The 135272-nt window shown below is 44.7% G+C and overlaps 4 protein-coding genes across 4 annotated transcripts; 3 read left to right on the top strand and 1 right to left on the bottom strand.

The window, feature by feature from the left end:
• Positions 1–2222: 2222 nt before the first annotated feature.
• Positions 2223–40680, bottom strand: COPA (COPI coat complex subunit alpha). The gene is made up of 33 exons (XM_031435964.2): positions 40542–40680; positions 37039–37152; positions 36780–36853; positions 31106–31186; positions 29529–29605; positions 28530–28639; positions 23794–23903; positions 22318–22417; positions 21596–21731; positions 20996–21078; positions 20373–20523; positions 19323–19389; positions 18342–18417; positions 16351–16433; positions 15495–15634; positions 14853–14938; positions 14599–14737; positions 10736–10898; positions 10487–10633; positions 9525–9714; positions 9307–9402; positions 8062–8150; positions 7747–7870; positions 6801–6890; positions 6512–6621; positions 6051–6128; positions 5820–5888; positions 5130–5266; positions 4670–4856; positions 4470–4580; positions 3995–4156; positions 3142–3336; positions 2223–2873 (listed from the first exon to the last, which is right to left on the bottom strand). The coding sequence occupies exons 1-33, from the start codon at positions 40579–40581 to the stop codon at positions 2814–2816; spliced, it is 3675 nt and encodes a 1224-aa protein (XP_031291824.1). The 5' UTR covers positions 40582–40680; the 3' UTR covers positions 2223–2813.
• Positions 40681–40760: 80 nt separating this feature from the next.
• NCSTN (nicastrin) lies at positions 40761–54889 on the top strand. The gene is made up of 17 exons (XM_010993098.3): positions 40761–40893; positions 42115–42219; positions 45418–45541; positions 45954–46075; positions 46517–46662; positions 47385–47535; positions 47847–47956; positions 48215–48367; positions 49047–49151; positions 49332–49409; positions 50264–50436; positions 51869–51971; positions 52086–52181; positions 52482–52569; positions 52830–52984; positions 53223–53435; positions 54068–54889. The coding sequence occupies exons 1-17, from the start codon at positions 40809–40811 to the stop codon at positions 54188–54190; spliced, it is 2130 nt and encodes a 709-aa protein (XP_010991400.1). The 5' UTR covers positions 40761–40808; the 3' UTR covers positions 54191–54889.
• Positions 54890–65751: 10862 nt separating this feature from the next.
• NHLH1 (nescient helix-loop-helix 1) lies at positions 65752–66227 on the top strand. The gene has a single exon (XM_010993095.3). The coding sequence runs from the start codon at positions 65752–65754 to the stop codon at positions 66151–66153; it is 402 nt and encodes a 133-aa protein (XP_010991397.2). The 3' UTR covers positions 66154–66227.
• A 16141-nt stretch (positions 66228–82368) lies between these two features.
• VANGL2 (VANGL planar cell polarity protein 2) lies at positions 82369–108149 on the top strand. Its single transcript, XM_064477898.1, has 8 exons — positions 82369–82676; positions 96720–96980; positions 97125–97245; positions 99101–99708; positions 100505–100641; positions 101153–101288; positions 103513–103744; positions 104541–108149. Exons 2-8 carry the CDS (start codon positions 96910–96912, stop codon positions 104799–104801), a joined length of 1566 nt encoding a protein of 521 aa, XP_064333968.1. The 5' UTR covers positions 82369–82676; positions 96720–96909; the 3' UTR covers positions 104802–108149.
• Positions 108150–135272: the final 27123 nt, after the last annotated feature.

A 135272-nucleotide genomic window follows, 5' to 3' on the forward strand; every position in this document is an offset into this window, starting at 1 on the left:
GTGCTGGGCACAGTGGAGGATAGAGAGAGACATCAGGTCCAGCCCTTGCTGTACGGTAGCTGACTGGGGATTAGGCTGGAGGTAGGATTAGGCAGACACATGTAAATATGGCACAAAGTAAGTGTCTTAAAATAAGGGTAAAGTGCCATAAAGTTTAGAAGGAGAAATCACATCTAAATGAAAAAAGTCACTGCATGACTTTCATCCTTAGCTTTCTGAACACACGCTTCTAACACTGTGTCAAACACCAGATTAGGTACTTAGTCTTCTTGACATACATATAGAGTACAGACTTTTAAGATGACACCTGTACAAAACCTACTGTGCTCTTTCAAACACAAGTACTGTGATTTGGGAGAAAACACTGGAAGTCAGAAGACCTAAATTCCAGTCCCAGTTGTCACTAAATCGCTTTGTTCAAAATCTTTCAACACTCTAGTCCTCATACTACAAAGATGTAAGTAATTTGGGACTCTAAGATCATTTCCAATTCTAAACTTCTAAAATCAAATCTTTCCCTTATTAAGTTCTTTTTCCCCATCATCTAGTATCTATGCCAGGCTAACTCTCTCATTCAACTCTAGACTGCTTACATGTGTATCTCTAACATGACTATAGTTATATCAGGCATATATTATAGGTATTTCAATTGGCTTTACATTAATACAGTAAAATAAGCATGTTAATAAGGAAAATACCAGGTGGTAATTGAGAGTATTACAATGGAGTTGAAAATAAGCATGAGCACTAAGTCTTCTGCACTATTTTTAAAACTTGCTTTATTATTGATACACCTAACACCTCATTTCAGTATTTACTCAATTCATGCCTTTCATGTATAGTGAACACTGTTGCAAAACAGTATTGTACAGCATTTTCTTTGTATCATTCTCTCACTTAAGGACTTAATGGCTCTCCACTGGTTATTAGCCAACTTCAAATTCTTGCCTGGTATTCACAATTATTTCACATTTATCCATTTTTTTTCCCCAACTACATAAACTTCAGGAGGATTGTCCACTTTTTTCATATCCTTCAGTTCAAAACAATGTCTGCTTATATGAAAAGTTAATTTTATAATTTAACTTTTAAATTTACAAAAAGCTTTTGCCAAAATTTATCACCAACTTGCCTATGGTTACAGAAAGAATGTTTATAACTTGAGAAAGTATTATCAAAGTAGTATGCAAATTTTTGAGAATGCAGGCTTAATTTGGAGATACTATGTTCAAGAAAGCATCTTTTAAAGCTAAAAAGATACAACGGCCTGCACTCTGATGCAGGAATTAAACTTCCAGGAGTTCATCTTTTAGACACACTTTCCCCACCTGTACAATATATATTCAAGTTGTTCATTGCAGCACTGTTTATAATAGCCAAAAATTGGAAATAATGCAAATAGCCATCAATAAGATGATTCAATTGAGAATTACTTAAATAATTTATATTAAATCATACAATGATACATATGCAGAGAAGTAAAAAAAAGAGTGAAGGTCTCTAATATACTGATATGGAAAAATCTCTAGAATGTGTAAAATGATGTAACTATCATGATGCAAAATCATAAAATAGAATGCTTCAATTTAGGTATAACAAGGATAGGGAAGAACAAATCTGCTTGTATATACATAAGAAAATCTCTGGCAGGATTTAAAGAAGTCAACAATGGCAGTTACCTGTTTTGGGGAAGACAATAGGAACTGGGTGGCTGAGAAAAGGGGTGGGAGAAAGACATTACAGTATAGCTTTTTACATTTACTGATTTCTGAACTGTATGAATGTATTGCTTATTGAAAACAGGAATTTAAAATGAAAAAAGTACATATTTTAAGTACTTTAAAAAATGTATTGCCACTATAATAATTGCACTATAATAATAACATACAACTTACTAATTAATCATGTATATATATATCATTAACAGAACCAGAACACAGTACCAGGTACATGGGAGGTGCAATGAATATTGGCTACAAGTAGCAACAGATGGAAGTCTTCAGTCAGTAATGGAATAGGGGAACTACTTGCTTTCTACCATTCTCACAACAGTTTATTATATCCTATGGAAAATACGTACTTCTGAAAAAACACAACTGATGTTTATTACTTTTGCAATTAAAAATAATTACTGAAGAAAACATAACTGTTCTGATGGGGCAGCTACATGGAATAAGCAGGAACATGAGAGTGTCCAGGAGACAGACGGCAAGCCACAAAACTCTTGTAGAAATTTACTTTATTTAGTATGAGAAACAAAATACATGAAAAATCACTGAAAAGAACAAATCAATAAAAAGTGATGTGCATCTCTGGAAAACCACCTAGTTTCTTCTCAGACTTTAAGTTTCTGGGCACACAGAGGATATCTGTCTAGGAGTTTAAATGCCCAAGGAAAATGGGGATGGTTAAGAGCTTGCTATGACTGAGTGAAAGGTGCTATCTTATTTATTGTATCTTGCTCCTTTCTAGAAAAAGGACACAAAGGTGGTAGGGAGGGAAAGGATAAATACTGAAGGAATTTACTACACAAATATTCATCACAAACATTTATCATTTCTTCCTTGAAAGATCTAAGCTGGAAAGGCAAGGCCAATTGTGACCACAACTACAGTCACCTTGAGAAGATGAGAGGTCTTTAGAGGCAAAAAAGGTCAAGTTTTGACATTCTGACATTTATCCATAGACGGAGAGAAAGGGACATTAGGTTTTAGGGCAGGAGAGCTAAACATCAATAATATGAAGGATAGGTGAGGAAGACTAACTCTCTGGGGGAAAATATGGTGACTGACCCTGCACACACAAAGGGGGCCTTAGCGAAACTGCAGAGGACTGATCCTTAAACCAATCACATCTTTGCCAATCTCTGTCACCTGTGGAAGAAGAAACAGGAAAAAGTCAGGGATTTGTGAGTGTGAGAAGCCTAGAAAAGCCTACTTTCTCTGCTCCTCAGTGAGCACAGTACAGTGCTCTGTTACTGTTACTGACTGGTAAAGAGTGGTGGGGAGAAGCTCTAGCTTTCTCCACTATCACTGCCTCAAGGAGCAAGGGGAAGTACAGGTGACAACAAGGACCAACATGCTTCTTTCTCTTTCCCCTTCCCTCAGTATTCTAGATGGATTTCTCAAGGACAGTACTTACTGTGGTGACCTTGCAGATTTGACCCCTGAACTCAGGGGAATAGCAGGCTCCGCTGAGTGGACATTTCTCCACTGGCTTTCCACGGTAAATGGGCCGATAAGATGCAGCGCAGATGTCAAAAGGGTTGTGCATGTCGTAATTGAGTTGGTAGGCATCTGTGGGGTTCTTCTCACAGGCAGACAGGATTTTACGGGTCTAAGGGAAGGAAGGAGTATTTTCTTTAACAGGACTGAAAGCTGAACATCTCAAATGATCTCATCACCATGGCTTAGTGGTTTCTTTGATGCAAGATGCAATTGTACTGAGTGAATACATAGTATGTCCTTTGTACAGGTCGCATGTGAAGGGATAACAATCGCCACTCCTGTTCTACCAGGCTTTCTCCTTCTCTGTCCCGAAGTGGCTCCGTGGATCTAGACCCATACTCCTCCGCTAAGTCTGGGAATTCTCAGGGTTAAGCCTGAAAGGGTTAAAACTGGCTTTCACTGCCCAAATAGAATGCTGCTGGAGAACACAAGTAATGGGGCATGTATAGGGAGGCTAGTAGTGGTGGTAAGGGGATATCTAGATCCTAAGACCAGGACTGGGGTTATTTTCAGGTACAGTGGAGCTATTCGAGGTTGCTGGTCACTCTCAACAGGTGCCATGTGTAAGTAAGTTACTAGTTCAGTTTCCAGGAACAAAAGGAGGCCCCGATGCCAGTAAACAAACAGAGGATGGCATTTTGTTGGCTCTTTCTGTTGCTTAATGTTATACAGCGCTTTGTTCCAGATGCAAGGACCTTTGTCTTTGACTCCCTCCATGTAAGAGCAGATCTGGTTCCCCTATGCTCACTGAAGGAGTTTCCATCTACCTGTTGAGCCACCTCTGGTTTGGGCCCAAGTTCCAACAGTCGCCGAGCAAAGGTGGCAGCGGTCTTAAAGTTCTTGAGCTTGAAGAAGAGGTTGAGGGCTGTACGCAGCACCAGAATCATGTGCACTGGCTGCAGGTTTGAGTGGGTGAAGTAGGCTGCCATCTGGTGGACAGAAAGAGGAACACATGCCAGGCTGATGCTAAAGCTGGGATAGGACATTTAAAAGCTGTCACACATGCATTAAAAACAAAACAACCAAATAAAAATAGGACTGGCGAAAAGCAGAGAAGTCTTCTGCCTCCTGGGTATGGAGGTCTGATGGGTATGAAGAAGGAGGGTGGAGAAATACATCCTCTCCTCATAGAAATGGGCCCAAAGTTCTCTTACTCCACAAACTGAGACCTAAAGAGTTCAGACCTAACAGAAGGGGAAGGGGAAGATGCCTCTGTACCACTCAGAGGCCCAGAGGTCTTACCTCACAGATGCGCTTCTGCTGTTCTAGAGTGTCTTTGGGCAGCTTCTTCCTTTCTATCTCCATGGACAAACCCACAATGTACTCACGGCAAATGGTGATGAGCTGCTGGGCCTGGAGAGAAGGTGCAAAAGAAGGTCACGGGACAGAGGCAACAATGTGGGGGTGCCCGGCACTAGGACAAGCAGCTCAACCACTCTTACCTCCGCAATCTCCTGTTTATTGTCCACAACAAGAAGTGGCACACTGAGCAAAATGGAACGGAATTTTTCCACAGCCTCCTCAAACTTGCCAACTGTGGTGAGCTGGTAGCACAGTTGCAGTCGCTGGATGAGGTCATTAAGCTTCAGGCCCACAGCTGGCACACCATTCTTCAGCCCTGCATCTTTCCTGGAAAGAGAAAAGCAGGAAGAAGACAGGATGATCAGGAGCTCACTAGGACTCAACTTCTTTTTCTGGCAACATGATCACAACATCCTACTGTGAAAGAAGCTAGGGAACAGGATGCAGCAGGTGTAAACCAAACCTCACAGAGTGGCAAGCCAAAGATCTTTTCCACTAGGAAACCTCAACTCTGGGACAATTTTGACTGCCCCTGAGACTACCATCTGAAATATCTACCCCAAGTTGGAACAGACAGAAGCCAGGAGCAAGAGGCCTTACCAATTGCGATTAGGGTAGCCATACATGGAGGGCAGGCAGGGCAGAGCCTGATAGGTGGTACGGCCTCGGGCATAGGTCTGCAGGAACAGTTGCTTGTAGGGGCCAAACTGGGTTACCCCTACTTGGTCATGAAGGAGCTGGAACACAAGGGCACAAGAGGAAAAAAACATAAGGATTTTGGCCCTGACACTTTAAACCTTGGGCAAGGTACTTAACGTCTCTGTAGTTGTTTCCTCATCAGTAAACTATTTAATTATAGGATCTACCTCATTTAATAATACCCATAAAGCATTTATGACAGTGCCTGGCACTCAGTCAACACTGAATGTTATCGGTTGTTGCAGCTGCGGTTATTATTGTTATTATTATAACACATAGCTTAGTGTTCAAACCATACACCTGCTTGTGAAGGGGTGTTGACTTCACTGATGTGAATCAGAAAGGCTATAAATGGGTGGAAGATGGCTGGAAGAATCCACCTTAAGAGATTACTAAGCCAAATGGAAACCAGGTAAGAGGAAGGCCTTATGAGGCAAGTTTCCTTACGCAAGACCAAGGGCTTCCATGATAAATATACACTTCTGCCCTGGTGAGTATAATAATTTCCCTTTAGTTAAGACGAGTCAACAGTCTCCCTGGGGCCCTGGGCAAGGCACACTCAACAAGAGCCAAGGTTAGTTTGAGACTTACCCGCATGGCTGTTTCAAAAGAGCCTGCCAAGATGTGATCGACTGGAAGCTGAGAGTTATTGCACCAGATCTAACAAGAAATGGAAAATCCAAGACAAGTAAATTTTGCCCTTTCTCTTCCCAAACGATCTCACTCTGTGATAGAAAGATAGCGATATTCTTTACACATTAGTCAAGCACAGCCAGCTCAGAAACACTCATCCTCTGTACAGGGCTCCATTTCCCTGCTTACCTGAGTTGGGCTGGTTCCCTTGGTGGGGGGCACAAAGAACCCATCCTCAGCCCCACCAGCTGCCCCAGGGGGTAGATCCTAGGGGAAGAACAAAAAGTGAGTCATGTTTTTAGCCATGCAAGCACTGTATACTGATAAATCTAAACACAACCCGTACCTCATTCCCAGCCTCTGCTGTGGAAGAAGACTCAAAACAGGAACAGCTTCATCAGTAACAAAACAATATACCAAAAGCTCCAAATCAGACTTAAAAGCTTGCTGCCTTTTCATAAGCTGCCACTGGCACAACCCTAATTATTTTATTCTTCTGTCTTTCAAATGGGAGATAAACATTGGATTAGGATGATCCAGATCCCCCACCCTTTTAAGGATCTCAGGACAGGGGTTGGGGAGGCCATAAGGCCACTGGCTTCCACAAGGAGAAATGGAGAGAACCTTTCAAGGGTGAGAATTCCACATACCAGCTCAGGAGGGAGCTCCAGATCTTCTTCCACATCCCAGCCACCTCCTTCTTCTTGTCCCTTGCCAAGAGCATCATCCCCCAAACCTTCTGTAGCTTCCACAAATCCATCTGTAGGGAAAATCCAGGCTCAAAATAGATTTGTGAAGTGACACAATTTTAGCCAAGAGAAGCAAAATGTTGGGATCCTTGTTGGCCTCACGGTCCAGAACCCTGCAGAACTGCCCCACAACCCAGTCCCAATCCAGGGAGCCCATCTACCCAGAACAGTCCAAGAACAGCATTCTTACCTTCATCCAGCTGCAGCTCCGCATCCTCTCCCCAGCCCTCAGTACCAACAGTGTCAATGTCAATGTCAGCAGCCAGTGCTCCTCCCTTCCCTACAGAGGGAAGGAACAGAAAGGAGCTGGTATAGCTGCTAAGTCTGAGCTATGGCCTCCTCTGCAGGCAAGCTGCACCCTTACACAAACAGGTCCCAAGGTTCTGTCCACTTACACCTTTGGTTTATTATTCATTTTTGTGGTTTATATGTTATGCTAACTTGCAGTAGCATTTCACCAAGAGAGGGAACAGAAGAGAGATGGAAACAACTGGCCTTCCTGCTACCAAAAACTTCCTCTTAAGCAATTTTTTACTAACCAGCCTTGGTGCTAACTCTTACAATTTCTTGCTGAGATCTTTGCTAAGTTACCACCACTTCAGTGTATACAGGACATGAAGACAAAGGCTAAATGAGAAGAGATGGAGGAAAAAGCAAGGCTGGGTACAAAATGCTCAAGGGTCTGTTAAGGCTTTTAGTAGGGAGAAATGAACTAGTAAACATACATAAAAAGTCAGGAGGAGGACAAGAGTGGGTGTGGTAGCCAGTATTTGAGGTAGCTGAGTTTGTATCTTAAGATTGTGTGTCATGAATGATAAAGTACAGAATGGACAGCATGACTACATGTATGGTAAAACCTAAGGAAATACACCAAAATGTTAACAGTGGTTGTTAGAGGCATGGACTAAGAGACATTTCTCCCTCCCCAACCATTTCCAAATTTTAATGATCTCACAATGCTTTCATTTAATTTTTAAAAGACTGTACCCTTAACTCTGACTGGCATTTCAGTGCTCCATGAGGCTTTACACAAAAAGGCTTAGACCAAAAAGACAGAAGAGCTAACAGTACTCTCTAGGACAGTTCCTCACTAAACAAGCACACAACAAAACACTATGGGAGAAGTGGGCACTTACCCTTGCTGGCCATAGAGCCTTCAAAGAACCCTTTGGACACAGTCAATAAGGGCCAGTTGGTATCCAACGGCATGATAGGTGCAGGCGGCTGAAGCAGCTTGGCATTAGGATCAATGTCTGGGATCTGAAAGGTAGAAGGATAAAAGCAAACAGCTCTCAGGAATCATGTAGGAAAGGTTATGGAGCCTCCTTTGATCTCATTTGTTTCTCTGCCTCTCCCGGTAACTTGTGGGAGAGTGACATTTAAACAGGTTTAAATCATCCCAAGATCTTAGAGTTAATCCTGTTATCATAGACACTTATGTAAATACTCACTGTCTCCTTCTCTGGGTCAAATGTCTCCTTCAGGCTCTCAGCTTCCTCATCTAAGCCATGGGTAGCAGCTGTGAGATATGCCAGTGACTCTGTGGAGAAAACAGCTTTTTGGTATAGGTGTGTTTCCAAGTGAATACTGCCGTGACAGGCAGCTCCAAGACGTCCTGCCTCCTAGTAGTCAAGTACTTGCATGATCCCCTTCCCTTAAGTGTGGGCTGGACTTACTGACTCGCTTCTAATGAACAGTATGTGGGAGAAGTGACAGGATGGTACTTCAGAGATTATGATATAAAGACTGTGGCATCCACCTTGGGTACCCTCACTTACCCTAAGGGAAACCAATTGCCATACTGTGAACTGGCCTTATGGAAAAGCCTACCTGGCAGAAAACTAATAGCCAGTGAGGACTCGAGGACGCCCCATCGCTACATACTGAACGTGGGAGTAGATCCTCCCCCGCCTGAGCCTTGAGATGTCTGCAGCCAGCCTTGGCCAACACCCTGATTGCAGCCTCATGAGAGACACTAAGCCAGAGGGACCCAGCTAAGTCATGCCACAAACTGAGATCATCAATGTTTGTTGTTTTAAACTATTAAGTTTTGGGGTCATTTGTTATACAGTAATAAATAATGAAGTCAGTTGCTTATCCTTAAGATCTATACCACTAGTGTTAACAAGAACCTTGAAATCATCCCTGACTCCTCTCTTTCACATCCCCTATCCAGTCCTTCCACAAGTTATGTTGTTTCAACCTTTAAAAAAAAAGCCAAATCTGACCACTGCTCACCCCTTCACTGCTAGCACTGGGTCCAAACCACATCTTTCACCTTTCTTATTCCCTAACGTAACTCAAGTGCGACTGTAATGCTCAGTATATGGTGGGTTCTCAAAAAATATCCCTTAAATATAAAATGAATAAGTAAATGAGTGAAACCTCCACACCTGAAGTAAAAGAATAAAATTCTAATGGCATCCAACCAATTACACTTACTAGGTATCTGCTCTATGACATTTTAAAACCTATTTCCCCCATGAGATTGACTATTTTCCTAAGAGTGCATAATGAGACTGTATTTCCTCTATTTGGCTTTGAAGAAAGTCTTCTGCACATGGTAGGAGCATGCTATCTCTTCTGAAAAAATGTGCAACGAAGGGAAATCCCTCACCGCTATTCATGAATAACTCACCACAAAGAGAAAATGCTTCCTAAGGCCCCAGAGGAGTTGTTGAATGCTGGATACTCACTCTGCCCACAGTTCTTCAGGATCCGCACCCGCTCTGACACGTCTCCCAAGTATAGAGCATTCTGATAATGGCCACTCATGTCCTTTCGGATCTCAGCTGCACCAAGTCAACAAGAGACCCCAAGTTAGGTCTTCTCTCTTAAGTTCTCTCTTGCTTCTATTTGCCTTCTTCCTTCCCCCAAGAACCCCTCTTCCCACCCTCAGTTTCTGAGGTCTTACCAATCTTCATCATCTTGCGAAGTTTCTCTAGGTTGCCAGTGATTAGGTATAAGAAGGAAAGTTTGTCAAAGTTTTTGGTGCGCTGATAACACATTTCCACAATCTGGTGGTTCCCCTGTAGCAGAGCCACTTCTCCCAACTTTTCCCAGCAGTTTTTGTCATCCAGTGCTTTGGCTGCTTCCAGAGCAATCTAAAGAATCCCCAGGGTCAGAGTTAACAAGCTGGAGGTTACCATGACTCAAAACCAGGGACTACAGATAAAATAACTATCTCTAAATATATCTCCCAAGGAACTCTAGATACTTTTAATCCTCCGAGCTTTGCTTTCAGTCTAATTCATTGAAAATTCCATCAACAAATAGGATCCTTTTGGATCCATGGATAGAAGAAATACATCATATTATTCTTCTCCTCAGAAATTTACTTTTACAACAAAATCATCTTCCAGCAGTTGCTGATTCTATAGGCCAATTCTTGCTCAGCTACCTTATTGCCAGGTTTGAAGAGCCACAGGAACTCCTTGAAGTAATAAAAAATAAAGAAGTCCAGAACTGGAAAGTCAATTATCCTAAGCCCTCTTTCCATTTAAAAATAATGCCTGTAGACTCTAGGCCTTAACATTACATAAGTATCCTTCAACTAAGCAGCCAGTCAGCAAGTCAAATGTCAAGGAAATAATGAGATCTTTCAAATTCCATGCTATCTTGCTTCTGTTCTAAAAGTTACTGAATTCAGACTCAGAATGACAACAACAGTGGAAATGCTGTGGGGGAGGCAGAGACAGGAAACAATAGAGTCAGGCAAATACCAACAGGAAGATGGCTCAATCTAACAACTAAAAAGATCCTAAATCCCATTATACTGGCTGAAGAAGCAAGCCCAGAACAATGTCTTCCCAGTGCCACCCTAACCCTCTCACCTTCTCTACAATGATATGGGGCTTAAGACCATATTTTTCTTACCTCAATGTTTCCACACTCCAGTGCCAGACTAAAGCGAGTCTTCTCATCCTTGACAAAATGCAGTGCCACTTCAGGATATCCCTTCTTCTGGAGATAAGCAATGATAGACTGGCCTACTAGTTTGGCATTCCTCACCATGTGTAGTACCTAGACATTTGGGGTGAAGTAGGGCAGGAAACAGAGATCACTTATAGGAAAAAAGGAGCGCTACCCCTTTCAATACTACTAGTATGCTTCTTCATTTCATACCTCGTCGTATTTTCTGTTGATCAGGGCCAACTTGAACTTGAATTCCGTGGGATCAATGGTGAGCACCCGAGGACGGCACTCCCTGTCTAGGCAATATACATTGTTGCCTTTCACCCGTGTGACATAGATGGGTAAATCTAGAGTTCGGATGATCCCGTAGTCTCTAAGAATAAGAGAGAGCACAACTTTCAGCAAGTGGTGGGGGTTGGAATTCAGCCTGTAAAGAAATGAAACAAGCCTAGGACACAGCCTTTTATTTTCTCATTACCCTTTTGTCAAGTGGCATTTGAACAATAGTATAGATGGGAAGTGATTCAAAAAAGAGCAGAATTAAATGTCAGATTTACTTATTTTATTCTCTTGTATGAAGCAGGAAAAGATGGGGCAGACGGTATGATCTTTCTAGGCTCTAACAAATATAGCTATCAGAACCAGATCTAAAAGTTAAATCTTAAGTTCTGATATATAATCACTAGGCCTCTATGAACAGTTAAATCCTTCCTTCTAAGCTATAAGTGAAGTAGAAGAGAGGAAGATGTGGAGACTTCTGGCACACAAAAAAATAATGCAAAGCATATATTTTAAGCTGAATGAAAACGAAAAGTTTACAAATTAAAACTTATGGGTATAGCTAACACAACACTCGGATAATTTTTAGCATTAAGTGCATATACTATATTAGAAGAAGTACTGAAAATTAATGAACTCTGTGTGAATGATATTGAGAAAGACTAAAAACTAACAAGCATCCATCTCAAAAATTTTATTATTCTTTTAAAAGTTAAAACAAAGAATGTACTTAGAAGGAAATAATAAAGCCAGTAGTAGAAATTAAGAAATAGGAAACAAAAATACAACAGAGAAGTTCAATAAAGGAAAAAGCTGATAAACCCCTCATGAGGCTAATTAAGGGAAAAAAGAGAAAATGGCAGTAACAGGAATGAGAAAGGAGGTGTATCACTGCAGATTTTACAGAATGAGGATATGCATAAACTTTTTTAAAATGATCAAATTCCCAGAAAAGTAAAATTTACTAAACTTGACTAAAAAGAAATAGAAAACCCCTATAGTCCTATAATTGTCACATAAAATTAACCAAATCAGATTTTCAAATCCTACAAAGAAGGCCTCAGGCCTGGATGACTCCACTGGCAAATTCAACCTAATTCAAAGAATTAATTTTAATCCTATGTAAACTCACTGAGAGAACAGAAGAAAGTATATAATTTTGCTTATTTTATAAAATAAGCACAACTTCAATACCAAAACCTGACAAGGCCAGAAAGAAAAATCCTAAACAAAATATTAGCAAACTGAAAGTGGCAATATTTGAAAAGGCTGAAACATCATGATCAAGCTAGATTTGTATCAGGAATACAATGTTGGTCTAACATGTAAAAAAGAATCCATTTAATTCACTACATTAAGCAACAAAAGGAGGAAAACTGCATAACTACCTCAAGACATGCAGAAAATGTGTTTAATAAAATTCAAAATTCATTTGAGACATAGCAAAGAAATTCAATAGATAAAGGGTATCTATAAAAAAAGCTACAGCAAGCTTACTGAAAGGTCACCCTGTGAACTGGAAACAAGACAAGAAAGTTTGCTATCACCATGTTTATTTAACATTGTGCTGGAGATCCTGGTCAGCACACTAAGACAAGAAAAACATATAAAAATGTAAGTGCTGGAAAAAAGAAACAAAATTGTCATTAGCCACAGATGCTATGAATATTTGTAAAGAAAATCCAAATAAATTAATAGAATTATTAAGAGTCTAGCACGTCTGTGAAATAAGATCATTTAAAAACTTAACTGTATTTCTAAATAACAGCAAAAATTAGAAACTTAAATGTTTAAATAGATACTATCCATTTATAAATAACATTAAAAACTATCAAGTGTCTAAGAATAACTCTAACCAAAGAAAATGCAAGATCTCTATGGAGGAAATTATAAAACTTTATTGAAAGATGTTTCAAAAGACCTAAAAAAAATGAAAAGCTACTATACCATGTTCACAAATTAGGAAATTTAATATTGCAAAAATGATGATTATGCCCCAAATCACAGATAGATTCAATGTAATCCCAACTGAAATCACAGTAGGGTTTTGTTTTGTTTTTTTAATTTTGCATGGAATCTCACAAGCTGATTCTAAAATTTATACTTTTTTTAAGGCAAAAAATTATTCGAAAATTTGCCTTAAGGCAAAATTAGTTTGAAAATAGCCTAATAACTTGAAAAGATAATAATGAAACAAAGAGGGAAGGATTTGTGAACTTGCTTTACCAGAGGTAAAGACTTACAAAACTATAGTACTTAAGACAGGGTAGAATTAGATTGGAGATGGACAAAAGACCACAGAAAACAGATCCTCGCATTTTTGTAAACATGATTTATATATGACAAGATGGCTCTGCAGAACATGGGGAAAGGCTGGTTTTTTAAACAACAAATTGATGTTGGGACAACTATCCCAGTGCCCTGATGGCAAAAGTGAAACTGAGCCTACTATATCTCACACCACACACAAAAATCAACTTCAAGTAGATTATAGGCTGAGATAAAGGCAAAACTATAAGAGAATATAAAAGAATATCTTGATGATCTTGGAGTCAATAAAGATTTCTTAAATAGGACATAAAACTTGATATCTATAAAGGATAAGATTCATAAATTCAACTGTATTAAATTAAGAACCTCTGTTCATTAAAGGATATCAAAAGAGACTCAAAAAATACTATAGAATGAGAGGAAATATTAATACTTGCAACACACAGCCCTGACTAAAGACTGATATTCAAATATATAAAGAACTACGAAAGAACAAAGATAACTCATTAAAAAAATGAATAAAAGACTTGAACAGAATTCATAGAAGAGGAAGTCCTGATGGGAGGCTAAATAAAAAGTCATCCAGTCTCATTGGGAAACACAGAATAGCAAACTAAAATTACAATGAGATACAGCCATACCCACCAGATAAAAATAAGTGACAAAAGCAAGTTTGGGCCAGGATAACAAGCAAGGAAACTTTCATACAATGCTGATGGGCACGCAAATTGGTAAAACCACTTTGAAAAGCAGTTTTTCACATTATCTAGCAAATGTGAAGATAAGCAAGCTTTATGATCCAGCAATTCTGCTCTGGGTAGACACCCAGAGAAAAGTATGTGCATATGGACCAGAATACACGTAAAAAGAAAGTTTAAAAGAACATTGTTCATAATAGCCAAAACCTAGAAATCACCCAACTATCTCTAGAATAGAACTGATAAACTGTGGTATATTCATATAATATAATATTATACAACAATGAAAATAAACAAACATGGATGAATCTTACAAACAATATACTGAGCAAAATAAGCAAAATATGAAATAATATATTCAGCATGATTTAACTTATATGAAGTTCAAAACCAGGCAAAATTAAATCATTATTTTAAGACACACTGGGTGGTAAAATTGCAAAGAAAAGCAAGGAAGAAATGAATGTTATCTTTGGGTGGGGAAGAGAGGGGAGTTGTGATCAACAGGGACCACATGGCAAAGGACTTCTGGGGTGTCAGAACTGTTCTATTTCTTGACTTCGGTGGCAGTTACACAGATGCTCACTATACAACTATTTGCGATTCCATATATTTATAATCTATGTAAATTTCTGTATTTGTGTCATATTGCACAATTTTAAAGGAGCTGAAAAAAGAATGTTCTGATGCCCCTAGCACATATATGCCATACAAAGTTTTTCCATGAAGACAGTTCAAGGAGGACTTCAGTTCTATCTCCTGAGACAGGACAGTGATTTCAAGAAGCCACCTTCTCTCATTCTGTATCTCAGATAATTAACTTACCCAGTGGTGACAGCATATTTGATGTGGTTGCTTGTGGTATAGATAAATACCCCACTCTCATCCCAGGCCCCACTCTTGACACGAATGTTCTCATGAATGTTACATAGTGCCTCCAGTTTGCGGTTACAGATCACAATGGCTGTAAGAGGCAAAGGACATGAGTGCTCTGCTGGACAGGGTGAGTGAAGTAGACTGGCAGGGATAGGGAGGGAGGGGCTGGTCTCTAAATCAGGGTGGATATAATAAAGACTTACCATGTTTGGCCAGTAGTGCTACATGGGACATGTCTGCTGACCAGATAACATATTTCACCTTGGAAATCTTCACAGAAGCCAGAGTCCTGGGATAGAGAGAGAAGGGCAAATGTGGGTGGATCTGATTCCCCGTCCCAGGTTATGACCTACCTCCTTTTCCTCTCCAAATTAATGTAAACCCCAATTTCTTAAAATAATACCAAATAAATATTTTCTGTATCACAGTTCAATGACTTAAGCATTTTGGCTCACATTGCGTACTATCCTCTCCCTGCCCCTCATTCCCATGCATTATTTGGGATTTAGGTACGTCTGCTTTCCCACTGGACTGTAAGCTCCTTTAAGTATAGGAACTTTGTTATTCATTTCTGTGTCCCTACCATTCTAAGTCCCAAGAGCATTCTTTGCTCAGATAAATGCTCTAAAAACAAATAAACAAGCCCCTTGTTGTAGTGTTAGTGTATATGTACAGAATGGAGAGTGATCACAGAGGAAAAAAGTGGCTAGAAAGAGTCTTGGGAGTTATAGTAAGAAGTGGCCAAGCCACAGAGCAAACTCACGTGGGGAAAAAAAAGGTCCCGTTAAAGATGTCCCCTCCCCCCCACTATTTGCCTGTCTGCGTCAGGGCATCTGACATGTTACCGCTTCTGCTGTACATCAAAGAGTGTGATGGATTCTGCGTCTCGAAGCAGGAGGTTGCCTGTGCCAGCGTAAAAGATCTCATCACAGTTGGGCACCTGTACTTTTTTGGTGATCTCATTCTTCAGATTCTTGATCAGAAGCTGAAATGAGTATAAAAGGTGGAGTTAAGAGAAGTATGTGTATGTAAGATGATGACAGCTCACGATGTTCCTCAGCTTTGATAAACGAAGTATTTTTTTCCTGTCTGTCCAGGTCAATCACCACTCTATGCAGACCACTCCAACTAAGATCCTGTCCAACAGTCTTGACAGCTCTTTATTTTATTTTTTCAATTGAAATACCCTGAGAAGTCCAACTAAAGTCTGAATTCCTCAATCAACAAGAGAGAGGAAACAGCGTTTACGGGGCTTAAACTTTTGTTAAATATTTTCTTGAGAGTTTTGCTTATCTTTTTTAGCATCCATTACATTTTAAGTACCAATGGAGGTAGTACGATAAGGAAGGGGATCTACCCCACCTACTTCAAATTTGATGTACTTTGACTCCTGTGTTGTCAAGAGTGATTTTTTTTAAACATTTTTTTATTGAGTTATAGTCATTTTACAATGTTGTAAGAGTGATTTTATATTGGTTCTTAAGCCCAGAGCCACAGTGATCATTGACCCAATCAAATTGATTTTAAGGCCTTCTTTCCCCAAGGGGTTTGGAGGAGGGCTAAAGATCGAGGTAGAGCCAATCAATATACGAGGATCACAGCGCCCAGGAGACAGTAAGGAAAAAATGCTCTTTATTCTGCGATACATAGGCCCCTGTCGCCACACTCCGCAAATTAACTTCCCTTTTAGTCTTAACTCACCGAATGCATCCGATCTAGGACAGCAAACCGATTTCGAGCAACCCAAACAGCTGTCAGGCCTGAGGATCGTTTCCCTTCAGGAGCTGAGAAGAACAAAACCAAAGGGCAGAAGCATGTGGTAAGCTACTGGCAGGTGACAGAGTCAGGTGCCATGAAGCTGCCAGTCTTGCTGGCTGCCATATTGGCTTTGCCAGTTCAGCTGCTTCCTAACTAATTCAGCCATAACCTGAGGCTATTGTCAGTGACTTTTCCTCACTAGTTCCCCTCCAAACTCCAGCCTCCACCCTTGCCAAGCCTCTTTTCTCTAGGCCAAGTGACTGCATTTCAGCCAACACTATATACTGGCAGAAGGACCGCCCATCTTGGGAGACAGCACACTCCATCAAGCTAACGAGCAGGGCCTCACTGGCCAAGCTGCGGCACATAGTTAGCAGCCTGTGAGTGTCTAGGACCTGCTATCTCAACAAGCTGGAGTGGAGACAGAGCCTCCTCTCCAGGACACAGCTGCTCTGCTGCTTTTAACATGCAAATGCAGACCCCCTAGTAGAGCAGGGTGGGGCAAAGCGCTCCCAACTAAATCTTGACAGGCAGCTCTATGCTGGGAAGTATTTAGCACCAAGCTGTTGCTCCATAAATGTCAATCAATCATTCTTAATACCAGGAAGAAAGTTACAAAATGTTTTTCAATTCCCAAACATTTCACTGGCTAATTAGAATTCTGACTGGGCATTCCACACTCTGGGAAACTTCAAAGGTGATACACAAAAAGATGAAATGAAATACTCTTTTATCTATTAGCATTAGCAGGAAACTGGATAGAATGTGTTGGTCAGCATTGCTTTGTACTTCTCTGACAACCAGGGTGTCAGGCAATCTAAAAAATTATTATCACAACCAACACTTCCATTTCCCAGGGGCCAGAGAACTACACTATCCAAGCTTTTACTCTTTCTCTTCCTCTATGCTTCCTATCATTGGGCTGCACCTTTATTCCTTTACTAATTATTATCACCCTCAAAAGATGGAGAAGAGGAAATAAAAGTGGTAATAAAACTAAGATACTTTAGACTCTATTAATTGTAAACAGATGGAGAAAAGAAGCAAGAGGATGGGTAAGCAGGGACCAAATGACAAAATTTGGTCAGAAATGGCTCGACTGATTAATTTACAGGGGAGACTTGATTTATAGATACCAAAAGCATATTGGTTTTCTCTCTTCTAACCATGGTCACACTTAAAAGAGAGTGAGTCATATTAGTAGCAATAATGACACAGTGTCACCCACAGTAGGGACAGAGCTAGCAAAATATTTCTCAACCTATTGGTGGGGTCTAAAATATCATGAAAGTTTGCTAGTAAGGGTGGGGACTGAGAAATAAACCTCTGACCTACAAACCCACTAGAGGTGGTGAACTGAAAGGAATATAAGCGAGACTCAAATATATTCTGAGAATGTTTTGTCAGCAAGTTCTAATAGTAAGGACATAACAAGGGAGATGGTAGTGATGGAAGAGGTAGGCAGGGGACTCAGCTGGATCCTGGGATCCCTGGTGGGTGTGGGGCTGTTAACAGCCTCATCTTTTTGACATGCAAAAGGAAGCAAATCGGATCTGGATATGGATGGGAGAGCATAAATCCCTAGTCCCAGGGTGAGACACTGCAAGATTGGAACCACATTTTTAAATAAATGAAACTACCGGGGTGAAAGTCATATCATCTGACAATAAACCAGGATAACATGCTGTGCTGAAAGAGAAAATGGAGAGTTTCTAATAACCAAATTATAAAATATATATATCTAGCTGGAGTAATAAAATGGAGGAGGAACATGAATATTTCACACCATGGTCGCCTCTGATGCAATTGTCAGCGGCACCTGCCAACAGACATGAATGATACGGCCATGGCCTGGGGATGGAATGTGAAAAACTTGAGGAGGAGTGATGGTTTGGGTGAGGAGAGCTAGGAGCAGAGACAAAGGGAATGCCTACCATCAGGATTCTGGGAGTCGGCATCCTTGGGGATAGTGTACAAGTCATAGGTACTATTCTCTAAATTGCTGGCTCTCTGTGGAGAAAACGGAGAAATTAAATTGTTAGTAAGAACACCCAAGATATCAGTCTATTCTGACGTAGAAAATAGTACCATTCCACAGACAGCAACCTGAAACTATACTTTTTTCCACCCTTCACTCAGACGGTATTTGAATGTTTCTATAGCTAAAAATTATAAGGTTTATTGCCAAAGAATTCAACATTCATGTCATTTTTTCTTTTTTCTTCCAAAGATGTAGATGTCTTTTGAATGAAAGCAAAGACTGCTCTCTAGTCCACAAATTCACAGACTAACACCCTAATATTCCAATGCCCCACCTGAATACACTCATCACCTTAAGTCTGTTGGAAGGAAGGGGAAAAAAAAGACATTAAAGAAAATTTCCAGGAGGAAAATAAGGGACTGCTAGATATAGAAAAAGGACTGGGATCTGACACCAGAAGTCATATGGGGAAAGACAGGTTTTCATTCTTTTGACTTGGCAACCAGGGCACTAAAATTAGAATGTCATTTCTTTTTTTCTTTTTAAATTGTAGGGCAAGAAATGAAGGCTACTTGATGACCCTGAAGGCAACACTACTGAAAGGAACCCCTCTCAAAATCAGCTCTACTACTGTCACTCAAATGGAGGGATCAAGGTAAGCATCTCCTTTGCAAACATTCTCTCAAAATCACGTTAGTGATTTGGGTCATTCATTTTGATGCTCCATTAAGTTCAGAAGTTGTTAGCCTTAATGAAAGGTATAAGTACACAAATCCTTAACATTTTTATGACAACTGAAACCTACATCTCTGTTTACTGTTTTGGCTCTCTCAAAATGATCATTAAATAGTTTCTGAGAAGCCACTGGAGACCCTCTAAGGGCATGAGAAAGAGATTCATGGGAAATTGAGGAGATCCTAGGAGGGTTACTTACTGTACACAGCAGGACTGCATTTTCTGCTGGATTGTAGGACATGTTGAACACTGGAAACTTGGAACCACTAGAGACATATATTAAAAAAAAAAAAAAAAGAACTTAGCAAAGAGGCATAAGGATAGCAGGAAGAAAGGAATTACTCCTACAGCTCCTATTTGTCCAATCTTTACGCATATATTCATCACTTCTATAACCAGGAATAAAAGTAAGTGAATGCTGCATCTATTTTCCTCCTTCCTTTAAGGCTTAGGGACTTCCCTATTTCAGCTTTGAGCGAACAGTTTTAAAACAGCAAACCCTAGTACAAGTCAAATTATTCAACAGAAGGTATGGTTAGCACTCACTATACTGGGGGAGATTGGTTATTCTTGGGTACAAATTCCTACACATAATTGCAGTGGACATGACAGAGTAACATGATGTGATTTGTCTCTGGCTATATTCTCCTGTCCCTTGGAGTGTTAATATAAACCCATCTTTTTATAGTAGTGATGCTGGAGGGTAGTTATCAAACCCTCATGCCAAAGTTTGCCACCATGAATGTTTCAGCATGCTGATGCAGCTGGCTTTCCAAGAGGATAGTTCCTTTTGCCAGGCACCCCAGAGGTTATTATATCTTCAGAGTTAAAAGAGTTTCCAGAGACATATATTCTGATTTAGAGTTGTGTGCATTTTGCTGAAAACCAAGGAAGAGTTAGAGAAAAAAAATGCCAAATAAAGGCAAAGTGATTTGTCACCAAGTTGAGCTACTCTCAACCAAGAAACTTTCTCTGGTTTGCAAGACACCTGGCAAACTGTGGCAGTATGACTTCCTCTCCACAGGGTCTCTAGCATTCTCAACAGAGGAACTCCCATTCACCTCATGCCCACCTCCTTGCCACTATGCTCCTGGGGTTTAAACTGAGTAGGCTCAGCCAATGAGGATTCTATCTGTGATAGGAGATGAGATCCAAAGTGTTGTTAAAAGAACAAAAGTCCAGTTTGTGGGTATTGTATATCATGGTAACAGATGAGATAGTTTGCAAGGAAGAAACAAGTCTGATTTACCTCCGCAGCTGCATCACAGCTACATCTTTGGAGCTGTTGAAATCCAACTGACGTAAGAATCGGTCCTTGACGTAATGTAGCATGTTGCCGTGAACAGCATAGGCTGGCCGTTCTCGTTCCAGTTTAAATACAATCATGCCACCATCATGACCTAAGGCACAAGGAAAAAGGGAGTAAAGAATTAGCTGTAAGCAAGAAAAAAAACTGGAAACAGGAGACAAACGAAGATAAGGACTCTATACATAGGTTAAAAACAAAGTTAAGGCACCCAAATGGATCCTTTGTTTGACTAACTTCTCATAATGCTTGGAATCTTTATTCAAATAAACATCTATAAATCCTTTCTCAGTACTCACTCTATCATACTGCCACATTTATAGAAGCCCTCCTCTGTGCTCTCCTAATGGCTCTGTACAAACCTCTGTCATAGCACTTATCACCCCACAGTAACTGTTTAGGTATATCTCCCCCACTATACACTGAGCTCCCTGAAAGCAGAAATTACAGTAATTTCCATCCCTCCCCAGATGCTACCATATAACAACAAACTGAAGACAAAGCTAATGGAAAATCACTCTCAAGTCTTACAAACTTTAAAGTAAAAAAAGAGAAATGGCCCTTACCTGCCGCAAAGAGGTTAAGGTTAGGGTGGGCAGCTAGGACCCAGAAACGATCATGGTCCCTGCGGAAGGTCTGAACCCCAGTCCTAGGAAAGTAAAAGATACACAAAGAAAAATACTAATTTCCAAGGAATCTTCAGCCTATCAAATACAAGAGTATTGAGTGGTGGGCCAACATGCTAATTAAAAACTCAAATCAAAAACAGAAAACTGCACATTTTAAATATAGTCATGATAAATTCCTCCAAGCAACAGAAAGAGGAAACTTCAAACTGACTTTATTACTTTAATATTACAATTTCCCCCACTCATAATTTTTTACTGTACTGCTTCCATTTAAAATTTCTTATTTCTGTAGCTACGGAAGAACATGCTTAAATTTAAAGGAGAAAAAGAAGACACACAGATTTCTATTTGGTGGAAAATTTGTAAATGTTGGCTAATCCCTAGGTCCCTTCAAGCTTTCATAAAATATGATTTTTCTATATACTGAAGATGATGAGAAACAAAAAGAAGTATTCTAATCTAATTTTTAAAAAGACAGTAAGAGAGAAAGGGGGGCTTTCCCCTGGGTCTGGTCACACACCACTGCAATCCCCTTACCGCTTCGACATATCCCAGACTCGGATACTCTTGTCCTCAGAATTGCTAAGGATCAACTCCTGGCGAGGGTGGAAGACAGCACAAGACACATTGTTGTAATGGCCCCGGCAGGTATCAACCTCCCATGCCTTTGATTCTGAAGGACAAAAAAAGAATTAAATCACCACAACTCCCTACTACTACTCTAAGTTTGGAATTTGGAATTATGACATCTTCTAATCAAATGCTACGTTCTACTACAAAATGTTAAGTTACCAACTTCTTTCTAATAAGGCAATTTGCTTCATTTAAGACTGAATCTTTACGTATTTGTTCTTTTATTCTGACCCTCCTTTCAATTATAACACCTTTACTCTGTCATTCTTTATCTCCTTACTCTGCTTTGTCACTATGGAATAAATGGAAGCTTCATATGGCAGGACTTTTGTCTGATTTAGTCGTGATTGCATCTTCAGAGCCTTGAACATTGATTAGCACAAAGCAGGTACTCAATAAATTCCTGTTGAATGAATGAATTCTTACTTTTAATTATGCCCATACTTTTTAAAATCAGGATGCCAACAAAGGTAAAAAAGGGAGTAAGGCAACTGTCATGCTCCCAGGATTAGCATAACAACTTAAGGTAGGAAGATGGGTCACTAGGCCCAGAATGCCTAACTAATTCACCTTGCTGGCCAGCAGCCAACATTTAGATACGGTGATACTGTCACTGGTTCACTCACCATTCATGCGCCAGATCTTCACTTGACGGTCATCTGCCCCAGATACAATAAGGGGCATAGTGGGGTGGAAGGCAGCCCAGTTAACTCCGCGATCATGACCCTGTGGGGAAAAAAAGGTGATTCTTCTTTATATCTGATACTCAAAGCAAACCAATGGACCAACTAGTGGTTATAAAAGACGTCTCTGATTTTTACTCCTTATGTGAAAAGACTTAAGGGACTATGCTGCTTTAAGATTTGAACACGAGAGTTACCACATCAATCTATCCAGTATTATCCCTAAAGTCTCATGGGAATTTCCAAATCTTTTTACTCCCAAATTCAGTTTCATTTGCATTTGGGATATATTGCCTTGTTTTGTTACTTGTCTACTTAAATCTTATTTCTCCACCTAGTTAGTAACATCTCAGAATAAACGTCAATTTTACAATTTAAGGAAGAAATTCTCAGAGTGTGGTCAAGAAACTCTTGGATGATCCCCAAGATTCTTTTAGGAAATTGGCAAGGTCAAAAACGATTTTCATAGTAATACTAAAACGTTGTTTGCCTTTTTCACTCTTACTGTGTCCTAAGTGTAGTTTTCCAGAGGTTATATGACAGGTAATGATGTCATTGCCTTGATGGCTAATGGGCTGTAGCCTTACATAGTTCGTGTTTTTAAAAGTTCTTGATTTCAATTTGAAATATGGCAAAAAATGACAGATATAATGCACATAAACAAAAATTCTTTGGGGTCCTCAATAAGTAGTAAGAGTATAAAAAGGTCTTCAGATCAAAGTTTAAGAATTGCTGATTTTAATATATCTTTTACCCAATATATAAAGTTATAATCTGTACTGTAACAGAATAACAGATAAGGTATTTTGAATTAGCAGTATTTTTGAGAGGCCTCATTCTGCGGTGAAGAGCACCCAGGTTTTGGAATCAGACAGATTCAAGTTCAAAGTCCAGTTCTTCCATTTACTAGATACATACAGACTTTGGTAAACTACTTAATTTCCCTAAATCTCAAATTTTTCATCTGCAAAATGAGGCTAATAGTATTTCCATCAGTGGATAGCTGAAAATATTAGATATTCTAAAAAATCTAGTTTCTTTCCCTCATGCTTTTTTTTATTTTCCCACCATGCATGCAAGTTACTTACACATGGCTGGTTCTCAATATGATTAACCATCCCTCTTTCCCACAAGAGGCTTCACAATGGGCTCTGCTTTGGGATGGTGATGGAGTCTATGCCAGCTTTTTCCCTCTCTCCCCCCTGGGTTTTAAGGTAACATGACTCTCCCGCAGGTGGCATATAAGCTTTATTTCTCTGTTGGCTCACCCACTATTCTATTTTCAGTGCTTCAAACAGTGCCCGGCACTTAATAAGCCCTGCATAAATCTCTGTTGAAGGAATGAATAAATGAATAGCATATTGTTATATTTCCCTGGAGAAGAGCCCACATCCAGCCACCGGCTATAGAGATAAGTACCTCCAGTACATGCTTCACCACTGCATCCGTAGTTCCAAACAGATCAACCCCAGTTATTCCTCTTACATCCGATTCCACCGCACCAGGGGACAAGTTTTTTTTCCTTAGACCTTTGAAGGGGTAAAGAATAGGATGAAAGATGTAAACATAATGCTACCAAAAAGAACACAGTAACAGAAGTACAGAAAGGTACAGTGACAGACTAACATTAAAGAAAAAGAAGGGAAAAAGAAATGTAGAGAGGCTAAAGAAAGATAAACTCAAGAGCTCCTACCTATTTTTTTCTAAAACTGTTCAAAATCCTGCAGTACATTCACTATCTTCTCTTCTGCTCCCTTAACAGACCCATTACTGGGACTTCTTCCCAGAAGAAGACAATTTAAACTTCTGACACACCTAATTTTTTCAATAAACCTCCCTCAAGAGATGTCTACTTGAGATAACACCCATCTCTATTCTTCAGTATTCTTGAAATGTGGCCTCAAATGGTAAACATTCAATTTCTACTTTCAACTTTATGAAATCTATAGCAACTTTTCTTCTATCATCTCAAAAAGTTTTAAAAGAAAAGTAATTTGGAGAGGCCACAGCTCAGTGTTTCTCAAACTAGAAGCTTTTAGGCAACTCATGGGGAAGCTCCAAAGGAGTTAAGGAAATTAGACCTATCAAAAATAAAACAGCTCTTTAGTGGATATACTGCACAAAAAGTGTACTCGTATCTTCCTGACTTTTGGGCAGGGGTCAAAATCATTAAAACTGTCATATCCCTTTAAGCTCTTGCTTAAAAGACTGGTTATAGATCTGAACATATGTATTTTGCCATTAAAACTTTCAGAGGCTATAGGGAGAAATTAGCCCATAATTTAAAAACAACAGAAAAAAGACAGCAGGATAAGAAATCTTACTTGTATAGGACCCACATTTATAGCTCAGCTACACCTATCTTTAAAATTTGATTATTTGTGCTTTAGGCAGAAACAAAATTATGATACTACTACTGTCCTACAGGTGAAAAGCACTTAGTGGTTTTCAAAGCTTATCTGGGTAACAGCCCTATGAGATAGGCAAGCAGGTGTAATTATAAGTTATACCAGTTAATAGATAAGAAAATAGAATTCAGACTAAAATCCTATCTTTTGAAGTAGTTGGCGGCAGGGAAGGAAGATGAAACTACCTGGCACTTGTAAAGTTAAAAAAACCAAGTATCTGTAATGGAGGAGGGGGAGGAGGGAATAGAAGCTATCATTGAAAATAAAACCTAAGTAGTTTTAAGCCTAAATTCTAGCACCTGTAAGAAAACACAAAAAATTAAGTTTAATGATTGTGTTTATTTATCTTCATCGTTTTAAAATTACAATGTATCTCTTCTATTATACTGGCACCTAAACATCAGCTTTAGAGAAGCAAGTGCTTAAAGGGATACGACAGTTTTAATTATCTTGTACCCTGTCCATGATGAGCATGTAGCCAATAGGTAGAGAGAAATAAAGCCACTGCTTTAAAAAAACAAAACAAACAAATAAAAAAAACACTCTCCCAAGGCTTCAAAAATACATTATCACAGGGATACCTCCTTTCACTTATTTCACTTGTCCCTTTAATGGGATCTGTCAACTTTTTCTAATGAGTCTGGTGTATGAAACAGATTCAAACGAAGATACAAAGACAGCTGTGAGGAACTTCACCTCCAATAAGCTTCAGCAGACACGTTAAAAGGAAAGCTGTATGACAGAATGGAAGCCTGTGTTGCACTTGCTTGTAATGATCCAGGAAAAAGAGAAGAGCAAAAACAGATGAATAGTGACAGGCAGTGAAAAGATACTTAGAGAAAAAATATTTGAGCCTTCGACAAGCTACTCACTAGGACTGAACGACAGATGGAAAATTTCTATAGCAGCTACTCAAATCCAGAGGAAGGGGAGGACACTCAGAATGGACCAGTTTGATGCACACTTCCCAATGGGAACCAGGGGAAGTAGTAAAAAGAGGGATGAGGACAGGATTTGGCAGCAAATTAATACTTTTTTAGTAGTCATTTCAAAGATTAAGCCTGAATTACATCGGCTTGACATGCAAAAGTATAAGCACATTAAAATAATTTAACTATCAGTTTACTTGGAAGCTCAAGCTAAAAAAGTAACCTATCTTCTATATATAGGTTATAAATATATTTCCTTTTAAATATCTATTTTTCCAGGCTAATACAAAAAATTCAGGTTAAACTAAGCCCTGTGAGCTTAATCCAAATGAGAGAGGTATCAAGAAGACAGATTTTCCTTAAACATCTCTGTTTTCTTATTACTTACCTAGTTCAGAGAGTGTCCCCTTTCAAAGAGAGACACTCAGAAAAATCTGAATTTTCACCAGTCCTCTAAATTTGAGGGTTTTCATTCTCTCAGAACTAACTTTTTCCCTCTTGGAAATATTAGCTTTGGTCCCTAACGGAGCTGACTGCTAACTTTTCCTGTATTCAGACTTATTTGAACCCAAGCAAAATAATTGCTAAAAAGAGAATCCCGATTTCTAAAAAAGGAAAGAACGCCTAAGTCTAACCCAAAAGATACTTCCAATATCGAAGTATCTCCTTCCACTCTAGTTAAGGGATTACTGGAAATCAAGAGAGTTGTGAGTACAGAAAAACACTTAGAAATGGTAAAGAGAGCATTCACATTAGTACAGCAAGTTAGCACAAAATTTTCAGCACATATACGAAGTATAGCAACTGCAATGTTATTACATAGTAATCCATGCACTTTACACATTCAAGAGCAAGTATAAACCCCAGCTGGGGTCACACTCTCTCCCTCTCTTCTCTGGTTTAGGGCCTTTGATTCTGATGTAAAAATGTTTTCTTATGACAGTGAAGAAAAGGATTTCTTGCCTTGGGGATTTCACGATCACCAATAAGAATCCATCAACCTAACTGCCCCAAATTGCTTAGCTAGGCCACAGGGAACCTGCTGTGCCAGATCAGGTGACATAACGGTACTCTTAAGAGTGGAGCTGTATAAAGCCCCTCTCAACCCAGTGCTTTAGGAATGAATTAAGCCCCACTGGCCAAAGCATAAATTTATGCAAGTAACACATTAACTTCTCTATGACCTGGGATGGCATTACCTGTACACCATTCTGCGAACTAAGAAAACAGTCACTCAAAGTATCTGAATAGCACTTAATTCTTTCACAGATCCTGGGTTGGGAAAGACTATTCTAAGTAATTGCCCTGATCAGCTAAAATAGCATGAGCTGGGATCCAACCCCATCAGGCTCCTACATCCTGAGACAGAGAGGGTGCTTTGAATGTGTATACAGTGAAAAACCATGGAAAGCCATAGCTAGGTTACTGGGAGAATGAATAATAAGCTCCCTGGTACGAGCAGTTAGGGGAGGGCACAGGCTCACAGTGCCTGTGCCTAACTCCTCCTGTTGGCATGGCTGGTCATGTCTGGGTGTACTTCAAAAAGCCCAGCCAGTCTGACGAAAAACTGCAATGGCAAAGCCCTAGCAGAAGACAGTAGAGCTGCCCTATCTCCAACACAATGTTGTTTATACCATTCCCTTCTAATTCTGAACTTTTGAAAGCCGTAGACAGCATGATCTAGAGCTTATCCTTTCCAACTGTCCTCATCTCATTGGCCTGTTTCTATGCTACATAAATCTTAAACAACTGCTATTATAACATTCCAAATGCTGCACCCAGGAATTCAAATTTTCAACTTGCTGTTCATTAATGGTTTGTAAGAACAGCAAGTACCATACTGCCCCAGCCCACTACGCTACAGGGGGGATGGCAAGTTATCAACTTCACCCTACAATGCAGAAGAGTGATTCCCTTAATACCACAAAGAACCAGGCAAGGACCAAGGAGGAGTCCTTCCTTTTACAGAATGAAAAACAGTATCTTGTGGTCTAGCCACTGACCTTTCAGAGAACCCAATCACCAAGAATTTCTAAGGCAACAATTAGAAACAATTCAGCAAGTGATAAGTAAATTTAACTGGGCAGAGAACCACAGCATTTAGTTTAGTGTCCCTATTCCAACTCTCATCAAAGCATTTCCATTTTTCCAGCACATCGATCTCAAAGGTACAGTCCTTCTTCTGCATTTCAATTCTCAAATCTCCATTATATAGCAATACATTTAAATTCTTATCCCAAAATTAAGACACTGTATACAAACTGTGAAAGGAAGGATTACCCCAACTATTCAAAATCTACAAAGTATTTAATTTCTCATCCTAGAAGTCTGCCCATTAAAAAGTGTTCTGGACATGAAACCCCATACCCCAACTCTCATTCTCCTTACACTAGAAAATATATAAAAGAGGGATTTTCCTATTTCTAAATGAGGTTGCAGGATCTAAGAGTCCTGTTTCCCTGCACTAGTCTCTTCCCAAAATTCATTTTTGTCAAAGTTTTTTTTTTAATTTTAAAGGTTGATTCTGAATCAAATAATCCTAACAATATACAGATTTTTACTAAAAACTGATCTAACTAAAACATGAAATTTTCTTCAAATTAAATGAATTTTCTAGAGCAATCACTTTTCTTACGGAATACCTCTAACATGAAGAACCATCAAAGCAGATTTAATAACCTCAGAAAAAAAAATAGTATTATATGAGAACAGAATAATCTAAATTTTCTTGTTCTAAGCCAACTACTGTCACTATTTTAAGCAATTGCAGTTTTGCGCCAGACATAACTAGGTTGTCCCCTGAACTTGGGCAGCTCACCAGAAATATCCCAAACGCGCACAGTCTGGTCCAGACTGGCTGATACGACCAGGTCTTCTGAGGGGTGGAACTGAGCACACATTACATAATGGTTGTGCCCCGTTAACACACTGGAAGAAGAAAAAGAAAGACAATACTAAATTAGAGGCAGGAATCAACAGACTCCTACATGTGAAATATCATGTTCCATACTGAACAGATGCAGATCCAATTATACTTTTTTGGGGCAAAGGCAAGTTATCCTAACAATTCTGAACCAGTGATAATAAGCAAGGTCAGCTGTTTTAAGAATGGCTCTCTTCTTGCCTCTAATATTTTAGTATTTAAATACTACTAGTTTCAGAACTGAGATTGCACAGCTTTTCTCTCACGTTAAAGACATATTGGGGGGAGGATATAGCTCAAGCGCTAGAGCACATGCTTAGCATGCATGAGGTCCTGGGTTCAATCCGCAGTACCTCCTCTAAGAATAAATAAATAAATAAACGTAATTACCTCCCCCCTCAAAAAAAAAGAATAACCTAAATAAACAAACAACATATTAAAATATCAAAATAAATGAAATCTTAGCAATTCATACTGTTAACTGTCCGTTAGATTTTAGTGGGGTATCCCTCTTAAAGGACATCATTTTAGTGGTCCTTACATATTTATGGAAAGCTCTATATCCAAACATAAAGCAGGATAGAGGGCTAGCTCTTGACTCAGGTTTCACGGGAACAGACCTGAAAACTAACCAACAATTTTGTTCTAAAAGCCAAGCTATACAACCCCCTTTCCCTGGTAAGAAATGATCAGAAAATCTAGATCCATACATTACTAATGAGATTGCTTTTATATTTATCATTTTGTATATAAAAGCATCTTACAAATACAAGCAATAATTAATCAACAGACATAACCCATTAGGGAAGGGAAATGACTGCTCTAAATAGAAGCTGATTATGAAAAAACCAAGAAATGAAGACTCTTTTTTGAGCCCTATGTCTCCTGCTTTACCAGACACAGGTTCTAGACTGCCAGTTCCACACTCGGATGGTCTGATCATCTGAGGCACTCAGAATCCAAGGATATTCCTGAAAAATATTCCAGACAAAGGGTTTGAACATTAAACAAATGTCTTCTTCCAGGCTCCTATAACCATTTCTCTCTTTGGAGGAAATATTCCAACTGCCTAATGTCTCAGCTATATTACTAACAGGATTACTGCTTCTGCTCCATTAGGCTAGCTGTGTTTTCCTCCCTACCACTCTACCAGCTTTTCCCAACTTTGGCACTTTCACCTATAAGGTTAAAGAGTGGAAGCCAATCAAAACAAATTCTCAGAGGCGAATAGTATAATATATATTAACACTTACATATATAAATGTATATGTATGTGATTTATATTTATAAATAATCAATCTTCTAAATTAAGACCCTGTGCAAGAATCTTCTCTCTGTAACTCTAAGACTGAAGTATTGTTTTAAAGTCTGACTTCTCCCTGTTAGATCATCTAGACTCAAAAAATTCAAGTCTCAGTAACCAAAGCAGAAAGTAACACGAAAAAAGAATTTTTAGCCCTTTTAGAGTCTTCAAGCTTTTTAAGAAAAGGAAGTATTTCTTATTCACAATTCTATCTCAAGTGTTTAGCAAAGAATTTAGTAAGTACGAGACATACACATACTTACTTAACTGAAAAAATAAAAAGAAAATGAGCTTTTCATAACTTTCCAGTTTGATGGCAATTTGTTCGAGGCAAGAATTTTCAGCAAGTCCTTTATGGCAATGACAAATAGTCCCTACTGAGTAGAATATCTTATTAAATGATCATTATTCTCAAATGTTTCGGTTGTAATTTTCACTTTAATTCTATCCTATTCTACCCTAAAATTTTTTTAACTTTTAAAAAGAAAATATAGTAGTATTAGCCAGGAAATTCTTGTTTATATCACTACATTCTTTCTAACTTAAGAGACTTAGTTTACTGAAAGTCACAGAATAGTACAAGTTAACTTTAATAGCATAGAATTATAGAGAGATCCAGACAGGTTGGGACCAGATTAAGAGGTTAGGAGTCTCTAATCTACAACTCAGTATCTGTCTACTATATACCTGACAGATTAAAAAAGGTAGCAAGCTTCGGTAAGGGAATAGCCTCTACCAGACCCTAAAATCCTAGGATAATAGCACATGATTGCTAATGTTTTGAAACATTTGTTAGCGCATCAAAACGGCATCTTACCTTGTCCTTCCTCCAGACACACCTACTTAATAATACCCCACATGTGATTAGCTTGCAAACTTTCATTTGCTACCCCAGCAAATCTAAAATCAAACCTCTACTTTTCCTACAGAGACTCAATGCTTTATTCATAAAGCCCACTGAACCCAAATAAATTAAACTCAAATATAACTGACTACTTCCTCTTGCAAAATGAAACAAAGCAGAAAGGTCAACACCACACAGATCCTAGAAGAACCACTCCAATAACATAATTCTGTTATCAAAGCATAGGTTCTTGAGGAGCAAGCAGAAGATTTCTACAGGGAAACTAAAGAATACTCTCAAACTACAGCCACACTGGCTACTTACATGATGAAAAAATGTGGTGCGAATATAGTCTAAGTGCCCAAGCAATGTGAAGAGGCAGCGCCGAAGCTTGTAATTCCAAACCTGCAAAGAGAGAAATCCAACTAAGGAACAGACACAAGGGTCTTGAGCCTCTATAAGGCCCAGGTTTCTCAAAAAACAAGTATGGATTTATAGTATGGCATTTTAAAATAGGTAGGAACCTTAATAGGGAATCTTGTTTAAGGTTGGATGGAAAAAGAATATAAATGCAACTATAAGCCAGCCAAACATCATGTGGGGACGGAAAAAAGGCAAGACTAGGGAAAACCTAAAAACAAAATTATGGAAAGATTTTTCCTTGTTAAGGCAAGAAATTATCTCTATTTAAACATGAGACAAAATACTTATCTAGGGCTTAACTTGAAACTCTTCTTTCTACTGTGTAATTGTGTTCTTAGTTTGAATACAGACCCTTTACTTAGTGCTTTACCTTATCACCTTAGCTCAGGAGAAAAAAAATTGGACAGATACCATGACTCCAAAAGGAACAATAATATACAGCATCATCTTTGTTAAGACTCCTAAGTTGGTGGTAAATGATGCCACTCATGGTCAGTACTTAATTTATCATGCAAACATACTTTAACTCATTGCTATGAAAAACACTGGATTGCTCAGTTAGGCTGAGTTAAGCAGAAAAACATCATATTCAGGTATGAAGTTAAGCCAACTATCAGGCATCAATGGACACAATTGAAGAAGACACTGAAACCAAGACCATAAATATAAGATAGCTCATGGTCCCCACCCAGAAAAACTCCCAAAAGTGCAAAAAATAAGAGGTCAGATATCTTTTTTTCCTTCTTTAATATTTAATACTTACTTGTTCATCATCTATTCAGGCCAGCTTGTTACTATTCTTTCTTATTTTTACTTGAAAATTGTTCATTTTCTTTCATAAATCACAAAAAGTTATCTCATTTCCTGTAACAGATTTGAATGTAAGCTCCCTAAAGGCAGAGTCCTTGTCCATCGTGCTCAACACTACATCCCTAGCACCTAATACAGTGGCTAATACTTAGTAGGTGCTCAAAAGGTATGTACAGAAATGAGAAAAGGGAAATAACACAAAAAGCAAACATATTCCAATACCTTCACCTTCATCTGTTGTGTCATCTATAAATGAACATATGTGTACATAGTGGAGTTCGAGTTTCACACAACAATTAGATCAAACCATAAATACTATTCTGTAACTAACCTTTTTTTCCTCTTATAGAATTCAGTTCAGTGTTTTAAACTTTAGTATTTCCAGCTTCAAATTGTCTTGACTCCTTTATAGTCCTCTATTAAACTCCAGAACTGTGAATTCTAAAAGACCTATAGACCTATAGGGTTTTTAGACCCTGCCATTTGTAGCTTCCTGTCTTACTCTTTGTAAATCAGGATTCTCTTAATGCTACATTTATCTCGATACAGCAAACTGATGTTCACAAACATGACTTTTCGAGATAATCTTGCTTTCATCAGAGAAATTAGATTTAAACCACAGCAGGATCGGACTACATCCCTATCAACTAGCTAATTCCTTTACTTGATAACAGATTTGAGATATTATTCAAACCGGTTACACTTCACCTATTTAAAGTATAGAACTCAGTGGTTTTTAATACATTCATAGTTGTTCAACCATCACCACAATCAATTTTAGAACATATCATCACTCCCAAAAGAAAACTATACCTATTAAAAGTTATTCTTCATTTCCTCCCAACCTCCCCAACCCTAGAGAATCATTCATCAATTTCCCATCTCTACTGATTTGTCTGTCTGGACACTTCATATAAATGAAAGACCATTCCTTTTAAAAAATATTAACAATTTCGGGGGGGGAAAAACTTTTTTCTTAAATGTCACTCATTCTTTCCTTTCTTAAGCAGGAACCCCAGTTAGCCATTCTTAATACTCAGTGGTCACCACTTTACTACAAATATTAAAAGGAAGTGATCACCTCAGGAGCTTTTAGGTCTATCAGGTGTTTTAAGCTTCCACCAACTGCCCCCAGGATCAGTGCCTAAAAACTAGAAAACAGAAAAGAACTGTCCTTCCTATAATTCTAATGCCTCTCTTCTCTGCAGGCAGCTGTCACTCTTCATGCCTGTTACCTAAGTTCTGCTGTATAATTTATAATATATAACCCCTAAGGTAGCTTCTGAAAAACAGTTTTTTTATGAAGTAAATTTTTCTCATTTGGTTGGATACATTCATCTCTTTCTCTCCATTCTGAATGCTACTGCCTAAGCTCAGGCTGCATTCATTTCCCACATGGATTTACACAAGAGTCTCCTACTCGGTATTTCTGCCTCTAGTCTTGCCCAATTCATCCAGTTTTTTCTCTATACTGCCACTCAAGTAATCTTTAAAAAAAAATGTGAATCTGATATCACCCCTCTATTTAAACTCCTTTAATGGCTCCTTGTTATTTGTATGATTAACATCCAAACTTCTGAGATCTATGAAGAAGTACTCCATGATCTGGCCCTTCTCATCTTCTGCCCCTTCTCTCACCTTTCCTCCAGATTTTATCCACACAAAACTAATTAGTTTCTGAAATGTATCCAGCTATGCCATGCCTTTTTGTCTTTGTCCCTAGAATGTCCTTCCCTATTTCACTTTGGTTATCTCTCTATTGTATCATTCACCAAACTGAACATGCTATTATTTGCGTATATATTTAACTGTTCCATTAGAATAAAAGCTCCTTAATTACTACTCTTATTTAATATAGTATTGGAAGTCCTAGCCACAGCAATCAGAGAAGAAAAAGAAATAAAAGGAATCCAAATTGGAAAAGAAGAAGTAATACTGTCACTGTTTGTGGATGACATGATACTACACATAGAAAATCCTACACTATATAAAATAGCCAAGACATGAAGCAACCTAAATGTCCATCAACAGATGACTGGATAAAGAAGCTGTGGTATATCTATAAAATGGAATATTACTCAGCAATAAAAACAAATAAAATAATGCCACTTGCAGCAACATGGATGGACCTGGAGATTGTCATTCTATGTGAAGTAAGCCGAAAAGAAAAAGAAAAATACCATATGATATCATTCATATGTGGAACCTAAAAAAAGAAAAAAACAGGACACTAATGAACTCGTCTACAAAACAGAAGTAGACCTGCAGACATAGTAAATAATTTTATGGTTACCGAGGGAAAGGGAATGGTAAGGGATAAATTTGGGAGTTTGAGATTTGCAAAGGTTAACCACTATATATAAAAATAGATTTAAAAAATTTCTTCCGTATAGCACAGGGAACTATATTCAATATCTTGTAATAACCTTTAATAGAAAAGAACATGAAAATGAGTATGTGTATATATACATGCATGACCGGGACATTATACTGTATACCAGAAATTGACACACTGTAACTACTGTACTTCAATTAAACAAAAAAAATCCTAAAGATGCCACCAGAAGACTACCAAAGCTCATCAATGAATTCAGTAAAATTGCAGGATACAAAATTAATGTAGAGAAATCTGTTGCGTTTCTAGACACTAACAACAAACTATCAGAAAAAGAAATTAAGGAAACAAGCCTATTTACGATTTCATCAAAAAGAATAAAATACCTAGGAATAAACCTACCTAAGAAGGCAAAAGGTCTGTACTCTGAAAACTATAAGACAATGATGAGAGAAACTGAACATGACACAAGCAGATGGAAAGCTATATCGTGCTCTTGGACTTGAAGAATCAATATTGTTAAAATGACCATGCTACCCAAGGCAGCCTACAGATTCAAGACAATCCCTAGCAAAATACCAATGGTATTTTTCATAGAACTGGAAGAAATAATTTAAAAATTTGTATGGAAACACAAAAGAACTCGAATAACCAAAACAATCTTGAGAAAGAAGAACAGAGCTGGAGGACTCATGTTTCCTAACTTTGGACTATACTAAAGCTACAATGATCAAAACAGAAAGGTATTAGCACAAAAACAGAGAAAGAGGTCAATGGAACAGGATAAACAGTCCAGAAATTAGCCCACACACTTATGATTAATTAATCTACGACAAAGAAAGCAAGAATACACAATGGAGAAAAGATAGTTTCTTCAATAAGTGGTGCTGGGAAAACCGGACAGCTGCATGTGAAAGAATGAAACTAGAACATTCTTTAACACCATATACAAAAGTAAACTCAAAATGGATTAAAGACCTAAATGTAAGACTGGAAACTATAAGACTCTTAGAGGAAAACATAGGCAGAACACTCTTTGACATAAACTGTAGCAATATTTTTTGGATTTGTCTCCTAAAGGCAAAAAAAAAAAAAAAAAAGCAAAAATAAATATATGGGACCTAATTAAACTCAAAACTTTCTGCACAGCAAAGGAGACCACTGATAAAACAAAAAGACAACCTACTGAATGAAAGAACATATTTGCAAATGATATGACTAATAACAGGATAATACCCAACATATATAAACAGCTCATACAACTCAACATCAAAAAAACAAACAACCCCATTGAAAAATGGGCAGAAGAACTGACTAGACATTTTTCCAAAGAGAAAATGCAGATGGCCAACAGGCACAGGAAAAGATGCTCAACATTGCTAATCATCAGGGAAATGCAAATCAAAACTACGAGATACCACCTCACACCTGTCAGAACGACTATCATCAGAAAGGCTACAACATCGGTGAGGTTATGGAGAAAAGGGAACCTTTGTACACTTGTATTGGTGGGAATGTAAACTGATGCAGCCACTGTGGAAAACAGTATGGAGGTTTCTCAAAAATCTACAAACAGAACTACCATACGACCAGCAATCTCACTCCTGGGTGTATGTATATCTCTCTCTCTCTCTCTTTCTCTCTCTCCAAAAAAATACAAAAATACTAATTCAAAAAGATACATACACCCCAATGTTCTTAGCAGCATTATTTACAATAGCTAAGACATGGAAGCAATCTAAGTGTTCATCAACAGATAAATGGATAAAGATGTAATAAACACACACACACACACACACACACACACACACAGAGGAATACTACTTAGCCATAAAAAAGAACAAATTTTTGCCATTTGCAGCAACATGGATGGACTTGAGGGCATTATGCTAAGTCAAATAAGTCAGAGAAAGATAAATACTGTATGCTATCACTTATATATGGAATCTACAAAATACAACAAACTAGTAAATATAACAAAAAAGAAGCAGACTCACAGATATAGAGAACAAACTAGTGGTTACCAATAGGGGTAGAGAGACAAGATAGAGATGCGGGAGTGGGAGGTACAAACTACTGGGTATAAGATAGGCTCAAGGATATATTATACAACACTGGGAATATAGCCAATATTTTCTAATAACTGTTAATGGAAAATAACCTTTAAAAATTGTATAATACATTTTAAAAATCTTTTAAAGAATAAGAGCTCCTTGAGAACAAAGACCATTTCTTATTTATTTTTGAATTTCCCAAAAATAAAGCAGTATCTGTACACAGTTGGCATTCAATAAATGTTTGCTGGCTAAGTGCTCTGGATAATGTTGTCAAAAGCCTGAGCTCTGTATGAATGACTGGTATATTAGTCCCTTCCGTAATTCCCAAACTTCACATTGTCCTGGACGCCCAGTCATAACAAACCCTCTGTACCTTAATCTTATAGTCATCTCCTCCAGAGACAAACAGTGGCTGCTGCTTATGGAAGTCAATGCCTCGAACTGGACCTGGAGAAAAAGGAAGGCAATACATGTTAAAGACTATGCTTCCTAGTCTCCAAGGTGATTCTTATTCAGAATTTTTTAGTTTTATCCCTCCCACATTCTTTAATCCTATTTAAAGCTTAAACTACTTCAGAAGAAAATAAATATTTATACCATTTTTAGTTCCCTCCTAGAAACTGTTATCTTACCATCATGTTCATCAAACTTGTCAATCAGGGTACACATCCGATAGTCCCATAACTGGATGACCCCATTGTGTAAACTGGTCAGGATCCAGGGTCTTTTTGGGTGAAAACTGAGCCCTGGTGGGAAAAAAAATGATCCAGTGAGCTAAGTAAGACCCACTATGTCACCTCCTGCCAACCCTGATAAGAAAATGGAACAGCTAGGCTAATCCTATATTCATACATTCATTCACTGGATGCCGCACACTGTGAATTTTCTGGTATTAGGTGCTGGGTTTTTTTGTTATATTCTTTTAAACACTGTTGGACTTTGGGTTAAGATGTAGTTATTTGGAATTAGTTGATCATTTTGAGGCTTGCTTTTCAATTTTGTTAGGATGGGTTCAAAGCAGTCTTTAGCCTAGGCATAATTCGGCGCTGCTATTAAGGCAATACCCATCTGAGGTCTCTATATCATGCCCCATAGCATCAGGAGGTCTTCCAATTCTGGCCAGTAGGAACATAAATTATGCCCACCTCTATGTGGGCTCGGAACTGTTCTGCCTTCTCCTCTCTACTGGTTCTTTCCCAGGCTTTGTGTCATTTTCTCACATGCAAGTGCAGATTAGAAAGCAAAGACCTGACAGGATCCCTTGCAGAACTCCAGGGTTCTCTGTGCAGTTCCCTGTTCTCTGGTAGTCTGTCCAGCAAATTCTAGGTGTCTCAGCTTCTCTGAACTCTAAACTCTGTCTCCTCTTCCCATCTCCAGTTAGTAAGCTAAAACAATCATAGGACTCATTTTGTTTATTCCCCACCCTCAAGAATCACTCCTGCACTGTCTGCTATCCAATGTCTGAAAATCTTGGCCTCACACTTTTGCTCAGTTGTGCAAGTTTTTAAGGTGGGAATGTAAACTTGATCTCTGTTACTCTATCATGACTGGAAATGGAAGTCCACAAAAGTACCAATAGCTAACAGTTTGGAGTGTACCTTTTCAGGTTTTGAATTCAATCCATATCATTTTATGAAAACAGAGATAACATTATAATGTTCTACAAAATTCTTTTCTCACTTAACTATGTATCATGGATCTTATTACATTTAAGTACATATAAACAGAGCCTCATTCTCTTTAACAACTGCAAGGTACAAATGTACCACATTTTAAGATCATTAGTAGAATGAACATTTAAATCTGCCCTCTAACTTTTATGTTAGAAAAAGGACCTAGTGAAGATGCTTCTATACATAACCTAGCCTATTTGCATCATTACTGCTTTAGGCTAAAGACTGAAAATGGGACTGCTCAGGAATAGGGTATGTGCATTCAACATTTTGGTAGATGCCATTTGATTGCAAAAAGACTGTTTCAACATAAAATCTCACCAAGTTTCTGAAAATATCCATTTTGCAGAAGTTGGCCAACATGAGAAGTTATCAGTTATTTGTTGTTTTCTTTGTTTTATCAATCTAAGACCAAAAAAAAAGTTTTCTCTTTTTTTACACTTCTTTCATTACTAGCGAGGTGAAGAATACTTTCATTTATTTATTGAAAATTTTTATTTCTTCTTCTAAATTGCCCATTTTCCAGTAGGCTGTTCATTTTTCCCCCCTATGATATAGAGGAGCATTCACTAACGGATATTAGCTCTCAAATAGTGTGATATCCTATTTTCCCCCAACTTTTCTTCTCTACTGCCCAATAAATTAGGAGCAGAAGAGAAATTCAAGAATCATGAAGACCCATTTCAACCATCTAGGATTTCTTAATGGTACTCTTCTTCATGATCAAGATTCCCAAGAGACTTAGAAACTACTCAGAATTGGGGGTGGGAAGGGATAAATAGGAAGTTCAAAATTTGCATCTCTTGGGGAATGATGGAAATGTTAGACATCTTCTTGACTGTGATGGTGGTTTCATAGGTGTATACATCTATCAGAATTCATCAAATCACACATTTGAAATATGTGTAGTTTACTGTACAGGAATTATACCACAATAAACATGTTTTTAAAAAAATTATCATTGAAGAAATTTTATAAACTTGGAGGAAGGATAAGATATTTACCCAAGATGTAAAGTATCTAAATGAAATGATCCATTTTCTTTTTTCATTGTTGAGGATGTAATAAAAATTTTCAGGTTTTAATCCCATGCCCATACACATCGACATTTTTATGCTTGTAGAGAAATTGCTCAATAGATGTAGGTTGACCTAAAAAAATCAGCATTGGCATTTTTGTATCTATAATAGAAGATGGTAGATGTTGACTAGTCTTATTGTGGTAATCATGTCACAATATACGTAAATCACTACGCTGTACACCTCAGAGTTACATAGTGCTGTCTGTCAACTACATCTCAATAAAAGTTGGGGAGGGGAAGAATAGAAGAAAAAACAAAACAAAACAAAACAAAAAAAAAAAAGAAAAGAAAACTACTCAATCTATTCTTACATTAATAATGGCCTCCAGTTTTTGAGCTACCAAGTCTACACCAGGTAGTGTAACAAGCACTTTTCATATATTTTCTCATTTTAACTCTCTGTATAAAAGAATGTTAATTATTCATATTTTACAGGAGGAAACAGATTTAGAAACATTAAGCCACTCAAGGTCATGCAGCTTGTCAGTGGATGTTTCAGGATTCCAAAATAAGCCCATCTGACTCCAAACAGCAAGTTCCCCTAAACACTTTTCTATCCTGCATCTTACTAAATATTCAAGATACATATTTTTTTTCCCAAGTCTTGGCCTTCCTCATTCTAATGTTCTAAGAGACTACTATTGCAATTTCAGTTGTTTGCCCTCCACCTCCATCCACTGATGCACAGGCTCTAGAGTTGCCATATTCAGGAAATAAAAATAAAGATGCCCAGTTAAATCTGAATTTCAGATAAACAACCAACGATACTAAAGAATTACTAATTTTTTAACCTGAAATTCAAATCCAACTAGGCATCCTCTATTTTATCTGGCAACCTCAGATTAAACTGGTTGTAGACCTCAATATCCTGTTTCCAGGTAGGAAATAGAGCCCAGCCAAGGCACTGGATGTTGATATGATGCCGCCAAGGCCCCTTTAAGAGAAGTACCCAGTGCTCACCTCTAAAAAAACTACAGACGTGGACACGAAAGGCAGAGGTGGATACTCAATTGCCAGGCCCACTCTCTACAACACGGTCATCAAAAAAACAAAAGGTCAAGGGGCCTTGGCAGGAGAAGAAGTCGGCGCAAAGGCCTCAGGAGAGGAGGGGAGAAGAAGAAATAGCGAGCTGGCCTAAGAGATCTACTGCGGTGTGTTAACCATTGCAGGTAAATCAAATTCCGAGGGCACGCCAAAGAAGAAAGGACTGCAGGTGAGCCGCCCGTCAGGCCTAACCTCCCTCGGTCCCATCTTCCCCTGGTTTCGTACGGTGGGCCCAATTCCGTCCGTAATTCTACCCTCTACCCTCTATCTGTCTTCCCCGGGGACAGCGCCGCCCCTGACAACCAGGCTCCGTGGTCTCCCTTTTATTCTCCACTACCTTTGACCCGCGCGCTCTTGGTCTCGAACTTGGTTAGCATTCTTCAGGTCTCCGGCGGCTCCGAGGTGTTACTCCGAGCCCTGACACTCCCTGCTGCCCTACGGTTGCCTCCACGTCAGCGTCCCTCCGCCGCGAATCCCGGAAGCTCCACAGACACGAACTTCCGGTCCCAGGAGCTCCAGGCCACAGAGACGGTGCCTGTGTTGGCCCAGAGAGGCCACTGCCCGGCTGGAAGGGAACCGACCTTCCGCCCAGCCAACAGGCAAGATGGCCACGGCTGGGGGCGGCTCTGTGGCTGACCCGGGAAGTCGGTGTCTTCTTCGCCTTCTGTCTTTCTGCGTCCTACTGGCAGGTGAGGCCTCCCGCGCCCGTGAGCTCCAGTCTGTAAGAAGAACTCTCCGGATCAGCCCAGCCGCGAGCGCCGCCGTCTCCCTTCTGGTCCCAGCTGCCCCTCTGTCCCCCCACCCTGTATATCCTCTTTCTCTTTCGTTCCCACGACAGAAGTTCCCCCTTTGCCGGGACCTGAAGATCCCTTCTTCCCCGCGGCAAGTTGTGTCGCCCCATCTCCTCCGTCAGGCCTCTTCCTGGACTTCCAGCCCGACTCTATTCCACTTTGTCCCGATGCCTCGTTTTCCCCGCGGCCCCAACCACCCCACCCACAATCAAAAAGGACAGGTGTCAGAGTTCAGCTTTCTTCCCAGCGCATGTAGAGTTTTAAGATGAAAGCGCCTGGTTCTGTGGGTGCATTGCGGCGCTTAGAAGGTAGATGCCTTGTCTTTCTGTGGATTCCACCATAAACCCACATCCTTGTGCTTTGCCTCAGCTTGTCTGATCAGTAGAGTCAGACTATGGTAAGATATTAGTACTCTTTAACTGTTTAGACCGTGAAATAATGATTCAAGGAACTTTAGGCATTTATAATGTGCACAGGTGTTTGTTTATACGCATTTACTTTCTGGTATTGGCTTTCTAGTTGGTCAAGCCCTAAAATGCAAACATGCCTGTTTATAACCATAACAGTATCTTCCCCCAAATGCAGATTGTTTTTAAAGATCCCCAACGGAGAAACTAGCTTCCTTACACTGTGGGCACATACAAATGACCTACTAATGTTAGATTAATGATAGAGTGTATGACTTAAGGCTTCTGCCAGTTCTGTTCAGACTCGTGGGAAAATGTCTCAGATTTTTTTTATTGTAATCTATAGTCTTAAACTGACATTGTTTTATTAACTAATTAGTAGTATACATACAGAATAGAAAAGCAGAAGTATGGTCATCCATGCAACCAGAAGCAGGTATTTCTGAACTTAAATGCCTTTCCTTTGACAAATCAAATTTTCTTTCTTTTAGCCTCAATGTCAGTTGCTTTATGTGAGATTTGTAGTAACCCTCTGTGGTACATAGCTAAGTGCATTTATTTGTTCCAATAATACACCCAAGAGGTGAGAAGAATAGACATTAGTCCCATTTTAGAAAGTATTATATACTCACGCCCCAGCAAATTAATGACATGATAGAGGCTAGTACCAATATCTCTCAATTTCTTCTAACACTTTTTATCTTTTGATCAGGTTTGTGTGAGGGAAACTCAGTCGAGAGGAAGATCTACATCCCCTTAAATAAAACAGCTCCCTGTGTCCGACTGCTCAATGCCACTCATCAGATTGGCTGCCAGTGTGAGTTGAGGTTGGGATTTGTGTTTATGGCCATTGATATTTCAGTCTGTGACCTAGGTATAAACATCCAAGTTCTACTGGGGAGTCTCAGCACACAAATTAGGCTATGTGAGTAGTGGGCAATAGAGAACCATTTGTCAAACTAGGCGAGATAATTAATAAGAGCTAACATTTAGTAAATACTGCATACTAAACTTCTTACATGTGCATCTCATTTAACCACACAGCAACCCTATGAAGTAGGTTCTGCTCCTACCCCCATTATACAAATGATGAAACTGAGACTTAGAGAAGTTGAATAACTTTTCCAACATCATCTTGCTATTAAGTGATAAAGCTAGGATTTGATCCCTGGTGGTCTAAGGTCTAAGCCAAGTGTCTTAACTACCAAGTAGGTTAGGTAGCAAGCTATACTCTTCTCTAAGGGAAAAAAAAAGCCTCATATTCTATGAAGTCAAGTCAACACCTGAACTCTGAATGATCTTTTTGGAACCAAATGGACTTCTTTAAGGCAGTGAACTATTTGAAAAGAAAGCACTGAGAAAGCCAAATAGTTGGAAGAGGAAGTAGTAAAGCTTCCGGATGTGTCTTTGTGTTTTGTAAATATGTTCCAAAATGGGGTAACATGTCAACATGGTATGTTTACAAAACTATGAGGGGGAAAAAAGTTGTAATCTGAAGGCTAAATCCCCAGTTCCTTTGCTGCTTAACCTTTTATCTTCAGATTTTGTTCTGTGGATAGTAGCTCTGTCAGAATGTACTTTTTCAAGGAAGGAGGAAACGTGGAGTCAGATCTTGGTTTCTTCATCATCAAGTTGGTTACCTCTGAATTTGTTTACTCCTGTAAAAATGGTTAGAATATATCTGCACAAAGCCAAAAGTCAAACTACCTTTAATAAATTTCTTTTGGTGATCCTGAGTAAGTAGTGGGGTCTCAGCAGTGGTCTGTGATTGGCTGAAAGCTTCCAATTTGGTAGGACAAACCTAGATGCTGGAAAGTAAAGGACTTGCTCTACCCGTCCTTCCCTTAGCTGTATTCTGTGTTAATTGTCCATATCCTTGCTACAGAAGTACTGAGAGTAGGTTCATTGGTTCCAAATAGTTCCAAATAAAATTTTTGTTGGACTTTGTTCTTAAACTGGCTTTGAGTAGAAGGGAGCCAGGTCCACTGTGGGCTGAGATCAGACTGCTGGTCTTGCTAAAACCCCACTCTGGTGCAAAAGGCTAGGCCAGGCCCCCATCCTCCTGAAGCTGAGCTCTGAGATACTCCTTTTGGGAATGAGTCATTCCGCTGCATGTTCTTAGAGCAGCCCTGTGGGAAACAAAGCAATAGCCTCCAGAGATAAAGCCTGGTGCCAGTACAGAGAGACAGAAGGGGAGGGGCTGTTCTTTGGCCATTTCCTCATTAAGATCTTGTTTCCTTTTCAACCTACTTATTTCTAAGTCTTACTTCATTATATGTGTCCATTCTGAGAAAGCTACACCCTCTTTAATTAGAGTTGCTAGCATAATTTAAAGAGAAAAAGACCTAGGTTTGATTTTCCGATTCTAATGCTCTTTAACTATTGGACTCTTAAAAGTGCTCAAAACAGATTACCTGTAGCTTCCTTTTATTTCCTTCCTTTCTTTGCTTTTTCACTCTGTCCCTACAGTATGAGATGAAAAAGCCTTCTGCTCACTGAAGGCCCAGGGAAAGTAAGCAAGTTATTTAAGACTACACAGTCTCCAATGGGAACCCAGGGTAGAATCCAGGTTTCTTTCAGGCCAGTGTTATAGCCTTGTCTTCTTCCTGTCCTCCTTGGAGCTAAAGTTGTATATTTTTTATTTGCCAGATGAGCTTTTCCTTCTCCCATGTTTTAGTACTGTGGCATGCATTGTGGTCTCTTGTTTTACTTAGAACTGCCATTTGGTAGCTAGATCTTTACCACAGTTCTTCCAGATTCTGATAGTCCTATATTTTTTTTTTTTATTATCAGTAACATTATGAACTTGTTAAGTTTTTACTATATATAAGACTTAGTTGAATGTTGGGGACCTCCTTCTATCTAGATTTCACCAGATCCCTTGGGAGAAAAAGTCTACCTGGCTGGCCATCTAAAAGTACCTGTTGGTTTTGTTTCATGCAAGTTACAGTGTCTTGGTTTAGAGCTATTGTTCTCATGCCTAATAAAGAACCACACATGTCTTGTTTTGAAAATAAACACACCTGGGTCTCACTTTTATTGATTTTAATTTAGTAGATCTGAGGTAAGGCCCAAGCATCTGTATTTTTTAAAACTCCAAAGTGATTCTGATACACGGCCCAGGTTGAGAAATACTGCCCTAAAATACTTTATGAATAACACATTCGGTTTTCAGTGGGGTGAATACTTGTGCGGAAGGCCCAAGAATGTCTCTACATAGATCACTAGAGACTTGGAGCATTACTACATAGAACTCAAGGCATTCTGGACTCTGGGTCATCCGTCCTCTGCAGTGGTACCTCCCAGTCTTTGTCATGAAACACATAGAAAATGTTATGTATAGGGCTTCCGAGGGTAATAGATGAATCTGCTCCTGGCCTGGGATGACCAACCTAGGGTCTTTGGGAACTCTCGATCCCCAGAGGAATCAATATTAGCACTTCTGATCCATTCAAGGCCCATCATTTGGGAAGCTGTGTTCCAGGGAACTCAGAGTTCTTCATTAACCGTATCCAAAACTGGCCAAAAGCAAGTTAAGTCATTACCAAATAAGGCAGAGGAATGGAGATTGAGGGAGGCTGTGAGACCAAGGAAATCTACATATGTCTTCACAAAGGAAGATTCAGTGTTAGAACTGTGAGCTTGAGATCTAGAGCCTACCATTTCATGGAGCAAATACAGGTTTAGAAACTTTGGTGTCTGCTATTACAGAATCTTGTTTATATGGCTAAATGAGGTTGAGGGAAGAGGGCAAGAAAATGAAGATCACAGCGCCTTTCTGACATTTAATGACCCAGGCCTCTAACGTGTAGACTTCTGGGCTCTTTTGTCTTCATTCCCTCCTAGTAGCCTTCATATGGAGCCAGGGTAGTAAGCTCTTCAGTTCCAATCCAGAGATGGCTTCATTAACACTATGTCTTGTGACATTTTGGAGGGATAAATGATCTGCCGAATCAGTGAGGCATCAGAATTGTCAACTGTGGGAACTTTAATTTGACCCATTCTGTCCTGGCAGCTTCCATTAGTGGGGACACAGGGATTATCCACGTAGTAGAGAAGAAAGAGGACTTGCAGTGGGTGTTGACTGATGGCCCTAACCCGCCTTACGTGGTTCTGCTGGAGGGCACTCTCTTTACCAGGTAAGAACTATGTATTCCTACTGGAGAAATGCATCCAGAGAGGGGAGGTCAGTGAACAGCCCTCACACTTGTGAGTGTAAACTTCCCTTGGCTGCCCTAGTCTAATTGGAGCAGAGAGTGGGGTGATCCTCAGAAGAAAAGATGTGTCATTAAAAGGAATCATTTTGATGACCTTGTAAGTAGAGCTCTAGAGAGTCAGGACCCCAGAGAGGAAGGCAAGGAGCACAGACACAGTGTAGATGAGACTAAGCCCTGAGCTCAGATTAGGTCATAGTCCTCACTCAGAAATTAGAGAGTGAAAGGCAAGAAGTGAGTCAACAGTGTTGATTCCCCTAGTTCCCCATTTGTTTCCATCCTTGGGGACGGGATATTGGGCTGCTTGATAACCTCATGGCATTCTCACCCTATTCAGGGAAGTGATGGAGAAGCTGAAGGGGACAACCGGCCGAATTGCTGGTCTTGCGGTATCTTTAGCCAAGCCCAGTCCTGCCCCAGGCTTCTCTCCTAGTGTGCAGTGTCCCAATGATGGGTTTGGTAAGAACCCCAAAGGATCAGGGGAGCCTGCCGTTACCCAAAGCTCATTGTTGCTTCAGTCTTGTGTCTTGGAGGGTGGGGGTTGGGAAGGGTATGTGTCTTCTGTGTGTCTGTGTATAGTGTGAGCAACAGACTCCCAAACAGAAGACAGCGTTTCTTTGTCTTTGCCACTCATCCCTTCTCTCTCCTGCTCCCCCTTCTTCTGTTCACCTTCCATCCTCCCTTATTGTCATGTGCTCAGATCCCCAGTTGGCCAGCCTAGGGCTCGCTGATACCAGGGTGTGTTTTCCTGTAGGTGGTAATAGGTTGATGGTTGCTTCTTTGACTTACCCCCTCCTTTGGAACTCTCAGTCCCAACCGTATGATATCCTAGCCTTCCTCCTTTACCTGGTCCCTAAGTACTTGGTGCTCCAACATCCTATCCCCTGTCCTCCCTTTCAGGTATTTACTCCAGCTCCTATGGCCCACAGTTTGCTCACTGCAAAAAAATACCGTGGAACTCCCTGGGCAATGGCTTGGCTTATGAAGACTTTAGTTTCCCCATCTTCCTTCTTGAAGACGAAAATGAAACTAATGTCATTAAGCAGGTAATGACTCTGCCAGCTCTGGGAATTCCAGTTAGAATCACTTTTTAGGCTCTCCTCTTGTTTGGAGGGAGACTCATTCTTCCTACTGGTGTACCCTCTGAAAGACAGTTGCTCTGAGAAGAGCCAAGAAGTGTATTTTTCTCACATTTCCCTCTCCTGTTTCTCTCCTGCCTGATATTATAGCATTAAAGGCTTTTAGACTGAAGGAAACATAAAGAATGTTTAATATGAAACAAGGTTTAGAGCTCTAGTTTAGAACCCTTCGTACAGTAAAAAGAGCATTGGACTAGGAATTGAGAGATTCAGTTCAGTAATTTCTGAAGTTCTTTTTAGCCCTTATGTTCTCTAATTCTAGTCTAACGTTCTTTAATTTTAATACATAGAGCAGTTGATTTGTCCAAAGTTACATGGTGAGTTGATGTCCAGGTTGTCTTGAATTTGGTTTTTCACTTCCAGTCCAGTGCTCTTAACAGCAAATCACTTTAGGAACAGTGACGGAAGCTCCAAATTGGGCCAGGCCATTTGGTAGAGGGTAATTTCATACACCCCAGCTAAGCCCCTTTCCACCTCTTGATGAGTTCTGTGTGGTTGTACCAGGATAGCTACAGCTCAGGAACAGATGTGGCAGTGTCTTAAGGATGGAGCTGGGCCCTCCTCTTTCTGCTAAGTATGGGAGGGACTGCACAACTAGCTGCCTCAGTGGGGTTTGTCTCCCCTTCCAGTGCTACCGAGATCACAACCTGAGTCAGAACGGCTCAGCCCCCACCTTCCCGCTGTGTGCCATGCAGCTCTTCTCACACATGCACGCCGTCATTAGCACTGTCACCTGCATGCGGCGCAGCTCCATCCAGAGCACCTTCAGCATCAACCCGGGTAGGATCCCAGGCATGCTGGGTGCCCTGGGGCGGGAGGATGGGCCAGGCCGGGGAGCATGGGCGAGACTCCTGTAGGGGAGGAGTGCGCACAGGCGGGGAGCACTGGGTGGGGGAAGTGGAAACAGTTCCACACAGTCGAGGCAGCTTGTCCCCGAAGTGCTCAGCGGCGGAGGAACCAACCTGGGTCAGTGAGATAGTGGAGATGACTCCAAGTCCGTGGCGCGCTGGTCAGCAGAGTCTTCTGGGCCTTCCTCGTAGCTCCCTTCTCCCTTACTTTTCGGGGTCTCTCACTGTTTGTGTCCTGCTCAGAAATCGTCTGCGACCCCCTGTCTGACTACAACGTGTGGAGCATGCTTAACCCTATAAATACATCTGGGACATTGGATCCTGATGACAGGGTCGTGGTGGCTGCCACCCGGGTGAGTGGTGGCCCTGAACAGGGTGAGCGGGGCTGGCACACAAAGGGTGGGGGTCCTCTGTTGGGCCTGTCAGGGCTCTGAGTTGCTCCAGCGGGGAGCCTCAGACGGAGCGGGATCTGGGCTGTGGGGCTCTCGGCTTCCAGCCAAGGCCCCAGGACGTTCTCTTGGCTAGAGCAGAAGATGGGGACTGGGGACTGGGGCCTGGTCTGAGTTTCCATTTTCAGAGTTTCCTGCCCGTGTCTTTTCTGCCCTACCCAGCTGGACAGTCGTTCGTTTTTCTGGAATGTGGCCCCAGGGGCTGAAAGTGCCGTTGCCTCCTTCGTCACCCAGCTGGCCGCAGCGGAAGCTCTGCAGAAGGCACCCGATGTGACCACTCTGCCCCGCAACGTCATGTTTGTCTTCTTCCAAGGGGTGAGGGCTCTTTGGCTGGCGTGGGATGGCAGGGAAGTGGGGAGACTGGTAAAGGTGGGAGTGGCCATTATTTGGGGAAGATCTCAGCACCTGACCTAAGTTGTTATTGAGCAGAGAGCTTCTGGGTGCATCTACACGTGTCTCCCATCCAGATTCCCCCATTTTAGGAAGCCTTTGCGCCCTGACCTGGAAATGGTATACTGCCAACTCCCTCAGTCCCCCGCTGATACGGTCTATTTGAAGCCTTCTTTTACTTTTATTCTCTGGATGCTTTTCCTGCCACCTCCACCCAGGAGCCCTGAGGCTCCTGCCTCTCCTCACTGCCACCACAGCCTGGTCCTAGAATAAGGGGACAGCAGCCGTGGCTGAGTCAGCGGAGGTGGGGGAGAAGCAAGAAGCAGGCACAGACCAGCTGATGTTCGCCTCGGGCCTTTACTGAGGCTGCTCTCCCCCTGTCTGGGCTCGAGAAGTCCTGTGACGCTTACATGTGAGGCATAGTCACAGCTGGGAGGCGGGACAGGGAGGAGGGCAGAGTCATGTGACTGTAACTGGCCAGCAGTTGAGATAACATGAGACAGTAGCCTTTGTGCCTGGTGCTTTGATGATCTGGCCTCAGGGCACGAGGCTGCCCTAAAGCTTTGGAATCTTGTTCCCTTTCCCACTCATCTCCACCCCTCAGGAAACATTTGACTACATTGGCAGCTCGAGAATGGTCTATGATATGGAGAAGGGCAAGTTTCCTGTGCAGTTAGAGAACATCGACTCATTTGTGGAGCTGGGACAGGTGTGCGGCACGTGTCCTCCACCCCTTCCTTCCTATTTAAAGCTTCCCCCTCTGTTGTTCTGTTGTCCTCCCTGCAGGTGCCACCACCTGTTCCCTTGACTTCTGATCCCACTTCTTTCTCCCAGGTACCGGCCAGAATGGGAGACTAATTGTAAGTGTTGCTTCTTCATCTCCCACTAGGTAGCCTTAAGGACGTCACTAGAGCTTTGGATGCACACAGACCCCATGTCTCAGAAAAATGAATCTGTACAGAAGCAGGTAATCTGAGAACATCTCTCCCCGTCACTTTCTGTTTCAACAGCTCAGAATATGGCACCCCCTTGCCCAGCCCTCTCCCTACCAGCCTCCAGGGCCTTGAGATGGGACCGTAGGTTGGGTGTTGGATAAAGGGTGAACCTCAGCTGTTACTGTTCCCCAAGATGAACCATGAGCTCTGCTCCTGTCGCTGGTTCCCTGGGACGGGTGGTACTCTGATCATTTGGTGCCTGGCAAACTCTCACTGCCCGTTAAGGACAAGAAGTGAGTGGTTCCTTTCTCTACTGCTGCTATGTGGACCCAGCTGTCCTGGCTGCCCTGCCCTGACTGTGTCAGACTCCCTACCCAGACTGTCCTCCACTTTCCTCACTGCTCGTTCAAGGTCCTCCCTCCCTTCAAAATCCAGCTTTAGGTCTATTTCTTCCCTGAGGTCCTTCTGCCACCCCAGCTTCAGCGTCTTCCCTGCTCTGGACTCCTGTAGCACGTACAGAGAGGGCTACGGTGTGGCACGCAGCACTGTTCTGTATTATTATTTGCTCCTCCAGTTCTGCACAACAAATAATAAGTGAAACATCAACTGAAGAGAAGACTGTGTCCTGAGAACAGTGGGGTTTACCTGTAAATATGAGAAAAACGCAGGCCTCTTCCTTCTTCATGCCGTCACTTAAACAGGATGATGGGAGCTGCAGGAAATTCAGAGAGCCTTGATCCCCAAAGGCCTGAGGAATTTAGATCTAGGAGGCTTTAGGACGGCTTTGCAGGTTGGGGACTTGGAGTGGAGAGCATTTCAGGTCTAGAAGAGACCCCTTGCTTCCTCTCCCCCAGCATCCCGTCAGCTAATGCCCCCCATCCCCCAGGTGGAGCAGCTCCTGGCCACCCTGGAGAAGAGTGGCACTGCTGTCCCTAACGTGGTTCTCAGGAGGCCAGATCAGTCCCAGCCTCTCCCACCATCTTCTCTGCAGCGATTTCTTCGAGCTCGAAACATCTCTGGCGTTGTTCTTGCTGACCACCAAAAAGTCTTCCAGAACCAGTAAGTCGCTTAACCTGCGTCCTCTTCATTCTCGAAGAGAATCTATGCCACAGTCTGGGGTCCATAGAGAGAAACGTCTCTGTGATAAGAACGGTCATCGCTCTCCCCCTCCCTACTCCGCCCTTTCCAGAATCTCAGCTCATTCTGTGTTCTTTGCTCAGTGTCCTATTCAAATCTAACCTAGTCCCCTCATTTGACTCAGAAAACAGTCCTCACCCTTAGCTGTTTCCTAGCACAGTCATCCCCATTTGTGGTTCCACCCCTCCCAAGCTCTCCAGGGGCTGAGTTCCCCAGGGCTGCCAGCAGAGGGCATACCATCTCAAACTAGCTCCTGAATGATAATGGGAGTTCTTTGGCTGGAGGACAGAGAGCTGTCCCTGTCTGAGGCCCAGCTGAGGGTGTTGCAGACAATACTCTGAGGTGTAACATGTTCTTGCCATATGGTAAGTGCACGTGGTTCAGTGTGGGTGGAAAAAGGTCCCCTACAGCTGAGGGGACTCCAGAGATAAGGGGTAAGGCCCTGCTAGTCCCCTCTCTCCTGGTCCCGGGCACCCCTAAACTGCCCCTAACTCAAGGCCTTGAGGGCTGGGCTAACAGGGGACCTCTTATTCAGGCTGGACGCTAAAGCCTCCCTTCCTCTCTTCCAACAGGCTGAATGAGTTTCTGAGTAAAAATGCATAAGCTCTGTTTCTCTAACTAACCCCAGCCAAGTAGCACCTTCTCATTTATTCACGGTGGTGACCGTTCTAGTACATAGGGTCATCTCTCTTCCTCACATCTGTCTTCTGTGCCACTGTGGGGTGAGGGGTGGTCCATCATTTCCACACATACGTGGCTGACTTGATTCTGTGTGAGGCAGGCATTCATTGATGGTAAAGGCTGGAAGCTCTCTCCTCTTAGCTTCTCCCCTAAGATCTGTCTCCTTGGGGGCTCCCCGAGGAGCGTCAGGTTAGTTTGACGCAGTGAAGTGTTACGTATCTGTGCACAGAGCTGCGCATCTCCCTCTACTCCCAGCCACCTTCAATATAAATGTCCATTGAAACAGTCATACTGTTGCTCTGATAAACATGTGGCAGAGTTCTCTGAGAGTTGTCTTAACCATTCTCCTATATCTCAGACCCAAACAACGTGGAAGTGTGTCTTCTGTTTAAAGGTCTCCCAGGAAGGAGCGGTTGTGTATTCTCATCTCATTTACCTTTTCTATCTTGTTTGTCGGAAAAGTCTTTGTATGTAACTAACCACTCCCACCCTTGCTCCTACGTCCCCATTCTCCACACCTTCTTCAATATGGAATCCTGATTTTCTCTCTTCCTTCCTCCCTGGATGAGGAAAAATGAGACCCCCAAGTTCCTGCAGAAGGAACTGTTTTAAGGGAGGAAAGGGCAGGGCCCTGGCTGGATGTAGCCCAGGCTCACGCCGGCTTTCCTGGCAGCTATTACCAGAGCATTTACGACACTGCCGAGAACATTAATGTGAACTACCCTGAATCGCAGAGCCCTGAAGAGGACCTGAACTTTGTGACAGACACTGCCAAGGTAGCACTGACCTGGGCTGGGTGGGAGCGTGGGGAACACAGTGAAGACGGTTAGAATGCTAGTGTTTGAGGTTAGAGAACGTGGGCCATTCCGCCCCCTCTTCACTCACCACAGGCTCTGGCAGATGTGGCCACGGTGCTGGGACAGGCACTGTACCAGCTTGCAGGAGGAACCAACTTCAGCGACACCATTCAGGCTGATCCCCAAACGGTAAGAGCAAATGGGCCCTCTGTCTCTGTTTACACAGCAGGATACCCCATCTTTTATCCTGGTCCTTTGCCTAGTCTCCCAGACCTTGGAATTCTGCATGCCTTACGAGCAGGTGAGGACCGCGAGGCCCCAGGGAGTTCTGGTGGGCCTTGTCTGCATGCTGTGAGCCAGCTGCTGTCTCCCCAACCCCAGTGTCTGTCGAGCCAGCCTGGTTCCTACCCCAACACTGGGTCTCTACTAATAACTCTTCCCTTGGGCTCCAAGTCACAAGGTTCTCTCTCCTCCCTGTCCCAATCGTAGGTCACCCGCCTGCTCTATGGGTTCCTGGTTAGAGCCAACAACTCATGGTTCCAGTCTATCCTCAGGCAGGACTTAAGGTCCTACTTGGGTAAGCACCTGGTGTGGGAGAGGACCCTTCCCCAAGGAAAAGGATAGAAAAAGTCATCAATTTGGTTTAATCTTTACTTTTTTGCTTTTCCTCTCTGTTTTCTTTTTGCCTGTTTTCTTTCTCCTGATTGTTTGTTGGATCCTTGTCTCTTAACTTTCCCTTCTCTGGCTCCTGCCAATCTTGGGCTCTTCCTGTCTCTGCCCATCTGCACCCCACCTTCCACCCACCAAATCCCCCCTTCCCTTGTGGTCTCCTATCAGGTGATGGGCCCCTTCAGCATTACATCGCCGTCTCCAGCCCTACCAACACCACTTACGTTGTGCAGTATGCGTTGGCAAATTTGACGGGCAAAGTAGTCAACCTCACCCGAGAGCAGTGCCAGGATCCAAGTAAAATCCCCACTGAAAACAAGGATGTGAGTGGTATTGGGTGTCGGAGGTACTTCGCGGGCCCACTTCCCTTCAGAACGTTGGAGGATCTCCTAAGTCCATTTGGACCGAAGGGGTTGGGATGGAGAGGTGGGAGGATGTAGCCCTTTGAACTTGAGTATCAAAGAGGCAGTAGCCTGGGTAAAAATGGACTATCTGAAGGGTCAAGGGAGTGAGTAAGAGAGGATCCTGTCAGCCCCTCGCTGTGGCCTGTCTCCTGTGCAGCTGTATGAGTACGCGTGGGTTCAGGGCCCTTTGAATTCCAATGAGACGGACCAGCTCCCCCGATGTGTGCGTTCCACGGCACGACTGGCCAGGGCCTTGTCCCCTGCCTTCGAACTGAGGCAGTGGGGCTCTACTGAATACTCTACGTGGACTGAGAGCCGCTGGAAAGATATCCGCGCCCGGATATTTCTGATAGCCAGCAGAGAGCTTGAGGTGAGACGGTGGGGGGTGGGTGATGGAGGAGGTCTAGTGCCCCTCCTTCTATTGCCTCTTGTCTCTTACCCCTTCCATCTCCCATTTGCCCCAGATTTGCCACAGAAACCCACTACAAATCTGTCTGCAGTCAGCCAGCATGCCCCATTAGGAAGTATGTCTTCACTGATAGTTTGAGTGTAGGTTCATTCTGGAGATATGTTCCTATGGAGACCCAAGGAGATACAGCTTACCCGGTGGACCCTTCGTAGCCCTTCCACAGCTCCACTCCCATCCAGCATTCCCACCTGGCATAGCCAGGATGAGTCAGTCTAGAACTTACTGAGCACCTGTCACAAGTCAGTCAGTCAGTCACATAACTGGCCACTGAGAATCAGTCATGGGTCCATCTTCAGGATGCTTCAAATCTAAGTTAAAAAGATGGAACCAGGGTCAGAGGTACTTTACTTCTCTTATCAAATGTGAAGGCTGAGTCTCCAGGTTGGGGAGATACTGCCTCTGATTGCTCAGCACTTGGTGCTTGGAGCCAGCTCCATAATGCCAGTGTCCTGGCTCCCAGCCCCAAGCAGTTACAAAACTATGCTGAGTTCTGAGAGCACCTTTCTCCTTCCTGTGCCCCCCACCCCCTGCAGTTTATCACCCTGATGGTGGGCTTTGGCATCCTCGTCTTCTCTCTCGTGGTCACCTACTGCATCAATGCCAAAGCCGATGTCCTTTTCATTGCTCCCCGGGAACCAGGATCTGTGTCTTACTGAAGAGGACCCCCAGCTTTCCCTGCCAGCTCTGCATTTCACTTCTCAGATCACCTGTCCCACTGGGACATAAACCACTAGTTTTGTCACTGGAACCTCTCTGGGCCTGGCTCAGACTGGGATTAACATAAGAAGTGGAACTGCCCAAAAGAGACAATGAGAGATAAACAAGTCGCCCCCTCTTCCCTCCTGTCTCCCTGCCCATTTCCTCTTCCTCACCCCTGCCAGAGCCCGGGATGCCAGACACTTTTTGCCCCCGTTTGACTCCTAGCTGCCCACCCTTCTTCAGGATCCCTCTTCTACTCTTTCCACCCTGCCCTGTTCCTCCCTCTGCTCCCCACCCCCTGTACCCAACCACCTTCCTGAGAAGGACATGAAGGGTTGAACACCAGGAACAAACTACAAGGAAGCCGTGAGGAGGAGGCCGGGGCGATCTGCAGGCTGAGCCTGCTGTCTCCCTCCTGCTGTCCTGTCTCCAGGCCCTTAGACGGCACCTCAGCGTGGGTGTGCTGCTGGGTGGGCATCCCACCTCCAGCCCGCAGTGCTCCGTTGTGATTTTTATTGAGCTGTAATGTCTGTTTTTGTTTTCTTTTTCCCTTTCTTTGTATGTGTGTGTGTGTGCGTGTGCGTACGTGTGCGTGTGTGCACGCGTATGTAAATATATAAATAGCGAGTTTCATTAAAACAGACTCTCCCACGTGACCTGTACCATTGCCTGTCATTCTTCCCCAGCCCCTTTGTTCAGTGACCTCGCGTGTTCTCTTCTGGGTCCCCGAGGGCCCAAGAGGAAGGCTCTGTCAGCAGCACCAGAAGTCCTGAAAGAAGGGCCCCTTGTGGAGCCCAGGAGCCCTGGTTTCCCTCTCGTAAGGACCATGTCAGCATAATTTCTTCCCACTTGGTATCTGACAGACGTTTCTTTCTTTATGTGAGACAGAGGCTAGGGTGCAGAGATGAAGGGAATGCAGCCCTGACCCCTGAGGAGTGCCCACGTGGGGTGAAGGGAGAACCACTCACAGCTAGGTGTGATACCTGGAGAAACTGCAGCATACCCAGAGCGCTCTGGTAGCACCTGGAGGGACTCAGGGCCGCGCGGGTAGTGTTTAGAAAGGCTGCACGGAGGAGGCATGTGAGCGGCGGTTAAGAGTTCACGGGGTGTGGGAGCGCAGGGCGAAGAGAAGGCACGGGTTGTGTGTGGGAACGCTGTTACCCCATGTGCCCGAGCCGTCGGGGTCAGCAGGGGGCTGGGGCCAGATCAAGGCCCCCCCGGCTGGCCTGCTGAGGAGCTGGGGCTTTCCATCGAGGGTGGGCATTTTGTAGACCAAAACATGAGTGGTTTTGGTCCTTCTCGAGGGAGAATCTCTGCTCTTTGGAGATACTCATTCCCTGGGTCTTCATATGGGCAAAATTCTGGAGTCTTACAGAACTGGCAAGTGGTGGTGGGCCGGGGCTGCGTCAGCGGAGGTGGGAAGAGAGGCGGCAGGAGTGGCGCCTGAAGCCAGCCTTCCCCTCCACTGCTGGCCACCAGCCTGTCTCCGACGTGCCTGAAGACAGCAGAGATGGAAAAGAACTGGCCATTTTCGGAGTCCCAAGCACTCCTGTTTGTTTCCTGATTGGGCTATTTACCTTTTCAAATCCTGCTGAGAGGGGTGATTTTTTTCTCGAGATTTCTCTCCAAGTTCCCTCAAGGGGCATGTTTGGGGTTCTGGGATGTGGAAATATACCCCGCTGCTTCCCCCCACCGCACCCCTCCCAGTTTGAGCCGGAGAAGCTGTGTTCTGTGCTGGCGGGAGTTGAGCACAGCTGCCGCCTTCGTCTGGGCCCACTCCACGCCTCCCTCGGCCAACAGGTCTCCCAGCGGACAGAGCACTAAGCTTCCTCATCCTGCTGGCAGCTTTGGGAAGCTGGAAAGTGGCTGAGAACCAGTGAGGGGGCTGAACAGGGAAGCAGAGGGTTGGACAGAATCAAGGGGACGGGGTGGGCCAGGAAGAAGGGTACGTGCAGGATGGAGGGCCTCTGGTCCTCCAGTCTCCACCTAGGGAAGGAGCAGCACAAGCTTGTTTTCCACCTTCCACGCTAGCCTTACCTCCCCCTCTCCCTCCCCCATCCCCACCCCCAAAACTACAGACCAAAAAACTGGGCTCCTGTGGCTCTGGGGGAGGCCAGTCCCCTACAAGGCGCGTAGGCTCCCAGATGACCCACTTGGATCCCCTTTCCTGACTCCTCACCAGGCACCTCCTACGTCCTGGAGACCGCAAGGGACTAGCTGGCAGCGTCTTAGGGCCACAGACTTAACTCCTTAGCCGCCCTCTTCCCGCTTGCTCCAGGCCCTGCTTACCTGTGCCTTTCAAAATGTGTCATGTTTCAGGCCCCCCCCCCCCGTCCCACAGGGTCTCCCTCCCTTCCTACTTCTGCCCAGTGGTAGTTCACACCGCACTACGGAAAGATGAGTAACTGACTACTCTGCTCCAGGACCAAGACGGTCCTGCCTCTGCCTCTTGTGATACCTGGTCCCTCAAGAGTAACGCTGAAGGCTTTCCTATGAGCTGGTATGTCTTCCCCAGCTTCTCTGAGTAAAGGATTTACTCTTTTCTGTTTCCCACATTGGGGTAACTGGTCCCAGAGCTACATCCTGCGAGGAGATATTTTCATCCAGAGTCTGATGTTCTGTACTACGAGCTCACCTTATTCAGTAGGACTTTGTTTCCTTGAGGGACCACATAATAAGACCTTAGAAATTGTATGTATGGTCGAACTCATTTGATAGATGGGAGAAACAGTAGCCCAGAGGAGTGATGTGGCTTGCTCAAGGTTACATAGCAAATTAGAGCTGAGAACATTTCTTATATCTGCACTGGCAGCTACAGCAGGGAGTGTAACTGTAGTGTAACTCAGTAACTGAGTTACTGAGCCTGGCTACGGGCAAGGCACCCCGTCCCAGCATCATAAAAGGGTATGAGATATGGCACCTCCCTTGGAGACTTAGGATCTGGAGCCTAGATGGCAAGACGGGACATGACACAAGATGAAGAATAGCCAGGCGAGGCAGCATATGCATCACGTGAAATCAGTGCTAGGAAGAGGTTCTACCCCAGTTCAGAGGATGGTGGGTTGGCTTTGGGCAGGGCCGGTAAGGAGGAACTTCATGTTGCTGTGAGCAGAGCTCAGGACCAGATTTTCTGGAGTGCCTCCAATGCTCTGTGTGACTTTGGAAAGGGCATTCCCCTCTCTGGGCCCCAGTGTTTTCCTCGGCACAATGTGGAGGCAGAGAGGCTGTTGTCTGAGGCCCCACCCTGCCCTGACAGTCAGCATCCTTTCATCTTAAACGCCTCCTGGCAGCGGGTGGCTTGAAGGCTGACCGATTCATGAGCTTTCTCAGGTAGTGAGAAAGTTCTGCATTGGAGAGGGAGGCCTAATGGGCACTTTATTGCCCTCTAACCCAGCGACAGGAGGCATTTGGGGATCGTGCCTAATGTGTTAGAAAAGCGATTCTGAAACAGCATCCTATTCTCACAGCTTGGTGGGAGTTGTTGAAGTGGAGCTTGGGAAGCAGAGAACCTTGGAAGGGTAGGGTCCGAGTGGGCCTCAGATTTTTTTCCTTCCTGAATCCACACTCAGAAGATAGAGGGGCTCCCACACTCCTGTTGTGGAGAAGGGCACTGTAGCCCCGTCCCCAACCAGGGAAAAGGTGCAGCAGGAGTGGAGGGGGCATCTCAGGAGGCCTAAGGAGATGATGCAACTGTGAGTGAGTATTACCAGCCTCTGGCCCTGGCTGCCTGGTGCTTGAGAGCTGGGGGTGGGGACCCTAGAGTCCCCCCTCTCTCCCCCCACCCCATCAACTGAGGAGGAATTAGAGAAACTGGAGGGAAAAAAGGAAAAGTGGAAACGAAAGAGGGTGTCTGGAGAACGAATATTGGAGTGAAGGGAAACTACAAGTAGAGAATCCTAGTTGGGCTGAAGGAGAGAAGGGAGTCCGGGAGTGAGCCCGACTGGAGAGAGGCCGGGCGGGCGTGGCCAGGAGGGGAGTGGGCCTAGAGCTGGTGGTGACAGATGGGTGGACACAAAGAGGAGGGCTTCAGGGGAGACAGATGGATGGGGGAGGGAGGAGGAGAGGCTGGGGGGATGGGGGGCAGTGGTCGGAGGAGGCCGTAATGAGATTGGAGATGGGCTCGGGGCTGGGGAGAGGTGAGCAGAGAGAAGAGAAGAAAGAAGAGGCTGCCTGAGGAGACAAAGGCAAAAAGGCCTAGGGGGCCGGGGGTGAGAGAGGGCTCAGGGGCCCGGCGCTGAAAAGGGGGCTTCCAGCCGGGCTGGCAGCCGAGAGGGGGACAGATTGTGTCGTTAGCCAGAGTAGAGACCCGCTGTCACCTAGAGGCACGGAGAGGTGGAGACAGGGAGAGACAGACTGACGGAGACCATGTGGAAGCAGACAAGGAGGGAACCTCAAAGATGGAGGAAGAGCCAAGAAGTGCCGCCACTTCCTGGGATCACAACAGCTCCTGCCCAGGAGCTCCTGTGACCCAGAACACTGCGCAGCCTCTCACCTGATAACACCCCAGCCCCGGGCCACTCCTGGGAAGGGTCAGGCAGCATGGCACAGCGAGGGTTAACGCCGTCTGCTCTCCCTGCCAGCCGCTAGCCTGGTTGGGTCCCCAGGGCTCCCCGCATATGTCACCCCCTCTCCTGCCAAACCCACTGCTTCTCGGCTCCTCCAGGCCCTGCCCCCACCCTCAAGAACTGGGCCCCTGCCCCCATGTCTTCCCTACACCCCAACCTCCCTCCCCCACCATCTACCTCATAGGCTGGCAGTGTGGAGATGAAAAGAGATGGTGAGTAACACACTGAAAAAGTGAACGGCTAGAAAATGCAAAATAGCAATAAACCACAGAGCCACATTGTCGTCTCCCCCTACAATCCCCAGGCCCTGCTCCTCCTGCTCTTCTTACAGCAAAGACCCCCACGTGACTCCCAGGCTTCTCCTACCCCCTCAGGGCCTGGGGGTTGCTGGCATCCTGGGCTGACCTCAGAGCTCTCCCGGGCCTCCCTCAGTCAATGCTTCATATACACGTGTGGACCAAACTTTGAATCACTGTACATCAATGTAAGAGTTGGGGTCTGCAATTTGCAGTTTGCCTAGCATGTTCCCATGCACTGTGGGACAAAAGCCTATGAGGAGGGCAACATTTTCCCCATTTCACAGATGACAAAATAGGTTCCGTCAAGGTTAAAGGACGTGTCTGAGGTCACCAGGGTGTGGACCCAGGTCCACTGGCCCCAAGTTCAGTAGAATTAGTAGTTGTTCCCACCACCCCATGCTTTTAGCTCCTCCCCTTTATCACCCGCTTCTGTTCTTTTTAGCTGTTCCCCTGAGGACCAAAAACTGAATCCCTGAATGAAGACTGGGGTCAGGAGCCCAGAGTCCAGGATTCTGGAATGACAGATGCAAAGGAGGTGGAGGTGGTCCCAAAGCACCCTCTCACCCCCTGGATCATCCAACCTCAGCTTGCACTGGGCACAGCCTGGGCTGGGGACTTCAAAGATGGAGGTGGCAGGGCAGAGTATTTGAACTGAACAGCCTAAAAAGAGGAGGGCCGGGAACAGGGATTGGGTTCCTCTCTCCTGTCTCTACCCCCTCCACCCCCACCATGGTTCCCTTTTGCTTCGAGGGTCTCTCCAGGTTCTGCTTCTGTTTTCTTCAAAGTCTTACCCTTAGGGAGCCGGGCCTCCCCATTTCAGTAACAGTCCATCATCTCTACAGCTCTCTTTGTCATGTCTCCCCACCTTGTCTCCCTCCCTCCGGTCATTTTTTGTTTCCTCACAACTGTCTGCACTCTGCCTCCCCCATGTCGATATGTCTCTACACTTCTTGGGGCCTCCCTCAGGACTCTTCCAGGATCAGTATCTGTCCATCCCTGAATGTCTGTGTATTCTCCACGCCCATCATTCTCCCAGGTCTCTGTCTCCCTAACCAGCTCCTCTTTTCACGTCTCTATCCCCCCATAGCTTGCACCTCAGAGCCTTCCATAAAGCCTTGGAAACCTGGCATTTCTGCTCCCATCCTCTCTCTTTTTTCTCCCCATCTCCCCTGTATCTCCAGCTCCCCATGACGTGTCTTCTCATTTCTCTACGTCTTCCCCATGTCTGTTACCTAATGACTATGTTTTCTCATCTTTTTTCCTCTCTCTGGGTCTCCATATTTCCCCGTGTCTCCCCCTTCATTTCTTCTGCTTCCTCTTCATCTCCCATTTGTTCTGTATCTCTCCTCTCCTCCACGGCCCTCTCTCCTGAGTCTCTCAGGCTCCCAATTTCTTGGATGGGGTGGAGGGCAGGAGGGTGGGGGAGGTAGAATTGTTGTTGCTGGGGGCTCATTAGGTAGAGATTGGTTTTTAATCAGCACCATGGCAATGATGATGCAAGAACTGAGATGCCACCTGATCCCCTGCCCCCCCAACCCCCCTCCTCAAGCCTCCTTTCCCCTCCAGCTCAGCCCATCTGCTGGCGCCTGGGCACCTGTCTGGGCCTGCCCAGGTGGGAGTTGGCACCTCCCAGACCTAGGGGTGGGGAGGGGTGGGGGAGCTTGGGGAAGAATTATAGGACTCTCCTTAGGGAATGCCTTACCCTGGAGAAAGCCCAGAAAAGATTGATCAGCAACAGGGAAATGGCAAATGCTTCCAGCAGCCTGACGGTGGGGTGTGCTCCTACTAAGGTCTGGGCCCATCACCTGCATTAGCTCACTTAATCTCCATGGCAACCTAAGCAGAGGCTACAGTTAATCCCATTTTACAGAAAAGGAAAGTTGAGGCTCAGGAGGTTAAGTTACTCGTTCAAGGTCACACAGCCAACAGAGCTTTCTTCACTATAGCACATTGTCTCTGGAGTCCTCCCAGCCACAGCTCATTTTGGAAACTCACAAAGGTTCAATGAAGACATTCAACAGCTGAGTGGGGAAGAGAACTTCAGATACTGAAACATAGCCCACTGCCTGTTTCCCTTGCTCAATGCTCCTGCCACTCTGCATCACACACCCACCCACACACACACACACACGCATGCACATGCACACACAAGCTGGAGGCAACTGAGCTATTGACGTGAACTTAATCAATGCCCATTTGCATATGATTTTGTAGCTAGTTTTCTTATTGCTCATTTGATGCTCCATCATACTCGAAGCCTGCCTGGGTGCCCTGTCCTCCGCCCTCAGTGTCCTCCCAACCCTGGTTCCTTCTCTCTTGGCACTCCTGCATTCTACTCCTTTTGGCCCTTACCTCTTTCCTCCTAAGAGCTCCCAATTCCCAGTGGGTCAGGTTGGACTGGCCAGCCTAGAAAAACTCCTTGTGGAATCTCTGTCAGGAATCTGACTCTGATCTTCCTCTAGTGATGGGATAAGTGGGAGGTGGGGGCTGGGATAAGAAGGTGTGGGGTGACTGAGGGCCAAGGTGATGAGGGCAGAGGCCTGAACAGTAGCCACAGGCAGCCCGGCAAGGGGGCTGATGGGAACTAGCTTTATCAAGAATGAGCGCTTGGTGGGGGCAAGGACTCTAGGGTCCTCTCTTGCGTTTTAGTGCTGTTCACTGCCCTTTTCTAGAATGCCTTGTTAGTTCCTTTGAGAGCCTTTTTGCCAGGGAAAAGGAGACATGGGAAGGGGCTGTCAAAGTCCAGCTGGGACTCAGAATGGGACCATGGCACTTAAACCTGGCTTGCTGGGGGCCTCTGTCCCTGCTGCCTCTGGTGTGGGAGACTGAGGGGGTTCATCTGTGATCCTGCCCTGGCTCTCGCCCCAGCCCCACCCCTTCCCCAGCTCTCCATTTCTTGCTTATGAAATATGCATGGAGAACAGATGTCCCTGCTCCCCCACTCCCCGCCCCCCTCAGGGCCAGCCCCCACCCCCAGCTCCCGGGGGGGTTCCCAGATCCCTCTGCCAATGGCTGCCTGGCCTGGCTGTTTAATATTGATGAGCGGGGGGGCTAGGCCAGCCAATGGAAAGCTGGGGGTGTTTGTGTATCTCCATATATATACATAGGGCTGGGCCAGCTCAGGTGTGTATGTGTCTGTGAGCGTTGACTGTGTGCGTGTGTGAGTGTGGCCCCAGTACCTGGCTAAACCCACCCTGTCGACCTGGGCCCTGTATCCCCACCATGTGTACCCCTCTCATCTGCCCTGGAGCCTGTCCAGCCACGCCACGCTGCCCCGAAGAGGTCTAGAAAGCTGGTCACTAACTTTGCAGACGGATGAGCTCTGAGCAGCCAGAGGAGACTGGGGCTGTCAACGCTGACCCCCTGTCCTGCCAGCTTGGATCCCCTCACAGGGTCCTCCTAGGTAAAGGGGGAACCACGGACTGGGGAGGGGTGGGTGGGCGTGTCCCTCCCACTCTCTGGCTCAAGTCCCCTCCCAGAGCCTCCTTCTAGTCCTCTCATGCGCTGTGTCTCTCCGTCCCTGAACCTCCCTCTTTCCCACTTCTCCCCTTTGACTCTTCGTGCCTGTCTAGTCTCCGTCGGTCTGGGGATGGCAGAAGTGAGGCAGGAAGTCCTACCTTGGATGCTTGGAATTGCTGCTCTCCCTGATCCTTGGACCTGGAACTTTGAGACCAGAAGTGGATTTTGGGGTGAGGACTGACTTGATGGGTAAATAGAAGCTGCAGCCAGGACTGGAGCTGTGAGGAAGACAGTGGGGCAGAGTAGAAATGGGACTGAGGTCAGATTGGGAGCACCTGGGTGAAGGGAGGGCAAAGTGATGAGGGATGAAGGAACATGGGGACCAGGCAGAGGGAGAATTGGGCTGTGATAGATGTGCTGAGAACCCCACAGCTGAACTCCTGAAGCATGGGGGTGTGGAGTTGGGACACTAAACAGGTACTGAGAGGTGCTGGGTTCGGGGCTTCCCACACTACTGCCATCCCTCCCTTCTTGTTCCTTTGGAATATGGAGCGTGTTCTAAATTTCAGCACCAACTACCTTCCGTTTTGTGTTATGCCTGGGTATGTACATGCCGTCAGATGTGGGTGATCCTGCACCCCCAACCCCCAGAGCTTACTGTTAGCTGACTACTCAATTAAGCCTGTTTTCTGCATGGTGGGGAGGGGCAAGGCTGGGGAGTCCGGATCTCTCTGAAGGTGTCTTAAGGCAGAAGAACCAGGGCTGGCAAGAAAGGGGAGGTGGTGACTGGGAAGGAGCCTCTGTGCTTCTGTTAAGTCTGGCTGAGCTCACAGTGAGTGGTCCACTCTTCCCACTTAACATTCCCCAGAAGCAAAGCCCTTTCCCCAACCTTTCCTGGGCCATGTTCCTGCTGCCTCTTTCTGACCTATTCTGGTCCCAGGGACAAGCAAACCTTAGCCAAGCCCCAGAATGGTGCCTCCCCTACCAAAGCTGTCCACGTCCTCCTCTGCAGGCCACCTCTGAACCAGCCTTGGGCTGTGGGAGGATGTGGAGTGGAAAGTTGATTATGTTCCTTTTTCCCAATCTTCCTTGCAGAGTTGCCAAAAGGGCCAGGGAATGGCAAGGGTTGAGGGTGTTGAGGACAGAGCTAGAGGAAGGAGCTGTCCTGAGCTGGGGGATCCTGGCCAGTGGAGAGACCTCCCCTGACTCTAGTGGTCAGGGAGGTGCGATCTGGTGTCTACAATGGTCTTGTTGTAGAGTTTGGGGGCTGGGAGGGACTGAGCTAGGGCAGCTGTGCCGAGCTCCATATGTCCCAGTCCACTCTACAAAGGGCAATCTGCGTGTTTATCCCCCCTTCCCCTCAGCACGTACAGCAGCAGCAAGAGTGCAGAGGGGCCCTGGGAGGGAGGGGATTGTAGGGCTAAGGCTTGTAGTTCTCCCCGAACTACTGGGAAAGGTTTAGAGCCACAATCTCTCTTGGAGCTGTGGCTCCAGTCTTGCTCAATTCCTCCCCCTACCTTCACCTTTTAAAAAATTATTAAAAACAATTTTTATTGTGATAAAAAACACATAACATAAAATCTACCATTTCAAGCATACCGTTCAATAATATTAAGTATATTCATATTGTTGCAAAACAGCTCTCCAGAACTTTTTCATCTTGTAAATCTGAAACTCTACCCCCTCCAAACAACACTTCCCCTTCCCCCTCTCCCTGCAGCCCCTGGTAACCACCATTCTACCTTCTGCTTCTATGAAGTTGACTACTTAGGTACATCATATAAGTGGAATCATACAACATGTGTGCTTTTGTGACTGGCTTATTTCACTTAGGATGTCCTCAAGATTCATCCATGTTATAGCATGTGACAGGATTTTCTTTCTTTTAAAGGCTGAATAATATTCCATTGTACATATGTGTCACTTTTCTTTATCCATGCATCTGTTGATGGACATTTGGGTTGTTTCCATATCTTGGCTATTGTGAATAATGCTGCAGTGAACATGGGATCATAAACATCTCTTCAGCATCCTGACTTAGTTCTCTTGGACATATACACAGAAGTGGGATTGCTAAATCATATAGTAATTCTATTTTTAGTTTTTAGAGGAACCTCCATACTGTTTCCATTAGCAGTTGCACCATTTTATAATCCCACTAACAGAGCACAAGTGTCCCAATTTCCTCCCACCCTCGCCAACACTTGCTATTTTATGGGTTTGTTTGTTTGGTTTCTTTTTTTTTCTTTCTTTCTTTTATAGTAACCATCCTAATGGGTTTGAGGTCATATCTCATTGTGATTTTGATTTACAGTTCTCTGATGATTAGTGATGTTGGACATGTTTTTATATGTTTGTTGACTATTTGTATATCATCTTTGGAGAAATGTCTTCAAGTCCTGTGCCCATTTTTTAAATCAAGTTATTTGATTTTTTGTTGTTGTTGAGTTGAAGGAGTCCTTTATAATATTCTGGCTATTAATCCCTTATCAGCTATATGATTTGCAAATATTTTCCCCCATTGCCTTTTTACTCTGTTGATTGTGTCCTTTGATTCACACACGTTTGTAAGTTTGATGTGGTCCCATTTGTCTATTTTTGCTTTTGTTGCCTGTGCTTTTGGTGTCATACCCAAGAAATCATTGCCAAGTCTAATGTCATGACGCTTCCCCCTGTGTTTTCTTCTAGGAGCTGCAGTTTTAGGTCTTACATTTAGGTCTTTAATCCTCCCACTCTATTTTATCCTGCCCTTCTCACAATTTCTCCTCCTTTCCTGTTGCTCGCTTTCTGGATTCTCTTCCCTTCTTTCTATCTTTCCTCTTACTCCTTTGCAAAGTGGCCACCTGCCTGTCTCTCCTGCCCCACCTCCCCCACCCCTTCCCGTGTTTCTCCCGCTCTTCCCCCAGGCTTACCGTACCTCCCCGCTCCCAGCCCATCTCAAACCTTCTCCATGCCTCCCCATCCCTGAGCTGGTCTCCTCCTTCCTCCTTCGGCCCCTATCAATTTCCCCTTCTCTCTTCCAGGCTCCCGACAGGAACCCTGAACATGGAACCCTGAAGCGGCTCTGACTTCCTGAGCTCAGTGGCAGACCCCATCACCCCAGGCCCTTCCTGCCCCTCCCGCAACCAGCTTTCAGGCTCCCAGAGGGAGGGGTGGGGAAGGGATCCTGATCTCGCAGGGCGGGGGGCATCCATCATGATGCTCAACTCAGACACCATGGAGCTGGACCTGCCTCCCACCCACTCGGAGACCGAGTCAGGCTTCAGTGACTGTGGGGGCGGGGCGGGCCCCAACGGGGCTGGGCCCGGGGGCCCCGGAGGGGGCCAGACTCGGGGTTTCGAGCCGGGAGAGACTGGCCGGAAAGACCTGCAGCACCTGAGCCGGGAGGAGCGGCGGCGCCGGCGGCGCGCCACTGCCAAGTACCGCACGGCCCACGCCACGCGGGAGCGGATCCGCGTGGAAGCCTTCAACCTGGCCTTCGCCGAGCTGCGCAAGCTGCTGCCCACGCTGCCTCCGGACAAGAAGCTCTCCAAGATCGAGATCCTGCGCCTGGCCATCTGCTACATCTCCTACCTGAACCACGTGCTGGACGTCTGACTAAGGCTTGCCTCCCGCCCTGGATTCACCCCTCCTCCCGGGGCCTTTCTGGGGTCCCTTCTGTCGCTCACTGCTTAGCACAGCCTGTCCTCCCTAAGCCCCTGTACCTTGGCATGGCGTGTCCCCACAGGCCCCGGGCCAAGGCAGAGTGTCCAACGGTTGGTCACAAAGGCGACTTTCTTTTACTCACCCAGAGGGCTATTCTCATGGGTACCTTCTGTAGTTTGTGGTTGGGGCCCAGCTGGTTAGAAATGTTTGCTTGGGTGGTGGGTTTCCTTGGTCTTGGCATCTCCTCCTAGCTCATTCATGGGCTCTTTTATCCCTATATCCAAAATTTCAGAGACCCCAGACCCAGCTCTGCCTCCTAACCTCTTTCCACCCAGTTCCGGCTTCTTCTGCCCAGGGTAGGGAGGGAGCCTGGGAACAGGAATAGGGGGAGGCTGGGGTAAGAGTGAGGGTGGGCTCTTGGGGAAGCAGGGGCAGGGTGAGGTAACTCCTCTGAGGGGAATCTCAGTAGCTGGGAATTACGGGAAAATTCTTCCTGTTCACTGTCTTGTTCCAGAGGTTTAGCACCTACAGACCTCGGATCTTACTTGGTAGTGAGTGCCTTGCCCTCTCTGAGCTATTTGGCCCCCTCCCTGTCCCCTCCCAGTCCAACCATCCCAATTTTCTCCCTCCCTGTGTGCAGCCCAAGAAAGGGAAACCTAGATCTTGGGGTAGGGGATGATGTCCCCAAACTCAGCCCAGAGTATCTGAAAAGACCCAGGCCATGGGTGGGCCAGCTCTTATATCTGCTTCCTCCAACCCAGCCCACCACGAAACTGCATAACCTACACTGATTCGTCCCTTTGATGCAGGGTGGGGGGCTGTCCAGTTATTTCCCTCTGGGAAAGCTCAGCTCTCCTGGCCCTAGAACTTATTTATTACATTTGTTTCTCCTTCCTTAAGCTGCCTTTTGCAAGAGAAGAGACCCCTCCACCCCCCCCCTCCTCGAGGCTTGCTGCCCTCCCCCCATTGCTGAGCCCACCTGCTCACTATAGCCCAGGGTCAGCGGTAGAATGAAGGGCCCGAGGATCTGTGTAGAAGAGAGCATGCTTTCCCCATGCTCCCACCTTCCTCGCACCAAACTCCTAGCTCTACAAGGATATTATTTATTTACGTATTTATTTATTTATTTATCTATTTATTTACTTATTTATTTATAAATATTACTATTTATTGCCGAGTTGTGCACTTTGGGGTAGAGCGAGGGGGCTCCTGGCCGCTTGAGCCGGGTCTCTCTTGCTTCCTCCCTGGTTATTCCCTTCCCTTTCCTGCTCCTTCTGCAACTCCAGGTACGTGTGGGGATCCCTTTTGCTCACCACACCCACATCCCTCCCTAGGATCCATCTGTCCTGACACCCTGGTCCTCTGGGATGGTGCCCCTCCCCCACTTCCAGGGCTCCTGGATCCTTCCTCAGCTCCCTCTATCCCCAGACAATCCCCCTCCCAGTCCCACCCGCCTCTTTTCTCTCTCCAGCCCTCCCCCATGACCCTCACTTCTTCCTAATAAATCTAAGTGCAGGCCCTAGGGGTCTGTGTCCTGTGTCCTGTGTGTGATTCCTTTCTGTTGCATTTATGATTTCATACAAAAAGAAAAATTAAAGTGACCTCGTTCTAGCACCAGGTACGGTTGTGGATCATTTGATCGGGTTGGGAATCTGGATTGCAGGTTCTTGTAGGGCAGGTGTTGAGAACCCTAAGCCTTGAATGCTCTTCTTATGGGGTCATGAGAGCTCAGACCGGTGGGCAAATGAAAACAGAGAGAAGAAGCGGTCACAGTAAAGTGGTGCAGGGGAGGGTATAACTCACAGGTCCCAGGCTTCTCCACCTAAAGTCCCATGTGCTGTATCTTGGCACTCATTGGGTGACATTTTCTGACTTCTCTGATGTTGTGCTTCCACTCCTGCTCTCTGTGGATCAGAGGAGGAGCTGAGTGTCCTAGTGGAACCCAAGTTAAACATGGGTCTGTGGATCCATGATGGTGGGCTATGAAACATTTCATGCCATGGCTATGAAACATTGCCTTCCTCATTATTGTCTCTGAGCTGCGTCATAATTCCTTTCAGTCTCAATTCTTGGCCCATTTGGTGTTCCCCAAGCTTATTAGAATGCTGAGGAGGATACTGTGGCGGGCCTGGGACTAAGAGAAGAGTAGGGAAAGGGATAAAAAGGAGTGCTGAAGGAATATCAAAGGAATCCTGAAAAGGACTCTAAAATCAATTTATGTAAGAAATTTAGAGCCCAGAGAGGAGGGCCTTGCCCAAGGTCACATAGCTAGTTAGGGGCAGAGATAAAGTTCAAACCCAGGTTCTTTTTGTCCAATACTGCCAACACCCCTCTGCCTCCCTGAAATGACCCGGCCGACAGGTGGCACTTTCTGGACTCCCTATTTTAACAGGGACTTTGGTAAATTAAGGAGTATTCAGAATTGTGTGGTCAAGAAGGCAAAGGTTTGCAGATGACTTCACAAAAATAGTTGAAAAACTGAGATATGTGTCTTTGATACATGATTTGCTACCACTTCAAATATTGAAAGAAAAAACAAACACACTCTATGTGGCCCCTGGAGGCAGAACGAGAACCAGGAGATGAAAGTGAGAGGGAACAGATTTTAACTTCAAAAAACCTGAAACTCCTGGAGCTGTCCAGCAGTGGAAGTGCCTGCCTCAAGGAGGAGTCCAAACAGGCAGGATGGAGAATCCTCTGCAGGCAGAGTTACCGGGAAGCCTTTCCTCCCTAGATGAATCACTGGCTAGGAAAACTTGAAGATCCTTTCCAAACTTAAAGTCATCTGAGAAGGTTGAAGTCCAACACTGGGAGGAAAGTGCTAAGATGCCCTTCAGTCTCTGAAGTGTGCTTTGTTTGCGTCTCTGATGGGCAAAGAATGACTTCAGTAGCAAGAAGGGTTTGAGTGAGACTGGGAGGAACTCCCATCGAGCAGGAGGTTGACATCTTCACTTCCCTATCAGAGTTGGATGAAATGTACTCTGCCCAGAGCCTGGCAAGAGGGAGGGCTGAGCAGAGATCAGGGAGAATTGGAGGACTACAAGGGGCCAGAGCTGGAAGGGAGCATGGAAATCGCTGAATCTGACACCTTTGTTTTAAAGGCAGGTAGAATCTGTCCACAGAGGTGATGGGACTCACCCAAAATGGTGGACTGGGGTAAGAACCTGTGTCTTCCATTCCTGGCCCCCGTGCTTTGTACCTTCCCCTGAGCAGCAGCCTCAGTCCTCTGAGCTCTGAGCACCCTGCCTCCCTCTCTCATCACTTTGCCCTGATGGAAAGCAGAAGGGGTTACTGGGCCCCTCCCCTCAGGGATCCCTAGGGCCTGGGGGTGGTGAGAGGGGGCAGCTGCAGCTGTTCTACTGCTAGCTCCGAATTTCTTCAGATAATCAATTGGCCTCGCTGCCGGCTGCCGATCTGCTCCACAGGACTGGAAGAGGAGGAGGTGGGGAGGGGGAGGGGGAAGGGAGCAGGGGACCAGGCACTGGGAGAGGAGACTGTCAGGGAGATGGAAGTTCTGGAATGAAGGAAAAGGGAGAGCTCTGGGGCTAATACTCCAGGAGAAGGGAGGAAGGGAAGGTTAAAGGAGAATGCATCTGGGGGCCCTCGTTTCACAGCCTCCAAAACCCAGCAAGTGGGCCAGCAGGGTAGGGGAGGGGCGGTTTGGGGGCACCCCGCAAGTCACTTCTCCTTTCCTCCTCCAGCGCCTTCCCATCCACGGCTGTGCCCCTTTGGGCTTCCCATGCCCTCTTCCATCCCCAGTTACTGGCGGCCTTGACTCTCCCATGCTGTCTGTCATAAGTGTTCCCCTCTGCCCTTTTTCTCAGAAAACTCCACCCCCAATGACAGAGCAGACAGCAGGGCCCCAGGGGTTTGAGAGAGTAAGGGGAGGACTCTTAGCCACTCCTCCCCCTCCTCTCCTTATACACACACACACACACACACACACACACACACACACACACACTGTGTGGGCTGCCAGGCATATGGCCCCTTTGTGCCCACACAATGGAGGCTCTGCCTATGCCCCTTTCCAGTCTGGGCATGAGGGTTGGGGGGGGCTCTCTCCTGCATCTCACTCACCTTCCTTCCTTCTCCATCCCCAATGCAGGGCTCGCCTTCTTTGCCTTCTCTTCCTCCTGTCTAGAAGGCCCCTTAGACCGCCCCCTCCTTCCTCTTTCTGACTTTCTTGCTTTCTTGTGTCCTTTCCTAAGCTCTTGAAGGCTGACTGGGTGAGAATTGGGAGCAGAAGACAGAAGCTAACAGGAAGGTCATGGTCATCGAGTGTTAGTTCACCCGAGAGAAAAAGGAATGGAGCAGAGAGGGAGTGGGGAAGAAGGAAGGCTGAGCGGTGGCCACAAGAGAAACAGCAATGTTGTGCTAGAGGGGAGAGAAAGCCCACAACTGGCAGCCGGAGGACCTGGGTCTCAGCTCCGTACTCAACCTTTATGCTTCGTGCCATAACAAGCAAACCACATCCCTCCCTGCATCTCAGCTTCCTCATCTGCAAAATGGGGAAGATAAGACCTGCCTCACAAGGTGTTCTGAAGATTAAATGAAAGCATCCTGGCACTGCTCAGCTTGATAAGTGCTCACTTACGGTACCTCAGGGGCAGTAAGTAGCAAGGCCAACCTGTGCTGTTTCAGAGTCTGCACACTGTACAAGGTGCCAGGCCAGGGCAGTAAAGGGGCCTGACATCCAGCCCTTGATCCACCAGACCAGTTGTGCCACTGGTGCCAGTGGGGATGCACGCACCCTTCAAGAGGTGGCCTTGGAATCAAGCCCCTCGTACGGGTTCCTGAGCATCAGTCAGGAGTCCAACCAGGAACTCAGGAGTCCTGACCACCTTGGTCAAGGACCAAGATAGAGTGGGAGGGGACAAGGGGCTGTGGGGGACACCAGAGGGAGAGAGCTCTTAGCTCTTCTCTGGAAAGTTGGGCAGAGCCAAACTATGAAATCTGCTAAACTGAGGATGGAGACGTGGCAGCTGAGGAAAAGAGGGGTATGGGTGCTGAAGAAGCAGAAAAGGTGGGAGACCTGGGTCGGGGAACGTGTTCAGAACCTGTGTTGGTCAGCTGTCCTCTTGCTCCTCCTCTTCCCCGGCTCCCTACCTTAAGCAAGTTTCTTTAAGCCAGGTCTGATTATTGCTTGTTGAGCACTGCCCCCTGCTGGCCGGGAGCAGAGATGTTTTCACTCGTCCTCTTCTCAGGCTGGGAGCCGCTAAGAACTGGGGAGAGAGAAGACCGTACTAGTCTGGGGATAAAGGGTGAAGATGTGGTGGGACCCACAATCCAAAATTCTGTCCTTGTCACAGGTTTCTGGAAGGTGAATGAGGGTTGATTGTAGAGATCAGAATTCGTAGGTGTTTCATTTACATTTACAAATAGACACATGATCTCTAATTTTCAGACAAATTTTTTTCCTGTCTGTATCCATTTCATTTGAGGAGGGTGCGTGTGTGTGTGTGTGTGTGTGTGTGTGTGTGTGTGTGTGTGTGTGTGTGTGTGTGTGTTCTGTCCCTGGGGATGCTTGCCTGCTCCCGTGGTTGCTGTATGTGCATACATCGGTGCTTCTTTTCTGTGTCCTTTTCCATGTTGGAGTCTGAGTGACAGCTGTCAGGTATGATGCAGGGGCCTGAAGCTGTTTAACTTCCTCTCCTTCCCTCTAGGTTTTCCCTCTGCCTTCCAGCTCCATCGGCCCCATGGCTATTTACAAGTGACAGTCTTTTACTGGCTCCTGCCTTACTTTGATCACTCCAAGCTCAGAGCCTTGTTCTGCTCTAACCTGGGACTCTCAGGCCTCCCGGGCAGGGCCTCCAGCCAGGTTCCCAAGTGAAGTGAGAGGAGAGGGAGGGCCCTGAGATCAGAGTCTCTCTGCCGTCCACTCTCTGCCATCCTCACTGGCATTTAAACTCCAGCCTTCTTTTCTAACCCGTACCTGTCTCCTTCACTAGTCAATCCCATTCTAGTCAATGCACCATACATTTACTGAATAACCAATGTGTGACAGACACTGTTCTAGATTCTGAAAGACAGGCCCGAGCTCTTCTCACTATTTACTGGGCAGACAGACATATAAACACATTAATTTCCTGACAGTGAAAATCATATGCAGGTAATAGAAATCACTCAAGTAAAAAAAGGATAACTCAGAGGGAGTGCTGGTGAGGGAGGCAGCAGATAAAATGTGAGGTGAACTTTGAAGACCAATAGGGGTTCGCCAGGTCTGCAAAGATGCTTGCAGAGAATTCTGGGGAGTGCTGCCAGGACCTCCCCTGCCCACCTCCCCCAGCCCCACGCCGCTGCCGCTCACTTTCGCAAATTTCCTCTTTCACTGGACAGAGTATTCACTTCCCCAGATGCTGGAGTTTGACTAATAGCTGAGTCCCTCTCCAGGAGTCGCCTTTGGATGAGGAAATCTGCTTTGCTTAAGGTTGCACTCCCTCCCTAGGCAGCTTGCATGCAAGGACTGGTTGGTGTGGAGTCCCACAGCCCCAGTCCAGGGACAATCGTAAAGGGCTGTCCCAGCTTGAGATCCATCGTGGGATTGCCAGTGGCCTCTGGGAAAATCCCGTTGCATTCCATCTTCGCTCTTGCTTAATCCAACCCCTCTCATGCCTAACAGGTTTTCCCAAGAGCCCTCTTGAAAGCATCCTCCTGCGTACACATCAGAGTATAAGAATCTCTTTCCCAGAGAATGCTACCTGAGACAGTGATGTTCCAGTCCATATACCATTCACCTTGAGAACAGTATTCATCTATTCCAGTCCATCTGACATTTCAGATGGGGTTCTTCTAAGTTATTTCCCTCCAGAAACTGTCTTCTTTTCACTTCACTGGAAGCCACAGGACTACTCATTTTTAAAAAGTGTTTTTAAAATTACCAAAATAATATATATCTATTGTAACAAATTCAAGTAATGCTAAAGTACATAAAGTTAAAAGTAAATGTACTCATTGTGTAAGTCTGAATTACACATCCCTTCCCAAAAGTAATCTGTACTAACCATTTGGTCTGTATCCTTCCAAACTTCACATTTTATAAATATATATAAATATATAGTTGCCTGCATTTAAAATGATATTGTACATTTACTTTTAGACTCTAACTTAATAGGTACTGCTACATTTTTAAACAATACACTATAGACATCTTTTTTGCCTGCATTTTATTTTATATTTCACCTGAAGTATAGTTGACCTACAATATTATATTAGGTTCATATGTTATGCATCATAGAAAGTTATTAGAACATTATTGACAGCATTCCCTGTGACTTAGTTATTTTACAAACTGGTAGTTCGTACCTCTTAATTATAGACATCATTTTATATCTGTACATGTAGACTAACTTCACTCTCTAAAAGTTCTGCATAGGACATATGTATTATAATTCATATAACCATCTTCTTGCTATGGACATTTAGGTTAATTCTAATTTTTGTTATTAATAATGCTGCAGTGCACACTATATATGTACACATTTGTGCACTTATGTATATATTTGTTCACTTAAATATGAGCATTTTTTAGAGGGCAAAATGGAAGTTAGAAATGGAGCTACTGGATTAAAGAGAATGAACATTTAAAATTTTGACAGATACTTCCAAACTGCCTTCCAAAAATCTTTTTCGATATAACACTATTTCCAACCACACATGAGCGTCTCCCTACCTTCACACCCTTCATAGCAATGGATATTATCATTCTTGAAATATTTTTCCAATTTTAAGGGCAAAAGAAGTATCAGATTTTTCCTTAGAGTTTTCCTTATTTGAAGCTGATGATAATTTCCTATGCTTATTAGATGTTTGTATTTATTCTGTGAATTGCATATAGTTGGTTTACTGAAAAAAACTTTAATTTGTTTTTTTAATTTTATGCAATATTTTAAAAAATTCAATTTAAGTAAAACAAAAATGTTTCTTTTCTTCTTTGGTTCAACTGCTATAATCAATTAATTTCCTCAGTTTGTGGCAGACTAAATAATTCATCCATGCCCCCCTCCTCCTTTGGAGCTTCCTCTTTTCCCATCCTTTACCCTATTTTCCTTTGCCACCCGTCCCATAGGAATCTACTCATTTATTTAGTGCATATCTTTGAATCTCCCTTTCACCCCTTTATTGACCCATAACTGTATCCATAATCAATACATCACAGTATTTGCATGTTTTATATATCAGGACAATATCATGGTGTACATCTCATTCTGTTTCTTTTACTTTTTTATTTCTACTGAGCCTTGTGTTTTAAAATCCTACCCTGGTTTTAATGCATGAGATGGAATTTTAAACACAATATACATTCTTTTTCTTATCTGCATATACCGTACGCACCTTCTACCATGTATTTATTACATAAGATTTTTCCCCCAATTTTTTGCTGCAATGAGTATCTGTGAATTATCCATTTTTTAAACATGTTTTATTGATTTATAATCATTTTACAATGTTGTGTCAAATTCCAGTGTTCAGCACAATTTTTCAGTCATTCATGGACATATACACACTCATTGTCACATTTTTTTCTCTGTGAGTTATCATAACATTTTGTGTATATTTCCCTGTGCTATACAGTGTAATCTTGTTTATCTATTCTACGATTTTGAAATCCCAGTCTATCCCTTCCCACCCTCCACGAATATATCCATTTTTAAAAATCCTTTGCAGGGTTGTTTTTGTGATGTATTCCTAGAACTGGAACCGGATGATAGACTATACACATATTCAGTTTTATGAGACACACCCACATTGTGCTACAAACACATCAACTCATCTTCACACCAGCAGCACACGATGAGCTCTGTTGCCACCAGCACTTGATGGGCACTCCCCAGCACTTGATATTATCCAACTTTTAAATTTTGCTGCTCAGACAGGTGTAGAGTGATAAGTATTCTTTTCCTGTTTTGTTTGATTGTTGGTAATTTTCTGATTGTGGAATTGCTAGGATTATAGAATCATAAAACTATAGGATTATGGATACTCTTTTACCATGCAGAACATTTTTATTTTATCAAATTTATGGATTTTTCTTCTGCAAATTCTGTATTTTGGGCCTTGGCCTTCACTGCTCCAAGATTGTAAGACAAAAAAAGAAACTCCATTGCTTTCTTCTAGTAATTATGTTATTACTGTTTTGGTGTAGCTGTTTACCTTTGGCCCTTTGATCTATCTGCATTTCATTAGATATAAAAAATGAGGTCGGAATCCAACTTTGCTTTTTCCCAGTGGTTATCCAATTATCCCAATACCATTTATTGAACAACTCATCTTTTTTAAATTAAAGGAGCAATTTATTTCTTCCTTTGCAACATTTCTACATATTATTTCCCTTTTTTTTGTTTTGCTTTATTTTTCTTCTTCTCTTTTTTTTTTTTTTTTTGAGAGTTCTTTATATAATCTGGATAAAAGTTCTTTATCAAATATATGATTTGCAAATACTTCCCCCAGTCTCTGACTTGTCTTTGTACTTCTTAAAAGTATCTTTTGAAAGAAAAAGTTCTTAATTTAGCTGAAGTCCAGTTTCTTATTTTATATCTTTTATGGACCATGCTTTTAATGTCATATCTAAGAGATTTTTTTCTAACACATGGTCATAGGGATTTTCTCTTATGTTTTCTTCTGGAAGTTTTATGTTTTACATTTAGTTTTGTGATCAATTTTGAATTAATTTCTGTGTCTTATGCAATGTATGGACTGATGTTCTTTTCTTGGGCATGTAGCTATCCAATTGTTCTGTAGTAAAAAGAAGACCATCCTTTCTCTATTGCATGGTCTCTGCACATTCAACAATAAATTGACTGTATGTATATGGATCTATTTATGTGTATCTATCCTGTTCCATTGATCTATTTCTTTCTTTTTTTTAATTGAAGTATAGTCCATTTACAGTGTGTCAATTTCTGGTGTACAGCATTATTTCTTTTTTTTAACGCCTATACTACACTGTCTTGATTACTGTAGCTTTATGAGAAATCTTGACGTTATATAATATAAATCGTTCAACTCTATTCTCCTTTTTCAAAGTTATTTTAGCTGTTCTAGGTACTTTGCATTTTCATATAATGTTTAGAATCAGATGGTCAATTCCTGTTTAAAAAGATTGCTGTCAAATAAGAAAAAAATTGCTGTGATTTTGCTTGAGATTGCATTGAATCTTTAGACCAATTTTGGAAGAATTGAAATCTTAACAATATTGAGCCTTCCAATCCATGAACAATGTATATTTTCCCATTTATCTAGGTCTTCTTTAATTCATCTGAGCAGTGTTTTGTAGTTTTCAGTGCACATCTTTTGTCAGACTTACCCTTAATTAATTTTATATTTTTTGATGCTATTATAAATGGTATTTGTAATTTAATTTTTTGAGTATTCATTGCTAATATTATGGGTTAAATTGTGTCCTCCCCAAGAGATACGTTGAAGTTCGAAGCTCCAGTACCTATGAATGTGAATTTATTTGGAAATAGGGTTTTTACAGAGGTAGAGTTAAGCTGAGGTCATACTGAAGTAAGATGGGCCCTTAATCCAATGTGATTGGTGTCCTTATAAGAAGAGGGAAATTTGGACACAGACATGCAGAGAGGGAAGATGATGTAAAAACCCACTGTGAACAGATAGCCGTGTGACAATGGAGGCAGAGATTGGAGTGATGCATTTATAGGCCCAGGAACACATGGATTCCTAGAAAACACCAGAAGCTAAAAAAGGCCAGAAGGATTCTCTCCTAGATCCTTCAGAGGGAGCATGGTGCTGTCTACACCTTGATAGCAGACCTCCAGCCTCCAGAACTGTGAGAGAATACATTTCTGCTGTTTTTAGCCATCCCAGTTTGTGACATTTTGTTATGGCAGCCCTAGTAAACTAGTACAGCTAGTATGTAGAAATATAATTGATTTTTTTAAAAATTGGGGGGGATGTAATTAGGTTTATTTATTTATTTTAATGGAGGTATGGAGGATTGAACCTAGGACCCCCTGCATGCTAAGCATATGCTCTACCACTGAGCTATACCCTCTCCAATACATAATTGACTTTTGCATATTGCTCTTATATCCTGAAAGCTTGCTAAACTCAGTTATCAATTATTAGTTGTAGTAACTTTTTGAAAAAGTTTCTATTGAATTTTCTATATAGATCATTATGTCGTTTCTGAATAAAGACAATTTTACTTTTCCCTTTTTGATCTGGATGCCTTTTTTTTTTTTTGTGGCCTTATTGCCCTGGATAGAATCTCTAGTATAAATCTGAGGAAAAGTGGTCAGAGCATATATCTTTGCCTTGTTCCTGATCTTAGGAGGAAAGCATTCACTCTTTGATTATAATGTTGCCCATAGTTTTTTGTAGATGCCCATTATAAGGTTGAGGAAATTCCCTTCTGGTCCAAATTTGTCCAAGTATTTTTTTAAATCAGAAATTGTTATTGTATTAATTTTCTTTTCCTTTTTTTTGGTTTTTTAAAAAAATCTTTTAAAGTGTTTTCAATATTTTATTTATTTATTTATTTATTTTGGGGGGAAGGTAATTAGGTTTTTTTTGTTATTGTTTTTAGTGGAGGTATGGGGATCGAACCCTGGACCTTGTGCATGCTAAGCAAGCACTTTACCACTGAACTATACCCTCCTCTCTTTCAATATTTCAAATGTTAAATCCACCTTGCATTTTTGGTCATGATGTATTACCCTTTTTATAAAATGCTGGATTTGATTTACTAAAATCTTATTAAGGATTTTTGCAACTGTGTTCATATTGGATATTGGTCTGTAGTTTTCTCATAATTTCTTTGTCTTATTCTGGTGTCAGAACAACACTGGCTTCATATAATGAATTGGGAAGTAGTCCTCATGCTTCAATTTTCTGGAAGAGTTTGTATAAAATTGGTATTATTTTTTCTTAAATATTTGGTATAAGTCACCAGTAAAGCCATTTAGACCTGGTGTTTTCTTTGTGGGAAGGTTTTTAACTACAATTCAATTTCTTTCCTAGCTCTAGGGTGATTATCTATTTCTTCTTGAGTGAGTTTGACATTTTGTTACTTTCAAGGGATTTTTACATTCATCTAAATTGTCACATTTATTGGCATAAAGCCATTTAAAATAGTTTTATTATCCTTTTAATATCTTTAGGATCTGTAGTGATGTCACCTCTCATTCCTGATATTAGTTATTTGCATTTTTTCTCTTGTTTTTCTGATCAGTCTGGCCAGATTTATCTCCTTTACTTACCTTCTCAGAGAACTAGCTTTTAGTTTCATTGATTTTTTTTTCTCTATTAGTTTTCTATTTTCTGTTTCATTAATTTCTGCTTGATTTTTATTGTTTCCTTTCTTTTACTTACCTGGGATTTAATTTGCACTTTCCTCCTAATTTTGTAAAGTGGAAGCTGTTATCTTTGACTTGAGACCTTTTTTCTTTTCTACTATGGGCTGGTAGAGATGTAAATACCCCTTGTACTACTGCTTTAGTTAACATCCCACAGATTTTATTGCATTGTGTTCTTATTCTCATTCAGTTCAAAAAATTCAGTTTCCTTTTTGATTTCTTCTTTTATCTATGTATCCTTTAGAATTGTGTTATTTAGTTTTAAATATTTAAGGACTTTCCAGATATTTTTCTATTATTGATATATAATTTAATACTATTGTGGCCAGAGTATCTTTTCTATGATGTGATTCCTTTTAAATTTATCAAGACTACTTTTATGGCCCAAGATAAGGTCTATCTTGATAAACGATCCATGTGTATTTGAAAAGAATGTGTATTCTGCTGTCGTTGAGCAGAATGTTCATTCTACAAATGTCATTTAGGTCAAGTTAGTTGATAGTGATGGTCAAGTCCTTTACATCTTCACTGATTTTCTGTCTGCTTGTCCTATTAGTTGAAAGATGGGTATTGACTTTTCTGATTATAATTGTGGATTTGTCAATTTCTCAGTGCAGTTCTATTAGCTTTTGCCGCATGTACTTTGAATCTCTGTTATTAGGTACATTAATGTTTAAAATTGTTATGTCTTCTTGATGAACTGACCTCTTTATCATTATGAAATGATCCTCTTTATTCCTGGGAATATCCTTTGCCCTGAAATCTATGTTATCTACTGTTAATACAGCTATCCCAACTTTACTTTGATTAGTGTTAATATGGCATATATTTTCCCCTCCTTTTACCTTTAATCAATTAGTGTCTTTATATTTAAAGGAGTTTCTTGTAGGCAGTGTATAGTAAGATAGTGCTTTTATAACCCAGCCTGACAAATACTGCCTTTTAATTGGTATGTTTAGACCATTTACATTTAATGTGATTATTGATATAGCTGGATTTAAATTTTCTATCTTGCTATTTGTCATCCATTTGCACCATCTGTCCTTGGTTTCTTTTTCCTCTTTTTCTGCCTTTTTCTCAATAACACAAATAACTGAAATTCAAAATATAAAGAATGGTAAGAGAGGTTCAGAGAAAGATTTGGGATTTTAGAGAAGGGAGAGATTAAGTCAAATTGGTGGTGAAAGGAATAACTTAATAGAGGAAATATCATTTGAATTGGACCTTAAAATAGTTTGGATAAGGGTGATGGTGAATGGAAGGTACATCGTTTAGAAGGAATGGGATGAACAAAGGTGATGAAGGCAGGAAAGTATGTATTTGGTTCAGGGAAAAATAGATTATCCAGATGGTCTGAGGAAGAGTGAAAGGAAAAGATGTGGAAAGTGCATGTGCTGTTGCCAGCTTCCTGTGGACATCCTCACCCTGATGGCCTGCAGACATATAAGACACCTGTCAAACCAAACACATTATCTATCCTTCAAACCTACTCTCTCACAGTAGCCCCTAATTAGATGTGTGGCATCACTATCCTCTTTAATATCTATACGAGAAACCTGGTCATCTTAAATGCCTCCTTGTTCCTCAGTTCTGACCATCCCACCTGCAGGTCACCTCTCAAATTTGAACTCTTTTCTATCCCCTTACTCATGGAGCCTGCTTGCTCTGTCTCTTTTTTCAACTATTGCATTAGGTTTATAACTGGTCCCTCCATTTCTAGACTATTCCTTCAAACCATCCCTCATATAACCACTAACTCCCTGAGCGTCCTGGAAATGGATGTGAAATTCTATATGCATTTTTCTGGAGAGAGCCTGTAGCTTTCATCAAAGCTATGTTTCTTATTCCTGGGGCCCTTTTGAGGTCTGTGAAACAGGCTACTGTCCTGTGAACACAGATCACAGTAAACCTGCTGGATACTTAGCTGGGGCTGTGTGGCAGCTAAGGCGGCCCCAACACTGTGTCAAATTACACACTTGCTGCCCAGCACTGCGGGTGTGCTCTGGGAAGGACTGGGAGCACCCTATGCCGTGTCTTTCTTCCTTTATCCTTCCCAGTTCTGCCAATTGTCCCCCATACAGCTAGTTGTGGTCACCACTAGATCCTCCAGTGCAGGCCAGGGCTTGGCACATGATAGGCACCAAGCAAATGAGCATGTGAATGCATGCAGGGACTTGGGTACCTGAAATGATGATTCAGCATATTTCATGCAGTTTTGGAACCGAGTCATTTGCTGACCCATGAGGTGGGAAGGGAGTATGAGGAGAGGCAAAGGTCTGGATGAAGAAGGGAAGTGTCTTAAGGTTCTCTTAAGACCTTAAGAATAATATCTTTGGAGGAGGGTGGTGGAGTATAGGTCAGTGGTAGAATGCAAGCTTAGCATGCATGAAGTTCTGGGTTCTATCCCCAGTACTTCCATCACCACCACCACCACCAAAAAAGAATGACATCTTGAAACAGTCACAGTGTAGATGAAGAGGACTCTGTACTCATCTCTAGTTATGTTAGAATGGAGCACCAAAAGGGATGAGAAAAGCCTCAGAAAAAAGATTTTCATCAGAGAGGAGAAAAATCCCCAAACAAGTCAGGAACAGAGAGGCTGGGAGTCTCCTTCCCTGAGACTTTTTAATCACAGGGTTGGGTGAGAAGTTATCAGGATTGGAAGCTGGAGGATGTTGAGATGTTGAGCAGGCCTTGCTCTACCACTGGAGAATTGTGCAAAGGTGCTTTTGAAGTATTACTGTTCGGTAAGTACAGGGTTGCACACAATAGTACTATAATAATATAAAAATACTTTTGCTTCCACTCACTCCAAGGGGAGTACGTACTTCTCACAAGCCCAGACTTTTATAGTGGGGGTCAGTCTTGGTGAATTCAAGCTACTGCCCCACTTCATGAACCTCAACTGGTTTCTTGGCATACTCTAGGAAGGCAGACATGCTGATTACGTCGGATGCTTGTGATACCCTGCAATCCCTGTGTAGTACCATCAACTCCAAGGTATCTGTAACCCCTGGGGCCCAGAGCCCGGCCGGCTGGGGTTAAGCCAATGCATTTTTACACTTGGAGGTTTCCTGGGAGAAGGGCCTCTCTCCCCCGCCATCCAAACTCCCTGGCTCCCTCATAGTCTCCCCTCCCCCACTCCCCCACTCCCCCAGGGCAGGGTTCCCTTTGTAATTAATCCCAACGCCCAAACCAGAGGGGAGGAAAAAAGTGTTAATGAAGGAGCGTCCCAGACTGACTGGGCGGTCGCCGCTCGCAGCTAGAACACCGAGTAATTAAATTATTTTTGGAAGCGGGGTGTGGGGGGGGATATGGTGGTGACGGTGTCAGGGAAATCCCCGTATGCATGGGAAGAAGGGAGCGTTTCTTGCCACTAATTAAAATCAGGAATAACTCTTCTCGAAACCCTAGAGGGGAAAAAAATCAATCTATCCACGTCCTAGATTTCATTGGATTCCGTCTAGGCGGGTCTGTGGCCCTAACAAACTGAATACGGCCGTCCCCGGGGGTCTGGGGGCTCGGTCTCCGGCAGGCGGGTTGAGGAAAACAGCCCCAGGAGGGACTGCGGGCTGGTCCCAGGCCAGGAATCGAGGCATCCCCCTGACCGCCATTCGGGGCGGGGGTCGCAGCCCCGCTGGCGATTCCCAGGATCCTGGAGGGCCGCCGGGCATCTGGAGGCGAAAGGCTGGGGGGGCGTCGGCTGGGGGAAGAGCGGGGCCGCAGACAATGGACGCGGCGGCGGGAGTGGCGGCAGCTGTGGGAACAGCCGGGAGGCGGCACCCGGGAGCGCGCGCTCCCCCGCCCTCTGCACCCCCTGGGCTCTCTCCCCTCCCCCTCGCTCCCTCCCCCCTTCTCCGCCGGCTCCCGATCTGATTCCTGATCCCTGATTCCTTGATCCTCGGTCCCGCCATGGGAGCCTGAGCGCCCCTCATTCCCCCCTGGCCCCCTGTCCCCGGGGCCCTGAGGGGGAAGAGGCAGCGGTCTGGGACGGAGAGGGGGTGACCAGACTCAGGAGCCCCCCTCTACACCTCCCATCGTCCGTGCTGCCCGTCCGGGAGCGCGGAGTTCCAAGCGACCCGGAGCGCTGCGGATACAAAGGCGCCGGGCCGAGCCGGGCGCCGGCCGAGCCCACCCGGCAGTTCGCAGCGGCGGGTGAGTGCCGGGCCGCGGGGGCGCGGGCAAAGTTTGCAGAAAAAAAAAAAAAAAGAAAAAAGAAACAGAAAGGGGGGACAATCTTGCAAGGGGCCAGGGGGTGCCCGGCCCCCGAGTATGCGGGGTGGCTTATGGGGGAAGGGGAGCGCAGGGCAACCCCCTTCCGGTCGGTGCCCCCATTGCACCGCGGAGTGCCCCCCAACTTTGGGGAGAGGAAGGGGCGCGTGGGGAGGGGGCGGAGCCCAGGCCTGGAGAGCCAGGGACTTTCCTGGGCCCGGGGCTCGGGCGGGGGCCTTAATGTTCCCAGGGGAGCCGGTTGAAGCCGGAGACTGGGAGTGTGTATTGAAGGTGGGGGGAGAGGCAGTGGAAGGATCGGAGTCTGGAGGTATTGGAAGGCGAGGGTGTTTAGGGGTGCATACAAGCCTCAGGAGTGTGAGGGGGGACAAGGGCAGGTATGCGTTCAGGGTGTGATGTGGAGTCTGGGGAGCCGCCCGAGAAGAGTAGAGGGTGTGTGTGTGCAGCTCGAAGATGGGGCTGGAGGCCAGAGACCCGGGCACTGTGTTTCGGGGCCCAGGGAACAGGCACCGGGCTCCCTTTCCCCACTCATATTTATGCTTTTGGGGGACTATGGGCTCTGCATTAGTGAATTTTAAAGGCTTGGAGGCACATCACTGTGCGTGATTCTTTGTTTTTGTGTGTGTGTGTGTATATGTGCGCCTTGACGAGCTGCGTGTTCCTGCAGGTGGGCCCCTGGGTTTGGAGACGTAGGTGTTTTCTGTGCCTTGAGTGTGTATGCAGCCAAGGAGCAGCTGACCATGCATCTGCGGTGTGTTGTATGTATTTATGTGTATGCTCTGGGGAAGGGGTGTGTGTCTATGTGTGTGATCTGGGGAGGGTTTTATTGGAAAGAAATATGCAGGTACTGGGAAAGGTGAGTATGGAAGAGCAGAATGGGGCATACCTGAATAGGGGTGTGTGTGTGTGTGTGTGTGTGTGTGTGTGTGTGTGTGTGTGTGTGTGTGTGTGTGTGTGTGTGTGTGTGTGTGTGTGTGTGTAGGGGTGTGTGTGTGTGTGTGTGTGTGTGTGTAGGGGTGTGTGTGTGTGTGTGTATCTCCGTACTGGGAAGGGGTGTGAGTGAATGTGTTCTCTTGTGTAACCTGTGTTGATAGGTAAGTACCAGCGTGTGCCTTAGGTGGTGGGTGTATTTCTGAGTGTGTGTTAGGGGGTACTACCATTTGCCTCTGCAGGCAGATTTTCCTGGCAGAGAGCCCCAAAGGAGGGCTGTCTGGAGCATTCTGAGGCTTCTCGGATGGCCCTGCCCTGGTCTGAGGGCAGCGCCTTACGTACCTGAGACTTGTGGGTGGGAGTGAGTGGGCCGTCTTACAAGGCGCCTGTTTTGGGAGGTGGGCTTTTCTAGACAAGGATGTGTATTGTGGGAAAGAGAACGGGGTTCGGTTGTAGTCCTAGAGGAATCTGGGGGATTGGAAGCGTCAGGGAGAAGAATAAAGAGGACGTCCATCCCCCTGTCGTAGATTGGGTTCTAGTGCTTGGAGAGGCTACATTCTTGGCTTCCCATCCTGAGTTCAGCCCCCTCAGGCCACAGTTCTCTTATAAAGCCATCTTGGAGTCTGCGGCTTCAGAACCCACCAACTCTGCCCTGCCTCTTGGAGCCTACAGTCCCTGAGGAGTCTAGGGATTTGGGTATGGGTTGGAGGCAGGAGGGAGGAGCTGGCTTGAGGACTGAGACCTGGTACAGAACATTCTGGGTTCTCTGACCCATGAGAAGGTAGCCTGGGAGCTCTGGGGAGGGCAGCAGGGGTGATTCTTCAGTACTTTCTGCAAGCGTGTCTGTGTAGTTTATCACACAGTTTCCCTTTTTCCTGATGAGAAACAAGACTGGGATGGAGCTGTGGTCTGGGGCAGGATATGAGGGTGAGGAATAGGGGCTGAGCTTACAAAAAGGGCAGATGTCCCTGTGCTGGGGACAGGGCAGGCGCCCACTGAAGGCTGTACTGTCATCGTAGTGCGGAAGTGGGTGTATCTGTCCCCAGAGAAGCAGCACCTACATGTTCTCTCCCCCACCCACCCCTCCCTCCTTCCCTCCCTCCCTCCTCTCTGTCTTCTTTTCTCCTTTGGGATGAAGGGGGAAGGGGCTCGCCATCTTTGGGTCGTATGCCTTGTTTGCCCATCTCACTCTCAGCCATTTTCCTCCTCCTGTCAGAGGTTGGGTCAAAGCACCCAGTTTTAGGAGCTGAGGCTGTGAATGCATGGGGTCTCTGAGAAATTCCCTAATGGGAGTCCCTAAATGTGAAATCGGAATGTACTCTCTTTAAGCCCTCAGGGCTCCCCCACCTTTCCTAAGCCCTCAGGATAAGAATTGTAGGAGTTAGAAAATGTTGGGACTTGGGGTGGGGCAGAGAGGGAAAAGGCTGGATAAAAAAAAAAAGCATGATTCCCCTGAACCTAACACCTGTCTGGTGGGTAGGGCTCCCAGGGCAAGTGAGGCACGTGCATCCGGGACGGTGTGCTCTGGCCTTGTGCGGTACCTTGTTTACGTCTGTCCCCTCCCTCCATGCGTGATGTACTACACTGGTGGGGGCCGTGCTCTTCCAAGGAGGATGACTTGTGGTCAGACACTAGAAAAGGCCACTCCTGAAAGTACTTCAGACTGGAATTGGTGGCCACGTTGGCCCCTCCTTCTCCTCTGTCTTGCTCCTGTCCCCTCATTCTCCCAGGGCCAGCCTCTCTGATGTGCCCTCTCTGCTCCTTCTGCTCCTCTGAGGTCTGAGGAAGGGCCCTTTCCCTGGCCCTAGAGCAGGACAGACTTTTCTCTGCTTACTTGGTTTCCAAGAGGTCCTTCCCGTTAAAGGGGTGTGAACTTGGCTTACAGAAGCTTCAAGGGGAACAGGGAAGGGCTCTGGGACCCCCCCTCATCCCCTCTGAGTTTGAGGGTCTCTAGTCTTCTTTACTGTTCCTCCCTGAGCTGCTCCCCACACTGTGAGGCCAAAGGGAAGAGTCCAACAGAGTCGGCTGGAATTTGTACTTAAGAGTGTGACATTGGGCAAGTTCTTAAAACCCAGCCTCTTAGATGTCTTAAGACACCATCCTCTCATCCCAGATTGGGCCTTCCTCTAGGAACCCCAGGTTCCCCGCTCCCCTGCTCCCAGTGGCCTCCTTCCCTGGGTTTCAGCTTGCTCTTAAGTTCTGGTTTTGCCACTTCCTAGTTCTGAGACCTCAGATAGGACAGATAACTTTTTGAAGCCTCATCTGTAAAATGGAGTTAATAATAGGCCCTAGTTCTAGGTTTATGAGGATTAAATGAAGTAATATATAGAGAGCACCTCACACAGTGCCTGGCGCATGGCAAGCCCTCAGTAAACGTTAGCTGGAAGGGTTTGGGTTTCTGATTGATGATTGTTAAGGGGCAAGTTCTGGGTTGGGGAGGAGAGCTAGGCTTTGGTTCTGTGCTCCTTCTGGCAGACCGTGTTGGGCACTGCCTGCTGTCTGCCAGGTGCTGTGTACAGCACAGGGGATGGACGGATGAATAAGATGGGCTTTCACAGGGGAGACGTGCATAAACAGGTTGCTTTACTGTAACCCTGTGAGTACTATATGGAGGTGTGTTCAGGAGGCCGCCGGAGCACAGAGCAAGAATGCTTGGTCCTGGCGTGGGTGTCAGGGAAGGTACCTGGAGGAGAGGTGCCCTTAGCTGGATGTTTTTTAACTGAGATGAAATTCACGTAACATAAAATTAACCATTTTAAAATGACCAGTGGCACTTAGTTTGCCCGCAGTGTTGTGCAACCACCCCCACTATCTAACAACATTTTCATCATCCCAAAAGGAAACCTGCACCCATTCCCTACCTCCCAGCCCCTGGCAGCCACCAATCTGTAGTGTGTCCCTATGAATTTACCTATTCTGGATATTTCATATAAATGGAATTATGCAACGTGTGACCTTTTGTGTCTGGCTTCTCTCACTTAGCATAATCTTTTCAAGGTTCATCCATGTTGTAGCATCAGAACTCCACTCCTTTTCATGGCTGAATCATATTCCACCACGTGGATGGGCCATAGCTGGGTGTAGAGGATGAACTGGGCAGGCAGGGAGGGGACTGAGGAGGGTGCTGTGGGTAGAGGCTGAGCATGAGGGACAAGGAACAGGGGTGTTTGTGAACCACATGCAACTCGGTATTACTGGATCTTGAAGAATTAACTGGGGATTTGGCCTCAGCTTCCCTGCCTATAAAAGGAAGTCCTTTGTGGTTGGTGGGGATGGAAGTATTAGAAGAGGCTGGGATGTTACTCTTCCCAGGGTCTGGGTGGGGGATGAGACTTAAAAACTTGCTCCTTCCTCCTCTTTCCTGGGCAGCTCCCTCCTGAATACACCTACTTTTGTCTGTGTGGGTACCCATCTTCCTGTTTTACTAGGCATCAAATTCCCCTCTCTCTGAATTGACCTGAAATTTCTCTCACGCTCTCCAGGTGGGTAGCCTTGTTCATGGGGAGATGTTGGTAGCAGAGGTGAAGGAGGGGCCTGGGAGTAAATCCTACTCACACCCGTTCCCCAGCAGCTGTCCCCGTTTTATCCTGTCTCTTGCTGATCTGACTTGGGCAACCTTCTGTCACCTACTCTCTTGTGATCTGGAGAAAAATAAGGTGGGTCAGGAAGAATCTCTCCCTCCTTTTCTCCACCTTGCATGGAACAGAGTAGGAGGCAGAGGCCTGGTATGGTGGAGCCCTTTGGAAATTAGGTGTTGCTGTGTTTGTCTGATGCCCCTGGTGAGGCTGGTAATTACAGACATGATAGCTGGGAACGGGTTTGGGAGAAGTGGGCTTAGAGTCAGCAGAGCTGAGGATATCCTGGTAATCAGGGTGGGGCAGTGAGAGGAGAGAGTGGGAAGAAGCTGGGGGCTGGAGTGGGCCGGAGGCTTGGGGCCCCCTTCTCCTACCACTCCACACACAGCTGGGCCTGGGGTCTGCAGGAGCCTGGGAGGTGATTAGAGCCCAGGCCCTGCCCCACTGTAAATGTGGAAGGAGGGAGGGGAAGAGAGGCTGGGGGAATCCAGGAGCCCCTGACGAAAGAGACAGAGTGGGTGAGAGGTTTTGGCTGCTCTCTCAGATGTGGGTGTGGTCTAAGAGAGGGGCCGTCATTTGGGACCTGGGGCCAACACTATAGCCAAAGTGTTGGCTCCATCTTATTCTGAGTGGGGTCTTGCTTCTCACAGTGAGGCTATATGATCAGGGAGTAAAAGGGATTGGCTGGGCACCCTCCATAGGAGAAAGAGGTGGGAACTAACATTTTATCGAGCATCTATTATGAGTCTGACTCCGTGATAGACATTATTTTGTTGAAAACTCAACTTTCTAAAGTTGGCACCATTATCCCCATTTTGCAGCTAAGAAAACGGAGGTTTAGAGAAGGTGAGTGACTCATCCAAGGTTATATAGCCCCTAAGAGTCTGGGCCAGGTCTATCTGATGTCGTTGCTCCTCTGTTTCTCAAAGTGCTCTATCCACTTTGCTCTGCTCTCGTTTCATTTACTTCAGGTTTTGCTCCTTATTGCCTTTAATCTTGAATAATTACCCTGTCTCCTGAAAAGCAGACCTGAGTCCAGATGTCAGCCTGAGCAGTAGAGAAGTCTACCCCCGAGGGGAGGGGTCAGTCTGCAGGGGGAGTGGGGTCTTCCAGGGGGAGCACCCCATTGTCGCAGCCTGGGGCAGGCCTGCCACCTGGGCAGAACCTCCCTGGGACCTGGCCTCTTCCTCTCTGCTGGTTACTTCACACGTGGGGGTTCCTGACACCATAACCCATGGAGTCCTGTTTGTGATTGGAAGGGACCTGCCCTCATTGTCTGTAGAATTTTCCAGCAACCCCCTAACAACATCCCTCAGACCCCAGAGTGTTTCACCGGAGGGTTCCTGGCTCCCCCAGTCTGGTTGGAAGAGACAGTGTGTGTTTTTGTGTGGGTCTGAGGAGAGGGGCTCTGACTTTTCAGGGAGGGTGGGGGCTGCCCAGGAACAGGTGCTGAGCCCGAGGTGTGAATGCAGTAACTTAAAAAACAACCGAGCGTGAACAGAAGCACTCATTTTGTCACCTGCTTTCCTCCAGGAGCGGGGTGGCAGATGTAAGGGCTGGGGGATGTTGAGGCTCCTTAGAAAGAGTGAAAACCTCAGGTGGTGGGTTTGTCAAGATGGTGGAGGTTGGTTGGCACTTGGGCCTGTCGGCTGGCTCAGTTTCTCTATGTAAGAACTGGATGATTTACTAGATCTGAGGCTCTGGACTGAAGCAGGAGAAGGTTTTCAGAATGGGAGACCCTGGCCTGCCGCCCGCACTCCTAGTTACACCTCAGGCCCACCTATGCTTTCCTGACACAAACCGGCCTTGGTCGCCAGTGTCCCCACGTCACAGCTCTCCCCATCCACATGCAAACCTGAGCTTGGCCGGCTCCCCTGCCAGCTGCTTTCTACTTGCTTCTGTTCCAAGGTGGGGGCCGGGTGAGCAGGCTTTGAAAGTCTCTTGGCGTCAGGGATCGTTGAGGCCTCCCTAGGCTGTGAGGAGGCCGAGGCATTTTTGTTTTCCATGAGGGCGGGAGTGTGGAGCGCACAGGAAGTTGGCCTGGGGGTCAGCACAGCTTGTCCACCTTCTCTTGTCACTGTGCTGTTTTCCTTCTTGGCTCTTCCACAGCTTGCCAGGTGGGCAGGTAGGGGCCAGTCCTCTGCCCCAGCTGAGGGAGGGAGATGCTCAGACCCTGGTGGGTGGGAATTGCAGGGCCTGCTCATTGGTGAGAATGGAACAGAGCATCCAGGCATCTAGAAGCCCTGGTTACCTTCTCACCAGCTTAGCATCCTGTCTCCCCTCTGGCCTCCACCTGGGACAGATGCCAAAGAGATTACTCACCCTTTCTACCGCACACTCCTTCCTCCCGCCCAGTGTTCCCTTCCAGGCTGACTGGGAATGGGTCTGGGGGAGGCAGGGAGTGAGGCTTTATGGGGTTTGTGCACGAGCGTATGCTTGTATGTGTGCGGTGTGTTGGGGGCAGGGGCTTTCTGAGAGCTGGGGTGGGGGCGGGGGTGCCAGAGAGAAGGCAGAGCAGGTCTCTACAGAACCTGCCCGGCCGGGGTGGGTGGAGCTGGGTGGGGCAGGCAGGAGCCATTCCAGGTTTCAGAGGGGGAATATGAGTGTGGGTGTACACGTGTGTGTGTCTGTGTTTAAGTGTCTGTGGATTTGAGGGTACTCAGCCTGCCCCCCTGCTTTAGATAGAGGGAAATTAAGGAAGTAGTGGAGAGGGGCTTGGCTCTGGCGTCCCCAGCTCCTTTTCAGTTAGAATGCAAGCTCAGGTATCCTGGCCAGGAGCCCAGTCCGTGGGCCCTCCCCTGCACTGCTCCTTGCACTGGGGTCTCGTGCTGAACAGTTGCTCTGGAAGCTTAGACTGTCTGGGTGACCCAGGTCCGGCCCCTCCCCTGCTACTCAGCCCAGTGAGGAGAGGGTTTCTGCCCCCTGCCCTGGGGCCCTAAGGATGGTGAGCTCATGTCTGGGGCTGTCCTGGGAGAGTGCCTGGTTAGCAGGGCGGGGGCGTACGTGGTGCCAGCTTTTGGACTCCTGGGTTGGACTCTTTCCTACCACTCAGTCCACTGAGATCCAGCCATTCTCCCTGGCCTGCTGGACAGCCCTGTCATCCAAGGACACTTTCAGGGTACAGGAATGAGGGCGGGGGCACAATGTCCATCTCAGCTTTGGTCTAGGGCCTCTTTTTGTGGTAGGCAGAACTGAGCATGGGCATCCTGAGGTGATGGGGGGCTCGTCTGTGGTGCAAGCCGGGATGGGAATGATGGAGGAACGTCAAGCTCCTCAGTCAGGAGTGGTGCAGGAGTGAGGGCAGAAACCACCCTTTATAGGCAGAGGGGCTCTTTGGTTTCAGCTGTCTTAGCTTAGGCCTTTCTTGTCTCTGACCCTTTGTCACTGGTGGGAAGAGAGGTGGGGCAGGAGTCAGTGAATTCTCTCCTATCCTGGCCTTCTTATAGTCTTGGCTCTTCCAAGAACCGGAGTCTGGAAGGAGGCTCATAGAGGAACTCGGTCTCACTCTGAGAAGAACATGTCTCAGAGTCAAGGTGTTAGCGAGGTCTTTCTAACAACCGAGGCTTTCTGATGTCGGCTGTTCAGATGTTCTACCATGAGCTAGCCGCTTTCTTTCTCTGGGCCCTGCTTTTTTATCTCTAAAATCTGGGTTTGCACCTCCAAGGCCTCTTCCAGCTCAGCGCTGGAACGTGCTGAGAGTTGGGTGGGTCAATCTGCTGTCTTCTCTGTGGGAGAGACGGGGGTGCGGGGAGTGATGTGGGCTCAGTCAGAGGTACTGGGACCCTCTCCTCCATGGGAGCATGTTAAGTACTGCATTTTCCCCCAACCCCAGACACCTTCTGCCTCCACCAGCGTCTGACCGAGTGGCCTGGATTGAGCACACCTATGAAACTGGCAAAGAGGAAAAACCAAGCGTCTTAAGAGGGACAGTTAGTTGTGACTTTGAATCTGCCTTGCCTCCCACTAGCTGATAACTTGGCAAGGTGCGCTGTCTCTCTGGAGAGACATCTAGCTCCTTGGATACTGGGCTGGGAGATGGGACTCCTGGTGCCACCCAGGAGGGTGGGCATCCAGCACTTGGGGTGGAACTTACAGTGATATCCTTGGACATTGGGGCTGTGGTGGGGGAAGTTTCAGGAGCCACGAGGCTGGGGGCCCATATGTCCACACCTCCTGTGGGCTGTAATGGAAAGAGGGGCGCAGGGCATATGCAGTAACACCCAGGCTCTTGTGTAGGAATCAGAGACCTTTTTAAAAAATAAAGTATAGTTGATTTATAGTATTGTGCTAGTTTCAGGTGTACAGCATAGTGATTCAGTACTTTTCGGATTATAGGAATCAGAGACCTTTAATGGGCAAGCGTCCACAGACTCCTCTGAAGGAGGGGTCTGAAGAGGTGATTATGCCTGTTTCCCTGTGTCCAGGCAGGACCACCCTTACCTCATCCTGGCCTGAGGAGAGGAAGGCCATTTGTTTAAAAAATGGTCCTATCAGAGCACTGCCCCTGTCGGAGAAAAACTTTTGGCTTCCTGTCTTCTTTCTCATCCTCTTCCCGCCTCCAGCTGGCGCACTGCCCTTTCATGTAATTGTAAACCAACATCAGGGCCTGGGATCACTGGTGTGTTTGCTTATTAGAAGGTGAAATGACGCGTCCCCCTCACAGACCTGCTGGGACTGTGGTCTGGAAGGCGTCACAGCTTTCTGGCACAAATCACATTTTGTGGAAGTGATTACTCAGGTTTGTATATGTTTAGTATCAATAAAGAAACTGCACAGTTTTAAAAAAAAAAACGACTGAGCAGGGGAACTTCTTTGAAGGGGAGAATGCAATCTGACCAGCGTCTTCTGCTGCACCTCTGGCCCGGGGCTCCCAGCCCTGCCCTCCGCAGGGATGAGAGCAGCAGGCACCCTTTTTTGGTGCCTGTTTGTTTCTGCCTCCTCCCCACTTTCTTCTCTGGCCCAGTTGCCCTACTCCCACAGTGCTTTCCCCCAGCCCTGTCCATGGCCTCCTCTTTGCTCTGCCTCCTTTCCCCTCTCCAGGCCTGAAGGAGCAGGGACTGGGTGGTAGGGTGGCCCCTGGCTAGAGCAGCAGGAGAAGGAGGTGGTGACCACAGCTGCCTGCTGCCCAGTCATCGGTCCTCAGCGTGTACCTTGCCTGGGGGTGCCAGCATCTACACCCAAGGCCTTATCCACCTGAGCTGCCCCTGCAAGCGCGGCAGTGGGGAAGGGTCTAGTCTTGGTCTGCCTTTTGGTCAGTACCAACCTCTCCCCTCCAGGCCTCCCACCCACAGCCCAGGGCCTTGCTCCCTCTGCCTGTTGCCAGGTTCTGAGTGTATTTTTTCCAGAGGCCTCCGATTGTTTCCTGAAGAAACCTGATCCCAAAGCTCATACAAAAGCTGGGGCTGCCAGAGGAGAAACCCCATTCTCTACCCCTCTGTCCCTACCCCCCCAATCTCTATAACCTCTCTCCCTTTGGATGCTGGGTATGGGTTCCAGGACCTGGCTGCCATCACCTAGGCAACAGGGGGCTTTGGTTGCCATGGTGATCAATGTGGGAGAAGCTGGGCAGCAGGGACAAAAGCCCCCCCACTCTCTCCCCCCAATCCCCTTAGGATGATACTGAGACACATTCCATTAATTTTATTTCTGAAAGGCTTTGGAGGGGAGAAGGGTCTCCTTTTTGTGACAGGCTCTCTCTTCCCTCCCTCTCTCCTCTCTGGCCTCTTTTTAACCCCAGATAATCCATGGTTGGTTTGAACAGGGGACTGAGTGAGTGTGCTTGTGTGTCTTGGGCGGGGTGGGGGCAAGGTGAAAAGCACTGGGACACATTCCCTTTTATAGCCTCCCACCCCCCACACCAGAGCCCTCCCTTCCCTGCACCAGTCCGGACTTCCCTCCCCATCCCGGCTTGCCTCCCACATTTCCACTTGTTGATCTCATGCAGTGATCCCCTCCCCCACTCTCCTCCCTGGGAACGCTGCCCACCCGGGAGACCCTCCAAACCCCCATTCCTGAGACTGATTAAACAAGGGGAACTTCTGCCCTTGCCTCTGCTCACCTCCCATCCCTCCCCATGGTGCTTGGATTAGTTCCCTGGGGTCCTTGAGGGGACAGCAGGCAAGGGGTTCAGAAAGTGGGTTCATTTTTGGCCCCTCTGTTTGATAGGGGAGGGAGGAGCATGTTTTGGTGTTTTCTGGGCACCTTGAGTTGGATTGGTAGGGGTGGGAGAAGCAGGCCAGGCAAGCAGGGTTTATGTTGGTTCTTTAGTAAGTGGCTGGGAGGAAGGCAGCGAGCTCTAGGCTGGAGCGGCTCAGAACAAAGGATTGGGAGGGGACTGGCACCCTTGCCTGGTTTGAAATTTATCTGTAGGGGCAACACAATGGCATCAGCTTCCCTCCTGGGTGTGTTTGAAGTGGTGGTTCTGGTCAGTGGAGAGAGAGAGAGAGAGAGTGTGTGTGTGGGGTGGGGGGGGACTTTAGTCATACAAAGCAGCAGGATTTATTTATACCACCTCTTTCCCAAGTCTCGGAGGAAGTGTCTGGGGGTTGGAGGATGAGTGATCCTAGAGCTAGAGTGTATTAATTGCTTAACTTATTACTAGCTGAACAGTTTATAAAAGTACTTCTTTTACCCCCAGGATCCTCACAGCAACCCTGTGAAGTGTGTATCATTTCTCCTATTTCACCGATGAGCCTACCAGGCTGCAAAACACAGAGATGTTAAGTAACTTGTGCGTGATCCCACAGCTTGCTAATGGGAGAATTAGGTTTTGAGCTCAGATCCTCGGGTGCAAATCCCAGGGTCTTTTTGCTGTTGGCTCTGGCAGACATGAGAATCCAGGTTGAGGAGACGGAGAGTTGGGCTCTGGTGTCTCTGTCTAGACTCCAGTCCACAGCAGTCCTTTCCCTCTTTACTCCTCCACCCCCTCACTCTGTGACCCACTTATTCCCTTTGAACCTCCTGGTGAAATTCAGGTTTTAGGAGGAGGACGAGGAAGAATAGGCTGAACCACAGCAAGAGAGATGCAGGTGATGTGTCTGAACTACATCGCGGGCTAGACCAGAAGAATGGGTTCTTAAGAGACGGAGCAGAGGAGCCCAGTGTGCAATTTGCAGGCAGTGATGAACAGGGTTTGTTTGTGGCAAAGGTGGGGTTTAGGGTTAGGTTAAGGTATTAAGTCTCTGTTCCCTAAGTGTGTCTCTATCAGACACTTGGCCTTGACGTAAGGACGTGGACAAATATCACTAAGCCGTGGCGTGCCTCCGGATAACTCTGTTAGGCGGATAATTTAATGGGTGCAACATTGATTTCATCTCCCTACAGTCGCTGCAGTTTCCCGTGAGAGTCAGAGAGGCATATTCATTTACTAGGTGGGTATCGGTTACTTGCTGTGCGCCCACGGGAGGGTGCTGGATACAAATACGTATCAATCATGGTTCTCGTTCTCAAGTTTGGTGGCTCAGTTTAGTTGGAGAAAAGTTAACAACTCCATAAAGCAAACTCATTTTAGTTCTCAATGTAATTGACCTGGTTGGTTTTATTCCTGCCTGGAAATGCTCTAATTCTTGGCTGTATGAGACCCCACTCTTCTGGCCTCTGTACTCCTCGGGCCTCGCCTTCTCAGCCCCTCTGCCTGCTCCCTTTCCTCGGGCATGATTACATACTGGGGTTCTCAGGGACCTCTTATTTAACCTTCTCCCTGGGTGATCCTGGCCATTCCCTTGACCTTGCACGCCGTCCAGATCTCTAGCTCAGTCTCTTTTCTGAATCCGGCTCCTCTGACACCCAGCTGACTGTTTGACTGCCTGTCTCACAGCCGTGAACTCAGCACGCTGGAAACCTAACTCACCAGCTTCCTCCGTAGTCTTCCCCCTGCTAATGCCGCTACCACCTCTTCTCTTGCTCAGGCCAGAGACCTTGACACTCCCCTCCCCTTCAGCCAGTCCCCATTAGGGCCTGTGGGTCCTACCACCAATGTATGTCTCAACCGTGACTATTTCGCGCCACTTCTGCAGCTCCAACTCACGACTGCAGTCTCCTCTTTCCTGTCTCTATTTCTGCTCCCCCCTCCTCCCTTTCTAATCCATGTCTGCATAGCAGGCTTCCATTGCTCTTAGAATAAAACCCAAGCTCTTCCCTCACCTTGCGCTGCCCTCTCTCTCCCTTCCCAGGGATGATGCTCTGCTCTGCTTTCCCCTCCCCTTTGCCTGCTTAACCCCTGCTCTCCCTCTGGTTTGGCTGGCCTTTTCCCAGACTTTTCAGAACCCCTCAGTTTAAAGTAGCCCCGCCCCCCAGACTTGTCTGTCGGGCTCCCCTCCTTGTTCTCCTTTCATCACTGATGTAGTCTGTCCTTTATCCTCACCTGTTTACTTGTTTAGCACACACCTGCCCCCCTGGACTGTAAACTCAGGGTCTGTTCAGCACGTGTACCCAGGGCCTAGCAGGGCACGTGGTTCCTAGAAGGGGCCAAAGAAAGACCTGATGGCTCAGTGAGTGAAGACAGGAGATAACCGCTCAGTGCATGGTGATGATGATTGAGGGGCGGGCGTCAGGGTCAGAGGGGAAGATGTAACACAGGATGCTGGGGTGGGTGGGGGATTTTGTGAGGGGATGGGGGCTGGGCTCTGAGGAACGAGCAGGGTTTGGGTGAGGGTTAGGGAGGAGGGGAGGAGAGGTCCTGCTCCTCTGCAGAATTAGAGGGTGAAAGTACAGAAGATGCTGCTTCTCAGCCCATAAGTAGCCAGTTAAGCTCCTGACCTTACCTAGTTCAGGAGGTTACGTTTTTGGAGAATGGTTTCTACTCGCCTTCTCCTCCTGCCCCCGCCCCCACACAATGTTATCTGTAATTTCCCTCCCTCACCCCTGCCGCACGTGCACACACGCACACAGCCTCAAGGGGAGCAGCCAGCTTGACCTGGCAATAACTATGGGTGTGTTTGACGTAGGTGCTGGGAGACCGTGCCAAGAGAAGCGGTCACAGGCAGCCCCTTGTGGGCACACTCAGAAGTTGTGAGTGGGAGGAAAATGAGTGGAGGGAAAGCAGAGGCCTGGGGTAGCCTCTGGATGGAAGCCACTGCTTTCTGCTAAGGTTTCCACTGTTCTAGCCAGTTGGCCTGGCCAGAACCTGCCCTCTCCAAGTCTTAGTTTCCCGGCTGAGAATGAGAAAGCATTGTCTGGTTCTTCCCTGCAGGGAGTCCAGGGTTGGGTCATTCTGGATGGCCTTTGCTGGCCGTTCTTTCCCCACTCCTGAGCCCTTGGCACATAGTCTGGGGGTGCTCTTTCTAGGAGGCAGGGCAGGAGGAACTGGGCCCAATGGACAGAGCAGGAACCTGGGTGGAATGTTCTCAGGCAGTGGCGAGGCTCACCAGAGCTTCCTGCGCTGCCTTTTGGGGGTGGCCTTCCTCTGTGCCCTGAGCCCACAGGGCGCCCCAGCTGCCCCTAACCAGCTGCTTCCTCTCCTCAGGAGCGCTGCTTGATTTTCTCTGAGACAAGCCCACCCGTCCAGCAAAATAGAGTCCCTCAGGGTGACGGTTGATTTCCTGAAGGTGCCTCTTGGCCTGAAGAAGCCGGTGTTGAAGGAGGTGGCAGTGGGCCCCCCCAAAAGGCCCCAGCCTGTGGCCCTGGAGCGCTACAAGGCGCGGCGTTCAGACGCCATGGACACCGAGTCCCAGTACTCCGGCTATTCCTACAAGTCGGGCCACTCCCGCAGCTCCCGCAAACACAGGTGGGTGTGTGTGGGGGCGACACAAGCAGTGGGGGTAGGGGTGGGGGCATACACAGCGGTGTTGGGCTGAGGATGGCTGCTGAGGAACCCGGGTCCTCCCCTTGACCTCTGTGGGCCTTCTTCCTTGGCTTCCTGCTGCTGCAGGGACCGCCGGGACCGACACCGCTCTAAGAGCCGAGACGGGAGCCGTGGGGACAAGTCAGTGACCATCCAGGCTCCAGGGGAGCCCCTGCTGGACAACGAGTCCACGCGAGGGGATGAGCGGGTGAGTGTTGAGGGGATGAGGTCTGGGTCAGGTGTTTCCAGACTGCCCTTTGGGAAAGCTGGAGGTCCATCGGAGAAGGGAGGGTCTCTTCAGACAGAGGGCAGATCAGGGAGGGCAACTTGTGTCCCAAAGTAGGACCCTGTTTCAGTAGAATTCAGGGAATTTCAGCCGAGATCCCTTTGGAAGCAGCAGCCTCTTCTTTCCTTATCTCTGGAGAGGTGAAGTGGCCTGGGCTGTGTCAGGGGAATTGCCTGGGCTCGTGCCAGCCAGTTAGACAGCCTGGGAATCTAGAGTTGGGGGGCCATGGTGGGTGGGGCGTGGCAGCCCTAAGTTTTCCTTGAACCTAAAGGCATGGACTTTCCTGCGCCCTCTGGTGTAGGCCTGTGGAATAGCAACACTTGGTCTTAGAGGAGGTGCAGGCCGAGTGGATGGAGAAAGGGGAGGGAGGAGAAGTGAGGCTGGGAGGTGGAGGGGGTCCCTGGAAGAGAGTTCTCCAGGACAGGGTGAGCATGAGCATGTTGCTCCTGCTCTAACCTCTCTGGCCCACTGTACGCACCTGGTAGAGAGGTCCGGAGGCAGAATACAGTGCTTGACTAGAAAAGAGGCAGGATTTGAGATGACCCTGAGGTTGCTCATGTCTTGTTCCTCCTTTTCTTTCTTCCTGGGAGCATCTTAGGGACGTGGAGACTTCATAAGACTTCCCTGTGACACACTGGGCATTCCTGGGTCTTGGGAGCAGATCAGTACCTGAAGGAAACGTTCTTTCTCCCTCTTTCCCAATCTTGTCTTCTCCCGGGGACCTGGCCTCTTGAATTCTCGAAGTGACCCTGAGACATGGTCAGCTCATCTGTTGCTGTGACCAGGCCCTTGATGCTTGGAGAGCGTAGGCAGTGTGGCTGGGGTCACACTAGGGTTCCCTGAGCTGAAAGCAGGCAGCGCCTCCACTTTCCATCTTCAGGTCAGACTCTTCTCCTGTCCTCAGAGAGGAGATTCCTCCACCCTTGGTCACTGACCATGCTAAGCTGTCTCCTACCCTCCCCATCCTGCATTTCAGTCCTGTAGCCTGAATCCCCAGGCTGTCAGAATGTGATTCCATGTCCACAGGTTGTCCTTGAGTTAAGCCTGTGGGCACTGATGGCCACTGGTGGTCTTGGGGCTCCTCAGTAGGGTGGTGTTCAGCCTCTGCAGAGAAACAGCTTGAGTGGACCACACTCAGAAGGGCACCTGGGGACCTCAGCCTATCCACGCACTTGCCTCCAGGAACAGGCAGCCTCTGTGGGCATTCAGGTGGCCCAGTAGAGTCGGCCCCTGAGTTTGCACTGTGTCTCGCTTGCCCTGCAATAGTCACTTGCCTTCCTCATCCCTTCCTCCCAGCACCTTCTTGTCACCACGCTGCTTTTGTCAGGTCACTCTCTAACCAGAAACCTTGGGTGGCTCTCGATACCTGGGGAATAGATGCCTGTTGCGTAGCCTGGTCTTGCAGGTGGCCGCTCAAGCTTGCCTGCTTTGCCTGGCCAGTCTGACCTCCGATCCCAGTCACTGGCTGAGCAGCTCCCTGGCGACTGTCTTGTACCCTCTCCTCCGAGGGTGCACCTGCAGTTTTTTCCTATCTCACTGACGGCGTGAAGCTCCCCGAGGGCCCAGGTCTCAGATGTCCCATCCCTGCGGGGACCAGGCTTAGGCACTCAGTGGAGCTTGGTAAATACATCGATGGCTGCATATTTGTTGTTTACCCTCTTTCTCCCTTCTCGTGCTTTCTTTCTGTCCTCTTTCCTCTTACCTTTTCTCCTGTGTTCCTCCCTCCTCCTCCTCTCCTCTCCTCTCCCCATCGTTGTTGCGGCCCCTCCTGCTGTAGGACGACAACTGGGGGGAGACGACCACAGTCGTAACAGGCACCTCGGAGCACAGCATCTCCCACGATGACCTCACACGCATCGCCAAGGACATGGAGGACAGTGTCCCGCTGGACTGCTCCCGGCACCTGGGTGTGGCAGCGGGGGCCACGCTGGCCCTGCTGTCTTTCCTCACGCCTCTGGCTTTCCTGCTGCTACCCCCACTGCTGTGGCGGGAGGAGCTGGAGCCGTGTGGGACGGCCTGTGAGGGCCTCTTCATCTCTGTGGCCTTCAAGCTGCTCATCTTGCTGCTGGGCAGCTGGGCCCTGTTCTTCCGCCGGCCCAAGGCCTCGCTGCCCCGTGTCTTCGTGCTGCGCGCCCTGCTCATGGTGCTCGTCTTCCTGCTCGTCGTCTCCTACTGGCTCTTCTATGGCGTGCGCATCCTGGACGCCCGGGAGCGTAGCTACCAGGGCGTGGTGCAGTTTGCCGTGTCGCTGGTGGACGCCCTGCTCTTCGTGCACTACCTGGCCGTGGTCCTGCTGGAGCTGCGTCAGCTGCAGCCTCAGTTCACACTCAAGGTGGTGCGCTCCACCGACGGGGCCAGCCGCTTCTACAACGTGGGCCATCTCAGGTATGGGCGCGTGGGAGCAGGTGGACGGGCGTGGGGAGGAGGCCGGGGGACTGTCGGGCAGGAAGGTGTGATGGTGGGGCTGGAGGGGGTGGGTAAGAGGGCTGTGTGGGAAGGAGTTGTGTACTCTGCACGTTGTAGGTTTTCAACAGCGTTTGCTGCCTGATGGAGGGGTCATACTCAGAGTCCTGGAGCAGCCTGGGGCGAGAGTTACAAGTTGGGAGTGAACAGATGAACAGATAGTTAAAGATTGGGGATCTTAGAGAGGGATGGACCAAAGAGGAGAACGGTGTGGGGCGTGAACAGGGCCTTTTTGGAATCACTTTTCCTGCTCTTTCTTGAAGGCACAGCCTCTTGGGGGCACTCAGTGAGTGGTCACTGAGATGAGCTGGCCAGAGGAGGGACCCCCCCAGAGGAAAAGATAATGAAGAGATCTCTTTAGCCTCTCCAGGCTTGCGGGCAGGATATTCCCCAGGCCATCCAGAGTTTCAGTAGCACCTCTTGGTCCTGTGGCAAACCCTGGGGGGAATGCTGGAGGGGAGGACCCTTGGCTGGGGACTCTTGCCCAATGCCCTTTCTCCCCTGGGCTTCAGTGTGGCAGGGAAGGACTAGCAGGCCCAGCCCTGGGGAAGGCTTGGGAGCCTGGTAAGTAGACCTCAGGCCCTGAGCCAGGCTTCTTGGAAGCAGCTTGTCCCTGTCCTGTGTCCTTTCCTGCCCTGCCAACCTGCCCTGATGTGTCCTTTCCCCCGCGCCCCTTGTCTGTCCCTTCTCCCTCCCCCTCCTGCCGTCTCCCCCACAGCATCCAGCGCGTGGCAGTGTGGATCCTGGAGAAGTATTACCATGACTTCCCTGTCTACAACCCTGCCCTCCTCAACCTGCCCAAGTCCGTCCTGGCCAAGAAAGTGTCTGGCTTCAAGGTGTATTCCCTCGGAGAGGGTGAGCAGCCCTGCTCCTCCGCCTCCTGCTGGCTTCCCAGGCAGGACTCCCAAGTTCCTGCTCCCATTTCTCATTCACCCTTCTCCCTTGCTTTCTCCTCTCCCTAGCCCATGTCCCAGTCCCTTCTGTTCTGTCATTTCCCTTGACTCCAGGTGGCTGGTCTTAGCTGCTGATTCTACTTGCTGTCCCTTTATGCTACGGTGTGTCCCCTTAATCTGGCTCCTCTGCATCCGCTCATCAGCCCTGATCCTAAGCCCGCGCTCTCTGAGCTCCAGAATCTCCTGCGCTGGGGAGGAACGTGTGCAGGACTCCTGCCCTCCAATCCTCTCCTTGTTGCTTCCCTGTGGGCCTCTCCTAGACGCGGCCAGGAGGGCTGGGGTTGGGAGGTACTGCTGGTGGGTGGACACGGCTTCCTCTGGACGGGTCAGGTTGCTGGCTCCAGACTTCCTGGAGTGGGAATCAAGGCCACGCTCCAAAGTGACCATCCCCTGTGTCTCCTGCTCCTGTGCAGAAAACAGCACCAACAACTCCACGGGCCAGTCCCGGGCTGTGATCGCGGCGGCTGCCCGGAGGCGGGACAACAGCCACAATGAGTACTACTACGAGGAGGCCGAGCACGAGCGGAGGGTGCGCAAGCGGAGGGCCAGGTGGGTCCCTGGGGGACGAGGGGGCACGGGGGGCTGCTGGGTGCGGATAGGCTGGGGAGAGGAAGACCACCCGGCTTCTGCAACTGCCGAACTCTACAAGCCATGGTGATGCGGGTGGGGTGTGTGCCTCCGTTCTCTGTTGCTGCCTTGACCAGTCAGCAGGAATTCAGTGCCGCAAAACAGCCCACATTTATGGGTCCACAGTCCCGAGGGTCAGGTGCATGTGAGCTGGACCCTCCACTCAGGTCTCACGGACTGAGATCAAGATAATTCTCATCTGAGCCTGGGTCCGCTTCCAAGCTCACTGGTTATTAGCAGAATTGGTTCCCAGTCACCTGGACCCATAAATAGTTCACTGTTTCCTTGAGGGCAGCAGGAACAGGTCTCTCTCTGACATCTGCCACCAGCCAGAGAAAACTGTTTTCAAAGGGCTCATGTGATGAGATCAGGCCTGCCAGGATAATCTCCTTATTTTAAATTCAACTGACTTGGCACTTTCATTACATCGGCAAAACATACTGAGATGATGATGATGATGATGATGATTTTTACTGCGACGAGATTATTGAATAACCAGGGGATGGGGATCTGGTGGAGGTGGAGGGGGGCGTTTGAATTCTGCCTACACAGTGGGGTGGGGACCATCAAAGGACGTGAGCCTCCCCTGCAGCAGCGGGGACTGACGCTACCCTGGGCCTCCTTCCAGTAGATCTTGTGGGCTTGCTCGGCAGATGGTACATTTTTACCTGCAAAAAATGAGATTCTAGTGCTCACATCTCAGTGAATTCTTAAACACTGTCCTCACTCCTCCCTTTTTCGTGTTCACATTGTTATGTGAACCTAGTGATGCCTGAAGAATCTCTCTTGGTCTTACTACTGCTAGGACCCACCTTGGTCTGTCAGGATCGCCACGGGGGGAGGAGCAGAGGGTTTCAGGACTCTACTCTTCCTCCCACATGAGCTCCAGGCTTCCAGGGAGGAAGGTAGCTCTTACCCTGTCCTTACATGGGGATGATGTCCCTGCAGTAGATCGAAGATCAGCAGCCCCATTTCTGTGACATTCCAGCAAGTTTCCAGTTGTCTCAGAGAAGGCCCCGGGAAAGGAAACCAGAAGTGTTCCCTGCCTCCTCTCCCCTCTGCTCTGACTAAGGTCTTTGGATCTCCTGTGCTGCCACCACCGTTTTGGTTCACAGGGGACCCTTTCCTTCTCCATTACTTTGGTTGTAACCCGGAGAAAACTTCTTCCCTTAGTTCACCCGAGACAAAAGGATCTTTCCGAAAGGAACTTTACTGAGACACTCAGGGGAAGCAAAAGAATAAACAGAGACACGGTGAACTCACACATCCACAAATTATCTTAGCCCAGAATCCCATCCTGAGCTACTTTGAGTCCCCCGGTTCTGGGTGTCCGGGTACTCATGTGGGTTTGTGTGCCTCTATGCTTTTAACATAAATTGGCTTCTTTTTCCTGCTTCCCCCTCACACTGTGTTTTTGAGGTTCCCCCTTGTCCGTAATATCTGGTTTGTTGCATCTTGTCGCCACACAGTATTCGGAGAATACTCCCATCCTAACCAATATTTAGATTATAGTCATCTTCCTAATATTTTCCATTTTGATAGATAAGTAGTACCTTTTTAGCATTTTTATCCTTTGTCTAATTAGTATCCAGTGACTAGTCCATCTGTCTGTCAGCCTTTCAGGTCTCTTATGAATTGTTTGTTCACTTCTGGGCCCATTTTCTGTACTGTTTACTTTTTCTTTCCTGATTTGTAGCACAGTTTTTGCATTGCCTTGGCCCACCCCAGGTACTGATCAAGGTTGCCCAGGCTGTCATGGTTGAGTAGACATCTGTCATCTCGTCGTAGTTGTATCTATTACTCACTGAAATGCAATCTGAGGGTCTTAATTAAGAAGGCTTTTTATAGGGTTGGGTCCATAGTTGTCTGTCTGGGTTTGACACTAAATTGTCCTGTTTGGGTCCCTGGGCTGAGCTCACTGAGCTCTCCTATCTCTAGTTGGGGGAAAACCCTTCCCCTCCCCTCAGCCACACACATGCGCACTCTCATGCACACACAAAGCTCCCAAAGCCCGGTTCTTGGCTCCAGTTGTGTGTGTGGCTTCAGGGAGCGCACAGAGGCCTGGCCTCACTCAGGCTGCTGGAGGATTGAAGCTGGGGGTAAGATGAGAGGTGGACATCTGGTCCACACCCCTCATGTCCCCCAGGCTTGTGGTGGCAGTGGAGGAGGCCTTCACTCACATTAAGCGGCTGCAGGAAGAGGAGCAGAAGAACCCCAGGGAGGTGATGGACCCCCGGGAGGCAGCCCAGGCCATCTTCGCATCCATGGCCCGTGCCATGCAGAAGTACCTTCGGACCACCAAGCAGCAGCCTTACCACACCATGGAGAGCATCCTGCAGCACCTGGAGTTCTGCATCACGCACGACATGACGCCCAAGGTAGGCGGGCTCTGCTCCCGGCATCCTTCCTCCTCCCCAGTTCTGGCCCTTCCTTTTCACCTCCTTCTCCCTTATTCTCTCACTTCTTGCCTTATCCTCCACCCCCTCTCATCTCCACCTCCTTATCGTCTCTTCTCTCATCCCTACGCCCTCCACCCCATTTCTGCATGGAGTAAAGTTCTTAGGTAGCGAGGAGAAGAGGGAGTTTCAGGACTGTTTCGGGAATGGCTGAGACCTATTGCTCGTCTCTGCGGGGCCTCTGGAACTTCCCGATCCAAAGTCCCACCTTTCCCCCTCACCTCCACTGGGTGTTCTTTGCTCTGTGCTCTTTTTGAGCCATTCCCACCCTTCAGCAATACGGCCAGCTCCCCAGAATTGCCTTCCCTGAGCCATCCTTGGGGATCAGGTGACTAAAGATGTGGCACTTTAACTGTGACACCTTTAGCTTTCTTCGAGTGCAGACTCACATGAGCAGCAGGGAGAGGAAGGATGAGGGAGGACTTGCCCTGGTCACAGCATGGTGCTGGGGAGGAGCAGAGGGTGAGGGGTCGGGAGACCTGAGTACCAGGCTCGACCCTGAAGAGCCACATCATCTCTGTGGGCTCCCGCTCCCTCATTTATAAAACAAGGGTTTGAAGCAGATGATCTTGGGCCCCTTCCTCCTCTAACATTCCAAGACCGTATGCAGACAGTGCACCTGGGGACATCTTGGTCATCCTTGGAATCTGTACCCTGGGGGTGGAGGACGGCAGGTGGGTGGGAGAGCTTCCTGCAAAGTCCCTTCTCCCCTCCTCAGGCCTTCTTGGAGCGGTACCTGGCGGCCGGGCCAACTATCCAGTACCACAAGGAACGCTGGCTGGCCAAACAGTGGACATTGGTGAGCGAGGAGCCGGTGACCAATGGGCTCAAGGATGGCATCGTTTTCCTCTTGAAACGCCATGACTTCAGCCTGGTGGTCAGCACCAAGAAGGTCCCGTTCTTCAAACTCTCTGAGGAATTTGTGGATCCCAAGTCGCACAAGTTTGTCATGAGGCTGCAGTCTGAGACCTCGGTGTGACTGTGCACCAGCGGGGGAGTGGGAGACCCGGGGGCTCCTGAGGGCGGTGCTGGGGGCTTGGCTCTCTGCCCTGCCGCATTCCTGCCGCCTTCTTCCTCTTGCTCTGGTTTTTTTTTTTTACTTGAATTAACTCCCCTCACACCCAACCTGTCTCCTCCCCCTTCCTTATTTACCCCACATGAACCTGGAGAGCCATCCTGCTGTCAGCGGTACCTGGGACGTTCCCTCCCCCTTATTTCACCCCCTCACTTTTGTATCGCTCCAGGCACTGCAGGAATCAGTGCCTCTCGCCCTCTCCTTTCCCCCGGGGACCGTCTCTTCTCCAAGGGCACAGGGCCCACCTGAGCCCCACTCTCGAACCCAGGTTCTTGCAGCAGTTCTCTCCAGGGCCCCCCAAAAGGGTTTCTCTGGGAACATAGACTGACTCCAGAGAGCATGGTGCCAAACTCTTGGGCAGCGCTGCCTGCGGCCTCCAGGCGGCAGGTGGACCTGCTCCTCCTGCCTGCTCACCCCACCCGCGGCAAACCTGGAGTTCATGGGCACAGATCCTTGTGCATCCTCCCACACATCCCCAGAGGGCTTCCTTGCCAGGTCATTCACTTCTGTCTGTTAGAGCCTCTCTCCTCCATCCACACATATTCAGAGCAAGGGAGGATCCCATCCTGTACCCTGAAATCTCCACCTTCTGTTTCTGATTTGTGTGGCCATGTGTGGTCATAGGCAAACAGGCGGGACCCCTCTGTGGCCACTTTTCCTGGGCTCTGGGGGACAGTACCTTCCATCCAATGGGTCTTTCCTAGGCAGCCCCTGAGGTCAGGGTGGGAGAGACCCCGTGAACATCACTGACCCCCACCCTCTGAACCTGCCTGCACCTTTGTTTCTGGCGTGATCGGGCGGATCTCCCTGTTCCCAGGGAAGGACGGCACGTAGACTCCTGTGCGGAATTAGTGGCTTGCAGACCCTGGCCCCCGCCAGTGGTCTTAGATGAACGTTTTTCTTTCCTTCACCAGCCCCCCCCAGTCCTGCTGTCTCTTCTCTCAGCTCCAGAGACCTGTTGCCTCATCTCTTCTTGGGGGGGGAGCCAGCAGCTCCTCCTCACCCCCTGCCTTAAGTCCACTTCTTTGCCTCAGGGGTCTCTTCCTTGGCCGGCCAGGGTCCCCCTCCCCTCCCTGCCTGGTTTTCTGGGCTCTGGTCTCCCTCTGTGTTGGGGTGAGGGACCGAGATTGCTGCCTTTGATGGGTACTCAGCCCCTCATCCCTTTTAGCTCCCATAGTCTTTGCGCCCAGTCTGAATTCTTGAAACCTTTGGTTTCATTTTGAGGAAATTCGCTGGACTTCTAATACTTAATTTCAATGTAACTCTGAGCCTTTAAATCAAACACCTTTAAATTCTGTAGTTTTGGCCAAGGGAGATAGAACTAAGAAGTACCTGAATACCTCCATCCGGAACCCATGTGGGGGAACATTCTGGTGGCTGGAGCAGCCCCCTGGGCCAGTCCTCAAAGCAACTCACACTGCCCCTTGACAGGCCCTTCCTTCCCCTGGAAAACTCACTGGTCTGGCCTTGCAGCGTGCACCCTGGGCTAAGATCCGCATTGGCCTCTTACCAGGGAGGCTTCCCCTAGGTGTAGTGGCAGCCCTGGGCCTTATGGAGCCTGGTGATTGCTTCTCCTGTTGTCCTTTCTGAAAAAGCACATCTGCCCACACACCACTTACGGAGAAGGGCTCTTCAGCCAGTACGTGCTTTGTCCACACCAGGGTGGGTCAGGGGGCTGACTTAGGCAGGGCCTCGAGGTCAGCTGTGGGCTGGGGCTGTGGGTTTTGGGATAGGCCTGAGTGAAACATGTCCTGTCCTGGGGTTCCGGAGAAGGTATTTTTTCTTCTCTTCAAGGCCTGGTTTCAGAGGAGTCCCTTCTGGGTCACATTTCTGAATACCTCACTATCCTGGAAAATGGGGCCTGGATGGTGATTGGGGTCACTGCCTTTGTGGGCAGGAGTGGAATGTGGGATGTGTTTGAGGAACGAGTTGGGGTGGGAAAGGGAAAGTATTTGGGATCATGGTTGCTGCCCTGGGTTAGGGGCGGGGGAGTGTTTATTTTAAGAACCTGCCATGTTTTTAATCACTGTGATTTTTTCATTCCTTTTTCCTAAAACAAAAAGAAATTCCCCCCCCACCTCTCTTTCGAAGCACTAAGGGCTGTGACTGAGAATAGTTGTGTTTGGTCCTTTGCGTCAGAACTGTGGTATCTTTGTCTTCTTTGATTATTGTTATTATTATTTTTTAAAATGTCAGGATGAATTGTCAAGTGTACGGCTGTGTTTGTCTTGTGCGTCTCCTAAACGGGGAGTTGTCTTCATGCTGTGAACCGCTGTGGGGCGCGCAGCTGCCTCAGTCCCTCTGAGCAGTGTCCCCCACCCGCCTGTCCCATCACAGGCTGGATTTTCTCATCCTTCCCTGGTGGGGTGTGCCCACTCGCTCCCACCCCCACCCCACACACCACCAGCAGGGATGCTGTGCCTGGGGCTCAACAGTGCTCTTTTCTGTGACCATGTGGCACCCTGGCTCACCCCCGCCACACCTCCCAGGCCTTCCCTTTCAGCACCTCAGAAGGCTCGTCCTCCTTCCCTCCGTACCAGGACACGGTGCCTCAGTGCTCCACCTACCTCGCCACTCTGCCGCTGTCCCCACTGGCACTTTCTCTTCAGCTGCTCTCCATGCTCTTTGTTTCTCTTCTTGTTGATTTCCCTTCAGTCTCTCCTTTTCCTCCCCATCCCCTCCATGTCAGCCCCTGCCTCTTCACCTACCCATCCCTGCCTCAGTCCTGTTCCAAACTCGACTCAATACCTGTGAGGAGACATTGGGATCCCTTCTCATCTGAAACATCTGTTTTCCAGTTTGTGCTTCTTTCCTCTGTTGGGCCCGGATGAGCTCCCTTGCCCCTCCATGGTGTCTGTCAGTCTGTCTGTCTTCTCTTTCGTCTGCCCTCCACACGGGGCAGCATCTGCTGATGGATTCGGTCCTGGTGTATGATTGTTGTGATTTGTTCTTCCGTGCGTGAAAGGAAGGGGACTTTTTGAGTTCCTTCCAAGTGAGATTGTAAATGTAGAATTTTCCATTGTTGGATCTAGATTTTTTTTTTCCTTTTTTGGGTTACAGAGCTGAGACCTTGTGCATGCATGTAGAAAATTGTAAAATGTAAATTCTTTTTTTTAATATATAAAAAGCTTGTTTTTACAGTTTGCAGTGGATCTAAACATTATTGCAATTTTAGGGATTTTTTTTTCTTAAACATAGAAACTAAAACTGTACAAAATTTTTTTTTATATAAAATAAAAAATTTGACTTTTGTGGGGGCATTCTGTTGTTTTTTTGTTCTTTCTTTCTTTCTTTCTTTCTTTCTTTTTTCTTCCTTTCTTCCTTTCTTTCTTTCTTCCTTCCTTTCTTCTTTCCTTTCTTCCTTCCTTCCTTCCTTCCTTCCTTCCTTCCTTTCTTTCTTTCTTTCTTCCTTCTTTCCTTCCTTTCTTTCTTTCTTCCTTCCTTCCTTTCTTTCTTTCTTTCTTTCTTTCTTTCTTTCTTTCTTTCTTTCTTTCTTTCTTTCTTCCTTCCTTCCTTCCTTCCTTCCTTCCTTCCTTCCTTCCTTCCTTCCTTCCTTCCTTTCTTTCTTTCTTTCTTTCTTTCTTTCTTCCTTCCTTCCTTCCTTCCTTCCTTCCTTCCTTCCTTCCTTCCTTCCTTCCTTCCTTCCTTTCCTTTCCTTTCCTTTCTTTCTTTCTTTTTTCCTTTCTTGTAAAAGAACCAAAGGGGGTCAGGAGAGAGTATCTGCTCCTTGTTGGGGAGTGGGTGGGCCAGGAGGGGGCAGCGTGAGCTCATCACTGCTCCACTGTCTTCAGGATGAATGAAAAAGGAAGTAGTAAGTTGCTTTTTCTGAACCCTGATTCAGAGAAGAGAGACATGTGGTAACTTAAGGACTCAGTCGTTCCTTGGGGTGGCTGTCAGGATAAAGGGGAAGGAAAGATTCCTTTCTGGATAGATCCATTGGAATTTCAGAGGCTAGTTGATGATTTCAGACAATAGTGACAGCTCATCACGTTTTATTAGGGAAGATTCCTGAGGTGTATCTCGTGTTTCTAAAGATCTTATTTCAACCATTATCTTTCTAATCTTTCAGATACTGCACAAAAGAATATTCGAGCAATTTACTTATTTAAGTCACTTATTGAAAATGGAAATGTTCAGTTGGCACTGTGCTTGGAATCAAGCACCGGAATCATCAGCGAGAGATCAGGGCCCTTCCTACAGCTCCACCCAGACACGCAAGCTTCTCTGTGATGTGGGGCAAAATGCTTAGCACGTAGACCTCTTTCTAAGGTTAAAAACAAATGAACAAGCAAACATAAACTTCCCTGTGTGAAGTTAACCCACTTTATGTGGCCCTCCTCTCCCCTGCCCCATACTTTGCCAGGCTCTGAGGATGCAGAGACGTGAGTCTTGTCCTTGTTCTGGGGGAAGATCCAGTCCACAGGGAGGAGACAGACCAAGCCACCTACTGCAAGACTGTGTGGCGTGTTCACAGGCAGAGCACAGATTAGCCCCGGCTGGATTCCAAGGAGCTCAGGGAGCCTTCCTTCAAGAAACTGAAGCAGTTTAAGAATCAAGAGGGGGTAACACAGTCTCCTTGAAGGGAGGGACTTTATTCTGTTCACCTAAGTATTCCTAGCACCTATACCAGTTCCTCAGATATAGTTGGTGCTCCGTTAAAAAGAAGTATAATGAATTATAAAAAACTAATGACATAATAGGGCATATAAAAGGGATCACATACTTCTCCCTTTAAAATTGCACATAGGTCTTTCTCATGGGAAAACAAAACAACTTTCCTTGAAACTGCATCCCCCGTTCTTGCTGCCTTGTCCTCGCTGTAACTAGGCTTTTAATTTCACTTGCTGTTTCCATGTCACCTTAAAAGCCAGCTTTTGGCTTATTTGTGACCAAATGTCTACCTTAGCATGCCTCTGAAATGATTGTTCTTAAATACCCTTTAGTAAGTCTCTATTCAGTGCCTATGACGGTGCCAGCCTGGGACTAAAGTGCTTTGATTGATAAGGAGAGCAGATATGTTCCTGGCCTTGTGGACCCTGGAGGAGTCTGTATTTAACCTCCTGGGCCTCCTCCTCTTAATTCCAGGCCTAGGAATTAACACATGTAAGGCTAGATCTCGACATTTGATCCGTGGGGTCATATTTTCTCTCAGCATTTGCTGAAAGCAGAGGTAATAATCCCATCCATTGTCATGTAACAAAGGGTATTTGTAACTTAGCTGAAAAGACATATTCTTCATGGAAGTACTGTACCTGTCACTGAAGATAGGGACTCAGGTTGGTGGGTAGTCACAGTCTGGTCTGAGATTTCCTGACGCGGTTGTCCAGGTGTGATGTTCCAGCCTTTGCCTTTGAAATGAAGCAAGGGAGAACCTGGGGTTAGGGCATAAAGATCTTTAGGCCCAGTTCTTAGCGAGTCCTTATTAATTTTTGTTTGTTTGCTTGGGTCAGTTTCATGACTTCTACAGAACTGAAAGCCAGCTGCTTAAAATAGCCCCTGGGTTTTTATTTGTTAGTGTAAGCCAGTGATGGAAATACCCTTCCAACCGCTGGGAAAGCTGGAATGGGAGGAAGTCAGCTTTTGGAAAACCATTACAGCATCCGTGGACAAATGGTCATGGAAGATACAAGAGAGATAATATAGGACCATTCACATAGTGGAAAGATCTTGGGAAACGGTCATCCCTGTCCAGCTCTCCAATTTCTCTGTCGGCTGAAAATACAGTTCATTTCCTTTGTTACAAAGGGCAGGGCAGACATGTCATCCTAGGAGCTCATAACAACAAATATCAAACTGAACTTATGTATGGAAAAGTGGGAAAAGGTACGTAGGTTTAGATTTGGGAAAGCTGGGCAAGACATTGACCTTTCATTTCATCCCAGCAAGTTTTGCGGGACACTTAACTGTGTGCTATGCAGGCAGATATAAGATAGCTAAAACATTGTCCCCATCCTCTAGGAGCTCATGTAACTTTGGCTAGTAAAATTGGGAAATTTTATTACTTTGTCAGCTGTTGTAGGCACCCAAGTAAGTAAACTATTCCTTAGAGGTGGTAAGTACCATTGGTGGGAGACAGACTTGGTGAGAGCATTGAGCTTGACAGGCAAACTATTCGATGTCACCACTCAAAAGGAAACATCTGTACTCTGATATCCTGTAAGGGGGGCCACTTTGGCTGAAAAAAGTTAGGAGGATGAGATCTTCAGTTGTGTCCTGCCCCTTCTGCTTGCATTTGGGCACAGTTAACCAGTATTGCTGGGGCAAATACGTGGCTAAAAGCGAAAGTGGATTTTGAGGGCAGTGAAAATACTCTATGATATTATAATGGTGGATACATGTCATTATACATTTGCTCAAACCCACAGAACAACAGCAAGAGTAAAACCTAATGTAAACTCTGGGCTTTAGGTTGTCACTGTAGGTTCATCAACTGTAACAGATGTACCACTTGTAGGGGATGTTGATAGTGGTGGGGGGCTAAACATGTTTGGGGGCAGGGTGCATATGGGTACTTTCTGTACCTTTGGCTCAGTCTTGCTATGAATCTAAAACTGCTCCGCAAAATAAAATCTGGGGAAAATGTATGGACTTTCATTTATAAGATAAATAAATACTGGGGACGTGCTGTAAGACATGGTGACTATATTTACCACTGCTCTGTGGTATGTTTGAAATTTGCTAAGTGGGTCCTACACGTTCTCATCACAGGGAAAAATTTTGTTTTCTCCTTTTTCCCTCTGCATCTGTATCAGATGATGGATGTTAACTAAACTTATGGTGGTCATCATTTTGCAGTATTTAAGTTAAGTCATTATGCTGCCTACCTTAAACCTATGCAGTGCTGGATGTCAATTCTGTCTCAATAAAACTGAGAGGAAAAATAAAGTCTATGAAAAACAAAACCAAACCAAGCATAACTTTGGTTCAAGACACAGATCTACTAATAAAGGTAATAGTATAGGCACTTGTGATTCAGAAAACACAAAAGTGATAGCATATGCCATTTCCCCTGGATTCCTTAACGTACAGGGTTTGGAAATCTGATAAAGCCAACGGAAGCGGAGAATTTGGTAGTCCATCAACAGAGTGACAGCTGAAAATGTGCAAAAGTTCACAGTGGTTTAACTTGGTTGTGGTTTTAGCTCCTGTCAAGTTCCTGTCAACGTTTGTTCTTTTTCTCATATGAATGTGTGACTTTAGGGTGAGTTGAGTGGGATAGTTTTTACTGCAGTAAAGAACGGTTGTTGAAGGGTACTGAACTTTCCCTTTTGAGAAGAATAATCCCTGGGGGTTTAATTTACAGCATGGGGACTGTAGTTAATAAGTCTGTGCGGGGCACTTGAAATTTGTGAAGAGAGTAGAACTTAAGTGTCCTTATCACACATATAAAAATAACTATGTGAGTTGATGGCTGTCTTAACCTGACTGTGGCAATCATCTCACAAAATATACATGTATCAGATCATCACTTGTCCACTTTAAATATATAACATCTTGTCAATTATACCTCAATAAAGCTAAAAAATACAATTGTTCAAGAACTGCTTGTCTTCTGCCTTCTACATCCTAACATGGTACCTCTGGCCTCAAAGATGAAAATCAGTTGAAAAGGAAACAGAGAAGGAAAGCTGACCCTGAAGGTTTCATTTTCAAGGATGGCTAGCAGTTTGATGCTTCTGGTTGGGCACGTACTGAAGAATTTGACGACAAAGAACTTGCTTCCTGGGTTGAAATGTTCTGATGGTTTTTATTCTATCTTGAAGGAGGTCCCTAAGATAGAACTTCTCAAACTTTGATTGTGTCATATGGCAAGGAGGAAAAGCACTTGAAAAGTTTACAATAATGCAGATTCTGATTCCACTGGTCTGAGCTAGGGGCTGAAATTCAGCTGTTCTTACAAGCTCCCAGGGGTCTTAACTCAGGTTGCCATGAAAATTACCATAGACTGAATGACTTAAACAAAAGAAATTTGTTTTCTCACAGTTCTTAAGGCTGAGATCAAGGTGCTTGTGTGGTCAAGTTCTGGTTAGAGCTGTCTTCCTGGCTTGCTGGAGAGAGAAAGCAAGCAAGCTCTGGTCTCTCTCCCTCTTCTTACATGGACAGTAATCTCATCGCGGGGCCCCTACCTTCATGACCTCATCTAAACCTAATTACCTCCCAAAGACCCTAACTCCAACCACATTGGGAGTTAGGGTTTCAACTCATCAATTTTGGGGAGGTTGCAATTTAGTCCATAGTGCCAAGCGATGCTGCCGCTGCTCTGCAGAACTTATTTTGAGGGGCAAGACCCTAAAAGAAGCTTTGTGTTCCTGTGACAGTTTGAGGGGCTCAAACGTACCTTACTTAACACTATAACACTTGATCCAGGAGATTTGTTGAGATCTAAATTTCATGAAGGTGTAAATAGCCTGGTAAAGTCATTATTGCTTATGTTATAGAATTGCACCATCTATATCAGATTGTCATTTATGAGACTCTTAAATGATATGTTGTGAGATGGCCTTAATGTGTAGAGTTTACACAAAAGCAGTTCATTGGACCTCTTAACTGACCCAGAGGGACATTCAAAATGACATAAAAAAAGAGCCAAGCTGGTGAGACTTTATCACTAGAGGCCACAAATTTCTTGCCAACATGAGATATAGAAGAGAGGAAAGTAAGAGTCTTACCAAGTTTGGAGAGTTTCAGATAAGATTCTTTAACGTGTTTCAATACTTATGTTAATTGCTATGAGTATAGAATGACAGTTAACTATCATCATAGGTCGATAATTTAGAAGTGCTTTCTCAAGTTTCTTTGGGAAAGTCCTTGTGATTACTATGCAAACTTCAAGATCATAATGATCACGTAGTTGATGTTGCTGGAAGCTGCCTTATCTGTGTCCAGTGTTTTCCACTCATTTAGTCATTCAACAAATATTTGTTGAGCATCTTCTATGTGCCAGGAACTATACGGGGTGTTGATGATATGGCAATGAATAATACAGCTGTGGTCTTTGTTTACAGATATTATCACATAATTTCAAATGTGATGAATGTCATGAGGGAGTAATGGGACATTATAATAGGAAAATAACCAAGAGGGGCCATCAGGAAAAGTTTCCTTGAAAAAATATCATTTTGGCTCCACGAAAAAACTTCTGCTTGAAAATGTGGGGCACAAAAACTTTTTGACCAGAAAGAGCCTTTCTTTCTCCCCAGTGAGGAAACTGTGTGCAGGTTATTGCTAAAAAGTGATTGTCAAAATCATGGAACTTTAGGAAGTTATCAGTAGGTTTCCTGGAGAAATGAGGGAATTACTTTATTAAGATCAGTGATGGTAAATGAAATAAAAATTATAAGTAAATTTTTTTAAAAAAATAAATCTTTTGTTTTAGGAATAAAATGAAAAGGGAGAGGGAAAGAATAAAATACCTAGGAATAACCTTAACCAAGGAGGTGAAATATCTAAATTCTCAAAACCGTAAAACATTGATGAAGGAAATTGAAGACAGTACAAATAAATGGAAAGTTATGCCATGTTCATAAATAGAAGAATTAATATTGTTAAAATGTCCATACAACCCAAAGCAATCCATAGATTTAATGCAATCCCTATCAATGACATTCTCCACAGAACTAGAGCAAATAATCCTAAAACAATCCTGAGAAAAGAGAACAAAGCTGGAGGTTTCACACTTTCTGACTTCAGACTATAACTACAAAGCTACAGTAATTAAAACAGTATGAAACTGGTATGGTAATAAAAGCAGAAACATAGATCAGTGGAACAGAATAGAGCGCCCAGAAATAAACCCATGCACTTATCAATCAATCTATGATAAAGGAGTAAGAATATACAGTGGAGAAAAGACAATCTCTTCAATAAGTGATGTTGGGAAAACTGGACAGCTACATGTAAAATAATGAAATCAGAACACTTTCTTACACCATAAACAAAAATAAACTCAAAGTGGATTGAAGACCTGAATGTAAGACCTGAAGCCATAAAACTCCTAGAAGAAAACATAGGTCTTAGCAATACCTTTTTCAGTGAATCTTCTCAGACAAGAGAAACAAAAGCAAAAACAAATAAATAGGACCTAATCAAACTTAAAAGCTTTTGCACAGCAAAGGAAACCGTCAACAAAACAAAAAGGCAACCTACTGAATGGAAGAAGATATCAGCAAATGTTATGCCTGATAAAGGGTTAATATCCATAATATATAAAGAATTAATACAATTTAGTATTAAAAAAATTTGATTAAAAAAAGAGCAGAGAACCTGAATATGCATTTTTCCAAAGAAGACATATAGATGCTCAATAGGCACATGAAAAGATGCTCTACATCATCAATCATCAGAGAAATGCAAATCAAAACAATGAGTTATCAACTCACACCAGTAAGAATGGCTATTATCAAAAACAATACAAATTAACAAATGTTGGTGAAGATGTGGAGAAAGGGAATCCTCATACACTGTTGGTGATAATGTAAATTTGTGCAGCCGCTGTGGAAAACAGTATGGAGGTTTGTCAAAAAACTAAACATAGAAGTATCATATGACTCAGCAATTCCACCCTTGGGTATATAACTGAAATAAATGAAAACACTAATTCGGAAAGATACATGCACCCCGATGTTCATAGCAGCACTATTTACAATTGTCAAGATACGGAAGGAACCTAAATGTCCATCAACAGATAAACGAATAAGGAAGATGAGACACACACACACACACACACACACGCACACACACAGATATACAATGGCATTCCTTTCAGCCATAAAAAAAAATTGAAATTTTGCCATTTGCAACAACATGGATGGACCTGGAGGGTATCATGCTAAGTGAAATATATCAGACACAGAAAGACAAACACTGTAAGATGTCACTTATATGTGGAATCGAAAAAATAGAACAAGCTAGTGAATATAACAGTAAAGAAACAGATTCACAGATACAGAGAACAAACTAGTGGTTACCAGAAGGGAGAGGGAAGGAGGAGGGGTAATATAAGGGTAGGAGATTAAGAGGTACAGACTACTATGTATAAAATAAATAAGCTACAAGGATATATTGTACAACACAGGGGATATAGCCAATGTTTTACAATAACTGTAAATGGAATATAACTTTAAAATTGTGAATCACTATGTTGTACACTGGAAACAAATATCGTACAGCAACTACATTTCAATAAAAAAAGAAAAGATATATACACACCAATATTCATAGCAGCATTATTCACAATAGCCAAGATATGGAAGCAAGCTTAGTGTCCATCAACTGACAAATGGATAAAGAAGAGGTGGCATAGTATACGTATAATAATCTATAATCTATAAAATAAGAGATCACTATGTTGTACACTTGAAACTAATATAATATGGTAAGTCAACTATACTTTAATTTAAAAAAGACAGAGAGGGAGAGAGAGAACTGAAGCATCTAATGTGCCCTGCTGATGTATATATATCTATACCAATTGTTCAAAACTAAAGAAAAGAAGAATTTTGTGGAAATCCCTCATGTTTAGACCACAGTGTCCAGACCTGCTACTCGCTGGTCCTCAGCTGCCATAGTTCTTCTTGAGGGCAAGGTCTTTGTGTTGTCAAAGCTTATACATAGTTGCTGAAACAGTGTGTACTGTTTGAGGAAAATCCTGAGTTAAGCATTTTCAGTTCAGAATTTCATTTTCCTTGAATTTTGAACAAGCCACATGGAACCCAACTTTCCAGAATTCCTGGAATGACATGCATTATGGCTCAAGAGATGCCCAGGAAAGCCAGCTGGATGCTTCAGCTAGGACCCCACAGAGTTTTAGCATCTTGGAAGGTCACCACTTGTCCAGACATTCTATTTTATCGATTAACCAAAGGGAAATAATGGAATCAAACCAGCCATATATACAATTAGAAATAAGAATTCTATTTTATTAATTTATAACAGCTAGTAGGTCTCATTTGGGAACTGGGGTTGGTCATCTGTGCAGGCAGATTCTTGGTGAGACAGATCAAATTGATAAATCTTGTCTGGTAAGCACAGAACCAGACAGAGGAAATTGTACATTCTGAAAGGACTGACTAAATGCTTACAGCCCTCCAGGGCCTTTTCTCTTCATCTACACACTGCCCCTGGGTGACCTTATCTGGTCCCATGGCTTTAAATATCATCGTGTACCAGGTAACATAGCATCGTGGTCATAAACCTGGGCTCTGAAGTCAGCCTGCATGGGTTTTTCTTCTGACTTCACCTCCATTGGCTGAATGACCTTGGGGAAATTTTCTCTATATCTTCATCTTCAGGATGAAGGTAATAATCCAAGGCTGACCCCATACGCATATTGAAGAATGTTCATAAACTGCTTAGATAGTTCCCGGCACACAGTAAGCACCTCATAAATGTTAGTTATATGCCAAGTGCTCTTAAACCTCTATTTCTTGTCCTGGCTTCTCCCCAGAACTCTAGCGCTGATTCCCTGCTCAAATCTGCTTCTTTCCTGCTGATCCTGTTTCATTACACAGCATCACCATCCACTTATTTGCTCAACACAAAAAACATAGAGGTTATCTTTGATGCCTTTCTTTTTCTCATTCCCTGCATTCAGTCCTTCTGTCTGTTCCTGGAGCATGTTTTGCCCATTTTCAATGGAGGGTCTTTACATTAGGTGTTCTCTGCCTGGAATGCTGGCCACGTGATCTTCACTTCCCAGGCTCTTGTCATTCAAATGCCGGCTTAATATCACCTCCTAGAGAGGCGTTCTATAAACAGCTCATATAGAGTAGCTCAACCTGTAATAACCTTGAAGACAAAGATAGTGCTTCTCTCTGGAGCAGAAGGCAATGACTTAACCAGATTTTTGAGTGTGGTTCTGTCTCAGTAAGCAAGTCTTTGCACTGATTTTCTGTGTAACATAGTGAGGCTAGGCTCAAGTACCAAACTTCTGATTTTGGCCTACCAGAGCTCTATTTCCTCTCTACTGACACCATTAACTTTAACTTCAGGGCTATCCTGACTAAGTGACACTGCCTTATTGCCTTATGGCTGATACTTGTGGAGTGTGCTGTTGCAGTTGTCACAATAACCTCTTTTTCCTCCCACTCCGCAGAAAATGAACAGCCAAACACCATTTGGACAGCTTGCCTCAATCTTAACTTTCACTTCTCAGCTGCATTAAGAGGTAGAACTGGGGGACCCTCACTCCCCAGCTCTTGCCCACCACTCAGATGAGAGCACTTACCGCTGGGTCCCAGGGAGTCTCTCCTGACTCCCAACCACAAAAAGCCCTTGAGCTTTCCTCTTCAAGAAAGCCATGTGTCTCAGCATTTCATCCTCATTGCCAAAACTGTCAATGACTGTGATGGAGCTGAGATTTTATCCCACTCGCAAGCTAACAGGTTTGTCTGCCACTGTTCCACAGATGCTGACAAAAGACACAAGACTCCTGGATCAGAGACAAAGGGCGTTATTACTCACAGCCCAGGAGTCAGCAAGAGCTTCATGTTTGCATCTGTTTCCCTTGCCCCTAAGTCCCATTGGATGATGCAGAGACGTCTGGGGGGATGCTCTGCACACAGCAGGTTTGTGTCAGAGCTGAGGAATCTTGAGTTTTGGAAACCCCAGTATTACAAAGGACCTTTACGTGGGGCACAAATGTCTTTACACTTTGACCGTTTTCACAGATGTCTTTTTCACCAGTCTTCACATTTTGTTTTTCTTTGAAGAGTCTGACCAGTTTGGTCTGAACAGGCCAATCTGTTAGATGTGCACGAGTCACGTGAATACGGACACAAAGCCATCTCCTTCCCAACAAAGTGGACGACTAGATATGTGGCCTGGGGTTCTGCCTACTGGAGAGATTTTCTTCCACTGACGTTGAAACTGCCACTGAGTGGGGTTCTAGTGGAGAAGCCATTCTGTCCTGCTTGGAGCTGGCGTAGTGTGCAGATCCATATCTTCTCTTTCTCCACTAATGGTTCATAGGGCACTCACTACGAGGCCTAGGGCTGGGGTGGGAAAGCATTTGGAGCAGTTACTATGCCTCCTGCTTATGCCGCTCATGTGTGCGTGTTTTGTTTGTTTCTGCATATTCTGCCCAGGTGGCAAAACACTGCCTCCGCAGAGCGGGTACTCTTCTCCAAATTAACATTTAGACTGATGCTGGCTATGCTTCTGGGTACTTCATTAATTGTGAAAACAAGGGTTTCTCGCTTCTGGGCGAATAAACATTTCTCAAGTTCCTTTCTTTCTGGTTTGGTTGTTATAAAATGGTTAGTTTGGTTAACAATACAGCCAGGGCTGTGGTCATTTTCTATTCACAGGTATTTTTGTTCTTATCTTTATCAACTGACTATATTCCCCTGACAATTCTATCAAATATGGCACTTTTCCAAACTCAGAGCCCACATTCAGAATTCTTGGAGACTGATAAGGTGTTTTGCTTCCTCTTTATTTTGATACCCAGATCATCTTCAGGGCTCCTTAAGTGGCTGCTAGGTGGCCCCAGCCTTGTGTAGCCTATCACACGACACACATGAACGAGAAGGGCTCTGGGAATTATTAAGCAGGGCTGGCTTGCTCCGTGGGTCCAGAGTGGCTCAACGGTGTTACACAAGTTATCCTACTACCAAGCCTCAAGGGAGAGAAGGCAGCTCATCCTCCCTCATGGGGACTTTGGTAAATAAATACTTGGGTTGATTTTATACAAGTGAGATGTTGTTCACCTGCATATGCTTTAGTGACCGTGTGTACCTTTATTCCTTTATACCTTACAGCGTATACGTGTAAATACTTCATAAATACGTGCTTATGACCAGTGATGGTCAGCAAAAGATTTCTAAAGACATTATCTCTCAGTTTGTAATATCTTTGTCTACTAATAGTCATTGGGGCACACGTTTTATGGGAGAGATGATAAAATTTGAAAACCTGGAGATTCACTGCCTCAAGATCCAATGATTTCATGGCCAACTTCTTACAGAATGAAAAGAGGGCAATAAAACATCAATACAGAATTTAAAAAAGCCAAACTGGCCTAGGGTTGTGCCAGTTTATTTATCCAAACTATGGCGGCCAGACATTCTGTCTATAACATTAATAAATATGAATGTTATAGCAAATAGAAGGCTAGGACTTTTTTCACATGAAACACCAATGGGTTGGCCCATGAGATGGCTGGTCACTATGGCCACACACTGGTGAAACACCTACGTGACGGACAATGTCGTGTTAAATTATCATAAAGTGTTAAGGGCAATTCATTCACAGGTTCAAGAAGCTCTGACTCGGTGAGTTCAAATCGAGTTGCATTTTCAGAGGATATTGCTTGAACTTTGCGGAGAGTTTTCAACTTTTCTTTTGTTGAAAAGGAAGTCTCACTTCTGACTTCATTTATTTGTTCCTGAAGTGTAATCTAGATTGTAACTAGATTCTTTTATTTGTTCCTAACTAGATTGTCCGCCTGTTGTGCCCTGCACAACACTTGCACCACTGCCTTCAACTCAAAAGTTAATAGTTTCTTGTGTATCCTTCCAAATTTTCTTTATATGTGTACGAAATACAATTATATCTTCTTCCCTACCCACCTTCCATACAAATGATAGTCTACTGTATCTTCACTACTTGACACATTGTATGACAACACAAAATGGGCAAACTGTAAAAGATAATATTGACAAATTTCACTGCATTAAAAGAAAACAACTTTTGTTCATCTAAAAATTTTCTTGAAGGGAGTAAGAAAGATACGCCATAGATTGGGAGAAGATATTTGCAATGCATATACTTACATTATTATAAAGGATAAATATATGTAGATCATCTATAAATCAAAAGAGAAAGACAAATGATTCATTTAAAATTGGGCTGAAGAGATGGCAGGTAATTCACAGAAGAGGAAACCAAAATGACCAGTAAACTATTAAAAGATCAGAGAAATACAAACTAAAGCTGCAATGAGAAGAAAACCTCATTTTGTATTTATAAGATTGGCAAAAATGTGAGTCTGATAATATCAGGTGTTAGTTGTAGGTGAGGCAACAGACATGAGAATTGCTTCAATCATTTGGAAAACAATTTGATAACATCTGGTAATCTTAATAAGGTCCTCATCTAATAAACTTGTAATTCTGCTGTTAGGTTGAGGGCCTAGAGAAACTCTGAATATGTGCAGAAGAAGACATGTGCATTTCAGCCTTCTTTTAAATAGAAAAAGCAAAGCAAAAGAAAAAATAACTCAAACATCCACCATTGTGGTTTATTCATACAGTGGAATACTACACAGTAGTGAAAGCAAACTATAGCATCATGAATAAACATGAATGACTTTTTCAAACACAGTATTGTTCAAAGAAGAAAGTTATAGAAGACTGTATATAGTGTAGAGTCTAAAAAATGAGACAAATGAACTTATTTACAAAACAGAAACAGACTCACAGACATAGAAAACAAACTTATGGTTACCGGGGGGGAAAAGGCAGGTGGAGGGGTAAATTGGGAGTTTGGGATTTACAGATACTACCTACTATATATAAAATAGATAAACAATAAGGTCCTACTGTATAGTACAGGGGACTATATTCAATATCTTATAATAGTCTACAATGAAAAAGAACATTAAAAGGAATATATGTATCTATAACTACATGTATATAACTGATCACTATGCTGTACACCAGAAATTAACACAACATTATAAACTTACTTTAGTTTAAAACAAAAAAGAACTCACAGAAACAGACTCACAGACATAGAGTACAAACTTATGGTTGCCAGGGTATAAAGGGGGTGGGAAGGGATAAATTGGGAATTCGAAATTTGTACTTCTTGGGGAGTGATGGAAATGTCAGCTATCTTGATTGTGGTGGTAGTTTCATTGGTGGATACATCCATCAAAATTCATCAAATTGTACATCTGAAATATGTGTAGTTTACTGTACAGGAACCACACCATAATAAAGTTGATTAAAAAAAAAAAAAAGAACTCTTTGCCAGCAAGGCAAAGGCATTAGCCCAAGGTCACACACCTGGTGGCAGGGCAGGAAGTGAGGTAAGTGGTAGCAAAGAGACAGGATAATCTAGTAGAAAATTTTAAGCTCAGGCAACAGATAGCTAGGGGTGTGATTCCAGGACCCACTACTCTCTAGCCTAGTGACCTTGGACAAGTCACTTAACCACTTCTTGCTTGGATTTCTATATCTGCAAAATGAGAATTGTGATGATTAACTGGGTTCTTCCTGGTACCGAATAGGCACTCAACAAATATTTGATAAATGAATTCATAAAGCGTTCAGGCAGCTTGGGGAAATAAAGAAGAATATATATAGTACACTACTTGAAACCATGCGTCACAATACCTTGTGTTGTCTAGGGATACAGATGCAGTCAAAGTTTAAAAAAAATACACAGGAATAATCAGCATCAGGACACTTGGCAAGTAAACTTTAAGTTTTTAAGAAAAAATAATTTATATGTTAATTTTAGTTTACTAAACTAGGTGCTGACTACATCACTTTTTATTATTATCTTTTTATTTTTCTTTCATCTGGAATATTGAAAAATAAATTGTGTGATTCTGTGTAGCACTGTTAACTTTACATTATTGAAGCTAACTGAATATTTGAACTTTTAAACTTCCAAAGCATTTTCTTGTTATTTTATTTAATCTACAGCACGTGATTTTTGATCATTAGTTGTAAAGAAATCTGCTAAGTCACATAACAAAATAACAAGTTTACCAATACAGGGGGACTGTCTACATGAGCTACAGAGTCTGAGCCCAGGTACCAGCTTTCCATTCCATCCTTGTTTCCCTCTGTTGTCTTATCCATGGTTTTTTTTTTTTTTTTCATTTATGCCATTATGGCCCAACAGTGGACTCACAAATTTCCACTTCCTTCCTCAGAGTATGACCAAGACCTTCCCTTCAGGAAAAACTTCACTCTTGCCCAGAGGGGTGAGGTGTTTCCTTGGGGCCTCAACAGATCCACCAGGTAAGGATTCAATGTCAAAGCTCCCCATAAGCAACATGTCATTGACAGGAGGGCTGGAGGAGTTAACTTAAAAAATCAATGGATAAGAACCTTACCTACCATTGTGACCCTCATCCACTGCAAGCTAATGACCAGGCCAAAATAATAGTGCAGACTGCTGCGGGTCCCTGAAGTGGTCTGACAGAGGGTAGCAGTCACTAAGATTTGCCAGGTTTCCCATCACTTGCAACATGTCATTCTAAACTCAGGAACTGGACCCTTTTAAATGATTAATAGGGTGATATCTCAGTTTTAGCTTCACTATCTCAGACTGGAATAAGGATTGAATTAGACAAGAATCTTCTTCATATCCTGCTATGTCTGCAGCTGGACCACAATCTTCACTCAATTTTAACCACTGGATTTGTCTCTCTGAGTAACAATGGCATTGGATCAAGGTGAGTTTTGGCCAGTGCAACTGAGGAGCTAGGGCCTTTCTCATACAAGCTTAGGACTGAGAAGAGTCCATACAGTACTTTCATATTGACAGCCTTTGCAGGGTCCTCACAAGGTAACTCAACAGTAGCAGAACCATTCACAATTTTTCACTACTGGGCCACACTTCGTGGAATCGGCCAGCTTCACGATGTGAAATAAGTAATCATAGATGACTCAAGTCACACATACCCCTCCTTGAAAAGGGCTTCCTCTGAGTAAAAGATAATGCAAACTAAATGAAGGAAGTGTAATGTGGATGCTCAGTCTTAGTATTTATTTTCATTTTGATTTTTTAAAATAAGTGTTTTGTTTCTTTAGAATTTCTGCAGTAGTGCTGTGCCAAACATAATTTATGGTGGGGGTTACCAAGGGGAGCTTTTGTGCTAATAAACAATTAATTCAATAAAACAGAGGCCCAGTGATTAGACCTAGATATCTGTGATATCATGGGCTGAGGGTATCTTAGGAATTTTCTGAAGGATGCAGCTGGGCACTTGGCTTTGAATGTGCAGAAGCCCGTTGCTTTATCTTAATTCATCTGACAGTGCCAGCCAAACTGTAACAGTTCTTGAAGGTCTCATCAGAAATCTGAAAGAGAGAGATACACTATGTTTACATTTTTATATACTTTGCTTTCCTTTACATGCCTCTTTTTTTGTTTTAACGGAGCTGGTTAAAACTGAATATAAAATAAGCTAGAGATTTTAAGCGTTCTCTGGGTCCAGATTTTAGCTGAGCTTCCAGCCTTTGGTGCCTCTTGTTGATGGGGAGTGGGGTGGGGTAACTTATGAAGGTGGAATTGGAACTATTGGTATGGTCCATCCTGTTTTTGCAGGGGATAACACCCACTTCCTATTTATTTTTTTTAATGTTCTATATAGAAATAGCACAACTCCAAATCGAAAAATAGAAGAAGGAGTTTCAGAATAGAAAAACCAAACCACCTGCTGACCCTGGTGAGGCAGAAATCCACCCTGGTTTGAGCAGCCTTCAGCTCTGTCTGAAAAGGGACCTTAGACACCCATGAGCTGCTGCCACTTCTGTCTTGGAAGTCTCGTTTGACCAAACCTCACTGGTGGAGCTGGGTCCCCTGCAAAGGCAGCTTGGAATTTGTCTTAGACTCCCTTCTGGGCTTTGGTTCTTTGTGAGTCTGGGAGGTTCAACTGGTTGACTTTTAGGTAGCTATTTGAAGTCTTGTTCTCTTGAGTTCAAGACTCCCAATTTTGCACTAAGAAGTTGAGGTTAGGAAGAGTATGGTTTAATTCTCTGTTGAGAAACCCAGGTGTTATGTTCACCTCTGACACCATGTGGAAGGCAGTGGTGGCTCTATCCCAACTCCTCAGTATAGTCAGGGTGATCATGATAATGGACTAATGTGGACGTGTTAAACTTCAGGGATGTCAGCATCTCTAAGGAACATTGCTTATCTTTGCTCATGTCTTTCTGTAAATGGGTCATACCACATATGTTCTTGTGACTTACTTTTTCATTCATTACAATGTGAGATTGAGCTAGACTGATGCATGTAACTACAGTTTTTTGGGTTGTTGTATCATATTCTATTACGTGAATAAGTCATAGTTTATACATTTTACTGTTTGAAGAGCATTTGGGTTGTTCCTGGGTTTGAGCTAATAAGCATAAAGCTTCTGTGAACATTCTTGTGTATGTATCTTGGTGCACCTGTCAGGAATTGCTCCAAGTTTAGGGTGTATACTTATGGGTAGAACTTCTAAGTGGAGGAAAAGACTAAACTATTTATACTGAATTACTCTGCACCCAGTAGGTATAACTTATACTAAGTTTCCATTGCTCTGTGTTCTCTCTTACACTTGGTATTATCAGGCTTAAATATTTTTATCTGAGGATGTGTAATGGTACTTCATTGTGGTTTTAATTTGCATTTCTCTTATTAAAGAGGTCAAGCAACTTCTCATGTCTTCTTTGACATTTGGATTTCTCCTTTGCCCTTTGGGAAATGCCTGTTTATATCTTTTGCCTCTATTTTACTTCATCATTTTTCTCTCTCTCTTCATAGGAATTCATTATATGTTTCTGGATATTAGTCCTTTGTCAGTTATATATATTAAAAATATCTACTCCCAGTTTGTGACTTGGCTTTTCACTTTCTTCATGATTTCTTTAGGTGAGCACATATACTGTTATATCTTTTACATTATACATTATATATGTTTAAAGTATATGCTATGACTTGGGATATTTTTAAAAGACTAGGTAGTCAAGTGAGAAGTTAGATCTAATGCCTGGAAAATTGTCTAGAGTATTTAAAAATGATGTAAACTTTTAAAGAAATGAATGTGAATCACCACTGAAGCTATTCACTTATACTTTAAAAAATTATTTAATTAGTTTTAAATTTATATACAATGAAATTCATTCTTTGTGATATATGCTTCTGTGGGTCTTCTCAAACGCATATATTCAAATAACCACAATCACAATCAAGATATGAAACAGCTCCATCACACTCAAAAATCCCCTTGTTCTGCCCATTAGTTCTTAGCTTGTCTTCCACCAGCTGGCCATGGCAACCACCGATCTGTTCTCTGTCCCTATAGTTTTGGCTTTTCAAGGCCATTACATGATATATACATTTTGAAAAGATTTTCAAACTTAACAATTATTAATTTAATTTTTGACTGAGATAAATTTGACATATAACATTATGTTTCAGGTGTACAAAATGATGATTCAATATTTGTACATATTGTGAAATGATCACTACAATATATCTAGTTAACATCCATCACCATACATAGTTAACAGACTTTTTTTCTTGTGATGAGAACTTTTAAGATCTACTCTTTTAGCAACTTTCAAACGTACAATATGGTATTATTAACTATAGTCACCATACTGTACATTACATCTTTATGACTTATGTATTTTATAACTGGAAATTCTTATTTTTGGACTGCTTCTACCTATTTTGCAGCACCTCTCCAACCCCTCGCATGTGACAACCACCAATCTGTTCTCTGTATCCATAATGTTGTTGTTTTTCTTTCTTTCTGTTTTTTTGGAGTGGAGGGGAAGGTTTAGATTCCACATATGACGTCATACAATACTTGTCTTTCTCTATCTGACTTATTTCGCTTAGCATAATGCTGTCAATGTCCATCTATGTTGTCAAATTTTAATTTTTGAATTATAAACATAATGGCTATTTTGGGGTTGTGGAAATTCCCCTGCTGATAACTAGTCAGACTGAGAAGGCTGAGATGGTCACAGACAGGATGAGGTTAGTCTGAATTCAGTTATACTCACAGACTCACAGGCAGTTAGAACTAGAAGGATTTTTAGAATCATTTAACCAAAATCCTAATGGTAAATATGAAGAAATAGGTCCAAAGAGAAGAGTGAGTCTCAGGCTTACATAACTCATTGCAGAATCAGCTTAGCACTCAGTTTCTTATGAGTCAGCTTCAGTGTGATTTTAACTACTATATACCCTAAAAACTCCACACAAAAACTACTAGAGCTGATAAAAGAATTCAGCAACATAGCAGGATATACGATTAACATACAGAAATCAGTTGCATTTCTTTACACTAACAGTGAAATATAAGAAAAAGAAAGTAAAGAAACAATCCCTTTTAAAATCACATCCAAAAAATGAAATACTTAGGAATAAATCTGACCAAGGAGGTGAAAGACTTATACATGGAGAATTACAAAACTTTGATTAAGGAAATTAAAGGAACTTAAAGAAATGGAAAGACATCCCATGTTCTTGGATTGGAAGAATTAATATATCTAACAGTGGCCATATTACCCACAGTAATCTACAGATTTAATATGATCCCTATCAAATCACCCAAGACATTTTTCATAGAACTAGAACAAATAATCTTAAATTGTATATGGAATCACAAAAGGCCCAGAATTGCCAAAGTAATACTGAAGAAAAAGAATGAAGCTGGAGGAATAACTCTCCCAGATTTCAGATGATACTACAGAGCTACAGTAATCAAAACACCATGGTATTGGGGGAGAGAAAAAAAGACATATGGATCAATGGAAAAGAATAGAGAGCTCAGAAATAAACCCATAGGATTTTGGTCAATTAATCTTCAACAAAGAAGGCAAGAATATACAATGGAGGAATAGAAAGGTTCTTCAACAAGTGGTGTTGGGAAAACTGGACAGCAGCATGTAAATCAATGACTTTGGAACACTCCCTCACACCATACATGAAAATAAACTCAAAATGGCTTAAAGACTTAAACATAAGACAAGACACTATAAACTGCCTGCAAGAAAACATAGGCAAACATTTTCTGACATAAATCTTAGCAATGTTCTCTTAGGGCAGTCTAACCAGGCAATAGAAATAAAAGCAAAAATAAACAAATGGGACCTAATTAAACTTATAAGCTTTTGCACAGCAAAGGATACCATAAGCAAAACAAAAAGACAACCTAAGAAAATATTTGCAAATGATGCGACTGACAAAGGTTTAATTTCCAGAATATATAAACAGCTCATACAACTTAATAACAAAAAACCAGCCCAATCCAAAAATGAGCAGAAGACCTACCTAATCAAGCAGTTCTCCAATGAAGACACACAAATAGCCAATGAAAAAATGCTCAACATCGTTAATTATCAGAGAAGTGCAAATCAAAACCAAAATGAGGTATCACCTCTTACCAATCAGAATGGCCATCATTCAAAAGCAGACAAATAATAAATGCTGGAGGGGGTGTGGAGAAGAGGGAACCCCCTTATACTGTTGGTGGGAATGTCGTTTGGTGCAGTCTTTATGGAAAACAGTATGGAGATTCCTCAAAAAACTAAAAATAGGCTTACCATGTTATCCAGCAATCCCACTGCTGGGCATAAATCCAGAGGGAACTCAAATTTGAAAAAATACATGCACCCCAATGTTCATAGCAGCACTATATACAATAGCCAAGACATGGAAACAACCTAAATGTCCAGTGACAGATGACTGGATAAAGAAACCGTGGTATATTTATACAATGGAATACTATTCAGCCATAAAAAGGAATAAGATAATGCCATTTGCAGCAACATGGATGGATCTGGAGATGGTCATTCTAAGTGAAGTAAGCCAGAAAGAGAAAGAAAAATACCATATGATATCACTCATATCTGGAATCTAGAAAAAGAAAAAAAGAGGACACTAATGAACTCATCTACAAAACAGAAACAAACTCACAGACATAGAAAACAAACTTATGATTACTGGGGGAAAAGGCGATGGGAAGGGATAAATTGGGAACTTGAGATTTACAAATTCCAACTACTATATGTAAAATAGATGAACAACAAGTTTCTTCTGCATAGCACAGGGAGTTATATTCAATATCTTATAGTAACCTTTAATGAAAACAATATGAAAATGGAAACATGTATGTACATGTATAAGAGAAACATTATGCTGCACACCAGAAATCGGCACACTGTAAACTGACTATACTTGGAAAAAAAAATAGTGCCGTATTTCACTGAGGTATTGTCTTTGTCCCTTAAATTTTTTTTTTTCTCTGTTCTTCAGTTTGGATGCTTTTTATTACTATGTCATCAAAATCACTGATCATTTCTATTGCTGCTGTTAAGCTCAACTAGAGAATTGTCATATCAGATATTGCATTTTTCAACTCTGTAACTTCTGTTTGGTTGTTTTCTGTATCTTCCATTTTTTCCCACGTGAACACAATAGAAAGTGGAAGATATAGAAAAGAACCAAATGCAATGTCTGCTTGAACTTTTTTTTTTTTAAATTGAGGTAACCACAAAGTATGCCGCTGAGGTCTTTTGTTGCAGGAAGCCTAGTTGATTCATGACTCCAGCAGCATGCTCTGAATCTACTATTGTATGTACCAAAGTAACGGTTTTCATGAGCTGCTCCTAGTCAATGATTCAATGTGATATGAATACTAATGCAGGCCTTTTTCTGCAAGATGCAGACTTCCCTGATGGGTGACTTTGGCTTGAGGACTCATCACCCTAGCTGAGACTTTCTTAGACCTTTGTGGCAGTTGGAAACTATTAATTTAATCTTCCATCATTTCCTCTCTTTTTTCTAAGGGTCAGATCTACATCATGATCTGAAGAGTCTCCTTCTCCAGCTCCTCCCTTTTTCCTCATAGCATCTCCCCCAATAAATCTTCGGCATCTTGTTTGTTGGAGGATCTGAACTAATGTATTTACTATTATTTTATTTTTATTTTCAGTCAGTACAGAGTTTTATTTAAATAAAAGTTTCCAGATCTAAAAGTTTTTGAGAACTAGTGATTTATTTTATGTCATTTATAGTTGAGAGACTGAAGCTCAGAGGTTCCTTCTGAATATTGAGTTTGCAAACTTAAACCAACCTAGATTATAGCAATAGGTCATAAAAGCTTGTTCTCCTATTTGGTGACCTGAGGCCCTGGACAAAGGATCAGCAGCCCTGGCACTACTACTAACTCTTTTTTGGTACTGGACAAGCCACTTAACTTCTCTAAGCTTGTTAAAGGGTTTGGGCTAGCTCATGTATACAGATATTTTAACTCTAAAATGTAATTTTGTAGGGAAGAAAGCTTATGCAATCATCTGACCAGTCATCTAAAATTGTGTTAGGGAATATCTGCATTGGGCTTTTTTTCTCTAACAGCCAATAAATGGCTAAGACTTTTCTCATATGGAATGGTCTTTACGAAAATACCTTGATAAACCATTTGTAGTAAACAATGTAATCTGAGGACATGGATTTTAGGACTGATATAATGAAAAAAGTAGGCAAACTGGTCTGCATACAGAAGGGAAGGCATTTACAGCAGTTTTGATTCTAGGAGGGAACAGAAAAGAGAAGAAGGGGAAGAGCAAGGAAAAAGAGTGAGTCATCAAAAGAGTAAGAAGCTAGAGAGCTACACGGGGGGACCATTCTTGGGGGTAGAATAGGGATTTTTAAGACTAGAGATACCAACATTTAATTAGGCTTCTTATGTTTGAAAGTGGCACAAACCCAATTCAAAGAAGTTTAAATAAAGAGATCTCATTGGCTCACAAAGTTTGGAAAGATACTAGGAGAATTTATATCATCTAAGGAAGAGTTACAGAAACCAGAGCTGCAGGAAACTGGAACCAGAAACTTGAATTAACATTGCCAGATCTCTCTCCTCTTTCCCTTTTTCCCTCCGTCTTTCTCTTCTTGTCTTGCTCATCTCTGCTTGACTCTATTTCTCTTTCTGTGTTGACTCCACTCTTCTCTACTGCAGACAGGACTTTGCCATGTGGCAGGAAACATGGTTGCTGCCCGACCCAGCTCAGCAACCATAGAAAGGGAAGATTTTTTTTTTGGGGTCCTGGTACATGTATAACAGTCCCAGGGACCTGTTCTAATTAGTTCTGCTTGGATTATATGTCTATCCCTTGGATCAACCATCAGTGCCAGTGACATAGAGCACTATGATTGTCCTTGACAAGTCATGTGACTACTTTTTTGCCTAGAAGTGACAGATTTATTTCCAGAAGAATGGGGATAGAAATGCTTGCTGGAAAGACAAAAATAATAGTCGATTCTTTGTGTTGCATAAACCAACCCCTCTTCCAAAAACCTTTGGAACAATCAGAACATTCTTCTAGCCATTCACAGCTTTGTGAAATGGGGCATTTTAGGTGGAAATTTTGGAGAGGATCTTGGGCTTTGTATGGGTTTATGGCCATAAGGAATAGGGAAACACACATAGATGGTCAAATGATCCATAAACTAAACTAATTTATCAGAAGCAAGCATTTGGAGCCAGAAGTGACCATGAGGACAATGCCATGAAAGAAGGCATTGGATTGCCGAAGGATGCAGAGTAGAGATTAGAGCCTGTCTTATGTAACCCTGTGACCTGGAATGGGGCAGATGAACATTGTTGTCTTACTTTTTCTTATGGGGATTATAGGTTCTGCTGTGAATTTTTAACTGTAAATCCTGTCATGTGGGGGACACTTATTACCTGATTGACTAGTTTTAACTTCAGCTCTCAGGACTGAGCTTCCCACAGTCAATCACAGGGGACCTCTGTGGCGTGATAAACTTTCAGACTGACTCCAGCTCAATTCCATTTTAGCAAGCCTGTGCCTGGTATGAGGAAACACTCTTATTTCTGTTCCGCCATCTGTGGATGGTCAGTCTTCTTTCTTCTCTACTCTTTGGCCTCAGGCCCATCTGCCTGCATCTTCTTCACAGTCTTTATACACCCAAACTCCAGAGGATGCAGGTCACTCTGAGTTATCTGCTGCTTATGACTCTACTGAAGCCCCTATAATTGGCTTAAGGTAAAGGAAAGTCCCCTTTAGGTATACTGTCCCCATTTCACACATGAGGAAACAGGTTTAGAAGGGTCCTGTGACTTGTCTGAGATCATATAGATAGTAAGTGACAGGGCTATAATCTGAACCCAGATCTTTCTGACTCCAAAGTTTATGCTCTTTCCACTTTAAAACTGTTAATTGATTAGCAGGGAGACCTAGAGTCTTGTGGTTAAGGCTCTGAATCAGGCATAAGGAGCCTTGATCAAGTGCTGGTGCCTCTGACTCACTATGGTGTTTTTAGTCCATTTACCTTTGTGTCTAAGTTTTCCTTTATGTAAGCTGTGGAACATAAAAGTAACTTTTTTTTTTTTTTTAACTGCTTCCTTGTTGGTGTCGTTGAGCAGGTTTGTGGGTAGAGAAGGACTTGCTGGGACTAAAATGTATTGAATATCCACTACTATGTTCCAGTCCAACTCTGTGACAGGCTCTCTACACACACTATTTAATCTAATCAGGATTGACTAAAAGCATTTAGCAATGGGCATAGCACAGTCAGTGACCAATCAGGATGATCCTGGCCATTAACAGCTGTGGGCTTTGCCCTTGAGGCTTGCCTGGGTGTGGGCCTTGAGGAAACAGTCTTACCGAGGTTGAGGTCTCACCCAGGTCAAACAGCCAGCAAGGAGGGGTCAGGACCACGCTCAGGGCTGACCCACGACAAAGTCCGTGCTCTTTCCAGCTACCTGAATGAATCCTTCTGGAGAAAGTAGCCCCATAGAGTTGAGCTATTCTTATTCTTAGATGTAAGCACTCTGATGTTATTTGGAAAAGGTAAACAAGGCTAAGAGCTTTTGTTTTTATGGCTCCCCTTTCAAAGGAGAGCTGCTTTGCTTTTTTCTCTTATCTGTCTTTTTCTCATGCCTCTGGTGGACTAACGGTCATTCAGTTATGAACCTCAGAATCTTAGGCTCAGAATCTCACTTCCTCTCCTTGTGGAAGAGCACTCCTCAGTCAAGATATATGTAAATTACTGAGAACAACACAACAGAAAAAAGAAAGAAGGATGGAGGAGGAACAGGTCAAAAAGAAAGGGAGACATAGAAAGAGAACAAAAAGAAAGACAGAGGAAGGAGGGGAGAAAAAAAATTAAAAAAAAGAAGAAGCAAGCATTCAGCCCAGGGCTAGGTCTGGAGCTTCTATCTACAGTTTAATCAAAGAGACTCACAAGTGACTGGAAAGTTTGCAAATTTAGAAGTCGTTTCTGACTCCCAAACAGCTTTCAACATCAAAGTGCTTCAGAGTCCCGAGCGTATTCACCCAGCACCAAGGCTGCAGTAATCATCACCTGGGAGGGAGGTAAGGGTACAAGGTACAGACTCAACTTGTGGAAAAACCAGGGACAAACAGGAAGAATTAAAACAGGAAATGACTCACAACCCATAGGAGGGGGCACTCCCTTTACTTTGATCCTTCCTCTCGCAGAAAGAAGCATTTCCATTCTCTTTGCTTTTAGGATTTTTTCCCTCAACAACTCAGACTCTCCTAACTCCCACCTCTGAGGGGAGACTCAGCTTTTCCAAAGTCACGACAAACTTTCCTGCCGTCTTCTTTCACTCTGACTTCTCTTAAACATTTTAATACTGAATACTTACGTTCAGCATTTGTTATCGAAGAAAACAGGATTATTCAAAGACTTGTAAATGAATTGTTTGGGGGGAAAAAAAGCCCAACAAAACATGGCAGCAGTGGCAAATTTTATGGGCCTGGAAAATTCATGTTAGAAGTGAAAGGTTTAGAGAATCTCAGCAGGCTTCTTTTGTTCAGTTCTAGGCCCCAGAGCCTGTTCTGAAAAGGGAACTACCATGAAAAGGGTTCAGATGGGTCTGCATATAGAGTAACAGGTGTGTTTCAGTTTTCCCTTGAGGGGAGGGCAGGCGGTGTGTTAGCAAATATTTAAAAACCAAACTAATCAAAAACAACAACAAACAAACACAAAACCCCACAAAAGCCTAATTTTGTAGTACTTGCCAATTCTGTGGTAGTTTTTGCATAAAGATGTGCACCGTTGTATATAAAGTATTTCCACTCTGCAGGTACAATAGATGTAAATCATCTCAGGAGCGTAAAATAGTAAAGTCTAGTAAAATGATGAGGAAGTGATGCATTTTGAGTCCTTAATACCTTTTAAAAATATGCTTTATTTAAATGTAAGCTTATATAATTTAGTTTTTAATAATGGCTGTGTTTAACAATAAGCTTGTGAAATTCCTGAAAATTTAACAGTAGACTTACACAAGTCTGCTGGCATACCACTACTAGTTCTGGGAGCCCTGGACCTTTGAGAGGAGGAGAGAATGAGAATGGGCTCTCTAGAAAGGCATGTGCCAGAACCTAAAAATTGGGTATCTCATGAGAAGCTCTGAGCAGGGACGACCAAGGGACTTTGAGGACAGGGATTTAAAGAACTCAGTTTTAATTTGTTTTCTATTCCAGCCATTTCACTCAAATCTTTAAGTGCGTTAAAAAATGATTAAAGAAGACAATTTATGTGATACAAACTTTAACATTTTATCAAGCTGGTGGTCTCCATTTGGAGAGCTGCCAAATGGGACAGAGGGCAGGACGTTTTTACAAGATGAAGGATAATGAAAAAGCAAGTAAGTATCGAGCCCAGTTGGCTTGGCTGTTAGGGATTGGCTGACTAGATACACTGTGTCTCTAGTCAAGCAGAGTGTAGGAGATCAAAGCTTGCTACTCCAAAAATGTCTCTTTGGCATAAGGATTATTTTGAGGTGAAAATGATCAAGTCCCAAAAGATTCTGAAAGAAACTTTGACCTTCCCCCTAATTGCCTAAAATAATTTAGATAGAGGGCCTTGTCAACTGAAATAAATGCACAGCATAAAAGTTGAGAGTTATATTTTATTAGGTGGACATTTTTGAGGACTTGACCCCCTTTGAGCCTGGGATGACAGCCTTTCTCAGATCACTCTGAGGGACTGCTCTGAAGAGGCAGGGGAGGAGCTAGGCTATACAGGAGCTTTACAGCAAAGACCAGGTAGTTGGAACATTGAAAGACTACTTGTTAACTAAAGAAAACCAGGCATCTCAAGTTAAAGAATTTAGCGCTTTTCTATGTATGGGAGGAAGCAAACATTTGGGCTCATTGAATTCATTCCTTTGACAAGCACCTAGCTATCTAGGGCCAGTATCCTGTCCTTTCTTATTCTGAGTCCCCTCAGGGTGCACCATGGTGAGTGGCTGCAGAGGCTGGGCTTCTTCACTGGGGGGTGGAGGCAGCCACTGATGACTTGATGGTTTCAGCATTCTTTGTTTGCGATATGGTTTGCAACATTTTTCGTTCACAGCCTATTCTTGGAACAGAGCTATCATCCGAGATGTCGGCAAAGAGTATGGGCTAGGTGTGGACTGGAAACTGCAGGGCCTAGAGATCTGAGTCCACCCTGTGTTCCATGTCTCTGCCTGGCCCAGCAAATTCTGCTTTACCAAATATTTGCTTTTCCATCTCCATGTGAATTGTCTTCCTCCCTTTGAAGTCCCAAACCACTACCTCCAACATCCTCTTTCATTTTTAACTGAAGATGATGTTTAAGTTCAGGGTTTTGGCTATTTTGGCAAGATACTCA

This window comes from Camelus dromedarius, chromosome 23 (genome assembly GCF_036321535.1).
Source record: "Camelus dromedarius isolate mCamDro1 chromosome 23, mCamDro1.pat, whole genome shotgun sequence".
Classification (NCBI taxonomy): Eukaryota; Metazoa; Chordata; class Mammalia; order Artiodactyla; family Camelidae; genus Camelus; species Camelus dromedarius.

What these genes read in the sequence shown, in the direction of transcription:
- VANGL2 (XM_064477898.1), top strand. Translation starts at nt 96,910, where the DNA reads ATGGACACCGAGTCCCAGTACTCCGGCTATTCCTACAAGTCGGGCCAC. An exon ending in CCACGCGAGGGGATGAGCGG is followed by an intron (nt 97,246 to 99,100) that starts GTGAGTGTTGAG and finishes CTCCTGCTGTAG; the next exon opens with GACGACAACTGGGGGGAGAC. An exon ending in CGCACGACATGACGCCCAAG is followed by an intron (nt 103,745 to 104,540) that starts GTAGGCGGGCTC and finishes TCCCCTCCTCAG; the next exon opens with GCCTTCTTGGAGCGGTACCT.
- NCSTN (XM_010993098.3), top strand. Translation starts at nt 40,809, where the DNA reads ATGGCCACGGCTGGGGGCGGCTCTGTGGCTGACCCGGGAAGTCGGTGT. An exon ending in GAGGGCACTCTCTTTACCAG is followed by an intron (nt 45,542 to 45,953) that starts GTAAGAACTATG and finishes CACCCTATTCAG; the next exon opens with GGAAGTGATGGAGAAGCTGA. An exon ending in CACCTTCAGCATCAACCCGG is followed by an intron (nt 47,536 to 47,846) that starts GTAGGATCCCAG and finishes TGTCCTGCTCAG; the next exon opens with AAATCGTCTGCGACCCCCTG.
- NHLH1 (XM_010993095.3), top strand. Translation starts at nt 65,752, where the DNA reads ATGATGCTCAACTCAGACACCATGGAGCTGGACCTGCCTCCCACCCAC.
- COPA (XM_031435964.2), bottom strand. Translation starts at nt 40,581, where the DNA reads ATGCTAACCAAGTTCGAGACCAAGAGCGCGCGGGTCAAAG. An exon ending in CAAGAGCGCGCGGGTCAAAG is followed by an intron (nt 37,153 to 40,541) that starts GTAGTGGAGAAT and finishes TTTTCCCACCAG; the next exon opens with GGCTCAGTTTTCACCCAAAA. An exon ending in GGCTACCCTAATCGCAATTG is followed by an intron (nt 4,857 to 5,129) that starts GTAAGGCCTCTT and finishes TTCTCTTTCCAG; the next exon opens with GAAAGATGCAGGGCTGAAGA.